This window comes from Eublepharis macularius, chromosome 18, assembly GCF_028583425.1.
Source record: "Eublepharis macularius isolate TG4126 chromosome 18, MPM_Emac_v1.0, whole genome shotgun sequence".
NCBI lineage: Eukaryota > Metazoa > Chordata > Lepidosauria > Squamata > Eublepharidae > Eublepharis > Eublepharis macularius.
Window position 1 is genome coordinate 32,462,432 of NC_072807.1, and position 144,179 is coordinate 32,606,610.

Here is a 144,179-nt window from a genome sequence, read left to right on the forward strand (position 1 = left end):
AGGGGTATTTGACAGTTTAAAGGGCCCTTTCCTGCCTTGCAAGTGGCAGGTCCCTTAAAACTATCAGCTGGCAGGCAGCGGGAGTGGGGATCCCCCTCGCCTGCCAGCTGATAAAGGGACCAGCCCCTTGCAAGCCACAGGAAAAGTTTGCCTGGGGAAATGGCCATTTAAACTGCCCCTTTAAGACCCAAATGAACCAGTAGACCAGTTTGTGGAAGTTCGTGGAAACGAGCTTCCATGAACCACTGGTTTGTGAACCACGAACTGGCCTGGTTTGTGTGTTTTTTTGGGTCATAATTCGATTCGTGCCCATCTCTAGTAGCAACATTCCCTGACATCTGTTTCTTGCCCATCTTGCACCTAATGCTCCTTCCTTCTGTGGTCCCATGCCCAAGAGGGCTTCCCAAACTCTTGCTTGTGAGCCTTCAGGAAGCCCCCATTGCACTTTCAGGGCGTACACAGAGAGAAGGGAAGGTGTGTGGGTTGTTCTGGGTGCAGGCAATGACTAAAGGCTGTGAGATGGGGCAGGGGGCAGCCAGAGGTGGGGATGGCAGCCAGAAGTGTCAGCCCCAGGCGCACCATTGTTCAACTTCCACTGCCACCAGGTCACAAATGAGGTGAGGGAAGACTCTTCTATCATGCTGGGCTCTGTTGAAGCAGCAGAAGAGAACATGCACACAGAGGACAGAGTGGACCAGGGCTGAAATGAAAAGTTAATCATGTATGTGCATCCTCCTCATTCTTTCACATGATAACGTCACACTGGACAGCTTCCATCCGATGATGTGGGACAGGGAGAGAGAGAAAAGAATCGTGATAGAGGAGAGAGGAGAAGGTGAAAATGAAGGGCTACCCCTGGCAGAGATACTTGCCCAACCAAGCCCATGCTTGGTTGTGCAGCAGATGTCCATCAACACAAGAAGACTTTGTGTGCTGATGTTGCTGTGTTTCTCTGGTCGGGTCGGTGCACTCTGCAACCCGTCCTCTGTGTGTGGAAGCGCCTAATGTCTGTGCTGCTGTCCAAGCCTGAACAGTGTTCTGAAGGCGGGCGCTAAGAGGCAGGATGACGGGGCATCTTTGAAGGTCCACAGCTTAGTGAAGTGTCCACTGCCAGCCAGAGATGCTTGGCCTCTCTGCTCCTGCCAGGAATCACAGATCAACTCAGAGTCTCCATCAATTTTACAGGACCATTTGAGGCAATCTCCCACCATAGGCTGGGACCAGCATCTGGAGAGAGTAGAATTCAGCCCTTTTAATACTCCTTGTAGCTTGCCAATGGGTCTTAAAGGAGTGTGAAAGAGTCCTACCCCGCTCTGTCCCTCACAAGGTTGTATCTGTGCATAGGTGCCTGAAGGAAGATTGTGTTACACTCAAACCTGAAGTTGACTCTATGCATAAGGGTTGATCTGCTTTTTACTTACCTGAGTAAGAACCAGGAGAAAGGAAGCTTCGATAGGCTAGCAGTGCTTCAAAACTGGTTTGCTTTGTTCGCCCCTCCCACAACCCCAAATCAAGCCTTGCGTATTAAAAACCTGCTTTATTTAAAATGAAACCCTGCCCTCAAGTCATAGCTGACTTATGGCGACCCCTGGTGGTGTTTTCATGGCAAGAGACGTTGGTGGTCTTAGACTCCGTCTATCCTTTTGACTTCTAACAGAAAGAAAGGCTGTAGTTCTTTGCTTGGAAGGGGGAGTGTTCCTCTGTTTTGTGTTGGCATAACGTTTATTGAGCTGGAGGGTAGGGGGAGAGACATAATAAAACAGTTTAAATTCCCTGAGATTCAAAACTATGGTTAGGTAGTTCACGATGATATTTTGTCACCATTTTTTAATCATCATTATAATAATTTATTGACTTAAATATATATATTTTATATATATATATATATATTTATATATATATATATTTCTCTTCTGCTGCTTCTCCCCACCCCACCCACCCTCAGTTTTTGCCTTTGATTTTCTGTTTGCTCGAACTGTAGGGCAGCACTGTCTGCGTGCTTTTGTCCGACACCGTTTGAGTGCTGCTGTTCCGCATCAGCTTCCGCTGCTGAGCGCTACTGAGGTGAGGCGACCGCCGCGGTGTCGTCTTGCCAGCGGGCACTGTTTTATGAGCCGACTCTCTGGGCTCCTCTGGAGGGTCCTCATGAGGCGGACCGCTGTCCGCATCCTCGTCGTCATCACAGCACAAAGCGTGATAAAGAACTTTGTCACTAAACCGCACCCGCTCCCTGGTGCCTGGCGTCCTCTGGGGCTGGGATTTGTGGCTCGGGGCAGAGCTGAAGGCCTCCTCGCTGGAAGAGTCTGGGGTTTCCCCCCGGGGCCCATTCGGGATCAGCACCCCGCCATTCATCAACCGGTAGTCTGGCTGGCGCCCCTGTTGTTGCTGCTGTTCGGAGCCATCACCGGAGTCTGATGGAGTGGAAGCTTCTAAGAAGGAGCAGAATTCCCAGCTGTCGGAGAGGATGTCTGGGGTCATGAAATCTAGATGACCAAGGTCAAACATGCCCCCTCCTTTCTCACTGCTAGATGTGCTGCTCACAGTCGCGGTTGTCCAATCATCTGGCTCCAGCTCGAACTCAAAGTCCGAAGTCAGCTTGTCAATCTGGCTCACCACCTACGGGGAAAAGACAAGAAAAATGACGATCTGTGTAGCACTTCTGCTCAACTACATCCGCTTCTTCTTTTTCTTTAAATTGTTCTTTCTCAACTTCCATGAATGGGCATCTGAGAATCAAACAGGAGCCATTGCACATTGGGAAGTGCACTCCCCATGTTATTGTCACACATACAACCACCTCTTGGGGACTGGACTTGCATGGTGGGGGGATAAGTTTCTGCCAGTTTGGAGCAGCCTCTCCCTGTCTCCGCCCAGTGATTTTTCAGCTTAAAAACTATTTTTACAAACCCAGGTATCACATGATGGTTTAAAAGTGATGCACATAAACCTACACACAGGCTGTGAACAAACAATCAATTCTTGGCAGGTTGTCCTTAGCTCTACCCTGAATTTAATTGTTAATGAGCAGCCATTAGGTCCTGAACCCGATCACCCATCTTGCTCTTGCCTGTTACATCCTTTATGAATACATTCATCTGTTTGGTCATTTCCCTAACATCGCTGCAAGGAGATCTGAGATATGTATGCCAATAAGGCCATTAGACAGCGATGAGAGCCAGAGACAGAGAGAAAGGCAACTCAGGACGAAGTTATCTGCCGCTCACACATCAGTTCATCTACATTGCACCTCTCCGGCCACATTTCCATACAATTATCATCAATTGATGATCAGCTTGAGAGTAACTTTTTTTTTTAAAGGTTTATTGTTAGCCCTGGAGCACATGACCTTACATAATATCAAGCTTCTATTTCATTTCAATTGCTCCAGTTCACAAACGTCAGTGATCGCTTTTGGATTTTCTTGAGATTTACAACGCATTCACACTCGGCGTCGGCTGCAAATGGCAACCGCATGCCTTGAATGTGAAGCTACCTGGTCCCAAGGCAGGCTGTTGGTCTTGCTCACTCAGCATCGTCCACTCAGGTTGACAACAGCTTTCCAAGGTCTCAGGCGGAGAAAAGTGTATCTCAACTGAATTTGGCTTAATAAATGAAGCCTTCAATGGGAGCTACCAAGGATTCAAACTAAAGCATTGAGTTATGGGCAATTTTCAAATGTGTGTGTGAGGGTGAACATATGAAGCTGCCTGATGCTCACAGCTGATCTGTATCCTTTGGTATTGCCTACTCTGACTGGCAGTCTCTTTTGGGGCCTGGATACAGAAATCATATCACCTGTGTGCTAAATGCACTGCCGTGGCTGTCTATTTCTGGCAAGACTAAATTAAGACATGCTGGGCCCCTAAGCTATGTAAAGTTTAAGAGTCTCCATAGCATCCCTCCCCTTTCCCCAAAAAGTGCATTATTCTAACACTGAAATTCAGTAATTAATATATATATTGGGGCCCTAAACTGTAGTTTGGTATAGCCCAGGCAAGCCCAGTCTCATCAGATCTCAGAAGCTAAGCAGGGTCAGCCTTGGATGGGAGACCTCCAAAAAAGACCAGGGTTGCTATGCAGAGGTAGGCAATGGCAAACCACCCTGTTAGTCTCTTGCCTTGCAAACCCCAGCACAGGGCACCATAAGTCAGCTATGACTTGATGGCACTTTCTACCACCAAACTGTAGTTGACTTAGCTTGTGTGTAAAGACAACTCTGGTTCATGGGGCACAATTTAAAGTGCTAGTTCTTATCCTTAAGCCACTCCTACTTATTGTCCACCCCACCAGTTAAGTTCCTCTTCCCAAGCCATGCTTTCTGTGCTCTGGCCTACAGAAATGAGGCAGGTGGCAATAAAAGCAGGGCTTTTTCAGTGTTGGCACATCATCTTTGAAAGGCTGTTCCCTTTAAGGTTTACTTAGTGCCTATCATATTGTCCTTTAGGTGCCAGGCCAAAACATTCCCCCCCCCAACAACAACATTTGATTTATATACCACCCTTCAGGACAACTTAACGCCCACTCAGAGCAGTTTTACAAAGTATGTCATTATTATCCCCACAACAACAAACAGCAAACACCCTGTGAGGTTAGTGGGGCCGAGAGAGCTCTGAGAGAGCTGTGACTGACCCAAGGTCACCCAGTTGGCTTCAAGTGGAGGAGCAGGGAATCAAACCTGGTTCCCCAGACTGGAGTCCTACGCTCTTAACCACTACACCAAACTAGGCTTTAAAGTAAGTTTTGGTTTTTTTTAAAGCTGTTTCATCATCTGATTCTAGCTTGTTTTATGGATATTTCAAAGCAGATCAATGGTTATTTTATATTTTTTATTATCATGGCTTGTTTTTACTTGTAAGCCACTTTGAGCTGCTCTGTGGAAAGTGGCATATAAATTCCATTATGGCAAGGAAGGAAGGAAGGAGGGAAGGAAGGTCTCTGACAATAGCCTTTCCTAGAATATGCTGCCCTTTAACTGGACATGATTTCATGCATTCAACACATATGCTCTGCCACTGAACTACAGCCCTTCCTCTTTCATGTTGAAGACAATAGCGGCGTCGGCACCTACAAAACTTTTAGGTAGTACCTAAAAGGAACACGGCTGTGGTGAAGTGCTAATCTTCTAATCAAAATTCACATGGAAATATGACATAAATCTCAAGACTGAATACACTACGGAGAAACTGTTAGTTATCTGCCCTCTTCCAAGCACAGAGCCTGGGAGTATCAGCACTGTTCTTCTTGCAGTTGAAACCGCCTTAGAATATGACAGGAGGGGAAGCAAACCCCTGTCCAGCTGCAGTTCCCAGGATGTCTTGCCGTTGCATTCCTCCCAGTGCTCGGTAGATGGAGATGTTCTATGACAAGTCAAATGGACTGGGTGGCTTCTTTGAAAAGAAGACTGCTTTTCAACCCTTGCTTCAAGTGTAGCCTGAGCAAATTCATCTGGACTGTGAAGAATTCCTTTTGAATTTCTCATCTCCTATAAAAAGGGAAGAAGACGGGGAGCACCCTTTCAGCCCTAGCATCATGGAGTGCTTCTTTTTTTGATGCTGTGAAACTGAGGGCAGCACCACAGCAATGAAGAAGAATAAAAGAGCAAAGCCGATAGCGCAAGCCCAGAGCATGAAGCAAATGCAATTGAAATGCGCCTTATGTAGTTTTTTTTAAAAATTCATAAAAGCTGACAGATCCCAGCACATTTGCGGACCATGCCTCTTCATCCTGGGAGAGAATCTAAAAAATGCATCAGGACCTTATTAGCTTTCTAACATATGGTAACTGGCTTCTAATAGTTCATTTCATTTTTTTTTAAACAACTGTTTGCATTGCGTTGAGGAGATGAGGACAGGAGATGTAATTGATGAGGTTTTTGCTCTAATGTGCAGCGTAGGGGTACGCAATTAACTGAACAGACAATCAAAGGGAATTTAAATCAAATAATATAACAGAGCAGATTATAAGCCTCGCTCAGAAGTCAAAGCAAAGCTCCAAGAGGATGGTAGGTTTTTAAAACAGAGCTGGTCTACTCATTACACTTGTGACAAGTATCAGCGTTCCTGAGACAGGTTTCATTCCACCCACACCACACAGCTGTATTATTTAGTCTTCGTCTGGTGGGTTGTACCATATTGTTGGTCTTTGTTTTCCATTGGCAGGTTTGGCCATATTATTGAGTATTTTGATTCAACTGGCTTGCATCCCACCTAGAGTGTGTCATGTGCATGGCACCATCACCATTTTCTATTTTTGTTCGCTTAGGTTTTTTAAAGAAGTAATTAGAGAGAGAAAGGCCATACAGTAAAAAGATGGTGGTGGGCTCCCTTTCAAAGGCTTGAGTTACAGAAATGGAAAAAAAAATCCAGAAGGCAACTAGTTTACTAGCAGTAGAAAAGAGCAAGAGTCCAGTAGCACCTATAATACTAACAAAATCTGTGTTAGGGTAGGTGCTTTTGTGAGTCACAGCTTACTTCTTCAGATACACAAATGAGTTGTGACTCACAAAAGCTCCTACCTTATTACAAATATTGTTAGTCTTATAGGTGCTACTGGACTCTTGCTCTTTTCTACTGTTACAAACAGACTAACATGGCTACCCGTCTTAGTTTTCTAGCATTCCCTATGTGAATTATTTGAAGCAGAATGAGTGGTGCAGGGGAGTGTAGAATAGAGAGGGAGAAATCTTTACGCTCTGTAATTCTAGGATGCTGCTCGTGCATTATTTAATTTTAGAGGCTCATTTCTTAACATAAAAATGCATGCACTGAAGCCTGCCAGGAGTCACAAACTCCATGCTGAAAGCTCCAACTTATAATCATATGTGTGCAGTGGGAAGATATGGGCCGTTTCCACATGGCTTACCTTGTTCTGGAAAAAAGCAAAATCTCGTGCGAAGTTGCTGTTATCGCGTGAAATCGCGCGAGAAGATGCAATAACAGCGTCTTCTCGCGAGATTTCACGCGAGATTTTGCTGTTTTCCAAACAAGGTAAGCCGTGTCGAAATGGCCATGGTTTTGCTTTTTGGCTTTTATTCAAGTGGTGCTGGAAATGTTCCCTGCACATACTCTGATCTTTAATCCATTTAGTCCAGGACCAAGAAGCAGAACTCAACATTAGAATTCAAGGAACCATATTGGTGAAATCTGGCTCCATCAATTGCCACTATTGGCACTAGGAAAGTCATGCGGGAAATGAAGTTTGGACTCAACTCCTGCAAATGCCATAGAGGCAAGCCAAGTGGAAACATGCTGATCAGATCATCAAACTCCTTCTCAACTTCCAGCTACTCATCTCATCTGTCCAGACCAATCAGTCTAATTGCCACAATGGAAATACCACAGTTGTTTAGGCTGATGCACTACAAATCCCATGTGGCAGTGCTGATGAACATTATAAGAGATTTTGAACTCTTGGGGGAAAAAAAACACCAGTTTTTAAAAATTCATTCACAGAGGAAGCTTGTAATGAGTCCAATTCAAGTGAAGGGGTCTTCATCCATTGCTGCAAAAGGTGCAGTTGGATAGTCAACAATAGAAGGGCTGTGGCTCAGTGACAGACCACCTGTGGTACATGCAGGAAGTCCTAGATTCATTCCCTGGATCAGGTAGCAGGCCGCGTGAAGGACATCCCTCTGAGTACCTGGAGAGCAGCTGCCCGTCAGAGTATACAATACTGACCTTAATAAAGCAGGGCTCTGAATCAGCAGAGGGCAGCTTCATGGGTGTTCTCTTTTGCAATTGCTGTGCCAGGAATGAAGGTGGCACGAACAACCATCCACGGCTGATTTGTTTTTCATCCAAGAACGTGACTAATCCTCTTCAAAAATTCACTTACCCTATTGGCCTTCTTAACATGCTACTCAACACATTGGGGTGGTGGGTGGGTGGTGGTGCACAATATGAAATAGCAATGAGAGGAACTTCAGCAGTTTGTTTTATCCAACTGTGCCCATTTTATCAGATCGCTCCAATTCTTGTTTTATGAAGAAAAGAAAAACACCATCTCCCTTTTCACCTCACCAGGATTATTAATGATCTTATATTTTCATCGGTTTCCTCCTTTGACACATAACTATATCTCCAAAAGGACATGGCAGAGCTGGAAAAGGTACAGAAGAGAGAGTGGTATAGTTGGACTAGGATCTGGGACACTCCGGGTTCGAATCCCCACTCTGCAATGGAGGTTCACTGGATGATCTTGGTCCAGTCGCACACTCTCAGCCTAACCTACCTCGCAGGATAGTTGGGAGAATAAAATGGAGGAAAGTAGAACTGAGAGCCAGTTTGGTGTAGTGGTTATGAGCACGGGATTCTAATCTGGAGAGCCAGGTTTGATTCCCCACTCCTCCACTTGAAGCCAGCTGGGTGACCTTGGGTCAGTCACAGCTCTCTCAGAGCTCTCTCAGCCCCACCCACCTCACAGGGTGATTGTTGTGGGGATAATAATAACATACTTTTTAAACCACTCTGAGTGGGAGTTAAGTTGTCCTGAAGGGCGGTATATAAATCGAATGTTGTTGTTGTTGTTGTTGTTGTTGTTGTTGTTATTATTAATGTCAGGAGCTTTGCATCCCCATTGGAGAGAAAGGCAGGGTATAAATGACATTATTATTATTATTAATAAGAATGACTAAGATGATTAGGGGTTATTGGAATACCTTTTCTATGAGGAAAGGCTAAAGGGACTGGGAATTTTCAGTTTGGAAAAGAGACAACTAAGGGGATCACGCTGAAGGTGGCAATCAGATATGAGCTGATCAGTCTGTTTGGTTCACGCTGATTAACGGTGAACGTCTGCCAAACCAGTTTGCGTCGCATTTCCCCCAGACTGAGAATGCACAAAGATGCTGCCAATTCAAACTGATTGGCAGCCATTAGTGTCACTAAGGATTACTTAGACTAACTTGGAAGGGTAGGATTTTATTGAAACACAGCATTTATTGATGACTGATTTATATGATTTGATCCAATTGTCTATTTAAGCAATTGCCCGGAGCACAGCAGTTACACAGCAAGGCTGGGGGGGGGGTAGCAGAATGTGATTGGGTGGCACATGCTCGAAAAGCCAACTACACTGTAAGGAATACAGTGAAACAACCTGCCAAACACCCATAAACAAACTGATGAACTATTGAACTATCTATCAAAAAAACCCACAACTGGTCTCTTTACAGCAGGTGAACAGGTTGCGGGCCAAACTGGCAGGATTTTTGAGCATCCCTAGTTGTAGACTTCCCAAGTCCCAGGGTCATTTTGGCTGACCTCTGCAGGAAACAAGATACTGGGCTAAACAGCCTCGAAGCCTGATCTATGAAGACACTGATGCTCAGACATGGGTGATGTCCTCTAGATAAACCCATGCCCCATATTTAAGTCCATCGAGGCACTTACGTTGAAAGGTAACGATCCCACAATCATTACATACTGCAGCGTGGGCCTTGCAGAATCAGGCAAGAGGGATGAGTAATTCCCGGAGCGTGGTTAAGGTGGGAGAGACAAGAGAGAAGCAACCCGCCAGCCTGAATGGCTCCTGTTTATGAGCAATTCTATGTGGGCTCGGTTACGTTAGCACATATTCCCCAAGGCAAATTACCCCGTGCCACTTACTGATGCAGCCACCCTCATCTCAGACAAAAAGGTTCTAATGAAGCCTGCCTGTGTCTGGCTTTCATTCGGACAGTAAGCGGAAGGCGGCATCTTTGTTTAGAAGGCAAGCAGAGGATCCAAGAGCTGTCCATGGTGCTGATAAGCAGTTCGAACAATGGTGTCTTTTTAAACCAAAGCTGCTAGCACACACCTGCTGCTTGTGGTATTTCTGCCTCCACTGATAAAAACGACCAACATGAGAAATGGCTTAAAGCAACTTTAATATGAAGAGCAACTAAAAGATCTACAGCAGGCTTGTAACCTTGTTCTAGTTAGCCAGTGTGATATAGTCTTTAGAGTGTCAGACTAGGATCTGGGACGCCCAGATGGGAATCCACACTCTACCGTGGAGCCTTTCTGGGTGACCTCGGGCCAGTTACTCAATAGTAGCCTAACCTACCTCACAGGATTGTTGTAAGGATAATAAGGGGAATGATATAAGTTGCTTTGGGTGCCCATTGGGGAGAAAGGTGGGATATAAATGAAATAAATAAAGGAAATAAACAAACCAAAGTTCATGTGATTTTAGGGCAAGTCCTCAAACTACCAGCTCCTTAATGCTGTTAAATATAAGGGAATGTCTCTAAATTACAGATTTTATTAACACACTGCTAACATGATTACAGAATGAAATATTGGACTAAGGGGGCAATGAATGGTAATCAAGAAGCCTGGGACCTGTCTCCTGAAACACTAGATCCAAGTTTCTAGCCATTCTCTTTACTTTGTGGCTATGCTGGAGAGAAGAGTGTGTCTCCATCATGAGGCAAAAAACACACCCCAAATACCTGCATGTTGGAAAAGGCCATTGAAATGGCTTGAGTTCTATTCTGTTTAAGAATGCATTAGGGTTAGGGCTAGGGGGTGATGTGTAGTGGTCAGAGTGTTGGACTATGACTGCAGAAATCTGCATTTAAGTCCATCCCCCCTGGTAACACCAATAACAACAACAACAACATTCAATTTATATACTGCCCTTCAGGATGACTTAACACACCCTTAGAGCAGTTTACAAAGTATGTCATTATTATCCTCACAATAAAACACCCTGTGAGGTAGGTGGGGCTGAGAGAGCTAGAAGCTGTGACTGACCCAAGGTCACCCAGCTGGCTTCAAGTGGAGAAGTGCGGAATCAAACCAGGTTCTCCAGATTAGAGTCCCGCACTCTTAACCACTATACCAAACTAGCTCACGAAGAACACCAGACAACCTTGGGCAAACCACTCTCACTCTCAGCCTAATCTACCTCGCCTGGCTGTTGTGTGGATAAAAGGTAAGAATGGGCAACGATGTATGTACTCAGAACTCCCCTGAGAAAGGTTGGGATTAAAAAGGATAGATGTCAAAACTGCGAGGATCAAAGGATAGGGCAATTAACCACTGTAATGTCTTGTAACCAAGACTACTGATGGATTGTGTTGGAAGATCTGAGACACAGATTTGTGATATTCTCTGCAGTAGCAGTTAGAGTGTTGAACAAGACCTGGGAGGACCCCAGTTCAAATCCTGCCCTCCCCCTGCCATGAAACTTGCTGGGTGACATTGGGCCACCCGCTCTCCTTCAGCCTAACCTACTTCACAAAATGGGATGAAATGGCAGGGAATCAATCTATGCCCCACCACGAGCTCCTTGGAGGAAGAATGAGGTGAAAATGTGTAGAGAGAGAGATTAGAGGGTCCCCCGCCCCCCCACTGGGAAACGAAAGAGGTAGATTAGTATGATGGCAAGGCTGGAATTTACATCACCTGGACTTTTGCTTTATCCATGGCCATGAGTGGGATGCATTCTCCGACTCTCAAGTCAGTTCGCGAATGATGCGTTGTTCTCTCTTTCAACCCCAAATTGGTTTCCACAGGAAACAGGATACAGTACGATGCCAAAAAACCTGATCAATTGCCATTCCTTCTTGCCCTGCAATATACTCTGCCTGTTTGGGCAGCAGCATCTCTGCAACAGGAGATGCTTTTCAGCTTTGTTCTTATATCTGGAATTCTGTGCAGCTGGGCCTGCTTTGACCTGCCTGCCCTGCTCTAAGACAAATCACAATGTGTAAACGGCTGGTGCGGATTTAATTTCCTGTGCTGTAATAAGCAATGTGATTAGAAGACGCCAGCGCAGGCTTCCGGAGACAGAGCAGGAAGATCACTGCAGAACAAGGTCTAGGGCCCCCTCCCACCGTTATGTGCCCAGCCAACGAGAGCAGGGGGACATTTAGGGAGTTTACGCTGGCTCAGGCGTGGCAGGATGGGGGACAACTCTCCAGGTTAGCTTCCCCTGCAGCAATGGATGTTGCTTCGACAATGACTGGGTATCCCCTCTAGCAACTAAATAGCCTAACTACAATATTCCTTAGCAACTGAGTTCCATCCTCTTGCTGTGGATGACCAGGCATATAAAGACTTGCAACTAGAGAATGAAGGAGGAGCCTGTGAAAGGAGAACCAGTAGGAAGCAGGTAGGCTAGAAGGCCAAAAGAGGGAGTGGCCCAGAGGAATCCTGGGAAATGGGAAAGGACAATGGAAGGAGCCTCAAGAGAAAAGGAGCCCGGAGAACGAATGGGGTTGTCAGGACATCACCTGGGCAAGTGGGAAGTAGAGTTCTTTCTTTCTTACTCTATTCTTCTGACCTGTAAGTCTTGAGTAGTACTTATCAAGCTTCACTGGGAATATGAGGAACAAAGGAAGAATTCAGGCCAAAGAAAATTCATCCGTAAACTGAAAAAAAGATGATTTCTTGTAGACTGTCTGAATTCTCATGTTTGAACTAAAAATTTGGCTGAAATAAGTAAACTTTCTACTCTTGAGCCTGCTAATAATTTAGGAACTAACGTTTCTACTGTAGACTCTGTCCACTGTAATGTCAAGGGTTATACCAGGGCATTCAAATAAAACATGAGTTACAAGTCATTTTCACACGTCTTTACCTTCGCGCTAAATCGTGCAAACTCATGGAACGAGGGCGTCTTCATGGCGTGGTTTCTGATGTCATCGTGCCACGAAATGGAATCATGATGGGCGATGTCAGAAATCGCGCCATGAAGACGCCCTCATTCCGTGAGTTTTGCGTGAGTTTTGCGCGAGGGTAAAGACGTGTGAAAATGACCGCAGATTCAATAAAGGGGGAAGTACATGTACTTGGTTGGATCCAGGCGAGATTTCTCACTGGCAGAATGGAACTCTCCTGTCTCTTCCCCGCCCACATTTTAACCCCCCCCCCCCGGTCTCCATAAATGCTTCCCTAGGGGGAGCAAAGACACTGTGACGGTGATGGAGACAGGGGAACAAAAAGTGATGCTCCCTCTGGAATCTGCTGCCTGAAGGAGACACTGCATCGCATTTCAAGGCAAAGCCAGGTGACAGCTGCTTAGAGACTGTCTCCAGCCAGACACACCAGTTACTTGTCAGTGGGCCTCTAGAAAAACCTGACACTGCTCTAAAGCAAGATCGCAGCCCTACTCAGATGCAGCTGCCTTCAACTCCTAAAACCACTCCCTCGGTTATTTTAAATGAGACATCTGCACCCTGACCACGGCAAGCCACTGTCTTTGTTTCCTGTTATCAGTCCCTGCTATACCACTGTTTTCTTTGCTGTCTTAAAAATCATACCCCCCTCCTCACCTTTGATGCCCAAGGTGGCTGACAGTGATCCGCCGTCACTCGCAGAGAACAGTGTTAGGAACAATGAAAACGGGGGGAAAGCCAAGTCTGAAAAGCCAGTGCAAATTCTGCTGCTTGCACTCGTTGTTAAAAAGCCCCGCAAAAAAAAGAGTTGGATTGGAAGCCTGCTTTTGAGGGTGATCTCCAGACTTAAACAAGAGCCAGGCCAATGGTCTGTCTTACTTAGGATTGCCTACTTGGACTCTCCAGCGCCCCAGGCAAAGAAAGGCAGAAAGAGCAGAGACTGAATCTGGGACCTTCTGCATGCAAAGGCTTTGCTCTCATTGAGCCAAATCCTAGTCTGTTTTGCTCAGTATTGGCTACTCTAGCTGCCAGTGGTTCTCCAGGGTCTTTCCTAATACCTACTGCCTGAGGTTTTTTTAACTGGCAATGGCCAGGAACCTTCTACACACATACCATGTGCTCTGCTAGTGAACCACAGCCCCTCCCTGATCAGAAATTTTGCAGAGTATTTTGTAGAATATCCTCTGGCAGTCCACTCCTCATGGCATGTCTCAGGTGCCCAACAGAAAAGACAGTGAAGGTTCAATCCAGAAATCTCTTTCCTGCCCAATTCTCCACCTTACCATAGACCCCCAGCCTTCCTGGCTTTTATCCATGCAGGTCCCACGATCTTTTTGGTGGCTGAAGAGAACCCTTCCTCCTTTTTTTATCAGCTGAAAAGCTGGTTGGTTCTGACCCAATGGAGCACTTCTTGCCTGTTGGAGATGCCTTTCTCAAATGTTGGTAGGAGACCTGTCAGACTTCACAAGGATCTCTAGAACTTAACTTTCTGAGTAAGAGATGGCTGCCTCTGATTTCTCATGCGCACACATGTCCGTGCATACGCATGGCCATTAAGGCACATTTCACATGCTGGTGAGGCTTATTTTGAACCATTGATAAGAGGTTGATAGGACTATGATCTTTCCCCCCCAAGTGTATCCTTAAACCTATAGACCTTCTTGGCTTTTAAAACTCTGCAGGATAGCTGAGGTAATGAATGCAGCCTGCAGAGGACAGATCGGAGCCTTCTGCCATGCGTAGGCAACAGTGCTCAGATTAGAACCTCCTGAATAAGGACAGGCCAGGTGCATACTCGTCCTTGTTTTCATTGGTGGGTTCAAACAAGGACAGTTGACCCAGTAGAACTAATCAGGCCTTGAGCGCTGCAGTAATCCTCTATGAAAATCTTGTGGGGGGGAAAACACCCAATTACCAGCATTCAATATTCAGTGAGTCTAGCTCATTCACTGTTGCCTGATCTAAATTATCCTTCTCCTTTCTAAGACTAGATCTGGCGACAACAGCAAGACAGGGCATTCAGCCACAAATATAGAGGGATTTTTAAAAAAAAATCATGTTGCTTTAAATCCTCCCTGCAGTTCACCAGCGGCAATAATGCTTTCATCTTCTCATCCTCCCTTCCTCCTCTCACTGACCAGCAAGGATGCGTTAACTGCTGATAGTATTTTATTTTCCAATTTAATGAGCTTTGCTGGCTAAACTATCCCTCCTGTTTTCCAAGCCTAATTCCAGCTGTCCACAGCACTATTCAGATTTCAGATCCAAAAAACCAAATATTACCTTCGGAGGGGTGGGGTGCTTGGTTCAGTTTTTATTGAAGCTGAAGGCACAATCCGACTTAGCAAATTGGCTACATGACTGCACTCTAGGTTTTCTGGAGATTGCAGCCAGTTTTTAATTAGTTAAAACAGAAAAGAAAAGGAATTACTGGGGCTTACAGCTAGGGCTCATCTGCAAAGAGTGCCTGTAGTGTTGATTTTCTGCAAACAATGAAAGGTGGTTTTTTTCTCTCCTTCCAGTGGTTTCTCAGAGATTGGGGCATCATAGTCCAGAATTAGCCTCATGTTCCTGAATGGCTAATACTCCCCCATGTGATGTGATTGCTCTAAATCAGCTTTGTCCACCCACAACAGCCTCAGCAAGCCGCTACATCTGATTGGCTACACAATGTTGTGACATCATCACTTTCGGGACATGATCTCAAGAAATAAATAAGCAGATCTCACCTGGAAACAGACATGCGTTTTGGTAAGGTGGAAAGGCAGTGGGGTATAGTGGTTCAAGCACTAGGAGAATTGGGTTAAAATTCTTTACTCTGCCATGAAATTCACTGAGTGAACTTGGGCCAATAGAACACTGTCAGTGTAGCTGACTTTGCAGGATTTTGGGTGAGGATAAAACGGGGAAAGAGAGAATCAAGCATGACTCCCTGAACTCAGTGGAGAGGGGAAAGTGATAGATAGGTAGACAATGCCGCTATGGAACCTAGAATTGTCAGCTCCAGAACAGAAAATTCCTGGAGATTTTGGACGTGCTGTCTAGGAAGGGCAGGATTTGGGGAGAGACCCCAGTGGGGTATAATGCCATAGAGTCCACCTTCCAAAGTGCCATTTTCTCTCCAGGAACCGATCCCTGTGGCCTGGAGATCAGTTGTAATTCTGGAAGATCTCCAGGCCCCAAATGGAGGTTGGCAAGCCTAGTGGGGCCTGACCAAACACTGGACATGGAAGTAATTGAGAAGTTAACAGTTCTGCATAGGTTGAGAGCTCACGAGCCTCAGAGCACAGCTGAATTTACCTGCACTTGTCAGATTGAATAATGGATGCCTGCTTACTTACGTTCTTACACGTCTTGTTGTGTTCATACATATTCATGGCTTCTGCACACAGTGCTACATGCACTTGGCAACATTGCTGGAGAACCTGGGGAGCCTAGCAGAGGGAGCCAGACATTTGGCCCACATGGCAGTGAAACGATGGGATCTGGCACACATGCAGAAAGAAAGCGCCCACTTGTTTAGACAGCCGGGTACATCGGCACAGAAGAAACCCCTGAATGGCTAATTGGATTGAACTGGCAGAAGGCATGTATACAGGTGTCATAATTACACCAGTAAAGACATAGAGAACTACCTGGATGCCGAAATATTCTGAACCTGCTTCCAGCACCTGGTAAAGTAACCAACCACCTGGCTAGGGTGGGGAAATGCCAATACTCACCTTGACAGGCCAGTGGTTCAGTCTAAGGTAGGTTCAGGTGTTTAGGTTAGGACTGCAACTCTGGGTTGGAGAAGTTCCTGGAGATTTGGGGGTGGAGCTAGGCAAGGGCTGAGGTTGGGGAGGTAGGGAGCTCAGCAAGGAGGCAGGGAGCTCAGCAATTCACCATAGACTGGGGAATTATCTCTGCAGTCTGGAGATTAGCTGTAGTTCCAGGAAATATCCAGGCCCCGCCTGGTGGTTGGCAACTCTGGTGCAGATGGGAAGTTATTTGGATGTGGCGCTGTGACTAGGGTTGCCAGCCTCCAGGTTTTGGCTGGAGACCTCCCGGAATTACAGCTGATCTCCAGGCCACGGAGATCAGTTCACCTGGAGAAAATGGCTACTGGGGGGGGCGGGGTTCTATGGAATTATGCCATGCCAAGGTCCTTTCCCTCCCCAAACCCCACTTTCTCCTGGTTTCTCCAGGTTTTACTCCCCAGATCTCCAGGAATTTCCCAACTTGGAGCTGGCAACCCTAGCTGTGACCCACTGAATGCATGGGGCCTTCCAAGCTCCTTTTAGGGAGAAACTCCTATGCTGTTCCATTTCTAATCCTTATGCTACCGCACTCCTAATTTATTTCCATCCATCCAGTATATATATATATTTTACTCCAACGTTGAATCAAGCACACTTGGTTCTTCCTTCTCTGTTTTGCCCTCACTACAACCCTGTGAAGTAGGCTAGGCTGAGGTATTGGGCTGAGCCTAGGGTGATCCAATGTATCCAATGAACTTTATGGTACAGGCCTTACTTCAACGCTGTAACCACTGCACAACTCTGTCCCCATGCTTGCTCCTGTTATTGTTCTCCCAGCTCCTGTCCCTACTTTTTCCCTGCTCTTCTGGGTTTTCACAACTTGGCTCAGTAATCCCTCAGGTGCCCCAGATTCCCAGAGAGCAGCAAGCTGTCCCCTTCACATATTTAAACACTACACATCAGGCAGCAGCAAGCTGCCCTCTTCACATATTTAAACACTACACATTGATCCTTTCTCATCGATCAGTAACAAAAGTCTCATCAGGCTAAAGTGTAGGGAAAGAGATTGGAAAGCCGGATTTACCCATACAAAGTGGCAAAAAATGAATGGGGTGGAAAGAGCTGGGCAAATCCTCCTAATGGCTCAGGTCTGCCCTTTGATGTTTCTGCATGCTTAGAGAGAGAGAGAGAGAGAGAGAGAGAGAGAGAGAGAGAGAGAGAGAGAGAGAGAGAGAAAGCTATTAATGACTCCTGTCTCCCCCACACTGCAGGAAAAAAGTTCCAGAATCAGCATTTCAAACAAGCTGAAGTGAAGAGCCTCTTTTGTCTTGGTGGAAAAGCTTTTGAGTACAGATGCACTCCATAAATTGGAAGGGAATGCGCAAAGGAGCGCATGTTTATGCATGAACTTTTACAGTCAGAAAGAGATTGCACACTGCAGCGTAGATACTCATGTAGTAGATTTGTGCACCTGGGGACGAAGCACACACACACGTACACAGGTTGCATTTTTCAGTTATAGGTGAATGGTATACATTCCAGGCATCTCTATATTCCAGGGATAATCTCTTTTTTCCTTGCACATGTGCTGGTTAAATGCGCTGGTTTTAACAAATCCCAAAATGCGCTCCACTTTTGGGCTTTGTTAAAAATGCTACAGTAAGTTGAAAAAGCAGTCATTCTCTAGGGCCCAATTCTCTCCCCAGTCTTGAGAAGCTACATTTCAGAGTGAGAGGGATGGATGTATTTTGTCTCTTATGCATGACGTGTATGCACTTCATGGTGCATTTCAAACTCTGGCAAGCACTGATAGCAGATAGTAGGGTTATTTTGTTTTCTCAGTGGATCTTTAACCTAACACCTCCTTGGCTTTTCAAACACTGCTGTTGCAGTAACTTCTACGGAAAACTGAGATGCTGTGGTGGGGATGAAACAGGAGTCCAGTGGCACCGATTTATTCCAGCATCAGTCAATTTGCCACTTTGTGATGTCTCATTTTGTAGATTAATTTGCTCTATGTATATGCATTATGTATGGTCATGAGATGCAATTTACATGGTATTCATATGGACAATTATTTATATGTATAACATTACATATAATACTGAGTCACTGATGCACAGATAACTCAGATAAAACAGTGCACATTTTGTGGGGAAAATTCAATGGGAGGAAAGAGAAATGGAGAGATGATCAAGAATTACAGGTTCAAACAGAACGGGGCTGCGGCTCAGTAGAAGAGCACCAGCTTTGCTCACAGAAAGTGCCAGGTTCAGTCCTTGGCATCTCCTATTAAAAGATGATAGGAAAGACCTCTACCCGAGGCCCCAGAGAGCTGCTGCCAGTGGAATAATAATAATAGTAATAGTAATAGTGATGATGATTTCCATTTCTCCTCTACTCAGTAGTAAACTATGGAGTCTTTCCTCTAAAGATAATTTCAGGTGGGGTAGCCACAGGGCTTTTTTTCAGCTGGAACACGGTGGAACGGAGTTCTGGCACCTCTTGAAAATGGTCACATGGCCGGTGGCCCCGCCCCCTGATCTCCAGACAGGGGGGAGTTTAGATTGCCCTCCGCGCTGCATGGGGCGGGGCCACCGGCCATATGACCATTTTCGCCAAGGGCGATTTAAACTTTTAAAAACTCCCCCCTTGTTCCAGCTGATGCAAAGTAATGTCATTATGCGGTCCTGAGTTCCCCCACTGAGTTCCCACACCTCTTTTCCCCACCTCTTTTCCCAGAAAAAAAGCCCTGGGTAGCCATGTTTTGGATGAGCAAGTTTTGGGTCCAGTAGCACTTTAAAAACCAACTAGATTTCCAGGGTATGAGCTTTCGAGAGTATATACTTCTAAATGTTCCTGAAGAAGGGAGCTTTGTCTCTTAAAAGCTCATACCCTGGAAATCTAGTTGGTCTTTAAGGTGCAACTGTACCCAAACCTTGCTTTTTCTTTTCTTGCCATTTCTGCCAGGGGAAATAATAATAACAATAACAGATTTACATACTGCCCTCCATGATAACTTAATGCCCACTCAGAGTGGTTTACAAAGTTTACAAAGTATGTTATTATCCCTACAACAATCACCTTGTGAGGTGGGTGACTGAGAAAGCTCTGAGAGAGCAGTGGCTGACCCAAGGTCACCCAGCTGGCTTCAAGCGGAGGAGCAGGGAATCAAAGTCGGTTCTCCAGATTAGAATCCTGCCACTCTTAAACACTATATCAAACTAGATAGACAATACTGACCTTGATAGACTGAGGCTCTGACTACATAAGGTGGTTTCAGGGCTGCAATTCGCACAAGGGAGAAACAAAACTCAAAACATGGATTTCCATGTTGAAATGGGAGAGACAGAAGAATTCAAAACCATGGAAACACAAAATCATAGAGCTGGAAGGGACCCCAAGGGTCATCTAATCCAACCCCCTGCACAATGCAGAAAATTTATAGCTATCTCTCCACCATCTCCCCCCAGTGACCCCTGCTCTGTATCTCCTTCAAGCTTCCAGTGCCTTAATGTGCTTTCCAGAGAGTCATTTCACACTGTGTAGCAGTATGGAACTCAGGTTTCCCCAGTGAGTACACACGCAGCATGGATCAGACGCGATCCGTTTGAAAACCATTTAAAAAATCAAGTAGTCACTGAAAAAATGGAGTAGTCCAGCAGGACATTTGATGAAAGTGACACAAAACAGAGTGCAAGCTTTTGAGCTCATCAGAACCCTTCTTTTTTAAAAAAGAAATTTGTAATCTCCAGCCTGATGAAGAGCTCGGATAAGCTCAGAAACTTTGACGATATTCTGCATTGTTCTGGTTGGTTCTGAATTTTGCATGGGCCAATAGGGCTGTTTACAACTTTTCACCCTAATTGATAAAAGTGTCTTTTCCCCCTCTTGAAATGCCACCTTTCGAACCTCTTTGGCTGGACTTCAAGTACTACTTTTACAGTGAAATCCTAAGCAGAATTGCTGCAGTCTAAGTCCATTGATTTCAATGGGTTTATACTGGAGTAACTCTGCTTAGGATTTCACTGTTACAGTGCAATCCTGTGTACGCTTACACCAGTCTAAGCCCATTGATACCAATGGGCTCAGACTGGAGTAACTCTATAGAGGGTTGCACTTTTATTCACTTACAATGCAGTCTGATGCTGAGTTACACCAGTCTAAGATCATTAAAATCTGTGCAGTAACTCTGCTTAGGATTTCACTGATAATGTTTAGTTTTGGATACAAGGAGCAAGTTACTGACTGTCATAATAACCCAGGAACTTGCTGTATTGATTTTTCAACCATTACCTTTTGCTTCCAGCAAGGTTATGAATTTTAATTCCCTGGCCTGCCTTTGAAAGGACAATCGTGTCCTATTGTCCTTGTCGGCTAAAATTAAGTCTGTACAACAACTTGAGCGAGGCATGTCTGAGAATGAGAATTCATAACCTTGTTTCCAGCAGAGGGGAGAGGGTTAAAGAGAGAACTTTGTGAACAAGCACCTTCATATCCACTGTCTTGCTCTACTGATGGTAGCAGCATTCCAGCATATATATGTGTATGCATGTGTAGTGGTGAAGACGGAGTGCCATCAAGTCATAGCTGACTTATGATGCCCCCTGCTGGGGGTTTCAAGGCAATAACAGAGGCGGTTTGCCACCGCCTGCCTCTGCAACCCCGGTCTTTGTTGGAGGCCTCCCATCCAATTACTAAAAAAGGTTGACTCTACTTCGCTTCTGAGATCTGACGAGATCAGGCTCTCCTGGGCTATCCAGGTCAGGGCGTGTGCAGGTTTGTGTACAACACGTTATTTATAGTACACCTTTCTCACTGAAGCTCAAGTGGGATTGCACAGAGTAAGTCAATACAATCAACAGGATAGGACGTCTGATAAACAACGCAAGAGTGTCTGTCCATCATGGGTTCCCCCAAGAATCATTTCCATGCAGATCAAAAAAGTCACATGGAAAGTACAAAGGGTATATGTTAGCTTGCAGAAAACACATCTCGATTTTTGACAGATATTGGGGCTCTCCCCCCATCAATAAAAATGACATATGTGCAGGCGCAGAAATCACAGCAAAAAGAATCTCATGTGGAGAAGGTCCTTCACGAAGCTTGCTATCCAAGATCATTCAACTGGTGATGGGACCCTCTGCATGCACGTTACAAACAGGACCGGTGCCAGAGTTTCTGGTGCCTGAGGATGGGGGCAGCTTCAGGGCTGTTGCCGTGTGCACACCCGGACTGCATGATGATGTCACTGCATGTGACATCATCACGCAGCATGCCCCGCACTGCCCCAGCCGCCTGCCGCACCTGGCCCGCAGCTGTGTGAAGGTGGTGGCAGCGTGGGGCAACAGAGTGGTAGGGCTGGGAGGCTGCAGAAACTGTGGGCCAGGCACGGCAGGTGGCTGGGGAGGTGTGCGGGCGGCTTCCCAGCCCTCCCATTCAGCCACCGGCATTGCCGCTGCCAGCTCCGTGGCGTGTGCCCCATCTCCAGCTCCCCTCTGGTGCCTCAGCACTCAAGATGGCTGCCAGACCTGCCTCAATGGATGCGCCGGCTCTGGTTACAAAGGAGCCCTATCACCAAGAAAGCTTTGCCAGTGTTGTACCAAAGTCAATGAAGACCCTTCCAGGTCATAGTAATAAACCAATGCTGAGATATCCAGCTCCAAATGGGATCACAATAATCATGCATTTACCCAGCACAAAAAAAGACTTTCCGTATGAACACATTCACTGGGGATTTTTAGAGTTTGCATTCCCACAAGTAACCCTTAATCACTACTGAGAATGAATTTGCTTAGCTTAGCAATTAATCATGAATTTGTAGCCGGCAAGTTTTGAAATTCCTAATACCTACATCGAGAGCCCAATTGCTTAAATATTGACATAACATCAGACTACAGCTCCCCAAATCAGAAATGAACAGGGGAAAAAATGTTTCGCAACTCCTCTGCAAATCTTTGTACTCCTAAACCCAGGATATGGTTTGCATTAGAATTCACATTGTGCTCAAGCAGCAAAATTCATCATTACCTCTGAACATTGCTTGGAATATTCATTTCAGCTTGAAGAAATGATGAGAATAATTCTGGATATGAATATTAGCAGGATGGACCAGGAGGCAGTGTGGTTATTTGCTGTGGGAAACTGGCCACATTCTTCTCCGTGGGGGAATTAAAGGTGCAATCAGGTGGTCTGTAATATCAAACCACCTGTGGGGCAATCGCGCATGTGGCACTCACTTTAGGCATTGTTGATTACAAATGGCAGACACAAACTATACTTTCACATCTTTAGCCTGATCAGAGGATGAGAACAGACGAGAGGGTTTGGTGGCCACCAACAGTTGTTGAACTGAGTTTCCCACGGTGGTTTCCGAACTCTCATTCTAACATGCTATGTTAGGAAGCAACCGCTGCCTTTGAAATAGCAGGACTGTGGACAGTGCTGATTGGCTGGCCTTCTTGTCACTCATGAAACCGCCTCCCCCTTCTTTTCGGCACAGTTTTCAAAGCGTACCCCCCACCCCCATTAAAATCAGCACTGAGCAAATATTTAAGAAAATAACTTCGCAGGTACATGGAGAAAATAAAAAGCAGACATCCTCGCTGAAGCACCGCAGGGAAGAGGAAGACAAAGGGTTTTGACAGAGGCTTGTATGAGGGTCAGGAGCGAAATGACTGGTGGAGGGAAACGGAGCTCACCGCATAGCAGCCCCTCCACTTGCTATTATCTCCAGGTACACTGATACACACCTTGACTTTTTAACCTCAGCATGTCCTCTGTCATAAGAGAGTAAATAGAATACTGGCCTTCCCAAAATATAAATCTGAAAAATACTGCGTTTCCAGAGTCACTCCATTGGCTGCCCATCAATTACCGGGCTCAGTTCAAGGTCATGACTATCCCATTCAAAGCCCTTCATGGGCTGGGCCTCTCATATCTGTGCGACCGCCTCTCCCCCATGTTCTGCCACGGCAGCTTCACTTATCTGGTCAGGGCATTCTGCAGCTACCACCCTACTGAGTTTCCCAAAAGTGTTGGGATTCAAACTGATGGGCAACCATTAGTGTCACTAAAGACTGCTTAGAACAGAGGTTCCCAGCGTGGTGACCAGGAATGCCATGGCAACTGCCGACTCTTTTCCTGGCATCTACCCAGTGGCGTAGCGTAGGTTAAGAGCACCCTGGGCAAGGCAAGTATCCTGCCTTTTCTTTTTTGATCTTCCTGGTGTGCGCACAAAGACATCACTTCTGGTGCACAGGACGTGGCCGTCCTCCTCTGCAGCGGCTGCCTGCCCCGCCACAGCCAGCTTGGGTCACTGCAGGAAGGCCGACTCAGCATCCAGCGAGCCAGCCACGCCATCTGCACAGAGGCCATGTGGGTGGCCTCCCTAAGGGTGTGGTGCAGCTGCCCATGCTGCTGTAGCCACCCATGCTGCCGCAGCCAGCTCGGCCCACTGCTGGAAGACTGGCTAGGCACCCAGTGAGCCAGCCACCCCATCACCACAAAGGCGATGCGGGCAGCCTCCCCAAGGGCATGGCACAGTCTCCGCTCCGCTGTAGCCGCCTGCGCAGCTGCAGCCAACTCAGCCCACTGCAGGAAGGCTGTCTCAGCACCCAGCGAGCCGGCCGCCCCGTCAGTGTGCAGGCAGCATGGGCAGCCTCCCCAAGGGCGCAGCACAATCTCTGGCACCTCTACGAATTTTGCACCCAGGGCAACTGCCCCTCTGCCCCCCCCCCATGCTACACCACTGCATCTATCAAGTGTTTTTTAGAAATTGGGTGGGGCCAGGCTTTTGCCCATGGGAGATCTCATTGGCTGTGCATATTTTTAAAATAGTTGCTTCAGCACTAAGTGCCACCACAGCATAAGCATCTTCACTGCATGATGGATGATATATGCAAGGATATGTTTTTAAAGAATATGTTGATTTTAAAAGGCATTCTGTCTGTTAAACAAAGCTTCTGGCTGCAATGCTGAAAAGTTGGTTCCACCTCCTGTGGCAGCCATTTTATGATTGGTTCTGTCTCTTGTGGAAGCCATTTTTTAATTGCACCTACGTGCCACCCAGTATCAGGCTCAGAGAGGTTTGGGACCCCTGATTAGATGAACGCTGAAAGGCAGGATTTGATTGAAACACAGCATTTGCTGATGACTGATTTATATGGTTTGTGAGTGATATAATTGTCTATTTAAAGAATTGCCTGCTGAGTGGAGCAGTTACACAGCAAGTGTATATGACAACAGGCATGCATGAAAAAGCCAATTACGTTGTACCAGTAGCTAAGCCAAGAATACAGTGAAACAACCTACCAAACACCCATGAACAAACTGACAAGCTATTGTATCGATGTCGAAAAATCAGGTCTCTATTCACAACTGGTGAACAGGACATAAGCTAAACTGGTAGGCATTCAGACATCTTTAATAAGGGCCAGTATGGTATAGTGGGTAGTGTTTCAAGTTAGAATTAGGGAGGTGTGGGTTCAAATCCCACTCCGCCATGCATCTCACTGAGCGATCTTGGGCTAGTAGTCACCCTCTCTCAGCCTGATGTACCTGACAGGGTTGTTGTGTGGATAAACTGGAAGAGGAGAATTCTGTATGCTGACTTGAGCCCCTTAGTGGAGGAGCAGGATAAATGTTAATTGGGAAGACCTGGGTTCAACCCCACCCCACCCCACCCCACCCATGAAACTCAGTGTGGCAGGGGCCTCTTATTTTTTGTAATAATATTAACAACAACAACATTCGATTTATATACCACCCTTCAGGACAACTTAATCCCCACTCAAAGCGGTTTACAAAGTATGTCATTATTATCCCCACAACAATCACCCTGTGAGGTGGGTGGGGCTGAGAGAGCTCTGAGAGAGCTGTGCCTGACCCAAGGTCACCCAGCTGGCTTCAAGTGGAGGAGTGGGGAATCAAACCTGGCTCTCCAGATTAGAATCCCGTGCTCATAACCACTACACCAAACTGGCTCTCAGTTCTACTCTCCTCCATTTTATTCAAACCCGGTTCTCCAGATTAGAGTCCTGCCACTCTTAACCACTGCCCCAAACTGGCTTATTATGAGATGATAAGAGGCCCCTGTTAAGTGGATAGCATGATGTGAGGGAGGGAACATAGAAGATGGCATGGTGCGTGGAAGGTTAGATTAGAAATGTAAAAAATAGACTTTCTGCTTCATTTGCAACCTGCGCTGGGCCTTCTTACTGACAGACGCTGATTTAATAAAAAGGCATTGCTTTGCCCAATTAGCCTCCACCGGTCCCTGCCACCGTTATTTTTGTAAATGTTTCTCTTCCTCTCTTTCAATTTCTCTCACCCTCGGCACAGAAAGCAGGTCCCCAAACTGGTATATGTCACCAGCTTCTGCCATCTCTTTATTCAGTATCCTCCACCCCACCCCACCCCCAGTTCGTATCGTGTACGATCAGCACATTTAGTGCAATCCACTCCTTTTGTGGAGGTTGTTGACGTGCCAAAGGACAACAGCTTGGAACATTGGCTCCCCTGGGAGTGAGTTCAGTTTTTGTCCTTCCACGGGATGTTCGCTGCTTGAAATAAAGATGTGGAGACATCCGTTGAAACATATTTGATCATGCTTTGACTTACCCTTTACACAATTTTTTCAAGGTACGACTTCAGAAAGCCAGGCCAGAGTTATTGCTGGGAACCCAAATGACTCCCGGGCTTCCTGACTCCTTAGGGATCTAGGCAGTCGCCCTTCACATCCACTTACCAAGTCAGCAATACATGTGGTGACTTTAAGACAAATGGCTGCTTGTCAGTGGGTTGGCAATAGGGCTAGCTGCCACCTGGTGGGGCGGAGGATTCCCTGCTCCCAGCCTTTTCCCTTTGCCACCTCTCTCACTTCTCTGACCCGTGCAAGTCTAATAACTTGTTACCTCTCTCACCTGGCCAATGTTTAGGGGGAGGTGCTGGAATGGCTGGAAACTCCAGAATGCTCCTATATTGTGCTGGGAGTGTCTTCCTTCCTGGTGTGACACGGGAGCATTCCAGAGTGGCGCATGAACAGGTCTCCACCAGTGCACCACCCAACGACACCCCCCCCCATCCCCTGCTTTCATCCCTGGGAGACCTGGCAACCCTCATTGGCGATGACCAGTCCTTCAACAACTCACTGCCTGACTATTATATATTGAGATTAACAGCTCTTTATTATAGGAAACATCTTTACCGGAAGCTGGAAGCAGGCAGACAACACTCAGGCTCAACAGTAACCAGGGGTCATTTCGTAGAAAAAGAGCTGGAGCATAACTCATTAGCATAACTCATTAGCATATGTCATGTCCCTTGACATCACTGGAAGTATGTCATTAGCATAACTGATTTGCATATGCCACACCCCATGACATCACCTATCCTGGCTGTTTTGGACCCAATCCTGGCCATTCAGGGCTGAAATTGGGCCCAAAATGGCAAAAAGGGGCTGAAAGTGGTCAAAAATGGGCCCAAAATGGTCAGGCTTGGACTGCTGCTGAGTGGGAGAGTGATCCACCACCTGTCAGAGGCCCGATCTGAGCCGTTTCGGCCCCAATCCAGGCTGAAACAGGCCCCAAATGGCCAAGAGTCAGGTGGGCAGGGCCACCTGACATGTGACCTCTTTGGGGAACTGCCGGAACTGTGTTCCTGTGCGTTCCCCCTCAAAATGAGCCCTGGCAGTAACTAATTTATACTTGCAGAAACCACACCCTCTTTTAACAACAACCAATACAAGGTAAGCAGCTAGAATCCTTCATTTGCATGAACTATACACAAAAGTAATGACTTGCAGCACAGTGATTGGACTATAAGGCACAGTTATGACGGCCATTACCAGCACAAAAAGACCAATAGTCTTGTAGGCCTCAGGAGCCTTTGCTCCTACTCAAGCAATACATAACACTGACAATCAGCTGGGAGGCAGCCATGAATCAGGGGCGGGGAAACCAGGGAGTGAGTCACAGCTGAGATGCAGCTGAATGGCTCAGATCTCACAGGAGTTCCGGAGGGGAGGAGCCTCCAAAGGGGCCGGCCTCAGGATAGATCAAAGTCAGATCCTTCCTGTAATCAGATCCCCAACATGGGACATAGCTGCAAAAACATGTGGCAGATCCAGATCCAGACAGCAATTCTGGGAAAGGAATTCAGCTCTCTCTGCTTCTGAAACTACTAACCTGCTTCTGTAACATTATGAAACGTCGCGCAAAAAATGCGGAAGATAGCATCTTCTCGCGAGAGTTTTGCGCGATGTCAGCGGCACGGAGGGCAATCTCAACTCCCCTCTGTCTGGAGATCAGGGGGCGCGGCCACCAGCCATGTGACCATTTTCAAGAGGTTCCGAAACTCCGTTCCCCCGCGTTCCCCCTGAAAAAAAGCCCTGGTTTTACATGAACTTTAATTTGCGTGTGTGAAGATCTTTATGTGCTGTGAGCTATTATTAAAAAGTTCTTTCAGGAGCCCAATGGATCTGAAAAATATGCTATTAAATACCTTACCAAGTAAAATTACAAAACTACACAGTGAGTATGGTGACAGTGGTAAGAATAATATTTGCCGCAAAATGGAAGACTGTGAAATGCCCAGACCTGAAGGAGTGGAAGAATAAACTAAACGAATATACGACAATGGCAAAATTAACATCTTTTATATATAACAGACTGACTTCAGAATTTCAAGAAAAATTGAAAGTTCTTTTCAATTATATAGCTGAAAATCAAGGACAAAATTTAATTAACACAGAGAATGATAACAGGAAAGAGTTAGGTAATACATACTTATAATAAAAATGTTATCTGTTAATAAAAATGTTATTAGATGTGAAGATAGATGGGAAAGATAGAATAAAGATATTTAAACAGAAGTGAAATATTAAAAGTAAATTTAAGTAAGTGCCAAATAAATGTTCGAGGTTGAATATAAATGATTTTATTTTATGCTTGTATGATTATAGTTTATATTTTGTTTGTTATGTTTGCAAATTGAAATAAAACATTTTTTTAAAAGTCCTTTGAGTAACAAGTATTTAGTTCTGCTATGACATTCATGGGACTTCTTGAGTGGGTGAAGGATGTGTTTGCAAAAATGCAGGTGTGGGTCCCTTAACTTCCACACTTGACAATTATCCAAACATCAGAGATCACAGCAGACCTCTCGATGCAGTTCCGAGACAAACTCCCCAAACATTTTTGATAAACGACATGCTCTAACTGGCATCAAAAGAATGTTAAAAAATGTGTTTGAAAAACTGCTGGTTTGCCTCTGCCTTTGGCAAACAGTGTTAATTTTCTCCTTAAGCAACAGCCACAAACAAACTTCACCAGTGAAATACTTCACTTCTGTAATTTTATTTCATTTTATTATCTCGTTTCGCAGCCAAAATTGGCTTCCAAGCTGGCTCGCGGGAATAAAAAGCCGCTACAAACGACATTATCATCTCACACAAATGGGCTTTGGGAAAGGGATTCTCAGCTGTCATCAGACGCGATGGATTTTTGCTTGTTTTCTGCATTACTTCTGGTAGGGTCCATCAATAGAAACTGGAGTGGAGCTGGATGGTAGCATAGTAGAGAGGTACCTACAGGGTTTTTTTTCTGGGAAAAGAGGTGGTGGAACTCAGTGAGTTGCCAGCACAGGGGGCAGCTCTTGGTGGGAGGTAGTGTCCCAGGCACCACATGTGTGCACGCAAACTGAGCAAAGTGTGTGCACGCTCCCAGGACCAATGACATCACTTTGGGTCAGCTGGAACAAGGGGGGAGTTTTTTAAAGTTTAAATTGCCCTCGGCAAAAATGGTCACATGGCTGGTGGCCTCACCCCTGATCTCCAGACAGAGGGAAGTTTAGATTGCCCTCTGTGCGGCAATCTAAACTCCCCTCTGTCTGGAGATCAGGGGGTGGGGCCACCAGCCATGTGACCATTTTTAAGAGATGCTGGAACTCCGTTCCACTGTGTTCCAGCTGAAAAAAAGCCCTGGGTACCCAGATACTTCATGCTCACTCCAGTGGGGTTTAAATTATATCCCTCTTACCTCTGGGCTTCTGCCTCCCCATGCTAAGCAAAGAAAAAAATTAATCTTGTGATTATCTGATTTACCTTGCATTGATTAGAGAGGATGTTGCCTTTGAAAAGGACACGCTAGCCAACTCCTTATGCCCAGAAGGGAGAAGTAGATAGACTCAGCTCCAAAATTGCCAGCAATGTCTTTTTCAAATGCCCCAGGAGGAAGAGAAGGTGATCCAGCCGTAAATTAATGCCTAGAGACTGGCTTCAAAATACCCATCTAAACAGTCAGGGCGTATTCAGCATTTGTTTCAGTGAGTAAGCTGCCTGGGTTAGCGTGCTGTTCGAGGAATTTGCCAAACAAAATGTTAAAGAGCTTTCTGTTGATTTTATCTTTGCATTCACGGCTTGTTTAGACAATAATGAAGATAGCAACTTGGTGGTGTCTATTGATTAAATAGCTCGGTTATCAAAAACTATTTTCATCACAGCCTGTTACGTTTCCAAGAGACAGTTGCTTTCTAACCTAATTCTGAAATCTTGGATAAGACTTAAGATTTCTTATGTTGTACTCCCAACAGAGGTTCAACCGGGGAGAAGTTGTGGCTCAGAAGTAGAGTGTGTGTTTTGAATTCAGGTCACAAGATGCGGAAAAGAGCAAAGGGGTCATTTAAAACAGAGCGAGCCAGCTTTGGTTGCCTGTGAGCTGGATCCTAGCTTTATGACATCACCAACTCTCCTCCTATCCCTGGAAATGTTACAGCCTGGCCTAACGAGAGAGACGACCTCTGGGCCTGCCCACACTACCTTTACTTTCCCTCCATCTCTTCTGCATCAAGTCCATTTTCTTCAACCTCCTGAATGTTGGCAGCCAGACACTGGTAAGGCCACATATTTATTTAATGCAGCAATTTCCTTGCTCAGATGTAGGAAAAATGGGCATAGAATTTAGGCCTATGCTCCCCCTTCCCAAGTCTTTGCCCCCAAATTCCTGATCTATCTATTTTTATCCTACCTTTCCCCCAAAGAGTTTGAGGCTCTTCCTACCTCATGTTGTCCTCACAACAGCCCTGCAAAGTAATCTGAGCTGAGAGAAGGTGACTGGTGCAAGCATTGCGGCCGAGTAGAAATTTGGACCCAAGTTCTGGTGCACTTCATAAACTACTACACCACATTGGCTCTTGTAGAAAGCTAGCTTTTGAATGCAGAATTAGTTATGCCAAGTATAGTATGTGAGTGAATTTTTAAAAAAAATCTGTGTAAGTCATTAAATCTGCAGAATTTCGTTTACTTTGCAATTCCTAAATTCCACCCCACCAGCTGCTGCCCTGATTTCCAGTAACAACCAAGTTTCCTCTTTTACTTTGTCCCCAGGACACCATTATGCAACCAGTCACCCGCCACAGATGAAGAGAGGGGGGGGGAATGCTATGTGGCAGCTCCCTTGACCTTGTCTGGCACATGTAATAGGATAAGGAGACCAGAAGGCTACTTCATATGTTTATAGAATTGTGGGGCTTTCTGATACATGAAGGTCAACAAGTCTAATCCCTTTGTGCTGAAGTGCCTCTTGAGCCCTTAATATTCCATCTGTATTTTTCCAAATAATGATGATAATGTATCTCATGATGAGTCATATCATAATGTATTACAGATAGTGATGGGGGAAAAATTCCTCTGCTGAAATTGCAATTTGATTCTGAATTGCAAGCAGCACTCTCAGACGCTTGAAACAAAATTTTTTTTTGCTTTATATCAGGTGCTCAGAATTGTTCTAAATTGTTTTGCAAATGTTTTGTGCATACCCACTTTTCTGAACATTTTAATTAATGAACTGAATGAGATACATTGTATTCATAACTGCTGTACAACTACAAATGACATCAAATTTATGTACCAATGAAACTCTCTACACGAGACATCTGACATGTGAAGAACATGTGTCGGGAGATGCAATATTAGCCAGGAAGGGTAGTTTAAAAAGACAGAGCCGGCAGCAGGGCAAAAAGCTTTGCTATATACTGGAGCTGTGTGAAGGGGCTGTGAAATGCCGTTTGGGAAACTTCAGCCCTTTATAACCTCTTTAGATCCAACCCCGGCTTTGGAAGGCAGCTCCAGTCCATTTCCATTCCTCACTGCCCTCTGGTTGCCATCCCACACAGTTTTAGACTGGAGAGGTGAAATTGACAGAGTCTTCAGGTGAAGATAAAATTTACACACCCTCTGAGGAGTGATCTCTGCCAGCTCTTTTAAAACTACACTTCCCAGATAACATTGCATCTCCCTACCCTTGACGAACACATGCCAAGGCATCTCGTGTAGAGAGACTCTAAAACACAAAGATCATCTCTCTCTCTCTCTCTCTCTCTCTCTCTCTCTCTCTCTCTCTCTCGTGTTTGTAGGATCAGTCTCACGTGTTTTTCCTGCAGTTGTCCCAATATCATAACATCCTTCTATATATATCTATGGAATGGCCCCATGTTGATGGGCAAGAGATAAAGAATGTACTTCTTCACTATGTGAGTAGTGATGGCTACCAGACATAGATGGCTTTAAAAATGGAATTAGGGACATAGAGGAAAGGTGGCTGCTATTTGTGGTGTCTAAAGGGAGTAAACCTCTGAAAACCAGTGCCAAGAGGCAACATCAGAGGGAGGACTCCATGCCCTGTTCCTTTGGCTTTTGGGGGCAACTGGTTGGCCACTACATAAAACAGAATGCAGCAGGGCACGTCTTATCTGTTCATTGTGATTGGGTCCTTTCTATTCCTCCTGTTGCTAAACAGACAATAAGACAAGATCCCAAGCCTGTTTCTTCAGGCTACCCTCGGCAACTTCCCAACTGTAAATGTGGCTGGAAAGGAGGGCAGGAGTGCAGCAGGAGGAGTGATGGAGGGCAGAGACAGGAGACTGAGCAGAGTCAGGAAACTGGAGCCATGGTGAGGAAAGCCTGTTGACTGACAGCACTCGTTTTCTCCACGTCTTCAGTCGCTGCTGCCTGTGATTCAATCATTCTACAACTTCATGTTTTTTAGTCCGGCTAATGCTGGCAACAGGATACTACTAAGGCACTGGAAGGACAAACAAACAAATTGTTTTGCTGGACCATAACAAAAAACCTGCAGTGTTTGGTCCAATGCATCTGTTTCTAGCAACAGCCAACCGGATGTCTCACAGAAACAATTTGGCTGTATTCCAGGAAAGTTCACGCCACAATAAATCTGTTCGTTTTTAAGGTGCCAACAGATTCCTTTTGGCTAGCAGTCCCATTATCTTGCATTCTGTGCATTTTACTTGAACCTACAAGAGACTTCTCCATCTCTGACTGACCTTGCATAATTTCCAGGACTTTATCTATATCACTGGAACTGCCTCCAAGCCGATTTCCTCAGCATCAACCTATGTGAATGGCTTAGATTGATAACAAAAAGCACTATACAACATCAGAGAGGGTCTGTGACTCCGTGGTAAAGCATCAGCTTTGAATGCACTATGGCCATTTTCACATGTCTCAAGTTTAGCGCCAAATTAGCACTGAAATCCACGTATTTTCCGCAAGAATAGCACCTCCTTCCGCAAAAAAACGTTCTCTTAACGTTTTGCTCATTCCCCAATTATGATGCTTTGTGATCCTTATTTTCCATTTTCCAGTCTTATATGTGAATGTCTGGGAAGTTTAATGGTGTTCTCCCACACTGAAACAGCACTTTGTAGAGATTTTCCTGCCCAGGACTCCCGAGAACCTCTGCGTTTGCCTGCCTGTGTTTCTTGGCACCTTCAGTTAAAATGAATCATATAGTTATGATATGAAAGACCTCAGCCTGAGACCCTGGAGAGCTGCTACCAGTCAGAGCAGACAATATTGACCTTGGTCTGACTCGGTATATGGCAGCTTTATGACTTCAATCTTAAAGGACACCAACTGGCGCTTCTCCCATCTTCCCCAACAATGCATCCTTCCAACCTTCCTTAGCATTCCTGGAAGTGATGCTTTCGGGAACCTGACACGAAACCTGTCGTGCCATCTGCGGATAGACAGCAAGTTGGTTGGTGTCATCTGTGAACTTTGCCCAAGGCTTGGCAGAGGCAGGGAAAGAGCAGAGGTTAAAGGAAAGGAAGGAGGGAAATGTCCTTTGGGTCTAGTCATTTGGACGTGATCCAAATGATCTCTCGGTTACTAGTTCTGTTCTCATTGCCAGCCTGCTGACCGAATCTAGCACAAGACAGCTGTCCTCTTTCCCCGCTCAGCTATATATCTAAGTTCCATTTTCCTTTTACATTAACAGTTCCATCATGATACAACACTGCATTAGATCTGTTGGTGAGCTGTAATTTTCCAAGCACTTTAATTTTCCCCCCGCTTAGAATGTTTCCCACTCACAATGTTCAAAATTACTTTTAAGCTGCATCTGTGCGTGTGTCTGTGTGTGTGTCTGCAAAACACCCTCTATTTATTTATGGTATCGAAGGAAGGGAGCTTTGGCTCTTGAAAGCTTATACCTGAGAAATCTTGTTGCTCTTTAAGGTGCTACTGGACTCTCATCTTGCTCTTCATTTATTTACTACATTTTTATCCCTCCCTTCCTACAACAAGCTCGAGCCGGCATATTTGGGCCTCCCCACATACATTTAACTCTCACAGCAACCCTGTGAGGTGTCTGAAGAAGCTCTGACTCTCAAAAGCTTACACCCTGTGTGGAGAAACGCCACTCTGTCGGTGGAGTTAACTTTCTATGGGCCGCAGAGGGGAGGGGCCAGTTCTGGAGTCGAATGTGATTGGAGGGAGAGCGAGTCAGTTGGTGGAGGGGAGTTGGGAGTGGACAGTTGGTGGCTGGAGAGTGGAGGGGGAGATGGCTCTGAGGGGAGAGGTAGATCTAATGTAACCCCAGGTGTCAAAGGATTGGGCCTGCCCTACACAACATCTAATTAGGGCATGAGGGACAGTGAGTAGGGGTTTCCATTTCTGTTTTATTATTCCTTCTGTTCACTGTATATTTGCCTGTGTATAGTTAGAAGTTAAATAAATGAGTTTTGGAATCTATGAAGGAAGAAAGCTCTTCTGCTCCACGTAGTCCCCCAACCGCTTGGGCCCACTAGCAGAGGAGGGAGGTTAGGAGGCTGTCCCGCCTAACCAGGACCCCATACAGGGACGGTGGTGGCAGCAACTACCCGGAGACAGGAAAGGGAGACAGCCTCTTCAGGTGCCAGGCCAGAGGCTAAAAGGGAGGGGTAGGCAGAGCGGGGTCTACCAGTGGGAGGAAAGGCCCCGTTTTGCCACACCCTGAAAATCTTGTTGGTCTCTAAGGTGCCACTGGACACAAATCCTGCTCTTCTACTGCAGACCAACACGGCTGCCCACCTAAAACTACCCTGTGCAATAGGTTAGGCTGAGACAGAATGTCTGGCCTAAGGTCACCCAGTGAATCTCAGGGCACAGTCAGGATTTGAACTTGGTTCCCCCAACACTTTAACCTCAACACCCTGCTGGCTTTTGCTTTGCCCCCTGGTATATGACTCCCTGGGTTTTTGTTTCAATGCATTCTGTGTTACTGAGAGAGCCTGAAGAATGTCCGTTTGCTTCCGTGTATCTAATGCTTAGGAATAAGCAGATTTATTTAGAGACTGGCGTTCTCCCTTGCTTTTGATCCAGAAGGAATTCTGTTATACAGATTTTTTTTAAAAAATGCAATTAATTTGAGACTGTTTCCATCTCCTCTGACACTGCGACATTCTGGGGGAGCACTAGGGATGCCGACTCTGGCCTGAGAAATTCCTTGAGATTTGGAGGTGGTGCATGGGAAGGGCAGAGGTTGGGGAAGGGAACGCAGCAGAGACATAATTCTACTCTCTGAACCCACCATTTCCTCCAGGAGAACTGATCTCTGTCGTCTGGAGATCAACTGTAATCCTGGGAGAACTTCAGGCCCCACCTGGAGGTTGGTAGCCCTAGGTATCATCCCACCCAAGCACCAGTTCTCATTAACATCTCTTTCATTCCTATAATGTTCTTCTTTGAAGGAGCTCAGGGCAGCTTACTTGGTCCCCCTTCCTCCCGTTGTCATCAAAACAGCCCTGTGCGGTAGGTCAGGCTGACCCTAGATCACGCAGGTAGCTCCATGGCTGAGGGAGAATTAGAACCAAGTCTCTCTGCTTCTAAACTCCTATACCAGGCCTTCTCAACCTTTCTGTCCCCTTTCCAACCTCTTGCTTTCGTAGCAGAGTTCCTGTGTGAAATCAATTATTTGCTTTAAGCATCACTGGGGGGTGTTTATGCCAAGTGACCATACCCAAAGCCATCGAAAACCACAAACGTCCATAAAAGCAGGAATAAAAACCATTACCTTTAATAAAGCAGCCCATAAAAAGCAGATGGTGCAATTTTTTAAAAAAAAATCTGAACCCTATTAAATCAGCAGCCGTTAAAACATCCAGGGACAGCAGTAAAGGGAAGCCTTTTGAAAGTGCCCCAAATCTGCACTTCATCAAGAATATAATGGCCAAATCAGAGTCAAGATGCACCTGCGTTTGCTGTAACACGCAAACCAGGAGTGCGTACGGCCGCTCCCTGTGCGTTCACGCTGCCTGTGCAAGTCACAACCTTTCATCGTTGCCTGGCCGAAAATAAAAGATGTATCCTGCAGGTTAGGGCGAGCGAGGCACAAAAGCTGCGTTGAATTCAAAGGTGAGTTTAGAAGTGATTAGATAGGATTAGAAGAGTCCCCGGAGCATTCAGAGTCTGGGGTAGGCTTATCTGCATTAACACAAGACAAGGAATCAGCCGATTGCTGGACCGTGAGTCAGAGTGCGGGGGGGGGGGGGGAGTTCAGAACGACGCAGGGCCTGTCCCCTGGAGAGATCTAGGCTTGACCTCAGCAGAGGCATGACAAAGAGTTGGGCTGGTTTTTAAACAGGAGACTGTGCCCTGGATAAAAAGAGCCTGGTTTCCTCTGCTGTGTTTTGACCAACATACACTGTGTGTCCTTAAACTGACATGATATTATTGTGGTACAAAGCCAGCAGGACAGTGCAGCGCAGCTGGGGGACGAATATCCAACAAGCAATCTATTGGCTGCGAGAGAATGACATGCAGGCTTGCTTACGGATATATGCCAGTCTCACAACTGACTTATGGTGACTCCAGAAAGGGGCTTTCATGCAAGTGAGAGGCAGAGGTGGTTTGCCAGTGCCTTCCTCTGCAGAGTCTTCCTTGGTGGTCGCCCAGCCAAGTACCAGCTCTGTTTCTTCCAAGATCTGACGAGATTGGGCTATACCATGCCGCCTTCCCTCCCACAGTCTGCTGTCCTAAGGACACCTTCCTGGGAGTAGGGCCCATTGAGTAGAGGATTCTGATGATCTCTGCTTACGTTGTTCTCCAAAGACCTCAAAGAGGGAGCCGGACTTCTTTCCTATGTTGGATGGCCTTTTGAAAGAGAGCCAGGGTGGTGTGATTGACTAAGTATTATGGCAGGATTTGGGGAGACCCAGATTCAAATCCTCAGTATGACATAAAGCTCAGTGACCCAGCAACTTGATCTCAGCCTAAACTACCTCACAGGGGTGTCGCGAGGACCACAAAAGAACAATGGACTGCCTCAAGCTCCTTAGACAGGAGTGGGTGGGCATATTTACAGTATGTTTGATGGCTTTATTCTTGCACATCACACCACCTTTCACAACTTCAGGCCTGCCTACACAGTGGGCCATTGTCCTGATTCTGAATGAGCTCATGTTCCAATTTCTCTCAGCACTGCAAAATCTGCTGGCTCTTCCACCCCCTTTGAGAGGGTATTCTGCCCCGCCTTTTCAGTGGCAGCCCCAGCCCTTAGGATTGGCCTCCCAAAGGTACTCAGGGAGGCCTTGATTCTGTAAGGGATGAAAAATAGATCATCTTAAAAGGGTCTTTGGAACCCCCTGACACTGGAATAGATCTAAAGACTCACTCCATTGAGACTTCTTAGGTACATGGGTGTATTGTATTGTATTTTTTTAAAAAGAGCTGTTTTATTGTTGTTTTGATGTTTTATTATTCTTATTTATTGGTGGTTCTGTTTTTGTTACCTGCCTTGGGCCCCAGCTGTTTGGAAGAAGGATGGATGTATAAACTATTTCAAATAAATCCCAGATGGCAGCAGTCAAGCTCTCACGGATTATGATCATCATGTTTCTGGACTACGGAAAACATGGGCAAACAATTCCAAGTCTGTAGCATTCTGACTAAGAGTTCAAGTACAGCAAGTAACTCGAGAAAGAAGGTGAGTAGGAAGGGGTCCATGGAGAGTTCAGCCCTGCACGATCCAAACTATGACACAAATGCAGCAAATTTGCCCTTACACGCAACATTAAATTTCATAAAGGACAACCATTCACAAAATGAGAGAGTTAGCTAGAGGAAAAGGGTTGTTAAAAATGGGGGGAAAGCCTCCACTCAAACATGAAACTGGTTTTAAAATGCCACATCAGGAGCTGAGAATATATCTCCCAATTAAAACTGGGAAGGATGGGAAATATCTGCATTGCTAAAGTGGAGTCAAAGAAGCTATTAAAAAGCAAAACAGGCTTGTTATTATTTTTTATAAAGAGGGCACAGTAAGACAAAGAAGTAGGACCAAAGAGAAAGTGGATTCTGGCATGTTAATGGCCAGAACTCTACAAGGTGGAAAAAGAATTTTGTAGAGCAGCTAGCCAGAGATGTAAAGGACTGCACTAACCATTTCAATACATTAGCATCCCTGTGGTTTCAGTGGGCTTAGAAGGGTGTAACTCTGCTTCGAATGGCGCTGTAAAAGCAAGATGGGTTAGTTTGTCTGTAGCAGTGGAAAAGAGAAAGAGTCCTGTAGAGAGATGGGCATGAACCGAAATACGAACCAAAATTAAGCAAGAACCAGGCCGGTTTGTGGTTCGCGAACTGCGGTTCGTCAGATCCCATTTCTGACGAACCGCCATCAACTTTAGGCTGATTCGTTTGGTTCATTTTTTGGTTCGTGACTGCAGACAGCCTGGTGCCAATCAATCAGTTTCCTAGGCAAAGGGGATGGACTTCCTGTGGACCTTCTGCTGACCCGGAAATGACCCTCTGCTGTCCCAGAAGTGATGATTTTCTGACCTGGATGTGACGTTTTTGTGAACCAAATGAACCGGTTCGTGAACCAGGGGCAGGTTTGTGAAAGTTCGTGATTTGTGAAATTTGACAAACCACGAACCGCATGATTCGTTTTTTTCCCAGTTCATGCCCATCTCTAGTCCTGGAATACCTATAAGACTAACAAAATTGGTAGTAGGGTATGATCTTCCGTGAGCCACAGCTCCATACTTCTGAAGAAGTGAGCTGTGGCTCACAAAAGCTCATACCCTACCACTAATTTGTTAGTCTTACAGGTGCTACTGGACTCTTGCTCATTTCTACTGTAAAAGCAGCAAGCTTTCCATGGAACACTTTGAGCCATCAAGGTAAAAACCAGACCTATAAACCATGATACACCTACTATAGGAAAATGTGGGGAGGGGTCTTCCAAATGGTAGGTCCCCTCATAGCAAAAGTGCTAGTCTAGGAGCTATCTCAAAGAAGAGGTCATTGTCAACACCAGGTCTCAGCATGATGTGTCAGCCATAACTATATGAAGCTGTCTAATACTAAGGGAAGAGCTGTAGCTCAGTGATATCTGCTTCGCACGCAGACGGTTCCAGATGCAATCTGTTGCATCTCGATGAAAGGACTAGGCAGCAGATGATGGGAAAGACCTTGATCTGAGACCCTGGCTCAGCCATAGAGCATCTGCAGAAGGTGATGGGAAAATACTTCCCACCTGGAACTCCGGAGACCTGCTGTCAGTCATAATAGACATTACTGACCTCGTTGTACCCACTCTCATTTCTGGAGGCCTACCGGGTAATCAAACATACTATCCTGGCTATCGAAGAACAAAAGCTATTTAGCCAAGCTAATAAATCTTGTTCCCCTCTAAGTTTTGAGATTCCCCTCAAGACAGGTGGCCCGGCTACATATTTATCTGCCCTATGGGCACCACATCTCCATAGAGCTTTATCTCTCACAAGTTTCAATGCTATACCATCTGCAATCTTATACGGTAGATATAATAAGATTGCATATCCAGATAGAGTTTGCTTCTGCGACCACAGCAATATCAAGACAGTTCCACACGTCCTGCTTTATTGCCAACTATATGCAGACTTGCACCTTGAATATTTAAATTCAGAATTAGTTAATATGACGGACCTCCCAGATTCCCTAAATCCATCACCTTTTGAATGACTCCCTGCCTAAAATCACTGAAAGGGTAGCAATGTTTCTTTATACGGTTATAAAATTGTGTCAAGAAAGTTCTCAGAAATAGTCTATGTTTTATGTTTCCATACTTTGCTCTGTGTTTACTGTGCTGACTGACTGCCGACCTTGATCGATCGATGGCCTGAATATAAGGCAATTCTATGTGTGCATAACAAGTCAGGCCATCTCTCTATCTAGGTCAATATTATCTGTTCTGATTGGCAGTAGCTCTCAAGTCCAGAATGTTTCTTCCCAGCACCAGTTACCTGAGGTCCTTCACCTGGACATAACAAAGATCGAACCTAGGCCTTTCTGCACCAAGCCATGCCCCTTCCCCGTATATGATAACCACACAATGTTGTTTTATACAATGGACCATCTAGCTTGGAAGAAGCTCTCCAAGGTCTCGGTCAAAGGAAGGTCTTTTCCAGCATCTGCTCCTGGATGTGCTTTTTACTGAAGATGTCATGGACTGGACTTGGTTCTTTCTGCATACGAAGATGTCCTAAAACTAACCCAAGTTTTGGTCCATCCAGTTCAGTGTTTTCTACTCAGATTAGCCACAAACCTCCAGAGCTCCAAGTAAAGAACAATTACACCCAGCACCTGCTGTCCGTGATCCTTCCAGCGGATATGGCTGAGATTGAACCAGAGCCCTTCTGCAAGTAAAGCGACTTTGCTACTACGGAGCCTCAGACCTTTCATCAATGTTCTTTCCCAGTTGTGTTGCATGTCTTTTGACTTTGAGGTGCCAAAGACTATCCCAGCCCTTTGCTGTGGGGTAATAATAATAAATAATAATAACTGCACTCAGGGGTTTTTTTTCTGGGAAAACAGGTGGCGGAACTCTCAAGAGGGAAATGAGGAAGAAACACCCGGGTTTCTTTGAAATAATATTATTTTCAAGCACTATTGTCGAGTATTTTCAAGAGGTGCTGGAACTCCGTTCCACTGCGTTCCCCCTGGAAAAAAGCCCTAACTGCACTTATATACTGCTCTTCAAGACAGATTAGTGCCTCACCCAGAGTGGTGAACAAGTTAGTGTTATTATTATCCCCACAATGTAGCTGGGGAGATGGGGCTGAGAGGAGTGGCTTGTCCAAGGCTACCTACTGAGCTCACGGCAGGAGTGGGATTTGAACCAGTAGAGTGCTGATTTGCAGCCGAACCACTTAACCACTGCGCTTGGCATGCCTTGACTGTCTCTCTGTTCCTCCTGCAGTGGCAAAATGGGATGGGACCTCTTCTTGCAACCTCAACGAAATGATGTAACCGAGCCCCACTTCCATAGTCGCTATTAGCACAAATCAGATACCAAGCTGGCAGTTTATTCCTTTAATTTATAAAACGGCATTAAAGCTAATTACACTGGGTAATAGCACCACAGTCAGCCAGGCAAGATAGTAATGAAAGAAGTGAATCTGTCTTAGGAGGTCCTCCCCCCCCACTCCCTGGCTGGAATCACCGGGCCTAAGAGAAGCTGATGCCAAAAGAAGTATGGAGGAGCTCTCTGGTGTGGTTAACATTTGATGGCTGCCAGGAAACGGACCCTGTGGCAAGACTCTCACCCCTCCCTCCCCCAATGACTTAAATTGTTGGTTTCTGGCCACATCGTTCCAACCAGAAATAGATTTCCTGTAAAATCTTGCAGGACTCCCTAGGGATGAAAGCAATAATGAAGTCTCCCAAATCGAGTGATAACATAAATAGGGCTGGCGGTACTTTGGCACAAGCTGAGGATGTCTGGTTATCGATTGGCCAGTTTTAGAAGTCTGGCCTCCTCCTGCCTGACCAACAGGACAGAGGCTGTTTCTTGCAATGCTTCAAGACCCAGATTTCCCAGACCAACACAATGGCCACATGGCTCCTGAACCGGGCAGCACACCCTCCAATTCTAAATGTGTTTGCCTATGGCTCAGCCTGACTCTGACCGACGGCTTTTCAGCCTGACTTAGAAGGCCTCTCTACAGGTGCTATAACTGCCCCTCTTCACCAGTTGTGGTGTGGTGGGTTAAAGTGCTGGATTATAATGAAGGAGACAACATGACCAAACTCCAGCTCTGCCAGGAAGCTTACTAGGAGATGGGCCATTACTCTCTCAGCCTGACCTAGCTCACCCTCATTGTGAGGGTGAATCATGGCAGGGGAGCTGCCCTGAGTAGAGATGGGCACGATCCCAACAAAATTAACAATCCAGCTGATTGTGGATCGGTGCCGGTGATGATCCCGAATTAACGACCTGCACCGAGCATCTCCCGTTCCTGAGCCGTGGATCGTGGATCGTGGATGCCAAAGTGGGGCACACTGGTATTCCCAGCTATGTGGGAAGGTGGGTTGTGGCAGCGGCCGACTCTCTCAGTCTCTCTCTCTCTCTCTCCAAAGGCTAGCAAGTAGCAAGCAAGAGCTCTGTCCCACTCCACTGCTCGCAGAAAGTGAAACCCAGCCTGGGAGACCACGGCTATTTATAAACATGGGTCCCATTCAGCAACACAGGAGGTCTGTGTTTGGCCGTCAGAGCTGCCTATCAGGATTTGCAGGGATGAGATTGGAGTGCCCATGGCTACAGAACACCCCCTTCCCCCTCCCTCCCCTGGGTGTCTTCTCCCAACTTGTGACTGCTTTGCTGCTCCGTGGTTGGAAGGAAGCCCTGCTGATCAAGGAAAGCTGGGCTTCCATTTGGGTTTCCAGGGCGACAGAAGGAGGGCAAACAGAGCTCAGACATTCCCCTGGCTCTGTTGCCAGGGGAATTGATTGCTGGGACCTGAGTGTCTGGATCCCCAAACCGAGCCCGATCGCCCCGATCCAGGCCTCTCCCGACTGCTGGATCGTTGGCCGTGGACGATCACGATCCGCCGGGTCACGATCGCACGATCGCCATTATCATGGGTTTTTTTCGTTCGTAATGTGGATCGTGCCCATCTCTAGCCCTGAGTGCCAAGGATGAAGGGCAGAGCAAAAAAAAAAGGGGGGGGAATAAACTAAAAGGCCCAATTTCTCATATATGTCTAGGCTTGTCAACCTCCCAGTGGTAACTGGAGATCTGGAATTACAACTGATTTCCAGGCCACAGAGATCAGTTCTCCTAGAGAAAATGGCTGCTTTAGAGGGTGGACTGTATGGAATTATACCTCATTGAGGTCCTTCCCCTCCCCAAACCTTGCCCTCTCCAGCCCCTACCCACAAAATCTCCAGGAATTTCCCAACTAGGAGCTGGCAACCCTAAAATGTTCCTAACATACTCCTGTTTTACTACAGAGAATCTTTAAGAAAGCTTGTGTTATTGTGCACACAGACATGCATAAGGATTTTTAAAGTTTCAGCCTCCAATCTCTAGAAGCACCAAAGGACACCTATCTTTGCTCTAATGCACTTGTACCCAGTTGCACATGGCACAGACCCCCTGCATGGCTTTCCTTCAATCCCTCTTAACCACCTGTCCACGGAGTAAACAATTCTCAATAGCTCTGAGTTACAGCTACTCAGTAATAAGTTCAACCAGATCCATTGTGGAATTAAATATCTTTAATAGCAAATTGTGATGCAGTTTACAAACACACCCGGCAGGATATTTCACAATGGGTCTGGTTGTACTTATTATAGAATAGCGGCAACTCAGTGCAGGGTAGGCCACCGCAGAGTAAATGAATACAGTGGTACAGCAGGTAGAGAAGAACCTTTAGCAGCACGTTGGGAGGGGTTTGCAAGGTGTCACTGAGCCATGGTATTTGATGTAACGTTAGGGGTGTTAAAATGCAGCTTTATTTAAATATGTGAAATGTTGGCTTATCTATCTATCTATCTATCTATCTATCTATCTATCTATCTATCTATCTATCTATCTATCTATCTATCTATCTATCTATCTATCTATCTATCTATCTATCTATCTATCTATCTATCTATCTATCTATCTATCTATCTATCTATGCATCCACTCTCCCGCAGCCCCCGGACTGCAGCAAAGCCAGGCCCATTGGCCAGCGGGTGGCTGGGGCGGCATGAGGAGGCTGCCCACGCTCTGCATGCTGCCCCAGCCACCTGCCGTGCCTGGCCCGTGGCTGCTGCACCTGGCCGGGGGTGTGTGGCTGTGGCGGCGGCGTGGGTCTGGCCCGCTGCAGCAGCAGCTGCAGGCCAGGCACGCCAGCTCTGTGGCACACGCTTCCGCCCCCGGCACCCCCTCTGGCTCTGCGGCACCCGCCTCTGCCCCCGGCACCCCCTCTGGCACCCCCTCCAGCTCCGCAGCACCCACCTCACCACCTCAATGGTGGTGCTGGCCCTGTATGCATCACACCCTTTCTGGTCAAAGTTAATCTCAATATGTGGACATGATACAGATGAACATATGAAGCTGCCATATACTGAACCAGACTCTCAGTCAGTCTTGTCTACTCTGACCGGCAGCAGCTGTCCAAAGTCTGAGGAGGAGGTCTTTCACGTCATCTATCAACTTTCAACCGAAAATGCCGGGAATTGAACTTGAGACCTTCTGTGTGCCAAGCAGATGTTCTTCCACCTGACTATGGTTTCATTCCTGCAGTGGCCAAGTATCAGGTGGCTCTCTCGCCGAAATTAGCTCAACTTGCATTCCAATCCAAAGCACATTGTGTTCTTGTTTTGGGAGCCCTAATACCTTAGCAAGCACTGAACATCCTGCCTTGACTGTCTTTCCTTATCTAACATCCTCCATCCTTGCTTTGAGCACAGTTATTTGTAAGGTGACCCAAGCTGCTTCACATCCTTCTGCTGGCCAAACAGTCGGAGGCAGTCAATAACAGTATAGCAAATAAAATCTCAGGATCACAGATCAAATTATAGAATATACAGCGTGATGGTATAAACCAAGATAGCATGAGACAGAACAATACAATAGGATTACACACACACACACACACACCCGGGGTCTCCTCTTTTCCTTCTTTTTTCAAACTGTATTTGGCTTTTGGGACAGTTTACAAAGCCACAAGAAAAAGCAAAGCTAACAAAACGGACCATAATTAAACCATCAATATAACTTCAGGCCACGGAGTAGCCAAAATTGGCTCGGTCCATAAAATAATCCTTTGGATGGAGAAGTTACACCGAGCCCTTTTTCTAGATAACGGATGTTTGTTTGTTTCCATTCATATTCCGCCCTCCCCACAACAGCAGGCTCAGGGCAGATTGCATACAATATAATACATTAAAATATATATACTTTAAAAATACAGATAAAACCACATAAATATTTAAAACAGTATTGCAGCACTTCTTGAGAAGTTTGGCTGTGATCCAGGCAGGCACTTCTCAGTCCCACTGAAAGAGATGAAGCATACCCAGATCACGTTCCTGTCAATTCCGCTCCTCACTTTCAACCATATTTGTCGCCCACTGATACAGATCACAAACTCACAAGAAGCTCATGATCTGTGAAATGTTGGGTGGTCTATTTGTCTGTCCATCTGTCCACATAAGATGAGCCCTCCTGCAGTGGCCCATCTAGTCCTGCTTCTCATAGCAGTCAACCAGTTACCAATAGACAGAACCCAGGGGCCATCCCTTGGATGTTGCCTCCTAGAATCATAGAATCACAGATTCATAGTGTTGGAAGGTACCTCTAGGGTCATCTAGTCCAACCCCCTATACAAGCCAGAAAATTCACAGTTACCTCCCCCCCCCCACACACACACCCAGCGACCCTTACTGTCTGCCCAGAAGATGGCAAAACATCATCAGAATCCCTAGCCAAACCAGCCTGGGGAAAATTGCTTCCTGACCCCAAAGTGGCAATCGTCCTTGCCCTGGGCATGTAAGAAGGGACCCCAAGAACTAAGCACTGATGTAACCCTTCCTGCCCTCCCTCTCATGATCTGCCTAGGTTCACAGAATCAGCATAGTTGTCAGATGGCCATCTAGCCTCCGCTGAAAAACCTCCAAAGATGGAAACCCTACCTCCTTCTGAGAAAGCCTGTTCCACTGAGGGACCACTCTAACAGTCAGGAAGTTGTTCTTAATGTTTAGCCGAAAACTCTTTTGATTTAATTTCAAGCCGTTGGTTCTGGTCCATCCTTCTGGGACAGTGGAAAACAACTCTGCACCATCCTCTATACGACAGCCTTCAAGTACTTAAAGATGGTTATCATATCACCTCTCATTCGCCTCCTCTCCAGGCTAAACACACCAAGCTCCTTCAACCTTTCCTCATTGGGCGGAATATAAATGTAATAAATTAAATTAAATTAAATAGGACTTGGCCTCCAGACCCCTCACCATCTTCACTGCCCTCCTCCGGACACATTCCAGCTTGTCTATATCTTTCTTAAAATGTGGTGCCCCAAACTGAACACAATACTCTAGGTGAGGTCTAACCAGAGCAGATTAGAGTGATACCATCACTTCTCGTGTGATCGCCTGTCAGTGGTTTGCAGAGATTTACTGCCTCTATACGTGGAGGCTCCCTATAGTCCTTTTGGCTAGTTGCCATAGACCATGATGCTGTCTGATCCTTTTTTAAAAAAAGCTAAAGCCTCTTTCAAAGCCAACAAAATGAGCAACAAAAAAACCATTGATACACTTGCCATTTAAAATGAAGGCCGTGATGCAAAATAGCCAATTAACTGATAGAAAAAAACAGGCATTTGTATTGTGAATTCTCCAGCACCTTAGTGACAAAGTGTATGGCAGTTGTATGAGCACCTGAAAACAGATTCCTTATCAGGGCTTTTTTTCTGGGAAAAGAAGTGGTGGAACTCAGCAGGTTGCCCTTGTAGAAAATGGTCACATGGCTAGTGGCCCCGCCCCCTGATCTCCAAACAGAGGGGAGTTTAGATTGCCCTCCGTGGAGGGCAATCTAAACTCCCCTCTGTCTGGAGATTAGGGGGCGGGGCCACCAGCCATGTGACCATTTTCAAGAAGTTCCAGAACTCCATTCCACCGCGTTCTAGCTGAAAAAAAGCCCTGTTCCTTATAATGAACTTTAAGAACTGAGATTCTTTGCCACTTTCCCTGGTGGTTCAGTCCTTCCCAGCGAATGGTATATCTAGTCTCTTGCTTTCCTGACTCCAGGTGCAAACAACCTTCAGTTTGGGGGTTTTTTTTGTTTCCTTTCCTTTTTTTTTTTTGAAAATTTTTTTATTGGGTTAGAATCAAATGTTTATACATTACAATCAATTTTCCCATTTCCCACTTTCTAACCCCCTCCCTTCCCCCCCCTTTTTGTTGACTTCCAACAGTTTTCCAACCCTTTATCCCTTTTCCCTTACTCTTTATATATTCCTCTATCTAACAAATATATATTCTCCCTTTATTCTAAGCAATACTTCTTTAACTATTTTTAATGCTCTGTACCCTAACTATGAGTCCCTTTTTTCCATAATGGATAAACAATTTATCCCCTTTTTCATAATTCCATTTTCAAATATTTCTATATATCATAAACTATGTAAACCATACATTCATATAAACCAGCCAGTTTAACTTATACTCTATATGTTATTCATTCTATCTTCTTCTCTCTATTTTGGTTATATTTGTTTACATTAATATTTCTATTCCCCTTCAATCATAAATCTATATATGATATCAATCAATTTGACTCATATATACCTTCAGATGAACATATTCAGTTTGGTACATTATACAGAATCAGAAAGAAAATATTATTAGTTAGTCAATCCTTATAGTTAACACTTATGATTAGTTATTTTCTATCAATATTCTATTTATTATTCTATATATATCAATCTAATAACATAGCTGCTTAGAGATTCACTTTTACCTCTTCTCCCCCCCGGTAAAGTCACCCCCCTCTACATTTTATTGTACTTCAATAGTTCTCAAACTGCCACAGTTCTCCTCCCACCTCCCATTTCTTCTCCAAATATTGTTTCAGCTTCTCCCAGTCTGTGTTAAACTGTCCTGAGTCCAGATTTCTCAGTTTTCTTGTCATCTTATCCATTTCTGCCATATACAGCAATTTGTAAATCCAATCTTCAATAGTTGGCACTTCTTGTACTTTCCATTTTTGCGCGTACAAAAGTCTAGCTGCTGCCGTCATGTAAAATATCAACGTCCTATGATGGGCTGGAATTCCCTCCATTCCCAAGTTTAGTAGCAGGAGTTCTGGGTTCTTATTTACTTGAAATTGTAAAATCTCACTCATTTCTCTTATTATTTCCCCCCAGTACTGCCTAGCTACCTCACACGTCCACCACATATGGTAGAGGGAGCCCTCGTGCTTCCTGCATTTCCAGCATTTATTAGAAGTGTTCAAATTCCCTAGCGCAATCTTCTTTGGTGTCATGTACCAACGATAGATCATTTTGTAAATGTTCTCTTTAATGCTAGTGCATGTCGTTGTCTTCATTGTAGTCTTCCACAAGTATTCCCATGCCTCCATTGTTATTTCTTTGTTGAAGTTTATAGCCCATTTCACCATTTGTGCTTTGACTATCTCATCCTCAGTATACCATTTCAACAGTACTTGGTATACCTTGGATATTCTTTTCTTGTCCTCTTTAAAAAGGGTCTGCTCTAGTTCCGAATTCTCTGTTCGTATACCTCCCTTTACAGAGTCCGAGTTATATAAATCTCTAATCTGTCTATACTGGAACCAATCGTAATAAGGTAGTAGTTCCTCCTGAGTCCTTATTCTGAGTTTAGATGCTTCAATTCTAGTTATTTCTTTATAAGTTAAACATTGTTGCTCATTATCAACAGCTCTCGGATCTATCACCTCATATGGAACTACCCACAAAGGGGTTCCTTCTTGTAAATAGATTCTGTACTTCTTCCAGATTGTATATAAACTTCTCCGTATATAATGATGCAGGAACATCGAGTTCACCTTTACTTTATCATGCCATAGGTATGCGTGCCATCCGAATATTTTTTTATATCCCTCTAGGGCTAGTAATTTCTTGTTCTTTAACGTCATCCACTCTTTCAACCACACTAGGCAGATTGCGTCATGGTAAAGTCTTAGATTGGGCAGTTGCATTCCGCCTCTTTCTTTTGCGTCTTGTAGAACTTTCATTTTCACTCGAGGCTTCTTGCCTGCCCATACAAAATCTGATATTTTCCTCTGCCATTTTTCGAATTGCTTAGAGTCTCTGATGATTGGTATTGTCTGTAGCAAAAACATTACTCTTGGTAACACATTCATCTTAACTGCTGCAATCCTTCCCAACCATGACAAATTCAGCCTGTTCCATTTAATCAAATCTCTCTCTATCTGAGTCCATAATTTTTCGTAGTTGTTTTTAAATAAGTCTATATTCTTAGCAGTCAGTTCGATTCCCAAATATTTCACCTTGCTTGTTACTTCACAATCCGTTATTTCCATTAACAATTGTTGTTTCTGCTTAATCATGTTTTTACATAATATCTTTGACTTCTTTTTATTAATATAAAAACCTGCCAAATCTCCAAACTCCTTAATCTTATCTATCACTTTTGGCATGTTCTCCAATGGGTCCTCTACAATTAACATTATATCATCCGCAAATGCTCTGACCTTGTATGAATAGTCCTTTATTTTTATTCCTCGAATTTCTTCATCTTGTCGTATTTGTATCATCAGGATCTCCAATACCAAAATGAACAACAGTGGAGACAACGGGCAACCTTGTCTTGTTCCTTTACTTATAGTCAATTTCTTAGTCGCTTCATCATTCACCACAATTGCTGCAGTCTGGTCTCTGTAAATTTCCTTAATTGCTCTAATGAATCTTTCTCCCAATTGTAGCTTTTCCATAGTGGCAAACATAAAGTCCCAGTTTAAATTCTCAAACGCCTTTTCAGCATCAACAAAGAAGAAACCAACCTCTTTATCACAACGCTTATCATAATATTCAATAGCATTAATCACTGTCCTTAAATTGTCTCTGATTTGTCTGTCTGGCAAAAAGTCTGCTTGTTCCTCCTCGATAACTTCCGAAAGCCACCCCTTCAGTCTCTCCGCCAGTATCTTCGCAAAGATTTTATAGTCGTTGTTAAATAACGATATAGGTCTATAGTTTTTCACATTAGTCAAGTCTTGGCCCTCTTTGGGGATCAATGATATATTCGCTTCACTCCAGGTATCTGGAATCCTTTGATCCCTTAAAACTCCATTGATCACCTCTTTTAGGAATGGTGCCAGTTCATTGGCCATTGTCTTATAAAATTTAGCCGTAAGTCCATCTGGCCCTGGCGCCTTTCCTAGATTTGCAGATTGTATTACCTTACTTAATTCCTCATCCGTTACTTCACTGTTCAATTTATTTCTCCAAACTTCCGAGATTACTGGAAGTTTCATTTTCTCCAAATATGACGCTATTGATTCTTTATTTACCTCTTTCTTATTGTACAGCTTAGCGTAGAATTTGTAAAAGGCTCTACTAATGGTAGTCTGTTCCAAATACGTTTTATTGTCTTCACAAATTTTATTTATTATTTTCTTTTCCCTTCTCTTCTTCAATTGCCATGCCAGATGCTTCCCAGGTTTATTTGCACCTTCAAACGCTTTCTGATTCAGTCTTTTAAGGTTCCACTCCAATTCTTTATTACTCATTGCTGTTAACTGTTCTTGAAGTATTTTAATTTCCTGATATAATTTCTTTTTCCCTGGTCTCTTTTTTAACTGTATTTCTTTGGCTTTTATTTTCTCCTCGATCTCTTGTCTTTTCTCCTCTTTCTTTTTTCTTGCTCTACCATTTAAGTCCATTAGTATGCCCCTTATAACCGCCTTATAAGCATCCCAAACTTTATCAGTTGGTACTTCTTTATTCACGTTGTATTGTATGAAGAACTTTGTCTCTCTTCTCAGCCTCTCCATATTCTCTCCTTCCTGTAGCAAGTCCTTATTTATTCTCCATGCTTTCCTTTTTCTCCTTTTCCCTAATTTCCACATAATTGGATTGTGATCTGAGCCTACCATCAGCATTATTTCTACCTCCTTAGTCCATAACGCTAAGTCTTTTGAGGCCCAGATCATATCAATTCTTGATAATGTAGAGTGCCTTGCAGAATAAAAAGTAAACTGTCTGCTTTTAGGATATTCTCTTCTCCATACATCTTCTAGAGTCTCCTGTTGTATCAACTCAAAAAAGAGCTTTGGTAATAGTCCTCTTTTCTTTTGTGCCGTTATTGTCTTTTTATCTAATTCCAAGTTTGTCACTCCATTGAAGTCTCCAGCAAGAATTATCTGGTCATATGAAAGATCGTCTAGTTGCTTCCTCAAATCCTCAAAGAAGCTTTCTTTTGCACCGTTAGGTGCATAAACTCCGACTACCAACACTCTCTTTAAGTTCCAGGTACATTCCACTGCTATAAATCTGGCTTCCACATCTTTCATTACAAATTTTGGCTGTAGCTCCTCTTTTATATACAACACCACTCCTCTTTTTTTCTTATTGGAGGCCGCTACAAATTCCTTGCCCAGTTTTCCCAATTTTAAATATTTTACATCCTGCTTTCAAATATGGGTCTCTTGCAAACAAACAATGTCACATTTTTGTTTTAATAGCCAGTGGAAAATGTTTTTTCTCTTATTCGGTGAATTTAGTCCATTTACATTCCAAGATAAAACTTTACACTCCATACTCATAATCTTGTTGGTAAGTCCTTTTCATTGTCCCTTATAAATCGCTCCATCTCTCGCTCAGATCTAATGCGCTTTTTGGCCCCTCCAAATTCAAAGGACAGACCTTCTGGGAGCTCCCATCTGTACCTGATTTTCATGTCCTTCAACATCTGGATTAGCACTTTATATTTTTTCCGATCTAGTAACACTGATCTGGGTAATTCCTTCATTATGATAATTGTCTTGCCATCAATCTCCAATGGGTCTTGAAACTGTTTAGTCACAATCTTCTCTTTCATGTTTCGTGTCGTAAACTGCACAATCACATCTCTTGGTAATTTCCTCTGGGTTGCAATTCTCGAGTTTACGCGATATGCCACATCAAGGATAGCCACAACTTCCTCCTCCTCCTTCCCCAGGTATTCAGCTAACACCTCAGTCATCTGTTCTTGCGCTGTCTTTCCTTCCACTTCCGGCAAGCCGCGAAATCTCAGCTGCTTCTCCATGTGTCTACTTTCCGCAACCGCCATTCTTCCCCTCATCAGTCTCATCTCTGTTTGTTGCGTGTCTGCTAGATTCTCCATCGCGCCTTCTACTGCTTTAACTCTCTGCTGCGTTCCTTGTAATTCATTTTGTATTGTTTCCATACCTTTCTTCACTTCTGACAGCTCCGATTTTACTGTCTGTTTAACCTCTTTAATCAGCTCCAATTTCGTGTCCTTAAGTTCTTTAATCACTTCTAAAAGTTTTTTGTCCAGGTTTTCTATTGCCGATTGCCACTCTTTTTTCGACATCGTGGGGCTTGCTTTAGCTCGCTCCTACGAGTCCGCTCTCTTCCTTAACTCCGTGGCGTAAGATTTAATGTCTTTTTGTTTCAAATGTCCCGGTCTTCTTGCATAAATTAATTTTTAAAGAGTCCAAAATGTCGGGCGTCTTTTCTCTATGGTTTCTCTATGATTTTGTAATCCAAAATGGCCTACTTCCTTTTCCGCTGAAGCCGCGACCCTTCCCCTTTCAAAGATGGCGATTCCCTTCTTCCTGCCCTCCAGCAAGGGCCGCTTCTCTCCAGCAACTCTATTGTTATTACGCACTTCCTGTCTCCCGACTTCCCACAGTAGGTCTCGCGATGGTATCTTTTTCTCACAGCTCCATAACCGCAAGTATTCAAAACAATAGTCCAATTTCTTTAATAACTTCTTTAAACTTAGTCTCTTTTCAAATACAACTCTTGCCGAGTCTTCCCCTCCTTTTCATTAGCCTGTTGCAGTTTGAAAATCTACTTTTATTCCTCTCTGCTTTTATCAATCTGTCCCGTATCAGAAGATAGTGATCTTTACCTTCTCATTCACTTTTCTCGGGTTGTAATCGCTGTTTCGATTTTAACTTCTCCTCTCCACTTCTTCCCCCAATCGAAGCTTGGGTATGTAGGTCTTATGCCAGCTGAATTGGCCCCAGAACTGCCGCAGAGATTGTAGCCGACCTGTCGCAGGGTGGGACCTCAAGGATCAGGAGGGGACCCGTTGCGCAGAGCCCCCCCTCGTCCGAGATCTAACACACCCTAGGGTCTTGAGCGTTCTTTGCCTGCTCTCTGCCTGAGAGCAGTCGGCCACGGGCTATTTTCCCCCCGCCGGCCGCTTAAAACGGCAGTCCGGTCAGCTCCGCAAATGGAGCTGCTTCAGACCTCCATAAATCCCAAACCGGAAGTCGTTTCCTTTCCATTTACAACATGATAACCAACAACTTCTTGCTTTTGAGGAGCACTCTGTGTCTCCAGGATCCAAGCTTGGGGACCTCTTGCTTTTCGCCAGAGACTGTGGAAGGGGGTGTTTTCAGAAACAATAGTGTGGTGAGCAGAAGGCAGGTAATGTAGAAAGGGGGGCTTACACACTGTCAAAAAACAAGTCAGAATGGTCTCTAACATGGTGCCCATGGGCACCGTGGTGCCCACTGACACCTTTCCTGGTGCCCATCAAGTGGGTGGGAACCACGTGGGGCTGCTGTCCATCAGGCCTTCTGATTGGCCACTGGAGATTTGATTGTCTATGCAGATTAAAATGACGTTTCTATTTATGGTATGGATTTTATACTCTCTCACACTCCTCTTTTCCACTGTATTTTAAAAGATTACTTCCTCCACTTGAGCTTGCTCAGTGTGTTTGTGAGTTGGTTCTGCTTCCTGTCGTGGCTCTTCTGTGGCCACCTCTCTGTGCGGGAATTCCAAAGGTGCCCACAGGCTCAAAAGGCTGGGGAGCCCAATATAGCTACAGACCGATAGGAGCTGGCCTCCAACTTAAGGCCAAAAGGAAGACTCTCTTCTCCTAGTGTGATGTGGCACGACGACTTTTAGTGCAAGAAATCTGTGACTTGCAAAGGCATGTTGTCTGAAACCAGGGAAGATTTCTGAGTGATCATTAATCCACTCAGAAATACATGTGCAATTTTTGCCCCAGACCTTGTTCATCTTTTCAGGCTTTTAATACAATATTATTTACTTGGGCTTCTCATTAAGGCAACTTTTATGTTCCTATAATGCCCACTTAAAAATAATTAGATAAGCAACCGGTGCTTGGGGAAGTCTCTTAACCATGTTAGTTAATAGCCACTGATATTTCTTCCTTCTGTGAAGTTATCTAGTTCTTAATAACACACACACGCGCGCACACACAAGACCATGAGGTATGATGTTTGCTATGACCTCATCTTACAGAGTGGATCAATGACCTAAAGATCAGCGATGACCCTGAGCAAGTAGGGGGAAAAAAAACCTCTGATCAATGCAAAGAACTGAAATGTTGTGATGTAATCTAACATATAATAAAGGTGATCTACCATGAGTTAAGCAAATTGCAAAAATGCGGGGTTGAAATTAACTTGGTTTTTTTGTCCCTTCCATTTGAGATGAGCAGTAACTACTGTGATTCCTTATCCAGTCTGTAAGCCTTGTGGAGCCCCATGGTGCAGAGGGGTAAGCCGCAGTACTGCAGCCCAAGCTCTGCTACCTGAGTTCGATCCTGGCAGAAGCTGGGTTCAGGTAGCTGGCTCAAGCTTGACTCAGCTTTTCATCCTTCCAAGGTCAGTAAAATGAGTACCCAGTTGTAGATGACTGTGGAAGGCAATGGCAAACCACCCCATAAAAAGTCTTCCAAGAAAACGTCGTGATGCAACGTCCCCCATGGGTCAGTAATGATTCGGTGCTTGCACAGGGGATTACCTTTACCTTTAAGCCTTGTAACTCCCATTTACAATCAAATGCAGGTTTCAGGCAGTCACCATTAAGATCTTACAGAGGGACTTTCAACCATCACCTGCTTGTTCTATCTCTCCATCCCATTTCCTTTCCCCCTTGCCTAATCTCTACCACTGACTTTTGTGGCTATCCTTCCTGGAATACATTCTTTGATGTCTTCCCCCCGCCCCTTCATGTACTTCATTGAGATAACCCACTCTATACAACTCCAACTCTTGCTAGGCACTTCAATTGTCCTGGAAGAATGATGGCTTCTTCTAGTATGCTGAACCAAAATAACTCAACTGAAGGCCAGATAGGGACACCCAACTTGGTTGTAGTATTCTGGAAACATGCCATCTAATTGAGGATTGTCATCTCTGGCTAGCAGGGAAAAAAATCTCAGGCACTGAAAGTTGTTTCCTGACACCAGAAATCCTTTTAAGTAGAGAAGTTGGCCACTGAACCTGGGACCTTCTAAATATTTGCTCATAGATTTAAAACCAGCTTCACTGCTTTGACTTCTTCCCAAAGATCGCACAGATTTATAATTCTCTGAAGAGGCTCGCAATTTCTAGCCAAGAATGCTCGCTCACTAGTAACTTCAAAAAACTGCAATTCCCAGAGTTTCCTGGGGGTAACGATGACAGTTAAACTGATATAGAATCAGTTTATGTTGATAGTCTTGAGTACTCAGAGCCATTTGGGGGAAGGAGATTTATACCGGGCACATTGAGCCGCTAAGCAGAATAAGAAAATAGTGCCAAGAAAACAACAAGACCTCGGCAGAGCTCTTTGGAATGGGGACCACCCTCTTGCGTGGTCTTTAGTTGTCTGGTGTTGACAATCAAGACCTCCCTCCTGAAGCAGCGAAGAAAACATTATGGAATTGCTAAGGGAGGGGGGGTAGAGCAGGAAAAAAGCATAAAGGAAAGCTTTTTAGGGCCATGAAATATTTGAATTTTTTAATAAGGAGAGAAAGAGAGGCTGAGAATCAGGAAGAGCTCATCAGAATGTCCTACAGAAGGCTAGAGCTATCTAATCAGTGAGAAGACAGAGGAAAGGAGTCCCTCTGTGAGCACCCCGCTGATTCCTCTTGAAAGAAAACAGTATTGAGTCACAAAAATGAATTGCTGCTGTACTGGACAGCCGGAATCACCCATAAAGCCGGGAAGGAGCACCGCAGTCAATACAAAAGCCTCTCTAACAAACTAAATTTTTAAATTATGCCCATGAATTTATATGTTGCAGAATTTCACTGAACATGCTGCTATTTGGAAGATTCTGAAACGTGTACTTGTTTATCCATGCAGAATATTTTTTGGCTGTTCAGTTTACAACATCATTACGATTCCATAAAAATAGCAAGATTTTGGCATCGCACCCAAGCAACAGATAAAGGCAAGGATAAACCATTAAAAAGAAAGGCAGAAGATAAGAATATGGAAACAATATTTTTTAAAAAAATATCAGCCAAATAAATGAGCGTATAATTTTTTTTCACCTGGCCCTTGCCAACCTTTGTGAACAGCCTGGAGATCTCCCAGAATAACAGCTCATCTCTAGACTAGAGATGGGCATGAACTGGAAAAAACCCAAACCATGTGGTTTGTGGTTCATCAAATTTCACAAACCATGAACCATGGACTTTCACGAACCTGCCCCCGGTTCGTGAACCGGTTCATTTGGTTTGTGAAAACATCACATCCAGGTCAGAAAATCATCACTTCTGGGTCAGCAGAAGGTCTGCAAGAAGTCCATCTCCTGTTGCCTAGGAAACTGATTGATCGGCACCAGGCTGTCTGCAGTGATGAACCCCAAAAATGAACTAAACAAACCAGCCTAAAGTTCGTGGCGGTTCGTCAGAAATGTGATCTGATGAACCGCGGTTTGCGAACCACGAACCGGCCTGGTTCATCATGAATTTTGGTTCGTATTTTGGTTTGTGCCCATCTCTACTCTAGACGACAGAGATCAGTTCCCTTGGAGAAAATGGCTGCTTTGGAGGGTGGACTCTATGGCATTATAGAGGTACCTCCCTAAACCCCACCTTCCCCAAGATCCACCCCAAATTTCCAGGAATTTCCCAACCTGAAGTTGGCAACCCAAGCCACCTAACCTCAAAAGGTGCAGAGGTTTTCTGATGTGGTTTTTAACTGATGGGAAAGTTTAAAGAAGAGCAAGCTGTCCATCATATGAATCAGCCCTCCTTGTATTTTCATGATTTAGTGCCAGGAAATGCAATATTCCACAGCTTGTTTGAATTATACATACTCATCGTATTAGCATAATTTATTCTGCTTTCCCTAGTCATGGGGGAAAGGTAGATTACAAGTCTGGCCTGTATGCCAACTGTGTTAACAGCAACTGATATTACATCAAGCACTGGACAAGCCTTGGCTATCTTTCATAAAAGCTAGAAGCCTTTAGTTCCAAAATGTGGCAGGTCTGAGAAATCAGAATCCTAAACACCATACTGAATTCTGTGTTTACACATGGCATTGAAAAGTCACAGAACGGGAAGAATCATTATGCATTGGAATGGAAAGGAAGACATCTACATCAAGGCCTGTTCTCGGGTACTGAGTGAATGTATTTTTTAAATTTTAGAATATTTCTGTGCTGACTCTTGAAACTCCTGCTTGAGGTGGCTTATAATTAAAAACCACAGTGTAAAAAAAACAGAAGTCATTAGACAGAAGCAGCAATCCATAAAACAGAGCAGCCCATTAACGTACTGATAAGATAACCCCCTCTTTAAAATCCTGTATAGGAAGATGTGTTTTGGCCTGATGCCAACAAGAAACTGAAACAGGAGCCAGGCATGCCTCAAAGGGAGGGCATTCCAAAAGCGAGGTGCCACCACAGAAAATGCCCTGGCTCTGGTCACCGGCAGGAACAGTGAGAACAGGCAGATCTCAACTAGCATTCTGGATAGTACAGGAGGAGACAGTCCTTACGGTATCCTGGCCCAAGCCATTTTTTGGTCTGTGACCCTAACAGAATCTCCATCCAAACCAATGGAATGCCAGAACAGTTTGCATAGGCCTGGCCATATCAGCTATAGATGGCTGTGGGATCTTGGACATATAAAAGATTCTGTGTGATCTATAGTAAAGAGTTCAGTAGCACCTGTAAGACTAACCAACTTTATTGTAGCATAAGCTTTCAAGAGCCACAGCTCTCTTCATCAGATGCATGGAGGGTATGAAGAAACTGGCCAGAGATATATAGGTGGTGAGGGGAGGAGGGAGAGGGTGCAGGGAGTAAGGCTCATGTAAATGTAAATAAGTCACAAGAAGTCATGAAAGAGGTGGAATGCACAATCCAAGCTGGGTGTGACCCCTCCCCTCCATGGCAGAATCTGAATAGAATGCCTGAAGGCAGTTACTTTTGGTGATGAGATAACGATTCATAGTCGCTATTCAATCCAAGTCTGACTGAGGTCGAATCCACATTATTCATTCTAAGTCGCATGTTCCCCGCATTCCCCAAGCAATCCCGAGTGCCGGTCACATTACCTCATTAAACAGACACATTTCATTTGCATTTCTCCCGAATATGTGGTCACAGGTTTTCAACGGGAGTTTCACAGTGGCCGTGAATGGGCCAATGCTCAATTTATGCGGTTTTTTAAAAACCACCCCCCTTCCTGTCTCTCCGGCCGTTCCGAGAGTTCCTATTGGCTGATTCAACTTGCAAGTGCTCCGTAGTCTGCAAAAGACTGTTTTTGACTTCATAGCATTGGATTTATTGATTATGCTGTTTCTGAATCAAATCTGGTAGTTTGAAAAATCATTTTGGGGTGAATCCACCCTCAGAACGGACTCGCGAAACTTCCTTTTTAACTGTTTTTTATTTTTTTTATTTTATATTACTGTAATATCGAAATTACGAAATACTGAAATAATGACACTCCAAGGAAGTGAAACTTCAGTAAAATTCAGGCACTGAACTGTCCTGCATAGGAAATGCCCACGAAAGCTTCCCACATGCTTCCAAATTTCCAAAAAAGAAACGGGAGAGAGCCATCAGTGCTGTCAGTGGGGGAAAGAGAGGCATCATTATCTTCAATGATGTTTCTTTATAAGGCAAGATCGAAATAACGGAAAAGTGCACTCAAAATTTTTTTTAAAAAATGGGCGGGAAAAAAGGTCCCGCCCAAAAAAGCGGTTTTCGAGCAGCCGTGTGACCGGAGGAACGCACGAGAAAGACGGATTGGAAGCAGAAATATGAACGAAGAGGAAAAAATCGCGGATTGGAGGCAAACGGAAGATATCCGATAAACATGCGAGTAATGGGTGAATGTGGATTCGACCTGTGTCAAATTTACATATGAATTCCAATTTAGCAGCTTCCCAACGGGAATATATAAATCTATGTATTACATACATCTTCATACATATTAGGCTCCCAACTTTTGGAATCTGTCTATCCTCTCTTTCCAGAGCACATCCAAGGGGATAATGTACACAAGACCACAGCACAGAACTTTCTATGTTCATGTGTGCAAAATGTCTCCAAGCCGGAGAAGTTCCCCAGCAAAGGCATTTTTTAATTAGGGATCTCCATGGAAAGTGGAATATAGTTTCCTCTGAACTCACTCAAACACACAATTGCTGAAATTAGCTCACTCTCTAAGGAATCCTTTGGATAGAGAAGATGTTCCGATACTTTTCCCTTCTTTTAGATCTCAGGTGTGTGCCAGCTTGACTGGAATCCAGGCAAACTTTAGCCCTTTTCTGATCCACTGAAAGAGATTTAAGCAGGCTTGGGTCATGCTCATCTTCCCATCTTTTCTCATATACCACTACCACCCTCGTCTTGGCTACATCACATTCCCAAGGGGTCTTTCAAACAAAGAGGAAACAGACTATCCTTCTGCTAGGTAGGCAGCTGGCAAAGATCCTTCTTAATTGACCACCACCCTTATAGTCTTTCTTCCAGCAGACCAAGAAAGAATTGCAAGTCCAACTCGAACAAGGAGGAAGCCAAAGCGAATAAGAGCTTTTTGTGCAGAAATGGCAGGGATGAGACATTTGAAATTGTCCCTGCATCTTCCAGCAGTAATTCCACCAACCAAGCATGACAGCTTTTAATTTAAATTTAATTTTTACTTAATTTATACCATGTCTTTCTCTTTAATGGGGACTCTAAGTGGCTTACATCATTCTCTTCTCCTCCCTTTCCCTCCCTCACACATGGGTTAGGCTGAGAGAATGTGGCTGGCCCAAGGTCACCTAGCGAGTTTCCGTGGCAGAGTGTAGAATCAAATCTGGGTCACCCAAATCTGAGTCCACCACTGCACCACACTGGCTCACGCTGGCTTGCAGGCAACCTTGAGGAATGGAACAATTCCAAGAACAATTCTTGCAAATAGAGAGGCAGCTGGCCTCTCAGCCCAATAGCTTATCGGGTCTCTTGCTAATCTTCGTAATTAAGTTCCATGGAAGAGATCCCATTGACAAGGTGCTGAAATATTGGGATGGTGATATTGGCTAGGAGGTAGCATGAAGACCAGGTCAGCCAAAGGTTCTGCAGACACTATATGGGCATTCAAAAATGCAGGACAGGGTAGTTCAATAAGCCACTTAGCCTCTGTTCCCACAGACCCACCTAAGTCCCTTTCCCCTGCCAGAAAGGTTCTCGAGGGCTGTACCTCTCCAAAGTCCAGAAATTGAAACAATTTTCAGTTCCATTTTCTATCTTCAAACTCATAATGATAATCCTGACTCTGCCATGGAGTTCACTGGGTTACCTTGAGCCAATCAATCTCTCAACCTAAAAGACCTCACAGGGTCATTGAGACAATGGAGACCTATGCTGGATTCTTGAGCTCTTAAACATGCACAAAATACTAAATTACAAAGGACTTGCATGCCTCAATAGCACTAATACTAGCAGGTCTCTATTTTTGTTTGTGAAATGATGTGGATTATGGAGTGACTGGGTTGGATCTATGTGCTGTCTTCTGCTAAAGAATCTTCCTCCAGTAGATGCAACTTTCCACTGATCTTACTTACATGCAGGGGTCATTTTGCAGAAAAAGAGCTGCAGGAACTCATTTGCATGACTCATTAGCATATGCCACGCCCCTTGATGATGTCATTGGAAGTGTGTCATTAGCATAATTGATTTGATTGGGCCCGAAATGGCTGGGATTCGGCTGCTGCCAGACAGGGGAGTGTTCCCCTACCTGGCAGTAGCCCAATCAGGGCCGTTTTGGTCCCAATCCAGGCCGAAATGGGCCGAAAATGGCAAAATGGCCATTCCCCCGCCCGGCAGTGACCCGATCTGGGCTGTTTTGGCCCGAATCGAGGCCAAAATGGCCCCAATTGGCCAAAAGTCAGGTGGGCGGGGCCACCTGACAGTGACCTTTTGGGGGAACTGCTGGAAGGGTGTTCTGGCGCATTCCCCCCCCCCCAAATGAGCCCTGCTTACACGAAGGGTCTCATTGGATCCAACCCAGTTTCTTACCCTGGGAACCATCCCACTGGTTTCTCCAACAACAAATGGTACCTGCAGGAACGAGGTGAGGACAGATGGAAATCAAATGTGCTTCTGATATGCAATAAACCGATCGTGGGGGGAAGGCCCTTCTGAAAACTTAACAGGGGAACGGAGGTTTGTGCTGCTACCACAGCCAGCTAATTAGTCCCTTGTGTTAATTATGTTTCCATTACTGCCGAAGCTAAGGGAAGGAAGTTATCTCTCGTAGCGATAGAGAAAGAGAGAGAGAGACGAGGCCGGTCCATTATCTCCCCGTTCCCAGCTCCCCCATGACAGAGGGGGGAGCAGCTGTTTGCTTTCCAGCCAAGTTGCCTGATATTACCAGCAAAACAAATCAAGCCCAGCGCAGGCAGCTTGAGTGATTGAAGGGTAAGCAGTCTTGGAAGGTGCTCAACGGACAGCCACACTGCCAATCGGTTCCCATTGACCCTTGTTAGTTTCAAGGTCCCCTGCTAGAAGGAACCTGCCAGCATCCTACACTGCCGCAGTTTTAAACATTCCCAAAGCAGAGCAATGTGTGGGTTAAACACTTGTTACACGTAAGCAAGTGTGGCAAAGTGCTTTCCTGCAAGGGAAACAAAGGAGCCCCTGTTTGGCTGGGGATCCTGACACGTTTTGTCATCTTCTGGGCATGGAGGATAAGAACACAAAACTCCTGCGGTAAGAATTAAGGTATTTAAAGTACACCGTGCAAATAAGCAATTTCAACGTATGACGTAAACACTACTTACAATTCAAACCAGTACAAGATAAACAATGTGACAAGTCTTACATAAAATGCAAAATGCAAGATGCACATACGATTCTTACAGAGTGCAACCATACAATGAAAAGTTCCTTCCACAATATTGCAATTCCAAAATATATACGAGGTAGACTTAAGAGAGTAGAGAGTGTCTTTCCACTACCCTACTGGGGTGTGGCACAGTCCTCAGAGCCACTGCAGGATGGTTTTTAATCCTCTGTTCTTCTCAATAAGAATTAATGAGGCAACGCTGTTGAGGAGGGCCACCAACGTTGGTGCAGACGGGGTCCAAAAGCTGTTGAGAACCACTCAACAGGCGCCAGCAATTCTCCTGTTTCGCAGGGCTTTATCAAGAGGGTTCAAATTCAGCCAATTCTGGGCATGGAGCAGGGGTCACTGGGCATGTGTGTGTGTGTGGGGGGGGGAAGCAGTTGTGCATTTCCTGCATTGTACAGGGGGTTGGACTAGATGACCCTGGAGTTCCCTTACAACCATATGATTCTATGATTGAGGAAGTGCAGTCAACTGACCGGAGCAAGAAAAATTAGCCTAAATTTTTATTTACTGTATTTATACCCCACCTTTCTCCGAATGGGGCCTCAAGGTAGCTAACATCATTCTCTCCCCCTCCATTTTTATCCCTACAACAACCCTGTGAGGTAGGTTAAGCTGAGAGTATGTAACTGGCCCAAGACCACCCAGCAAGCTTCTATGGCAGCGTGAGGATTTGAACTTGGTTTTCCCAGATTCTAGTCTTGCACTCGAAGCATTACACCTGACCCACTGGGGGGAGCCCAAACTGGCCTGCTCCCCTAATTTCAGAGGGGAGAGGACACCAATCTGGCCTGCCCTCCTACCCCAGTGGAGGGAAGCCACCACCACTGACTCACTCCACTATGCTCACAGAAGGTTAGCCCAAGACGTGGCCTCTCTTGCCTTTGAGGAGAACGCCTCAAATTTTAACCCAAATAGTTTAAAAAACTGCACACCTTTGGTAAAGACATCTTTTGTACCTGAGTATTTTCCAAAGCCTATTTCCAGTTTATTGGACTCCACCATCAAACCCACCTGAAATAACCACGCCGTGTTGTTTGCCAGCTTCCAGATGGGGGCTGGAGATCTTCCAAAATTATAATTGTTCTTCAAACTACAGAGATCAGCTCCCCGGGAGTAAATGGCTGTTTTAGGGCATTATACCTCACTGTGGTCTGTCCTCTCCCCCAAAGCCTACTTTTCCTGGGCTTCACCCCCCAAATCTCCAGGAACTGGCAAGTCTAGTCTCTGGAACTGCCCTGGAACACTGTAGCTCGTGTCAAACTGACCTCTGATTATAACCCTGGACTTCTCCCACCCAGATACAAAGTATTTTGTTAATTTCAAGAAATGGCAACCTTGGTTTGATGAAGTGGTGATTTTTAGTGGACAAGGGAAGGAGCTTTTTAACCCTTCCCCTGTCCGTTACATTCCCAATGCAGTCCTTCCCTAAGTTCATTTCCACTCTGCAGGATTTTACCTGTGTGTGTCTGGCTGTGTTTGCAGGAACAAATGCACATTTGGTAATCCTGCAGGAAAGGTAACTGGGGGAAACAGCTGCTGTGGTAAACTGATGACAACTGGGGAGAAGATACCTAAATATTGAGGGCAATGAGAGATTCTCAGTAGACGTGCTTAGAATTGCTCCCTTTATGTCTTCCAAGTGGGAGGGGAAGGACAAACACCACGGGTCCTTCCGTTGGCCGGCTTCTATGACCTCCCCTGGCTATTCATAATAAAAGGCTGGCTCCGATCCAGATGTATCAAAACTGTGAGTCATCCCTTCCCATCATGAGTGGATTCTAAAAGACTTTCAAAACTATCCAACTCAGTTTGGTATACTTTGCAAGACCCTATTTCAATGCTCTTTTCAACCATGCATTTATCATATCAACAAGCTGTCCCTCCCTTAATGGATACTCAGTACTGATATCAAATCCCAAGAAGAGAATTGCAGGAAACAGAGCAGCAACTGGGACTTGGAGGTACACTGCTTCTAAGCATGGAGGTTCTATATCCGCCCTGAGCCTGCTTGCGGGGAGGGCGGAATATAAATACGATAAAAAAAATAAAATAAAATAAAATGTTTTGCTCTCTTTACGCATTGCTGGGGGTAAAGCTGTCCTCTATGAAATTCCCCAATCTCCTTTCAGATCCCACGAAACTGTCACTGCATCACGTGGCAAGGAGTTCCGTGAATGAAGGACACATGTAGGAATATCATTATGTGCTGCAGCAAAGGTGACAACCCCCTTCCCCTAGAGAGCGCAAAGCATCATTCTTCTATTTAGTTTAGTTGATTTTTAGCCCGTCCTCCCCACAGGGCTCAGGGCGGGTTACAATATTAATAAAAATACACAGGATAAACAATAAAATTAACAAATCTCAAAAGGATATGACTTTCAGAGTTAAGAATCAAGAATATGGGTTCCGACGTCCCAGGATGGGGCCCCTTCACACTTCTCTGCCCACCAAACATAAAGAAAGGGGGAGGTGCGAGTTGATATTGCACTATGACATCACATGTGTGGGGGGCAAGCCACTGTACAGATGATTATATTCCCCCCCCCCCGGCCGCTGGCAGGAGATCAGTAGGGAGGCTCGTTTGATGGACCTAATGTCGGCCTCAACCAAATGCCTGGTGGAACATCTCTGTCTTTCAGGCCTGCCGAAAGGATACAAGATCTTGGTGGGCCCGACTATCCTCTGACAGAGAGTTCCACCAGGTTAGGGGCCAGGACTGAAAATGCCCTGGCCCTGGTCGAGGCCAGCTGAGTCTTCCTGGGGCCAGGGACCACCAACAGATGTTTGCCCACTGATCTGAGCACTTTCTCGGGTACATACAGGGAGAGGCGGTCCCTCAGGTATGCTGGTCCCAGTCCATTTAGGGATTTATAAGTTAAAACCAAAACCTTGAACCTGATCCGGAATTTCATGGGGAGCCAATGCAGCTGCAAGATTGGAGTGATGTGTGCCCTGCATGGAGTACCCATCAGGACCCCATCTGGGGTTACCCAGTCAATGGAGAGTACTTTCATGAAGGCTCCACCAACCGCGGTGGCCTCACATTTAGGGGGCCCTAAACAAAATGATGCCTTGTGTGCTTGCACTTCTCTCCTTCCTACAAGAAGTTGTGGAGCATGGCTTTTTCATACTACTTATATCAGAAGTGCAAACTTCCTTCTACCCATGCTGATCTCCCACAAGAAATGAAGGGTTTCCAACCTCTAGGTGGGGCCTAGAGACCCCCCAAAATTAGAACTGATCTCCAGACCACAGAAATCAGCTGCCCTGGAGAAAATAGTTGCTTTGGAGGGTGGACTCTATGGTATTATACCCTACTAAGGTCCCTCTGCTCCACCAACCCTGCTTTCCTCAGGCTTCACCCCCAAAATCTCCAGGAATTTCCCAGCCCAGAGGTGGCAAGTGCAACCCAACAGGAAATGGGAGATTGCTCGAAGTCGCAGTCTCCCATCTCCTGTGGAACAGGTGTGTACAAAAGCAACAGTGGAACAAAGCTTCCTTTACATCCAGATTGGAAACCCTTTATGGACTATCTGCGAGAGACGGAGAAAAATAAACTAATGATTTGCGGTTTTGATTTTTAAGAATGAGGATTTGGGATATCAAGAAGGTGAGCTACAGAAAAAAAAGATATTAATTAGACCACTAGCTCATTGACACTAAAGGAGGAAGTATTGTAGGTGAAAAACTGTAATGGAGTTACAATATACTTATTATGCTTTTTACTGTTTTTTTTACTTTGTAGATTGATATTGGCCGCTGTAGTTGTGTTTTTGTTACGTTTTACTTTTTTTCTTTTGCTGTATCTTTTAACTTTTTCACAATAAAAATAAAAATAAAATTTAAAAACTTTCTTTAAATCTTGTTAGGGGACAGGAGTGGACCTTGGGCCTTGGCAGCTCCCCCTCCATGCTGATCCCCTGCGACAGCCTTCCGAGACCTGAATATGATGCTTGAATTATACCACTCCCGCCTTGCATGGAAAACCTTCCACTGATGCAACTTCCAACAAGACAGGTGCCTTCACGAGGGTGCTAAAATCAGACCGAGAGACGGACGACTTAGAAAAACAATATTTGCATTATCTATCTATTTATTTATTTAAGCATTTAGAGCCCGCATAGTTCAGGTTCATAGTTTTTCCTTTGGAGAAGCACCTTGCCCTTTCGCAAAGCGCACCCTTTCCCCCAGTAGAAAGAGATGACGGGTGTAAATAATTGATCAGACCTACTCTGCAATGAATTGGAGCACATTCCCCAAGAGAATGAGAGGATCTGGGAGGACGATGGTGGCGGCTGCTTGGTGTCAGAGGCAGGTACAAATTGATTGCGTTCCATTGTCTAACGCTGGCATAGGCGTTAGATCATTTGCGGTATAATCATCTGTTAAACCCGTTTCAAATCATTTACACAGAACCTCAATAAACTGCTATTAGAATAATAACCCTCCTCTCTAACCATTCCCTTTCCAAAGCAATTTCTACTCATCATCTATTGATTACGGGATTGTTAAGGTATTTATCACACTGACTGGTGCGTTAGCCCTTGAAATTTGCACTGGAACGGGAAGAGGGTTATAAAGAAGGGGGGAGCTGGGGATGCAACGGGACTGATCTATGTTCAGCTTTCTGTGTTGTTGTTTTTCTTTTCCCAGGGGGTCTTATGAGAATCATTTTGGGTCTGAATCTTACGCTTCGCTTACCCCGTCTATTCTCAAAGTGCTGTTTGTTAGCAGTCTGGGTAAATTGGAGGCATTAAGAAACATTTCCTCTACTGTATTATTCACCCGTTTGTAAGTTACCTCCTGCAGCCTCACAACTAAAGGTTACTGATTTATTAAGCCAGTGGGGTTGAAGGTGGACTGGGGCGCAGAGTGGTAAGCTGCAGTACTGCAGCTCAAGTTCTGCTCACGACCTGAGTTCGATCCCGGCGGAAGCCGGGTTCAGGTAGCCGGCTCAAGGTTGACTCAGCCTTCTATCCAGGTCGGTAAAATTAGTACCCAGGTTCCTGGGGGTGAAGTGTAGATGACTGGGGAAGGCAATGGCAAACCACCCCGTAAAAAAACGTTGTGATGCAATGTCCCTGTGGGTCAGTAATGACTCGGTGCTTGCACAGGGGACTACCTTTACTCAGCCATGGAAGCTGCCTGGGGGAACTTGGGCCAATCACACCCTCTCAGCGTAACTTCTGTAGTGACAAAGGAGGACAGAATCAAACACGAGATTTTCTTTGAGGAAGGGAGAGATAGCAACGAAATAAACACGTGATGATCCGGGAGCATGATAAATACCTCCTGGAAACCTCCGCAAGTTATCTTTTTTGTTAAACTTTTGAGTTCAAGGCAGAATTCTTTTGGAAATGTATTGGCTCCTTAATGACCTGTGATGGAGCAGCGGCCTCAAAAGTTAGGCACCAGGGGTACTTGCTCTGCTGCCACCACCAGTCCCTCTAGTGCAAGAGTTTGGGAATCTCTATTGGACATGATGGCTTTGCCACACATCTGGGGAGTGAGGAAGGAGTTGGAGTTTGCTGCTCCTAAGTATGCCAGAGGATTGTAGCAAACTTAGAATCATAGAGTTGGAAGGGACCTCCAGGGTTATCTAGTCCAACCCCCGGCACAATGCAGGAAATGCCCAACTACCTCCCTCCCCACACCCTCAGTGATCCCTGCTGTATGCCCAGAAGTTGGCAAATAATCTCCAGGATCTCTGGCCAAACCGGCCTGGAGAAAATTGCTTCCTGACCCCAAAGTGGCAATCGCCCTTGCCCTGGGCATGTAAGAAGGGGCCCCAAGAACTAAGCACTGATGTAACCCTTCCTGCTCTCCCTCTCATGATCTGCCCAGGTTCACAAAATCAGCATTGCTGTTAGATGGCCATTGAGCCTCTGCTTTAAAACCTCCAAAGAAGGAGAGCCCGCCACCTCCCAAGAAAGCCTGTTCCACTGAGGGACCACTCTAACAGTCTAATGTTTAGCCAAAAACTCTTCTGATTTAATTTCAACCCATTGGTTCTGGTCCGACATTCTTGTTGAACTAGAGAGCAATGTGCTTTTGTCACTGGACTCCTGTTTTAATCTAATGATAAACCAATCTCTCTATTTACGTGTCCGTGTGGTACCATATGTATTCGTGTACGTGTTTGTGTGTGTCTCTATGTGTCTGTGTGACCCTATAGGTGTTTGTGTATGTGTTTGTGTGAGTCTATATAGATATATGATTGGAGACTTGGCATGTTGTTAATTAATTTGGCCTGACTTCTGAGGAAAAGAGTCAATTAAGAGGATGCAGTTAACACCGTTTGGTGGATCCTGGGAATATAAATCATACAGTTCAAAAGATTCGATATATGCCTCAAGCAGGATGCCAGGGTCACTCTGATTGCCATGGCAACCTCTGGAAAAGAAGCCCAGCCCTCCTCTTTTAAAGAGACAGGCTTCTGTCTGTCACAGAAGCGAAAAGAGCATTGAATCTTGTGCGCTTCCATTGTCCAGCAGAGCACTTCTGGGAGCCATCCAAGGAAGGCAGAGAGCCTTGTGGCTTGTCACCTTTCTTCTTGACATGTGTCAACAGTACACCCCCCCCCTCCCCCAAATACTGGTGGGATACGAGAAAAAAAGTGTCAGCACTAAGCTCTAGCTAGCGTTTTGGCTTCATCTTCTTTGGTGTCACTGCAATTTGCTAGGAACCTTGAGGCCTCCGTCTAATATATATATTTCATTTTAATGAAGATTTACTTTTAATGTAAGCAAGCCCCCAGGATTGCACAAGCCGTTTGGCAGAGGGATTCTGTGCAGCCTCCGTGGACTCAGAGAGTGATGTGTGCCATTTGGAACTGAGCCCAGCTTGCCGCGTTGCTAGACAATCCCCGAGTCTCTAGGGCAATGGGGCTGTGGAAGAGACACATCAGCAGAAAGTAGTTCTTTTTGTTTTTTGGACCGGAGAACTAATGCATCAAATGCAGAGAAAGGAAAAGAAAAAGGGAGGGTGAGAAGGAGCTCATTCGTCATTCTCTGTAACCTCTCCATTTCTGCAATTCTGTTGTCTTCCCCCAGTCTCTTAAAATTGTGATCTGGACTTCCTAAACCTGCTACCGGTCAATGGTGTTCACTCATTCCAGACCTGGTCCCAGAAGCCACTTTTAACTCCAGGCAGTGGTATGGTGAGATCAGTTCCCCCGAAGGAAACGGAGAGTGGCCTCTATGGTATCATATCCCCCCTTAGTTCCTCCCCCATTCCAGACTCCGCCCTCCCCAGATATCACCCCCAAATGTCCAGGAATTTCCAGAACCAGAGTTGGCAACCCAAGCTAGCAGCATGGGATCTGCTGAGCTGCTAAGCTAAACAGGAAGACACATAGCATCACAATGATGTGGCAGGAATGGGGAAGGAACTAAGGGTGGGGAGCATCGGCTTGGTATGCAGAAGAACTGAGGTTTAATCTCAATAATCTCCAGTTAAAAAGGATCAAGCAGTAGGTAATGGGAGAGAGGGCTCAACCAGAGCCCCCGGAAAACTGCTGCCAGTCAGAGTAGGCAATACTGACTTTAATCGACCAAGGGTCTGACTCAGTATAAGTCAGCTTCATGTATCTCTAAATGGGTCTGTGCTCAAAAGAAGAGACAGTGCCTCACTATCTTACTGTTCCTTTCAGCCTGCATGCCAGGAGAGGCAGGAGACTTGGGGTGTTATAGTGTTGCCAACTCCAGATTGGGAACTTCCTGGAGATTTGGAGGTAGAGTGGGGGTGGGGGTGGGACGTTGAAAGCTACTGCTATAGACAAATCTAGACAAATGGGTGTTTTTTCTAGGTAAGGCTGCTCTTACAATCTTCCTTCTCTCAATTTTGCTGAGGCTTTTTGAGTTCTTTGTGGCCTGTTCCTTCCCCCAGACTGGCACAGACACGTTAGCATTCCTCTGTAGTTTGTATTCTCAGCTTGTGACCTCTTTCCTTCTCTACATCACCGGCATGTACAATTGATAAAACACGGAAGCAATCTCACATCATACAAGATTCTTTTGGTGCAGTGTTTTACTGATGTCCTGTGCCTCGATAAAACACCCACCTCTAAATATCTTGATGCAGTTTGTATTTATGGTCCCATTTGCTTAGCAATGATTTATCAGCATGCATTATCCACATGCTTCGATGCTGGATTTAATTTTAGAATTTCTCTGCCCTAAACGGGAAGGACGGGTGGAACATGCATGAACAGAAAGAACTCCTGAAAAATGAGAGACTGAAACATCAGAGTGTGTGAAATGAATGGGGCTGGATCCACAGTTCCCTTTTGGGAAGTGACTGAGGTGATAGCTACACCCCATTGGATACTGTACAACCCTTGCATTATATCCCAGATTATCCAGTCCACACGGAAAATCCAGCTGCAAATTATAGCACAATATCTCATGATGTGTAGAGCCTATCTCTCAGTTAAACTGAGATGGCGTCACGGAGAGAACTCCCAAACTGGGAACGGAGTGGAAGAGGGAAAATCCTCAGTCTAGAATCTCTGCTACCCCCTTGCTAGGCAATCTTTTAATTTCTCACGGTATCCACATGCTTATGCTTACTGCATAATGCCCATGGCTTATTGGTAAGGCAGCTGCTTGGCATGCGGAAGGTCCCAGGCTCAATCTGACCCTGGAGAGCAGCTGCCAGTCAGAGTAGACAATACTGATCTTAATCGACTAAGGGCCTGGCTCAGTAATAGGCAGCTTCATGTGTTAAGGCAGTCTTACAAGAAGCAGGACACAACAGAATTACTGTTTCGTATGGGTAGCCATATTAGTTTGTAGCAACAGAACAAAATTCGAGTCCAGTAGCATCTGAAAGACCGACAAATGTTTCCAGAGTATAACCTTGAGGAGCCAAAGTGCATTTTATCAGATATAGATTCGCAAAAGCTTATACCTCTGAAAATTGTGTTGGTCTTTCAGCTGCTACTAGACTCCAATTTTGTTCAGCAGAATTACAGAAGCGAAGGTGTTAAATGAAATCAAGAAAGACCCCTCTCTCCTGACCTTTGCTACATGACCTCGCATTTGATTTAATCAGTACCAATTCTACTCCATTTCTTCACCCAGCTCTCCTGCATCCCAGCTATTTTCTATGCCTCATTGCTCTTTTCCCTCCTAGTTTCGATATGATGTGCGAAAGAATCTTTAAACACCCTCAAACAATTGCACTGTGTAGGATGCATTTAAAAAAAAAGAGTCAAATATCTTGTGTGAAAATAAAATAACATCATTTTAGGAAAGTGAAGAACAGCTACTCATTTCCAATCATTTGAGTTGTGTTTCACTCCCCAGAATAGCTTCTGGGGACTGCTGTAAGCACTGGGAAGCCATAGATGGATATGTTTGTTAAACAGGGGAGAGAGGGAGACATTCCTTACCTGTACTAAATGAAATTAAGACATGGCAGGCACTCCAAAACGTGCCGGAACATCACGGCATGCCTGATGCTCTTTCTGCAGAGGCACTTTAATAAAGTGACAAATTGGCACAGGAAGGTGGGGTTAATAAAACACCCCTGGAAAGAATTGCATTACTTTATGACAGTTCTATATGTACCATTTACTCAGAAGCACAAGTGTTGCTGTTTATTAGACTTTCCTTCCTCAAAAATCTCAGAGCAGTTGAAAAGAGGCATACTTGGCTTCAGCTAAGGGCCGTGGCTTGGAGGTAGAGCATCTGTTTTGCATACAGAAAGCCTCAGGTTCAATAACCAACATCTCCAGTTGAAAGGATTTGGTAATGGGTGAGGTGGAAGACTTTGGTCAGAGACCCTGATGGGCCCCTACCAGTCTGTACATAAGACTGATCTTGATAGACCAAGGATTTGACTCAGGGCCAAACTACAAGTGACAAATGACACAGGTTGGACACTTGTCAGCTTCCCTCAAGTGCTGATGGGAAATGTAGGCGTCCTGGTCTTGCAGCTTGGCTCTCTCTGCCTGCTGTCCAATGGACTTTTCAACTGTCATTTGTCCAACATTCTGCCAAGCTGCCTACATTTCCCGCCAAAACTTGAGGGAAGCTGACAAGTGTCCAACCTGGGTCATTTGTCACATGTAGTTTGGCCCTAAGTATAAGGCAGTTGCATGTAAGACGTGTTCAGTACTGAAAGTGAAACGTTATTGATCTTTCAAGGACTGCGTACTCTACCACCTATCTCACTGGGTGATCACGGGCCACTTGCTTTCTCTCAGCTTAATTTACCTTACAGGGTTGTCATGAAGATAAAATGGGGAAGGGAGAGCCGTCTATGCTGAGTTCCTTGAGGAAAGGGCGGAATCAAAATGCACTGAACCAGTGGCTCTCAAACTGTGGGTTGGGACCCAAAAGCAGGCCAGGATTCTCTCACAAGCGGGTTGCAAGCTATGGGTCGGGAAATTCCTTAATATTTTAAGGGTGGAGTCTGAAGAGGGTGCGGTTTGGGAAAGAGAAGGGCCTCGGCAAAGTATGCCATAGAATTGCTGCAGCATAATGGTTAAGTGGCTGGGTTGCGAATCGGCATGCTGCTAGTTTGACTCCCGCTACTGCCATGAACTCTGCAGGTGGACTTGAGTAAGCCACTCCTCTCAGCCCCAGCTGTATTGGGGGGATAATAATAACACTCACTTTGTTCACCGCTCTGACTGGGGCACTAATCTATCCCAAAGAGCGGTACATAAGCACAGTGTTATTATTATTATTAGAGTCCACCCTCCAGGGCAGCCATTCCCCCCCCCCAAGGAAACTGATCTCTGTCATCTGGAGAGCAGTCATAATTCTGGGGGATCTCCAGGCCCCACCGGGAGCCAGCTCCGGGTTAGGAAATTTGTGGAGATTTGGGACACGGATAGGCTTTCCAGGTCCCTCTATCCTCTCAGCGGGAACACAGGGGCCTGGAACTTACCCTTGTGCATGCGCAGCAGTGGCGGCATGACGACGTCACTTCCGGAAGTGATGTCACCACACCAAGTGCATGGTGACATCATTTCTGTAAGATGTTGTCGCGCTGGCCATGGGAGTGCTCCCGCGCTCCAATTTGCCCGGTTTGGGGCCAAATGGGAGCACAGGGATGCTCCTGCAGCCAGTGCAAGGGGTGGGAACGCATATATGGTGTGCGTTCCCGAGGTGCATGCCAGTGGCAGGCACACTCCAGGAGTTTGCCCCCTCCCGCCAATAAGGGGGCAAATCCCCGGGAGTTTGCCCACCACCAGCGGGCACCTGGTAACTCTAGGCTTGGAGCATGGAGAAGGCGGGGTTTACAGAGGGGAGGAGCCTCAGCAGATTATAATTCCCTAGAGTTTATCTTCCAAATCAGCCATTTGCTCCAGAGGAACTGATCTCTGTCATCTGGAGACCAATTCTAATTCCGGGAGATCTCCATCCACCACCTGGAAGCTGGCAACCCGTAATTCTGCTTTACTGTGAACTTGTGCCATTCATGCTTTCTCTCAGCCTCACAGGGTAGCTGTGAGGATAAAATGGGAGAATCACGTATTAAAAATGTGCTGGAGAGAACAAGATCTGTTCTTGGACAGGGAGTTAGGGCTTTTCTGGGTTTTCCTTTATGGATCCTATTTTTGCCGTTTGCAGTAGTCAGTGGGGGGAAAATAACTCTCCCAGGCTTCGATTTGCACTTGGGAGGCCAACAACCAAACCGATAGCAAGCCTCAGAGGTGATTTACGGCCGGTGGTCAGCTCTCTCAGGAACTGTGTGCAGCTGGTGGCTTCTACGGCAATAAATATTGGTGTTGATTTCCAGGTCTCTGACTACATGTTTCACTCACAGACTTCAGCACTCTCCCAAAGAGAGATGCTGGCAGTGAGAACAGGCTGCAATAATTTCTCCTGTCCCTGACATGTTCCCTCACTCCCATGTGAACTGGCGCCTGGGAAACTGTTTAACAAGGCAAAAGCAATAACAGGGAGAGAGAGGGAGAGACATAGAGATAGAAATGCCTCTGATAAACATCACAGGGGAAATCCTAAACTTGGGCAAGCTACTCTGGAATCTGGTGGTGGCCATTCAAAGCGCCTCGAAATATTGCCTGTGCTGGGAGGAACCAATGTGGCATAGTGCTTAGAGTATAAGACATAGTCAGGGAGTATGCTTGCCGATCTCTAGGTGAGACTGAGGCTGATTCCGCACACGTTGGATAATGCACTTCCAATCCTCTTTATAGATCATTTGGAACAGATTATTTTGTGTGCAGAACAAAAAATCCACCTCAAACGATTGATAAAGTACATTGAAAGTGCATTATCCAACGTGTGCGGAATCAGCCTACGAGTTCTCCTGGAATGACAACCGGTCTCCCAGGCTACAGAGGTATGTTCTCCTGGAGGAAATGGCTATTTTGGAGGGTGGACTCAGGGCGCCTCTGCTGAAATCCCTCCCCACCCCAAACTCTGCCTTCTGTATATGCTACCCCAAAACTCCAGGCATGTCCCAAGTCATAGTTGGCAACCCAAGCCAATACCTAGATTCAGTCCCCTTACTTGCCCAATCAATGTATGAGTCTTGAAGATGGACAAAAAAAAAGAGGGGGGGGGAAACCCAACCTGATAAATAAGTCAGGAACCAATAAGGTTGAGTGACCAAGAAAAAAAAAATATATAGAAGAAATATAATTAATATTTATTACACAGTGTAACCGCAATTAAAAACCATGAGACAAGGTTAAAAACCTAGAGACCTAGTAAGAAGAAGGCCCAGCAGGCAGAAACGCATTTGGTCTCTGTATATGTGCAATCAGTTCTGTGACTTGGTTCTTTTGTATGTGCAAACAATTTTGTGACTGTGTAACGGCTGTTACTAGGGCCATTTCCACACGGCTTACCTTGTTCCGGAAAACAGCGAAATCTCACACAAAATCGCACGAGAAGACGCTGTTATCGTGCGAGAAGATGCGATAACAGCGTCTTCTTGTGAGATTTTGTGCGAGATTTCACTGTTTTCTGGAACAAGGTAAGCTGTGTGGAAACGGCCTAGATCTCTAAGTTTTTACTTTCGTCTTGTGGTTTTAAATCAGTTTTACCCTGTGTAATAAATATTAATTATACTTCTTCTATACTTTATTTTATTTAGTCTTGGAGATATCATTAGGGGTTTTTTTTTGCTGATGAACTCAGTGGGTGATCTTGGACCAGACATCTGCAAAAATCAATTTAGAACCAACAAAATGGCCTCAGCCTGTGGTCTGACCCAACACTTCTAACATCCCAGAAGCTTTTAATAGTTAGATAAAGTGTACATTTCACCGGCTGCTCAGGAAAAAAGTGGGTCCTATTATTTTTCTTATTTGCATTTAATCCAATTAAAGACGAGTGAATGCAACCCATTTAATTTCTTTTTTATGTTCATTTATACTTTTTCGTCCACCTTTTCAGTTACCTTTTTGTTTGTTCTTAGTTTTATACATTTGTATATAGCACATTGCATGGGTTCCGTATGCAATTTATACATGGAATGAATGTCTTGTGTGTGTGTGTATATATATATATATATATATATATATATATATATGCAAACACACAACATCAATTTTATTGATGCACAAATCCTCCTGAAAAATGCACACATGACAACGAATGAAATGAATACATTTGTTGACCAAACGTATTTATCACAAAGATAAAGAAGTATGGGTTTGAGTTGCACAAGGAAGGAGCAAATTAAAATGGGGTTGGGGTGGCAACAATTCCAGGTAATCTGAAAATCCTAGCTAGCTATGGCAGGATTTGTTTAATATAATCCATCATTGGGCCTGTTGGCATGGGCTTATTATGCATGGCATCTTAATGACGACAACAATACTGCATGTGCTTGCATCATCCGGCTTACAGCATGGATCACCTCTCATGGAGAGATCAATAAGTTTCCCAAATCAAACCGGAAACCAAGAATTAGTTGCTCTGACCTTTTTCTCACTCATTTCTTGTTACCAAACTCTGCATCCAAACCTTGACCCAAACCTCGAAGCTGTGTCTTATTGGCAGTAGCTAGGGTTGCCAGTCCCCCGCTGGGGCAGGGATCTCCTGCTCCCATCCTCCACCCCCTGCCCCTGCTTACCTGGCCAGCGAGGGGAAAGGCACTGGAACGAGCATCCCATTGCATGCTCCTGGGCGGCGCAGCGTGCTCCCGTGTGCCACAGTAGGCCGATTTCAGCCCGAATTGAGACCGATGTGGCCTGAATTGGGCCACAGCAGAACACAGGAGCACTGTAGGGCCCATCGTGCCGCCCCAGCAGCACTCCCACGCTCTGTAGTGGCCCTATTTAGCCCACTGCAGAGCGCGGGAGTGCACCCGGGGGGGCGGGCATGTGGCCTGTGCAATGATGTCACTTCCCAGAAGTGACATCATCACACAGGCTGGGAGTGTGCATGCGCGAGAGGGCACTACTTAGGTAAGTGCCAGGTCTCTCACCTCCCGCCAGGAGGGTAAGGAGATCTGGCAACCCCAGCAGTAGCTAAGTCAGTAGGTGTGAACATCAGCACCCCTCCCAAGGTACTGCCCCACATTTTTGCTTTGGGGCCACAATGCAGCAGAAATCTTTCTGGCGCACTACCAACTTCAGGCAGTTTCCTGTAGCTAGCCATGCTGATCTGCAGTAGAACAGCAGGATTTGAGTCCAGCGGCACATTACAGACCAACAAGATTTTCAGGGTATAAGCTTTCCCAATTCAAAGCTCCCTTCTTCAGATACAAGGAGGAGTAGAGATCCTTTATATCCCTATCAGGAGGAGGGTGGGGTGAAGCAAAAACAGGGAGACAGGATGTGAAGGTACAATGTAGCTTGATTAGAACAGAAATTAGCATCTGAAGTGAAATAAGGTATCCTCTATCTCTGTTTGGCTCTGGAGTTTCCATTGTTCTGAACTTGTGAATGAACTCATGTTCAGCAATCTCACGTTGTAATCTGCCCTTGAAGCGTCTTTGTTGGAGGATAGTCCATTTTAGGCCAGCAATGGAATATCCTGGGAGATCAAAATGTTCTCCTGCTGGTTTTTGAGTGTTGACATTTTTAATATCGGACTTAAGTCCATCTATTCTTTTGCATAGGGACTGACCTGTTTGTCCAATATAGAGAGTGAAAGGGCATTGCTGACTTAAAGCAAATTACTTTATTCTCATGCTCCGGCTGTGACAATATTGGGATAAAATTCAACGTGTGACAGACAGCTGAGAGGGTTTCCCAGATGAATGAAAAGTGAGCAAAAGAGTCCCTGGATAATTGGGGGGCTCTTGACTCATCTTCCCCTTGCTTAAAGGAGTTGGTATCTGGGAGGCCAAAACCAGCTCTCAAAGCGAAACCATTAATTTCTCCAATTGCCAGCCCAAATTGCCCTTTGCCTATTACTGTTGCCGCAAAATTCTTGCAGGCAGCAAACAGGAAATGAATTGAGAGAGCAAGAAGGTAATAGCAATAAAAAGGTTGGCTGTTGGCCTCTCACTCCCCATTTTCTTCAGAAAATCGCTGCCTTTGCATACCTCGCCAAAGCAAGAGAACTCATGTTAAGGTTTGAAGGAGGTGGACAACGCTCAGAATTTCCCAGCGGGGTACTTTGTCGAAACGTCTGTCCAAAATGTTTCAGCTGGAAACTTGCAACCAAAGCACTTAATACAGAACATTTAGCCCCATTCTCACTGCTTCTTAACCTCCCACCCTCTTAAAGGGCCCTCCCCTTCCCATTTTCATCCAAAGACCCAACTGACAGGACTCTTTCTACGCAGCCCATAAAGTTACAACAGTCCTTGTCAGTCTGTGCCTTGCTAAACCTAATATCCCTATGCCATATGCTTCCCAGCTCAGGGTTGAGGAATTCCTGGAGACTTGGGGGTGGAGCCTGGGGAAGGTGGAATTTTGGGAATGATGAGATCATAAGAGGGATGTGATGCCATAGGCTCTGCCTGCCGAAGCTGGCATTTCATCCAGGGGAACTATAGTCTGGAGATCAAGCGTAAATTGAGAAGACTTCCAGGCCCCACCTAGAGGTTGGCAACCATATTACGCCATCATGGCTCCCTTGGCCTACAGTCCTCAGACTCCGTAGTGTGGATGTCCAAAAGAAAGAAAGCTTCAAAAGTAGAAAATCGACATATGCTCATTTATATTCATGTACAAGAAAGTGCTGTCAAGTTGCACCTGACTTACAGCAAACTCTCCTGGGGTTTCCAAGGCAAGAGATGTTCAGAGGTGGTTTGCCATTGCCTTAATTGGCATAGTGACCCTGGACTTCTTTAATGGCCTCCCATCAAAGTGCTAACCAGGGCTGACCCTGCATAGTTTCCAAGATCTGATGAGATCAGGCTAACCTGGACCAACGAGGTCAGGGCTACACTCTTAAATGCACATTTATAGATGGATGTTTACATTACAATAATTCATTCACTTATAGATGAACATTACATTCATAAATGCACACTTACACATATTTCAGCCTCTGGGAGGCTTTAATCCCATCCAAACTGACCACTTGCCCTTCCTTCACAGAAGCTGGATTGCAAAGACCGCAACAGTTTTGTCCTTGAGTAACTGGAATGTTCATGAACAGCATTCTGAACCATCACACCAACTCTTAGCCAATTGGCACTTACCGCTGCAAGGGTGATATCATTATCCCGTATTGAATAATAAATAGAGTGGGCTCACACCCACCAGGCAAGTAGTGATACCAGGCCATCTGCAGACTAGATAAAGGTATGTTTTACATTGCAAACTAACTCCTTGCCATAATGGTCAAATGAGGACTGAGCAAGCTCCAGGAGGCATGAAATATCACAAACAGTTGAGAGTCAACTAATGGAGAGAAACAGAAGGAAACGGGAAAAGGTTTGATCTTATGACGCCAGGACACGATAGCATCCTGCACAGGTGGGGAAAGTTCCCGATTTCCTGATTGTTTATCACCTCTGCAACAATTCCTCACAAGCCCACAAATTGTTCAACATCTATTTGGTTCATGTACACACACACACAAAATGGCTGATTCAGTAAAACTGAGGATGCATGAAAATATCAACAAAGAGACAGTGTAGTGCGGCGATTTGAGTGTTGGATCTCTTTAGTGGAAGGGTGAGAGAGTGTACTAAAAAAATAAACTCGCATGTTATTTGAGCTGTTGTTGAACAACACCCATCACACTATAAACAGCCATCCATTTCCCTGTCCAAGAACCGAGGACAGAGAAAACCATTTTCTACCCATCTGTACCAGCATATGGCTGTGTACAGTGCCGACTGGCTGCTGTTTGTAACATCACTAACCCGTCTCATCCTCAGAATGATTTTTCACTTTTCAAAACACCAAAATCTGTTTCAGCGAATCAGCATTCACGCTGCAACTTAACTTTTTTTTTTTAAAAAAAGCATCCAATCTGCTAGAATACTGGAGGGCGGGGAGGGACGGAGCAAGACAGATGAGTGAAATCAGCGTTTGAATGGCTAAAAAGCCGAGTGCCTCTCTCAATTCCATTGTGAAGCTGAGTTCATTCCCCAAGAGGAAAAAAATACATCCAGTCTTGTTTAAAGATACATCTGTACGCATCCGGAATTAGCAACTTTAAATATCTCTGATCCTATCACAACAAGGCAGTGGGCGGTGCCTGAGTTTTTAAGTGTACTCTCATTTATCCTATCAGCCTTTAGGGATAATCCACCCAGGAAAGACTTTGAGAGACATTCTAGTAAAGCACGAATGCGGTTTGGTTATATTGGTGACCTCTGGTTGCCAACTCTAGCTTGGGAAATTCCTGGAGATTTCGGGGTGGTGCCTGGAGAGGAATTTCCATCCTCCAAGAGGCTCAGAATAATACATTCTCCCCCTTCCTCATTTTATCTTTACAGCAATCCTGTGAGACAGGGCAGGCTGAGAGTAATTGGCCCTGGCCCTCTAGTGAGTGTTATGACAGTTCATAGTCCCACTCTCTAGCAACTCACTGGTACAAATTTAGAACACTACAACTTTTCCACACAGTGCCTTTATATCCCCCACCCGCTCTGGGATGTTAAGGGATATATTTAGCAAACCTGATTGTGAATACCTTACAACAGGTCATCTGCAATTCCATCCACCCACCATACCTTACAACAGGTCATCTGCAATTCCATCCACCCACCCTCACAAGCCCTGCATCAGAGGCCTAATTCTCATGGAAATGGTAAATGCTAACATCTGTGCGCGCGCGTGGGCCTGCATGTAAAGATCAGACCAGAAAAGGAGAAGGCAAGGCATCTCCCTTACAGACAATTTTCTCCATGCAGGGGATTTTTGTTTTGTTATATAGAGTGAGGCTCATGTATACCCATATGAAAGGGTTTAATCCTAGTGCGTTTTTACTGCCCTGTCCCGAATTCACATATCACCAGGGAAATATTAAGTTTACATGCAACTTCAAATCAAGACCTATTTGAGACTTTTGCTTCCCCCCCCCCCCGCCTAAAAGAAGTTCCAGATAAGTTGAATTGAAGGCACCCAATCTGCTAAAATTCTCCTGGTAGTCTCACCAGCTCAGTCCCATTTAAGGTCCTGAGCATCTGGGGGTCTCAGTCTAGGTTTGCTAAAATTGCATTTTGGAGCTGTATCTTGAGATCCCAACAGTGGCAAGGAGAAAGGGTTAAGTCTGTGGTCGAACGGCTGAAATTGTAGCCAGGCAGAGGCTGATTTGTGTCCAACAGTGAGAGCTGGCCCCCAAATAGCACAAATTGTACCCCCCACACACAAAGGACCTTTTCATAGGGATTTCTTATGTAATCCTGGAGCTTGAATGGACATTTCAGGCCATCCAGTTTAAAATCCCAGCTCAAGGCAGGAAATCCAAAGCTATAGATTTAATGTTTGGCCCAGGATGTGCGTGGGGGGGGGGGGCATATTAATCCCAACCCTCTGTGGACTAAATATTTATATAAGGGAGGGGGAGAGCAGCTTTAGCGATACAACGATAGAGTTTGTGGAACGAGAACTAGCTCAGGATTTTAAGGTTGCTGAGCTAGATGCCCTCTGGTGGCCCCGCTTCCCTTACTTATTTTTATTTACTAAAACATTTTTATCCTGCCTTTCTTCTTAGTTCAAGGCAGTTTACAAATAAAATATTGATCCCCCAAATCTGTCCCTCCCCGCTTAGAAGATGCTTGCCATTCAAGCATACCAAGGCCTCTTATTCCCCCCTCCATTTATCCCCTTCTCACCCAGAAGCAGAAAGCAGGAAGCAATTGCTCACTCATCCACCAACTGAATCGCCAGGGCTGCTAGGGGTAGGAGCAGCCAGCCCACCCACCTCCATCAGAGAATGGGAGCAGGAAAGGGAGAGACAACCACTCCTGCTACAATGGTGTGGTGCTTAGCGTGCTGGACTAGGATCTGGTAGACCCAGGTTCGAATCCTTCCAATTTGGGGCCCATTTGGGGCATACATATCTAAATGAATATATTGTCCTGCCTATTATCATTGCTTGCCTGCCTGGGCAAACTCAGCCCAATCACTTGAGAGGGGGGGAATACCTGCTACCTCTGTGTTACGTGAGAGGGACCACCGTGGTGGTAGCTGGAGTCCAGGCCCTTCTGAATCTCTTGGGCTTCTCCAGCATGCCCCTGCATGAAAAATTCTCACCTTTTCACATTTCTTTGAGCAAATAGATTCAGGAGGTGGTGACTTTGGCACTGTAAGTGAAGATCATGTTTCAAAGGAATGATTTTTTTGTTATTATTAAACACACACACACGCAAAAGTGCAGCCCGATCTGGAGGCGCTTCCTAGAATGTTATGATTCAGTGTCATTAAGAGCTATGCAAGTATAGAAACGGATGAGGAGGAGGACTGGGGAAAGGAGAGGGGGTTAGATTCACGGGGAGAGAAAATGCCACGCTCTGTTGGAGTGATGCCATTTGGTGCCGTCGCCGGGAAGGGTTTTGTGGGATGAAGGATGCCGTTCCAAAAGTCAACCAGCGAACATCATGCCTGAAAGGAGATTTGAACCCGAGTCTGCCGAGTCCAACATTCTAACCCCTGCACCATCTCCATACTTGTGGCCAATGTTCCCAGTATATCTAGTTACGCTCCACTCAATTTCTATGGGAGGCAGTATATTCTAAAGAAAGGCAACCACAGGGCAATCCCGAAAGCCAGCAGCTTAGCCAAAAATTCTGCAGTCGACAAAGCCATTCAAAACTCCTGATGGAATGATAAAACAGAACAACTGCAACCGAGAGAAAGTTGTGCTCTTTCGTTTCTGGGGGGAGGTGGGCTAACCACAGCCCAGAGGGAGAACATCTTTGTACAGTCCCCTAACCCTGCCGCACAGTATTATTTCAGAACCATGCCTGCTTTACGAATCAGCTTCTTTAAAAGAGCAGAACATTCGTTTTCCACGCAGGAAGCCCTAAATTCATTCTCTTGTTCAAGGATCTCTGGGAGTCCATATTGCGAAAGATCTTGCAGGGGCTGCAAACCAGGTGGGCTGCCACTGAAACAGTGTTCACTCTGCACAATGTGCATCAGTTTCCTCGGACAGGTGGATTGCCGAAAGGTGATGGCTGGATTGCTTCCTTCTGCTACTAGGAGAGGATTTCCAATCAGTGCACTTGCTCACAAGGCATGGAGTGTTCCTTGCTTTGCAGCTTGGCTTGCTACTCTAATGAGGGCCCAGTGAGACGCCGTGGAAAGCATTAACCCAATCCCAGAGGATGGAAAGGCAGTACCAACTAATTTTTGAGGATTCAGCACCACTCTCGTTGCAATTCTCGTATGCAGGATTACCCTCTCTGACATACTCGATCCCAACAGAAAAGGAATATATGTCAACTGTTGAAGCTCCGAAATGTCTAGAAATTCTGGTGTCTTGACCAGCCACACTTTCAAAGAACCTGCCACACATTTATCCTAGTCTGGGAAGCTTTATAGCAACCAAAATTCCACATTCCAACAGTATCTGCTATAATGCCTGCTGTAACAGCTGCAGGCTTGTGATATTTTAAGTACACTTGCAAGCAAAACGGTCTCTCAAAATCTCACCAGGCAGGGCCTTTTCAATTGTAGCACCCAGGCTTTAAAACTACCCATTCTTCAGAAAGCCCATTTGCCCCCACCCCCTGAGTTTCAGCCTTCAGACAAGCTACAAATATGCCTTTTTATTCCAGAGGGCTTTTGAGAGTAAGCTTTGACATTCACATTGGATACTAATTGCTCCACACTTGCTGGTTTAATGGCTGTTTTTATTATCATCTTGCTAATGCTTAATGTAGTTATTTGAATTGCTGTCAATCTAAATTGCTTTAAATCGTGTTGGATGGGTTGAGTCTCAATTGTTTGCTTGGAAGTCTTAATTTTTGTTAGGCACCTTGTGCACTGTTTTGTAGTAGATAGGTGGTAAACGAAATGTTCCAAAGACCCAGGTTATGCGTCGCAGCCTATAAAGAAAGGCATAAGCTTAGAAAAAAACCTTTTATATGGTTTAAAGACTACATATGCTCGAATGCAGCGCAACTATGATCGAGAGACATATGCATAGACATTTAGGGAGCCTGAAGACTATAACTCCCATGATTCATTGTGCTTAATTATGACAAAATCAAAAGAGGCTCTTCCTTGAGCCACAGTGCAAAGGAACCCAGCTTTGTTAAATGATATTAGTAAAAAAAACCTTCCTGCAGAATACGTGTACTCTCTCCATTTACTTTTTCAGATCCATATATTTTGGTTCTAACCAACCCCCAATTTATGCACTACCATGCCACGTAAGCACAACCAGGACTTTTTAAAGCATTTCCCTCTAACTCCGGATACATTCCACATCCACTCTCATTTTCATCTTTACTTACTTCACGAAGCTCCTTGGCCACGTCCTTAAGTTCCTGCAGGATGCCTTCCAGTTGCCCAATCACCATTTTCATGCGCCCCCTGATGCGCTCCCTCTCGCTTGTGTTGCTGTTGGTAGCGTTGTCAGTGGGCTGCCTATCTTGCAAGCCCTGGGAGTTCATCCTTCACAGGGTGCCGGGGCAGTGGGGCAGGGTTGCGTGGAGCATTCTGCTTTTGCCCAGCCTGACTTTGCCTCCACGGAGCCCCTCTCAGCTGGGGAGATCTCCACATCTTAACGTCCCCCCTGCCCCAGAAAGCCTGAGCCACACACTCACTTGCCAACTTTTGATCTCCCCCACCACACCTCCGCCCTAGCCGGATAGGGGCATTGAAGTGGGAACAACAAATCCAGCCAAAGACACACGTCTCTTGCAGACTCTCACGGGGGTAAGAGAACAGGGACCACCATCTCAAAGGATGGCCACAGACAAACAGCCTAAAGGGTTAAGGATGATGTGAGCTCCGCAGGGCCCGTTCCGAAATGCCAAGGTCTAGATAAAGTGCAGAGAAAAGCCAGTCTATGCCACGTTTGCCGTCCCACCAAAGAGGGCATTATCACTAGTTCTCCATCACCAACAGCGTCCCTCGGAAGAAGAAAATTTCCTGCAGATCCCAGATTTGTGTGTCTCGGGCGGGGGCCAGCGCCTCGCTTGCTTCCTCAGTGCTTTCCCCACACTTCTTCTGCAGAGGGGTCCCCCATGGGACGGGACGGCTTCAGCCCCACTTTGGCCATCTGGTTATGCAAGTTTGGAGGTGCTGTTGGGAATCTCGGGAGAAACGCCTCGCAACGACCGCTGTGGTCTGAAGCACCAATCAGGAGGGGGGGGGCATCAATATGATGCTGGAAGCGCTTAAGAAATCCACGCCGCCCCCTGCGCAGAAAGAGAGGGAGGAAAGAAAGAAACCCACCATCACTAGGGCAGTCCCATTGAGGGGGGGAAATCCCCCAAATTGCTTTACTCCAAACTGAGCTGGGGGCGGGGGTCATCCTTAAGGTGGCTTCTTTTCCTCTTAAGAGCACCCTGTTTTGACAACCTGCTTTCCGAGAAGGATCCCCCCCCCTCAATAATTCTTGATCTTCTTCCTTTGGCTCTACAAACTCCCATCCCTTCCCCCCTCCCGCCTCACTATCCCGGAGGGCTGGCCATTTGGGAAGGGCCCCCAGGAAGCCACGCAAAGCCCGCATGCCCGCAAAGACCACGCTGGCTTTGCCCCCCCCCCACGGAACGTAAAGTTCGGCGCCCCCCACCCCGTGCCAGCTCCTTTGGGGCCCTGGGACTGCGCGGCCAACCCGGCGCGAACGCGATCCAAAGGGTCTTCCTGCCCAAAGGGAAGAGCAGCTCGTTCTGAAAAGAGAGCCAACTTACGAGCAGAGGAGCGCCTCGGGCCCCCATCCTGCCCCACCCCGGGTCTTCGGCCCCCTTCCTCCTGCGCCTCGGGACGCGGCCGGCAGCTGCGGGGCTCCCCTCTCGCCGCTCATCCGTGGGGCTGGAGGACGAGTCCGCGCATCGGTGCCGAGCCATGGGGGTAATCCAAGCGGCAGCGAAACCCAGGGCAGGCGGCTCAGCTCGGCTCGCCCTCCTGGCTTCCCATTCAAGTATGGAGGCTCCCCGGGAGGAAATCGGAGAAGCCTCTAGTGGGGGCTCCGGCTCGGCCGCCTTCCCCTCCGCAGAGCGCCAGGGCGCCTCTGCCCTGGCCGGTGGTCCACAGGTGCCATGGCTCCGGCCGAAGACGCCTCCGGAGGCGGCGGTGGAGGAGGACGCGGGCACGGTCCTCTCCACCCCAACGCCCTCCTCCGAGCGCAGCAGGGTGTTGCTAGGTCAGCTGCTGCTCCATCCAGCGCCGGGGGAGAGAAGCACCGGGCTGCGCGCCGCCGCCGCCACTGCCACCGCCGGACCCATCGGGAGATGCTCACATCTTGGTGCGTCTCCCCCCGCCCCCGCCCCCGGCAGCGGGCAAGGAGGGCGAGAGAGGCGGGGAGAGAGCCCGCGGCTCCTTGGCAGCTTCACGGCGCCCCGGATCTGCCTGGCGTGGAAGGAGCTTCTGATGCGCGGCGCTTCCGTGGAAATGGAAGGCGCGCGGGCTGGCCGGAGCTGGCAGGCGAGCAAGGCGAGAGCTTTGCTCCTGGCGCTGGCTGCTCAGCAGGGAGGGAGGGTGTGTGCGTGTGTGTGTTGGGGGGTGGGGGTGGTTTTGTGTGTGTGGTGTGAGCGCGCACGCTCGCCAGCGCCGCAGCTGCCGGATGAGCCGCGGAGAGTTACGCCGCTCCCCCCACCACCACCCTCAGCCTCCTCCGTCGCCTGCCAGCCCGCAGGCTCCCTCTCCGCTTAAAGATGCTGGGCTGGTGCTGTGTCAGAAAAAAGGGGTGGCACCTCGGCGGATCGGGAGGGGGGATTTAAAGGGACACCCGCGCCGCCCGCTGCAGCCAAGCAGTGTCGTGCGTAGCCGTTCTGGGGACGTTGTCCTTAAAAAAGAAATGTCCTGCATCTGAAATGCACGCTGGGGGAGCCGGCTTGTTGGTGCTCCGGCACCTGATATGTCCTCCATTCCCGCAGTTTGGTCCTCGCAATAATCTTATGGGATGGCTTAGACTGAGAATAGGTGCCTGACTTCCACATCTGAGTCTGGCACTAACCAGGGCTCTGCCTTGGACTTCTGGTTAAAAAGAACATTTGGTTTCAAATGGACATTTTTAGTGTTTTTTTTTAAAAAAACTGGGTGTTGTCCACCCCCCAGTGTTTCAAAAATGAAAAAACTTTTTGTACTTGTGGTACTCCTGTTTTCACACTAGAAGTCTCTGGTCAAGGGACACCACCAGTTCTTCGATGCATTTCCAGTCCCATGCCATATAAATGTACTTTGCATTGACTGATATCGAGAGACACTGGCTGATTCCGCACTCGTTGGATAATGCACTGTCAATGCACTTTACCAATCGTTTGAGGTGGATTTTTTGTTCCGCACACAAAAAAATCCGTTCCAAATGATCTATAAAGAGGATTGGAAGTGCATTTACCAACGTGTCCGGAATCATTCACTGAATGGCTCCTGAGAGACTTCAGCAGCTTGCAGCAGGTGACTCGACAGCCAGCACACTTCACAGTGCCCTAATGTTCATGCACACGCATTTATGTGCATGCGCATTAAGGCCAAAATGCTTCCAGTCCCACTCAGAAATCTAAGTTTCAGAGGACTGAAGGAGAGGCTGAAACTACAGGGTGACAACTCTAATATTTTCTTATTTATTTACTTTATGTATGGCCTGCCTTTCTCACGGAGCCTCCGGGCAGCTTACCTGGTGTAAATCAACGCAGTCTATCAGATGAGACATCTACTAGGCGAAGTAATAGGACTCGGACTACGGCAATCTAAAACACAGCATACAGTATTAGACATGGTATGTTAAAACCATGCAAAAAGCCCTGTTACCTAAGTATAAAACAATACAGTGAGAGTTGGGTAATGCACACACCAAACAGATAACATATACTATAGAGTGGAAATGGTTTAACTGAATTAATTTAGCGCTGTGCTGTATTTGTGTTTTAAATATTTATATTGTATTTATTGTGTTTTTAACTGTAAATTTTTAATGTGCGTAAATGTAATCCGCCCTGAGCCTGCTAATGTGGGGAGGGCGGAATAGAAATCGAAACAAACAAACAAACACACAAACAAACAAATGCAGTGATTTAGTTCACATCTCTCTATAAAAGCACCTTCCTGGGTTATCTTGTTTTAATAAACCCTGTTTCCGTTACAAAATGCCCTCCTGAACAAGAGAATTTACATAGGGCCAAGCTACAAGTGACGAATGACATTTCAACGGCAAGTGAACAGACTCACGTGTATTCCTCCCTGTTCACTTGCACTCCACTTGCACTCCACTTGATCACATATCAAGTGGAGCGTAAGTGGAATGCAAGTGAACAGGGAGGAATGCACGTGAGGGCCAAGCTACAAGTGACGAATGACACTTGAACGGCAAGTGGATTGAGTGGAGAGCAAGTGAACAGGGAGAAATACACTTGCCGTTCAAGTGTCATTCGTAGCTTGGCCCATAGATTGCAGAAGGACCGAAGCATGGGGGCCGTCCTGAACACCTAAGGCAGGCCATTCCATGGGGTGTGGACCACAAAAGACCACACGTGTACAGGTGGTTGTTGAATATGCACATTTTCAGGTTGGCAGCCACAAAAGGCCTTGCTCAGTTCAGTGAAGCTGTCGTGGTGGGGCATCGGAGGAGAGGCGGTGCTGCAGATCTGAGGGTCAAAAGCCATGATGGGGTTTGTTTGCGCTAGACAGTACCTTGAATTGGACCCCTTTCACCAGACTAGTTATTTTTCTTTAAATTCCCCAAATGCGTCTTCAAAAAGCAAAAAGAGGGAGTAAGTCCTTGCCTTATGAGGGCAAGGACTGCCCTAGTACATAAGAACAGTGGGAGAGAATAATATTAATGTTTTGACTTAAATGCAAAACTAGGGTTTTTTCCAGATATACCATCCCCCCCCACCACAGGGGAGGGGGTTCATCTTACATTCACAAACTAATGTCCAGTAATAATTTACATGTGTGTACAACTCTTTAAAGGGCGGGGGGATCGTTTTACATTCAGGGCCATCTTCCTTTTGAGTAAATACAGTAACAGAGTGTACAAGTGGCAAAAGTTTGGCCTGAAAAGCATTCTTGCAGGTCTGCCCAGAGTTTCCTGTGCTATTGATCAGATCCAAGATCAATGCATCAAAAAAGTCATTTAGAAGGCCAGCGCAGTGTAGTTGAGACTAGGAGCAAAGATCAAATCCCCACTTGTTCATCGAGTTCATTGGAGAACCTTGGTCTCGTCACTTGGCCTAACCTACCTTACAGAGGCATTGTGAGGATAAATTGGAGGAAGCTGTGTCCTGCGCTCCTTGGAGGGAGATCAAATAGGGAGGAGTTGCTGTAGGAAAGCAACTGTTTTTACTGTTTTAATATTCTTAGAGCCAAGCTATAAGTGACGACTTACACAGGTTGGACACTTGTCAGCTTACCTCAAGTTTTGATGGGAAATGTAGGCGTCCTGGTTTTACAGCTTGGCTCTTCATTACAGCTGCAAGACCAGGATGCCTACATTTCCCATCAAAACTTGAGGGAAGCTGACAAGTGTCCAACCTGTGTCAGGCGTCACTTGTAACTTAGCTGTTAGGTAAAGGTGCAAGAACCGAGTAATTACTGACCCATGTGGGGGACGTCACATCATGACGTTTTCTTGGCAGACTTTTTACAGGGTGATTTGCCCTTGCCTTCCCCAGTCATCTACACTTTACCCCCAGGAAACTGGGGACTCATTTTACCGACATCGGAAGGATGGAAGGCTGAGTCAACCTTGAGCCGGCTACCTGAACCCAGCTTCCACCAGGATCGAACTCAGGTCGTGAGCAGAGCTTGGGCTGTAGTACTACAGCTTACCACTCTGCGCCACAGGCTCTAATAGTAATATTCTAATATTTAATATTCTTATGTTATATTAATTTTTAATATTTATTTACTGTGTCTATTGTGATGTTACCATTTTATACTTGTTGTAAACTGCCCAGAGAGCTTTGGTTATGGGTGGTATAGAAATGAAATTAATAACAGAATAAGGAGGAGGAGGAGGAGGAGGAAGAGGAGGAGGAAGAGGAGGAGGGGTTAAGCACTCTTTCTTATCTTTCACTTATGAACCGACATAACCAGATCTCTCCAGAAGTTGCTTTTCATTAGAATCCAAGCTGCCAGTGTTGTTTAAATGCATGCATTTGTGTGTCATGAGTCGAGGAGCTAACTGTCCCTGAGTGCAGCAACAGAATGTGGGTAAAATATTTTGCTGATGCTCCGTGATGTTTTTGTGAGTGCTCCATAATCATAATCATAATCATCTGTTCGTGCCTGCCGGTTCCTACTGTCACTCTGCAGTAGCTTCATCTGCAAATGGCCCAGACTTCAACTCCGGGGGTCATATGAAAAGCTGTCCCCGCTCCCTTGCAAGACATTTCTGGGAGGCCCACATAACGTTTCAAGAGTTTCAAGAAACAAAAAGAAAAAGAAAAAGAAAAATGCATTGCTGTGTACTGTGTGTGTGTGGACTCCTTTGGCAAAATATGTCTTCCGTAAAGGGGAGCAAAATGTCTTTGGCATGGACAAGGCTGAATGAAGCCTCAAATTCTTTTATTGCCTGTTGGGGTTGCACAAATCTTTGAGGCTGGTTTCAGATATAGGAGGGGTGAGAAAAGGCTTCTTTGGGGATGCCAAACATGAATACATGAAGCTGCCTCATACTGAATCTGACCCTTGGTCCATCAAGGTCTTTTTTGTCTATTCAGACAGGCAGGAGCTCTCTAGGGTCTCAGGTGGAGGTCTTTTCCATCACCCACCCCCTGAACCTTTTAACTGGGAATGCCAGGAACTGAACTGGAGACTGCGTACCAAGCTGACACTCTGCTGCTAAGTCACAGCCCCTCCACTCCAGAAAAAGAAGATGGCATCCAACTGATACTTGTATGCCACTGAAGTTGCTGTGCCTGAAATTTCCACTTCCCTTTTCTGACTAAGGCTGATTCCACACACCTTGGATAATGCACTTTCAATGCACTTTATCAATCGTTTGAGGTGGATTTTTTGTTCCGCACACAAAAAAATCTGTTCCAAATGATCTATAAAGAGGATTGGAAGTGCATTATCCAACGTGTGCGGAATCACTCTAACAGTGCAATCCCAAGAAGAGCTACTCCAGTCTAATCCCATTGAAGTCAATGGGTTTAGACTGCAGTAACTCTGTTTAGGATTGCACTGTAATGAGCCTACCAATAGATTGCACTACCAATGAGACTTCTCAGAGACAGCAATGGCAGGGTGAAGGTAGCCTGCCAGTGTGTGCCAGGCCAGAAACAACCCAAACAATCCAAGCAAGAAATGCTGGCATTTTAAAAGGCTGTAGGCAATTCTCATCCGTTCTCCCTTGCGCCAATCAGGGCAGTCTCTACAGCCAAGTGAACCCAGGGACTGAAATTGGGTCACCAAGGTCAGTATGGGGGAGATGCTGACTCATAGACTCATGGGGTTGGAAGGGATCTCTAGAGTCATCTAGTCCACCCCCCTGCACAATGTAGGAAATTCACAGTTACCACCACCACCACCACCACCACACACCCAGTGACCCTTACTGCATGACCAGAAAATGGATCTTGTGCTTGCTGCCTCATTCTACTTCTGTTTGGGTCCAAGGGGCAGCCACCACTTGTGTGTGTCATCTTGGACTCAACTGACAGCACCATTGGATGGCACAGCCCTGCTACATAGGGCTGGACAGATAACTAGGCAAACCTAGTGATTGCATAGGGTGGTAAATTTTTAGTGGCACCCAAGGGCTAGTGGAGTCTCTTCTACTGGCTTGAAGAGAAGCTCTGTGTTAGCTGTCTTCTAAAATCTTCATGTCTGATTTTCTGCATGTTACATACAAAGCTTTTGAAGAAATTGTCTATTTTTATTTTTACATTGTTTGTACTGAACGGCCACTCAGTAAAATTTTCATTCTAGACGTCTCACTTTTCTCTCTATTGAATGACGGGTGGGAGAGGCAAAGTCATAGTTCTTTTGTATGTGTGTAGTGCCCTTATAGCTGATGTATAGCACCCCCTGGTGGGGTTTTCATGGCAAGAGACTATCAGAAGTGGTTTGCCATTGCCTGCCTCTGCAACCGTCTTTGCTGGAGGTCTCCCATCCAGTTACTAACCAAGAACAACCCTACTTAGCTTCTGAGATCTGATGTGGGTTCTCTTAGGGCACCAAACATCCCAGGGCTAGCTCTGCTTCCCTTCTCATTGTCCACACAGCATACCTACCACTTTTGAAATCTGACTGCAGTTTCTCCATGTTCTTTCCCTTGTTCTGCTGGGGCTTCAACATTCTCAAGCCCCCTTATTATGTTTACAAGCAGGGTGGTTGGAAAGATTCCTTGCCCACTTTTTAAACCTTTGCACAGTCAATACAGAATGAGGGTCAAACAGATCCTCCAGTTAAGTTACAGAAATTAAAACATTTTAGGATCTTTTAGAAATGTTTGATACCATGGCCTTCAATTGGAGTTAAGAAGGATTGGGAAAGGGACTATGCCCCTGACCTTGAACTGATATAAAATTGCCATGCGGATTGAGTTCCAACATCTGATTCTTGCACTAACAAAACAACAGTAACAACAACAACATTTGATTTCTATACCGCCCTTCAGGACAACTTAACACCCACTCAGAGCAATTTACAAAGTATGTTATTATTATCCCCCTAACAACAATCACCCTGTGAGGTGGGTGGGGCTGAGAGAGCTCTAGAAGAGTTGTGACTGACCCAAGGTCCCCCAGCTGACTTCAAGTGGAGAAGTGGGGAATCAAACCTGGCTTTCCAGATTAGAGTCCTGCCACTCCTAACTACTGCACCAAACTGGCTCACTGTGTACCAAAGCCCTCCGAAAGAACAGAGAGAATGGTCCGATTTGCTCAAGGTCTTCTGGACTCCTGGGCCGTTTCCAGACGGCTTACCTGCCTCCGGAACGTCGCGCCATGTTGCGGGGTTTTCTCGTGCAAGTTTTGCGCGACGTCGCGCAAAACTCACGCGAGAAAACACGATATTTCGCGTTTTCCCCGCAACATGGCGCGACGTTCCGGAGGCAGGTAAGCCGTCTGGAAACGGCCCTGGCTAGGGTCAAGGAATGAATCCAACCTAAATACTACACTGAGCCTCGAATGTGTTGATGGCCAGTGCACAACCAGCATTAATCAGATACTTCCTGTTGTAGCATTTTCCTGTTGAAGAGTAGATTTCATCTTTATTATTCCATTGTGTAGGCTGGGGATTCAGAGCTGTTGACTAGCAGCCACTGACGGATTAATCACCTTGAATTGTTATGAGAGGTACATTTTATGGCCTCCCTTCACAATCTCTCTCTCTCCCCTCACTTGCTCATCTTTCCCTCCATGTTTATTTATGATTTTTTGTTAGAATCTGATTCATTGGGTATTTTGCGCTTGCAAGAACAAAGTGTTTCCAGTGATAAGTTACTCCAGCTCCTTTCTATTTGGAGACTTTGTGTTCATTGCCAGGTGGAGAAATGGTGATATTTTAGGGATGGCTGAGCCAACCAGCGGGAAAACCACCTGCACCCAAAAATGAAATAAAAGGGTGTTCATTTTAATTGCCATAATCACCTCCCTCTTATGTTTTTTACAGTTGTTTTCTTACTTGACCTACATATATCCTTCAAGGTGTAGGATGAGTTGATCTCGTCTGTTCAGATCATTTGCAATCCCATGAGTTTTGCTTTGCTCTGTTTTCCCCTCCTTTGGAACAGCAGCGTAACTAGAATTTCTAATATTATTTCATAAATTATTTATTTATTTTATTACATGTCTAGAACACCCTCCCCGTCAGACAGGCTCAGGGCGGTGTAACAACATCCAATTTTTACATAAAGTTTAAAAACAATAAAAACATTATAAAAACATTAAAACACTATTCCATATATAATTATACAATTAAAATTTCTCAACTGGCAGATATAAATATTAAAATACAGCATTTCAGGCGCAGGGGCTTGGCTCTTGCATCATGCCCTGCATCACACTTATGAGCTCCTGCATGGGTGGTGGACGGTCTTCAGTGGTATGGCCGGCGAGTGGACAGCCTAGTCCCCACCAAATGCCTGGCGGAACATCTCCATCTTGCAGGCCCGTCGGAAAGATAACAAATCCTACCAGGCCCTGGTTTCCTCAGACAGAGAGTTCCACCAGGTCGGAGCCAGGACCGAAAAGGCCCTGGCTCTGGTAGAGGCCAGGAGGACTTTGTGCATTCTGCTGCCCAATTCTTTCATTTTTGTCTCCTCCTTACTACATTCACTCCCTCGGATATACACATGGACGCTGCTGACACCGAGAAAGCAACATTGATGTCATTTTAGGATGACATCAAGATTCTTTTTTCTGTGGTGTTTTCTTGATGTGCTCCTGCACCCTGGGCAAAATACCAAACAAACTGAATTGTGATACCAACATTCTTTTTGCATTGTTACCCACCTGACTGCAGTGTGTTAGGAATGCACAAATGAGCAACAGTAATGGAGAGGAGGGGGGGAGATATAGAGGAACTGGAAACTTCAGCAAAACATGCGTATCTTGTACAAAATTCAGAAATTATTAAACAAGGACAGCAGCAGAGAATCCCTAATGCATTGGTTCAATGTCAACAAAGCCAAATAATTCAGAGCTTCAGAATTCAGGTGGGACAAATGTGGACAAAGACAATTTTGGAAGCATTCCTAGAGGGTAAGCTTTTCAGGGGTAAAAATCTCTGTTAGAAGACTGTGCCTGCTTTCCTCTAAGAGCTGAAGGCTAAGTTGCCATGCAGAATGCTAGAGATCAGATCTACGCTGACATTTTGTCACAGTCTCAGTTGTTGCTTTGTTCTTCGCTATGATTGTCTCCGCTCTGTCTTGACCCAGCTGTCTGAACGTCTCTCCAAATGCTTTCTTGTTGCTTCGCTAGTCACGAAGGCTGTTAAAACTTAGCTAATGATGATATATAGGCATGGATTGTGTTCGTAGTACTTGAACAGCCTTTGATATTCTAATGATTTGAGTTGGAGAATATGGGCCGTTTGCTGTACTATCAACTCTTATTGGTCTAGATGGAGCATTGATCTGAGCAGCTACTTAAGCCTGCCAGGTAATCTGTACTGTCTTTGGTGAATGGAAGGAAGAGGCATTATGCTGCAGTAAACATGTTGGAACAGTGCGCCTGAACAGGCTGTGTGAGAATGCGCATGTGTTTAATGCTGACGATTGCATGGTACCATTTGACTATGCAGAAAATAAACTGCTAAACAGGTTCAAGCTACTCATTCATTGTCCAACTGCTCAATGAAAACTGACGAGCAGAACATGAATATCTGGGCATCCATTTTTGAGAACCAAATGCCCTCCGAAGAATAAAGCGATCAGAAAATGATTCAGGTTAATGCTCGAAAGCGGGGAAGGGACAGGGTGTGTGTGTCTGTGCCATCAAGTTGCAATCTGCTGTGTTTTAACCAACATGCCCTGCACGTCCTTAAACTAACATGACATTATTGTGGTACAAAGCCAGCAGGGGAGTGCCGTGCAGCTGTGGGAAGAATATTCAACAAGTAACCCATCATCTGTGAGAGAACTCCATGCAGACGGCTTATGGAGGTATGTAAGCTGCAACAGATTTATGGCAACTTCAGAAAGGGGCTGTCAAAGCAAGTGAGAAGCAGAGGTGATTTGCCAATGCCTTCCTCTGCAGAGTCCTCCTTGGTGGTCGCCCATCCAAGTACGGACCACGCTTAGCTTCCGAGATGTGATCTGATCATGCTATACCGTGCCACCTTCCCTCCCCAATGGAGAGTACCAATTTAAAATTCACCATTTTTTCCTAAATCAAACGTTAATGAGATCAATCAAATGGATTCAAATGCTCCCAGAGTAATTCTTTGGAGACAGGCGTCCTTTGAAAAACCAGCACCTGGACTTGAATCGCCGTGTGAAGGTTAAGTTTTAATTGTACTTCACATTAAATATTTTAAGGCTTGTCTGTGTGCAAGCTTTAGGACCCTAACTTTCATTTGTGGTGATTGGAAATTCAAATCAGTCTTTCTATATGCATTTCATTTCTAATTGGCATCTTCTCAGGGGAGGGGATGTCTGGTGGGGGCTTGAAAGAGGAGCGTTCTTGCATTTTTAAAAATCCTGTCTTGTTTCCGAGCCTCTCAGAGCAGTGTACGTGAATCTCCTTTCCTCTCCATGCTGTCCTCATTACAACCCTGTGAGGTAGGCAGGGCTTTTTTCTGGGGAAAGAGGTGGTGGAACTCAGTGGGTTGCCCTTGGAGAAAATGGTCACATGGCTGATGGCTCCGCCCCCTGATCTCCAGACAGAGGGGAGTTTAGATTGCCCTCATGCGGAGGGCAATCTAAACTCCCCTCTGTCTGGAGATCACGGGGCGGGGCCACCAGCCATGTGACCATTTTCAAGAGGTTCCGGAACTCCGTTCCACGGCACTCCAGCTGAAAAAAAGCCCTGAAGGTAGGCCATGCTGACAGTCTGTGACTGGGCCAAGGTTACCCATTTCACAGAGGGGAGATTTCAACCTGGTTCTCTCGGGTCCTAGCCTAATCTTCGAATTGCTACACTAACTGCATCCTGGTTACAGCCTGACACTCTCTCCACAAAGTGGTAAATGACTCTTGGACAACACAAGGGGTTGAAGAACAGATCAAAGTGCAGCACAGGAAAGGATAACAAAGGATACGATTTCTAGCTGCATTTCACAGCTGCTGTCATCATGACTCTGAAGGTTATTTTAAAACAAACCAACACGAGGGAATCCCAGATGGACTCTCCTAAGCAGTCCAGAGTTTTGACTTCTTTAATCCCTGCTGAGCTGCCCTGGATTAGAATCAATGGCTCCCGAGCGCTATAATAATGGTGCTTCTTAAAAGCATTATGAAATCAATAAATGTACTTTAGAGCACGTGGATGGCACAACAGCCTCAGAGGAACCAAGGAAGGGCCGAGGTTTCTGTTCTCCTGCGGAGTTTTCAGAATCTTCTTCATCCGTTTTATTAATTGCCGAGTCAACATGGCAGGCTGAAATCTTTCTTCTCCCAGCCCCTATTTATCTGCAGTGTTGTTATTTTTCCCTTTCACCGATTCAGAATCTTTGGACAGACCTTGGAATTCTGGCTCTGCAGCCTGCAGTTGTGGCTCGTAGAATAATGCACCAACAGAAGGAGGTGGTTTGTGGGAAGGGAGTCTCTCTGCACAAGACAACTTACACGGGGATGCTCAAACGACTTACTTCTTGTGTGGTCTTATTTTCAAGTGCACTCTGTCTCCCTAGCAGTGCATGTGTATCCACAATGGGAGAACGAGTGCATGATCTTTCTATTATGTGTGGCTTCCTATTAGAGTACATGATATGTAAGCAGAAAGTGCCCCTCTTACCGGTTTAATGGCTAGCATCTCTAATGAAAAGATCTCATGTAGTGGGTGGTAGAATTTGGGGAACTAATAACATTCGATTTATATACATTCAGGACAACTTAACACCCACTCAGAGTGGTTTACAAAGTGTGTTATTATTATTATCCCCTCAATAATCACCCTTTGAGGTGGGTGGGGCTGAGAGAGCTCTGAGAGAGCTGTGACTGACCCAAGGTCACCCAGCTGGCTTCAAGCGGAGGAGTGGGGAATCAAACCCAGCTCTCCAGATTAGAGTCCTGCTGCTCTTAACCGCTACACCAAACTGACTGGATCAACAGTATTGGTCTAGATCAGGGGTGGGCAATTGTTTTGGCTTGGGGGCCACTTTGTGGGAGCGGAGGTTAGCAGAGGGCCGCACCTTTTAAAATGATTGCATTCATTAGTTAACTTTCGGTGCCAGGCGCCCGGTAGGTGACTGTCTTGGCGGGCCGCATGTGGCTCTGTAGCGGGCCGCATGTGGCCCGCGGGCCGCAATTTGCCCACCCCTGGTCTAGATGGGTATATTTAGATATGCCCTGTTTCCCCCCCAACAAAAAGAGGCTTTCAACATCAGTCTCTACTCTTCCATTTTACCCTCACAGCAACAACCCTGGGAAGTATGTAAGGAAGAGAAAGAGTGATTGATGGCTCCAGGTCAGCAAAGGAGCTTCCTTGGAAGGGTGGGGATTCAAACCTAGGGCTTCCAGATCCTAGTCTGACCCTCTAACCACTGCACCACATGAGGTTGCTTCATATATGCATATTTCCTAGCTGTTCACTACTTCGCCTTTGCCCTACTGATTGGCCATTTCCACACACGTTGAATAATGCACTTTCAATGCACTTCCGTAATCCTTTAGAAGTGGATTTTTTGTTCCACACATGGAAAATCAGTTTCAAATCTTCACTAAAGAGTATTGAAAGTGGATTATCCAACGTGTGTGGAAGCAGCCATTGTGAGTTATGAACCTGGCTGACCGTACAGCCAGTTACCGATACCCTTTGGCCTCAGCTCCCGAAATCTCAAAACTCTGATGGATATTAGCTCACTCTTTATTCATATATTTATAGCAAGTCTTCTCTGGAAAGGGTTGGGTCATATCTCCTCAATGCCTTACATGTTATTCCTTTAAAACCTCTGGGTGATTGCAAGCTCTTTATTTTTATACTGGAATATTGCAGGCTGGAATTCACACTTTTTAAGCGGTGATTTTTTTATGGGTTACTTGAGATGTTTGATTTAATTGGTCTCCAGGAGACTTGGATGGTTGACACAGAAAATAAATTGTTACCTGGGTCTAAAGCCTGGATCCGTCCTACAGTTAGAACAGCTGACAAGGCCAGTTGGTGGGCATACCATCCTTGTTGATATGAGACTGAAAACTGAGAATTAAAAAAAGGTTGATCTTGGTTCCTTTCAATAAGGTGTGCGGTAAAAATAATTATTTTTAGCCTCTACATTTCCTCCCCAAACGCCAGGTATTATTTGGAATCCATGCGGAATGACCTGGACACCAGTTATGGAGGTGGAGAGTCAACACTGTCATATTCCATTAGGCATTTTCAATGCATATATTGGTTGGGATCAAAAGGACCACAGAAGCCCATCTACTGGGAAGATGACTCATTTCCCTCTCTCTATCAAAATTCAAGAAATAGTAAAGTTAATTGGAGGGTTGGGATTTTTTAAAATTTTAGTTTCTTAAATGGGAGAGGGAGGAAAGGTGGTATGGAATAACCTGGTCCCATCAGATCTCAGAAGCAAAGCAGGGTCGGTGCTTGGATGGGCGACCACCAAGGAAGACTTTGCAGAGGAAAGCAATGGCAAACCACCTCTGCTTCTCACTTGCCTTGAAAGCCACTTGGTGGGGTTGCCATAACTTGGTTGTGACTTGACAGCTTGCAATGTAAATCGAATTGGTACATTTTCATGAGTATAATCACAGGGTGATAACGTAGTTTGTAAATAGCATATAAAAGGTAAAGGTAGTCCCCTGTGCAAGCACCGCGCCATTCCTGACCCACGGGGGGAGATCACATCATGACATTTTCTTGGCAGACTTTTTACGGGGTGGTTTGCCATTGCCTTCCCCAGAGCCCCGTGGCGCAGAGTGGTGAGCTGCAGTACTGCAGCCCAAGCTCTGCTCACAACCTGAGTTTGATCCTGGCAGAAGCTGGGTTCAAATAGCCAGCTAAGGGTTGACTCAGCCTTCCGTCCTTCTGAGGTTGGTAAAACGAGTACCCAGTAAAGTGTAGATGACTGGGGAAGGCAATGGCAAACCACCCCGTAAAAAGTCTGCCAATAAAACGTCATGATACGATGTCTACCCATGGGTCAGTAATGACTCAGTGCTTGCACAGGGGACTACCTTTACCTACCTTTACCTAAATAGCATATGCTTCCCCCCTTCCCCCCTTACAGTTAATTAATTTTGAAGCTGAGGGCCAAGCTACAAGTGACAAATGACACTTGAATGGCAAGTGGATTGAGTGGAGGGCAAGTGAACAGGGAGAAATACACTTGCCGTTCAAGTGTCATTCATTACTTGTAGCTTGGCCCTGAGTCTTTGACTGTGGTGACCATCAACCGTTTAAGATGGGCTCTGTGGTTTATTTTAGAGAAAAACCATGTGTTCTTTGAATCCAGCCTGTGGTTTACCCTTACTCTGGAAGAACAGTAGATTGGCCAAAGACAGCCATGCTTAGCTGTCTTCAGCATTTTTTTTATTCAGCTGCATGGACTTTCTTTTGGCATGAGGTACCTGTAGTATCGTAGATATATCCAAGCAGATTGCTGGCAAATTTAAACCCTTCCTGGTGGCCACCAATAAGCTGCCCAAAGTCGCTTGTAAAAAAAGAAACCGTAAAAATGGCTTAAGCGAGCTTGAGGGACTGCCAAGAACTTAGTTAAACAAGCCGCTAGGATGATTATAATGTCAAAAACTGAAAAACAGCAAAAATGAAGCTGTGATTGATGGATCTTCGTCCCATTCCAATCAAGAGAGAGGATTATTTTCTAGGCCCCCCTCTACTATATTCACCTTTGCTCCTAATTCTGCTCAATGTTTTCATTTGTCCTTTCTGCTGATGCTTCGATATCATGTTTCCATCTCGTTATGGAGCCATTTTCTTTCTCTGAGAGCCACATGGTTTCTCTCAACCAATCAGGGATCATTTTGTGAATAGGACTATGGTGTTAAGAATAATGTTTTCAGATTTTCAGTAAGAACACTCCCTCGATAGCCAATGTGATTTTCCTGAGCCCTGGTCCCAGAAAACAAATTCCTGGATATTAAGGGGTGGAACTTTGGGAGGGTTGGGTTAGGAGAAGGAAGGGACTTCAGCTGGGGTAACTCAGAGAGCACCCCCTTCAAATCAGCCATTTTCTGATCTCTGTAATCTGGAAATCACTTGAAAAGAGCAAGAGTCTAGTAGCACCTATAAGACTAACAAAATTTGTGGTAGGTTATGAGCTTTCGTGAGACACAGCATACTTCTTCAGAAATGGAAATCAGTTGTAATTCAGGGAAATCTCCAGTCTCCACTTGAAGGTTGGCTATATCAGGCCTAGCTCAAATATCATGGGAGGGAATTGCCCATCAAGTGCATTCAAAATACCAAGTCAGTTGATCTGAAAGCTCCCATTGGCTCGGCTGAGCAGGAAAACCTTGGGAGAGAAGTGTTTGAAGCACTAATTCAGATCACTTTTTGTTACTGCTGGTCAAAGCTTCGAGGGCATTGGATTGCAGGCAGTGGCAGCAAATCGAACTTGATTTACCTTGTCTGCAGCCCAGTATATATACGCGGCGCTGTATATCCTTAGCTGGACCTGCACCTGTGACATTGTGTTTTCATCAGTGCAATCCTAGCCACTGGAACTTCTCAAACTCTGTGTGGCTGTTCTGTTGTTTTCTATTGACTTTCAACAACTTTGGACTTGGAAATGGTTCGCACAAGAAGCTCACCGGCAATCTCTCTATTATGTGAACTGTAATTGTCTTGTGGTCTGTCTACACCTGATCCTGTAAAAAATGAAGGGCACCGAAGCCCATTCAGATCTGCAGGTTTAAGTACACCTAACTTGGCAAAGGATTGAGCTGATGCTGCAGTTAAGTGGTATAATCATGTCATGTTTCACCTAGAGACTGATGGTGTATAATATTTTATTTCGTTCATTTCTAGCATCCTGACAGCTCACCCAAAGAGTTAGTGTCATGTCTGACAATAAAAAATTGCAACATTTGAAATGAAAATTAATTTAAACGATTTACAACTTGGTATGCCAGAGCAGAGTATCTCCATTCTGCTCTCGTTGAAATCAACAGGCATAGGTTTGCACTGTTTGATACCAATCATGCAAAGTTTAATAAACAGAGCTCTGCAAATCGAACCAGCAGATCTCAAATCAGGACGAACCAATTTAAACTCAATCCCAGTACCTAAACACAACGCCTGAAATAATCTGCCTCATTCTGTCCCTTCTTATTCCAGATTTCACCTCTGTGCTCTGGAGAATCATTAGAACCAATTGGATTATCGATATTTGTCAGCTGCTTCAAACACTACAAAAAAGCAATCTTGAAGGGATGTATGCATTATTGCACCTGGACCCTTTTGTGCTGTGTTTTACTGATGCACACATGTGCTTCTGAGCAAACTCTTCCTAAATTGTGCATACAATCAAATCAAACAGTTTTCAAATTATTTTATTTATTTACAATATTTGTACCCCTCTTTTCTGCCCAGTCAGGGCCACCAAGGCAGTTAACAATTAAAATCAGAACATTATAAAACACCTCATAAAACCAATTCAAACGAACAGCAAAATACATACCTAAAAAACACAGAACCAGCAATTGAAATGTATGGCAGGAAGGAGGGATCATTTGGTTTTCGGTGCTGTTTTATTTAATGCAGATGTGCATGTTGGAGCAACAAGGGGAACTACAAATTTTGACAAAATGCACTTGCACGGTAGTTCTGCATGTAAAATCTGCAGACAGAACACCAGAAGTTTCCTTGAGCGTTGAGTCCACGTTGGAAACGATTTGGGACTTCAAAAGCCATAGCGAAATTAGGATGTGGCAAATGTCAGAAGCATTCTTGCCGAACACCTGTCTAAATAGAAATAAGAGTTGTCAACATACACAATGCCTGATAGAATCAAAGGGAGCTCTAGCTAGGGGTGGAGAGGAGGGGGTCACTGGGGATATACCGAACAGTTCCAAAAAAGCCATCTCAACACACACGTTTCTCTACAACTTCAAAATGGAATTTTACATATGAATAAGTTAGGCGTTTGTACATTTGCGCAATCATCCGACTTCTCTCTCCTGAAATGCTAATGATTTTTTTTTGCATTTCTGGATTTAGCATGTGCCAGGGAAGTTGTGACATCCTAAGCAAGACAGACAGTATTTTGCCAGCCAAATTAGTACTGTTGTCAGGAAAGCTACAATATTAGTGACAAACTGGTGTGGTGGAGGTGCAACACATAATCGCAGATTGATTCTGAGAAGGTAACTGTGTTGCGGTGCAGTCCCAAGCAGTGTTACACCCTTCTGTGCCCATTGTAGTCAATGGGGTTAAAAAGGTGTAACTTGGTTTAGGATTGCACTGTTAGTCTGTTGCAGAGAGCTATGCTGTAGCAAAATCTTCTAGCCCAAACTTCCAGGAACCAGCTGCCTCTTTGTTAGGGGTCACAATTTGTTACCACAAGTCAAGGTACCACATGACTTTTTTTGGTTTGTTTTTTAGGCAGATAAACTCTGGGATCGGCCATGAGTCTATGGGCCAAGCTACACATGACGAATGACACTTGAACAGCAAGTGTATTTCTCCCTGTTCACTTGCCCTCCACTAAATCCACTTGCCGTTCAAGTGTCATTCGTCATGTGTAGCTTGGCCCTATTACCCACCCCCCAAATAGGGGAGAACCCCCTTTAAGCTCTGGTCCTCACATATCCCCATCAGATTAGCCCTCCCAAGAAAGAAAGCAGAATATTGAGTAGGAATCAGGTCCTAAAGTATAGGACACTCATTTATAACTAGGATGGATCCATGGTAGAGACCCTTCTTTTCATGCAGAAGGCCCCAGATTAAATCCTTGGCATCTCCCGTTGGAAGATCTCATCCTGTAGAGCTCGAGAAAGGTCATTCTCGGCTTGAAATCCTGGAGGAACAGCTGCCAGTTGCCGTAGCTGATGCTGTGAGTTAGACAGTCCAGCGACTGGGCTGGGTAAAAGGCAGCTTTGTGTTTCTATTTTCACAGCGTATCACTGTGTCATTTCCTGTCACCAGTGAAGACATAATTTCTAATTAAAGACAATTATTTGCACAGCAATTTCTTTCTTTGTGTCTTCTGATTTAAATGTCAGTCACTTTTTCATAAGTTTGTCTCCTTCCCTTTTCCCAGAAGATTATCTGTGAAAGATGTGGGGGATACAGGAACACAGCACGGCTATCAATTCTGCACGGGAGCCTTTTGAATTCCATCAGCAGGGAGAGACCTGCTGAGAATATATTAAGAAATAGGGGAGGGGAAAAAGAACTTTCCTTTCCAAGTGAAGATTATCCTGGTTAAAGCTGTGCTCTGAAATCTGTTCCTGCCATCTGTTCCTAGAATTTTCCTGTGTATTTCCTTCTACATACCTGAATATTCTTTTCATGGGAAGTAAAGCTGCCATGGGAGAATGTCATAAGAAGAACAATATATCCTCTTGGTTTGTTGCCAGGCCAGAAGGAAGACAGGTGTGGTGTAGTGGTTCGGGGAATCCAATCTGTGGACACATGAGAGTTTTGACAACAAATAGTGGGTGCCAAAACAAAATGGCTGCCACTGGGAGACAGAGCGATTAAAAATGGCTGCCACAAACAGCTGGGCCCTATTGCAAACTGTAGGGAGGTTCAATGACAGAGACTGCATGCCAAGGATCCTCCTTAAATGGGCCTCTGCTGGTTATGAATTCGTGCTCCTGCCTCAATGAAGCTGAGAAAAGCCAGGCTTGTCTCTTTGCTTTGGGTAAGAAATGTTTTGAGGGACCAGTAAGTGGTTGCCAGGAAACAGTCAATGGAGTGTCCTCCCCCCTCCCTTTAAATAAAGAGAGCCAGTATGGTGTAGTGGTTAGAGTGATGGGCTAGGATCTAGGCAACCCAGGTTCAGTTACCCACTCTGCCATGGAAGTTTGCTGGGTGATATTGAGCCTGTCACATACTCTCAGCCTAACCTACCACACCGGGTTGTTGCGAGGGAAAAAATGGAGGAGAAGAGAATGATGTATGTTGCTTTGGACTTTAAGAAAAAAATGAAGTAAAATAAAAAAATAAGTTCTGGAGCTCTGATTTGAACTTGCATGGGGGCAATTGGGACTCAACTCTTCTCCTCACACTGTTTACCTTCCTCCGCACGCACCTGCTATTTAAAGGAAACAAAGTCTGTAAGCTCCTTTCACAGAACTTCCAACGTTACATCTGGTTGGATCCTCAGACGATGAGAATTTTGGAAGCACCCTGTCACAGCATGCATAATTCACTTCTGCAGTTCGCTGTCGCAAGATCAGGCAATGGCCATTAGCTGAGAGGGCTTTAAAAGGGGGATTAGATAAATTCATGGAGGGGGAGGTCCATCAAAGGCCATTAGTTTTGACAGCTAAATGGAATCTCCAGTCTGAGAGGCATGGCGCCTCTGAGTAACTGTTGCTTGAAGGGAGGGGGGTCTTTCTCTCACAGCCTGCTCCTTTATGAAGCATCTCGCCAGCTCCTCTTAGGAAATCAGATGAGATGAACCTTCGGACTCTCATGTGAAGCAAACAGGGGTGACTGGTGCCATTCCTGTAACGATACAGGCTGTGGGACGATTCGCCAGGGTTGATCCATGATCCACAGACAAACCACACCTTCCGGAGCAGACCGCAAGAGCCATCTTTCTCAGTTCAACTGCCCACCTGTCATCACAGGCTGTGGGTGCTGTGAAGAATGTCAGATTCTAGAGCATGTGCTGATTTATATTTGTGTTAATATTTATTTATTTATACCCCGTTTTTCTCCCTGGAGGGACCCAAAGCAGCTATGCAGCAAGCAAATGGGGCTTGCCCCCAAAGTAGCTTTCCAAGGACTCATTAACTGGCTTGTTCAAAGATGCAAGAAGTGAGCCGTACCCCTCAGCTCACACCTAAGGGCTCGTGGATCTGTCCATTTTGGAAGGTACTTGAAAGAGGAAGGAGAAAACAAATTCCTTTCAACAGCTGCTAAGATGTTCCTCCTAGGCCTTCTCTCCCTGCTTAGATTGCCTCTGAATCAACGGAGGGAATATTTCCATCGCAAAGGGGGGAAAGCACTCTGTTCCAGAATCTGGCTGCTGAGACAGAAAACTTGGAAGCCTACGATAGTGAAATGAAGTTGGTCATCCGTTAATGTTCTGCTCCCTCCCCGGGGTCGCTAGAATGCAATGTGAAATGAGGCTCACTTGAGCATCCCTGGGTACTTAGTAATGTGTATTTCCACCCCAAGGGTCCTATTTTCCCAGTGGGGACAAGGGTGGTCTTAACCAGTAGGCAATAGGGACAGCTGACCTGTGCTCTATGCTGAGGGGTCCACCCACCCATTCCCCTAAAGAGAGAGGAAAAGAAGAAGAAGGGCAGAGATCTTTCTCCCACTTGCACTTGCCCCAGGAGTCATTTCGTAGAAAAAGAGCTGGAGGAACTCATTAGAATAGCTCATTAGCATATGCCACGCCCCTTGCCAGCACCTATAATGGCTGCTTTGGACCCAATCCTGGCCATTCAGGGCCAAAATTGGGCCCAAAATGGCAAAAAGGGGATGGCAATGGATGAAAAGGGGCCCAAAATGGTCAGGATCGGGCCGCTGCTGAGTGGGAGAGTGATCCATCACCCGTCAGAGGCCTGAGCTGGGCCGTTTCAGCCCCATCCAGGCCGAAACAGGCCCAAAATGGCTGAGAGTCAGGTGGGTGGGGCCACCTGTCCTGTGACCTCTTTGGGGAACTGCTGGAATTGCGTTCCAGGGTGTTCCCCCTCGAAATGAGCCCTGACTTGCCCCATCTGGGACATGGGCAGCTGGCTCTCGGCAGTGGCTCCTATCCTATGTACCTTTCCTTGGGTAAGGGCTGCCCATTGCTTGGCCTCAGTGGCAGGGGGGCAGCAGTGGGGTGACAGTGATTTTGGAACCCAATCTTGCGCTTTTGTCCAGGACCCCAGAATCCCCAAGGCTGCCCCAGGGTGAAAGGACGTGCATTTGGCCGCACACTAAGCAATGACTTCAGTAAGCAGCCGTGGAGCTCTGGTGACATCACTGGGCAGCTTCCCATTAGCTTCATGCAAATAGCTAAGTGAGGGTGGGCAGGACGGAGGGTAGCCCCCCCCCCTTACTGCTCAGGGATTTTCCTCCAAACCCTGGAAAACAGCGAGTCCAAAATCAATACGGCTTTTCCCTAGCTTTATTAATTCCTTGCTGGGTGGGAGGGATCCTCACACTCATACAGACAGAACTTGCACTGAACTATGAAATGAAGTAGGCAGGGAGTAGGAAAAGCAAATATTAAAAGGTCTTAATGGCCTTTTGTTTTACTGGAGAAGCTCGATTAATCACCCCCATGCGAGGAGTAGACTCGAGACAGGGATCATGTTCAACGGGGTTTTAGCTGTGCAAACAGCCGAGGCATATGAGGAAAAGGGTAGGAGGCCTGGCTCTGGATTTCTAGGCCCTGTTGGGCAATTAGGGAGAGAAAGGACACCTACTTAGGCAGCGGGTGGGATCTTGTGAACTACTGGGGAAGGGAATGCTTTTCTTGTTAAAAAGCAGATCTGAAGAGCTACCTGAATTCCTTCTCCCTAGGTCCCAGTAATTTAGAAGCAGCGTGGGGTTTCTAGGAAGTCGATATATAGGATTCTTTGGACCAGGGTTGCCAGCGCCCTGCTGGGGGTGGGGGATTTCCCGCTCCCACCCTCCACGCCCCACCCTCGCTTATCTAGCCGGCGGGAGGGGAGAAGCGCACCTCCTGGGATGCGCACCTTGTTCCCGGGGCATGCAGCACACACCCCTGTGCACCGCAGCAGCCTGAATTCAGGCCAAATTGGGCTGCATTTGGCTCAAATAGGACCCAAATCGGCCCGAATCGAGCCGCTACAGAGCACAGCAGCGCTCCCATGTGCCGCAGTGGTCCAGTTCGGCCTGATTTGGGCCTGAATTGACCCCAATTGGACCACTACGGCACACAGGAGTGCTCCTGTGCTCCACAGTGGCCCAATTTGGGCTGAATTGGGCCCAATTTGGCCCCCCGAGGAGCACAGGAGTGCTCCCAGGGCAGCACGTGGCCTGCGCGATGATGTCACTTCCCAGAAGTGACATCATCATGCAGTCTGGAAGCGCACATGAGAGGAAAGCAACTTAGCTAGGTGCCAGGTCTCCAGCCTCCTGCTGGGAGGGTAAGAGGACCTGGCAAACCTAGTTTGGACACATCCAGAGGTATACCATGGTGCAGTATATGTTCAAGAGTACAGTGCTGGCACTAATAATATTCTGGAGGCACATCCCTGGATTTCCTGGGAGAGACTGGAATCACAGAAGTCCTTGCTTGGCACTCACAAATTCATTTCTTGAGAATGTTATCAGGAAATATCATTTCGAAATCTCAGTTACGGACTTCTCATTGTTTATTGTTAACAGAAGTTCTGCCTGATTTCAGTCGGCTTGCATCCCCTGGGAAACCTCTTCAGGAAAGCAGACAGAGCCCACTGGGTTATCTGTGAGACCGAAAATAAAACAGCCATTATTATAATGACCAGGGATCATTTCGTAGAAAAAGAGCCGGAGGAACTGCAGATGATTAAAGGATTGGAGCATCTTTCCTTTGAGGGGGGGTGGAAATGATAAAGGTTTATAAAATTACACAAAAAGTTGCTAGGAACAGCAGGAAAAGAAAACTAGTTTTGACTTTGCAATATAAAGTGGCTAAACAACAATTGCAAAGGCCCTTACGGGGCTGCCAAAAATGGGTTTTGGGACGCTGGTCATGGGATTTCCTTTGTATTTTTATTATACCTTTGGCCTAGAAAAGAAACAGTGTTTTCCCCACTGCCATCTTTACATCTATATGGAATCTCACAAATGGTGCTCTCTTACTAAGAAAGGGTAAGTCGTCCTGACCGGAGGAGACAAAGGTCACTGCGAACTTTGAACTTCTAGGGCCCAGTTGAATACAGCAGTCCTTAGAGGTGATTTCAAGTGGGTAGCCATGTTGGTCTGTAGGAGAGAAGCGAGATTCAGGTCCAGCAGCACCTTAAAGACCGAGTAGATTTCCAGGTTGTGAGTTTTTGAGAGTTAGAGCTCTCTTTGTCCCTTTCCTACTTGTATCTGATGATGGAAGCTTTGACTCTCAAAATCTCAAACCCTGGAGATCTAGTTAGTCTTTATGGTGCTGCTGGGCCCGAATCTTTCTTTAGAGGTGACTTGAAATGGTGGCCGCGGAGAGCACTCTGCCCTCAACCTGTGCTGAAACCCATCCCGGGACCCAAACCTGGACTTTCCTCATGTAATCACTCCCTGAACTCCAGGAAAAATAACAATGACCAACTAGGGTTGCCAGCCTCCAGGTAGTGGCTGGAGATCTCCCGGAATTACAACTGATCTCCAGGCCACAGAGATCAGTTCACCTGGAGAAAATGGCTATTTTGGGGGTGGACTCTATGGAATTATGCCATGCCAAGATCTTTTCCCTTCCCAAACTCCACTTTCTCCAGGTTTCTCCAGGTTTCACCCACAAGACCTCCAGGAATTTCCCAAGTTGGAGCTGGCATGTGGCGACCCTAGCTATAAAACTGCTCAGTTGCTGCCCGACAGCCCTCAAAGCAACATCTGAGTTATCCTGCTCTATATTACTAGTTTTCTTGGGGATAGCCCCCTGATTTTTCTTTCTTCTCTGCCTCTGTGGTGAAGAGAACAGGAATCTCCTAATTTGTCTCACAGGCTCGTTGAGGACAATAGAAAAAGGATGGGGTTTAAAATATAAGAGAAGTGGCTGGCTTTGGTAAAAATATCAGGGACAGGGGAAGAGAATCTTAAGTATCAGGGCTGGCCAGGGAGTGACAGTCAGTTTGGAAATTCGTGGTAATAGTGTTTAGTGGAGAGAAGATGTGGGTTTTGCAAGGCATTACCATTTTTTGTACAAGATAAACTTGCTAATCCTGAGCTGCTACTGCCAACAGGCCTTAGTTCATTTGCGAGCAAATGAAACAGATGCGGCTGAGAATGTAATTTGGGAGACGAGTAGATGAATGAGGGTTTAGACCTGCCATTCAGTATTAGAGCGTATTCTTTTGTTTCTAGGAAAAAGATATTTAAAATATTTTCCACACATGATAATAAATACAAAATAAGGAGGTACTTACATTACCAAATATAATTCAAAACAGACCAATGCATGCAACTAAACTTCTTTTTTACTCGCAATAGTCCTTTTGACATAGCATAACAGCAGAATCCAATGTGCCTCCAAACCTTTAATTTCTTGCTTATAAACTAAAGCAGTAAGCCTAACTACATTCACTATCTCCCAATTTTTCCTTAACCAATCCAGTTTACTCAGAATATACTTTGACTTCCAAAGACTAGCCAAAACCAGCATTGCAATGGTTGTTAACAAGTATTTAGCTGCTTCTTGAACTGATAAATGTAGCATTTTGACACAATTCCATTAAAAAATTCTCAGGAGCCTTGAATGGTACTCCCAAGACTCTCAAAATTAAATCAGCCCCTATATTCCAACATTTCTGTGCATGCTCACATGACCACCACGTTGAAAAAGTTAGCTTTATTCACTCCCCCCTTCATACACTCTGCAATATGATTGGAACAACGGTGCATATACGTTCCATTTCCTTTCATCTTGAGTTGGATAGTGGAGATAATGGAAATAGCCTTGAAATGCAGAAAATAGAACTCTTTCATTCTGGCTGCCTCTATTTACTAGGGAAACTTTCTATTTTCTGATTCCATTTTCTGACTGATCATTTTCTCTCTTTGGTGTAAGATTTTTGGTATACCTCTTTAGAATTTTATTGAGGTCTACACACATACACTGTCAGGGATATATATTCTGATAAAAACTAATAAAAACCTGTCCTGAGCAAACTCCATTAGTTAAGTAAAAGGGGAAGAGTTTTAATTTTTTGTTTGTCCCTTAGTGGCTTGCTGATGCTATGTCTGCTTCATTTCTATGAGCCATAGAGGGGAAATAACTTGGCAGATTGGTGCCTGACATGGATATCATCCAACCAGATGAGTTTGCCAATGTGCCACCTGAAGAGGAGCATCCCAAGTAGTGCTTCTATGTACAGAGTTTCCACTTTCCACCAGTGACTGCACCATGGTAATGGCTTTGGGATGGCTTTATGATTCTACACAACCATGTCTTGTTTGTGTGAGCTATTTCATTCTCTGAGGCAAGAAAACAGAAAAGCTTTCCTCTCGCTAACTCGCCAGGCAGGCAGACCCAGCAATGGGGAGAACAGAGGCTTTCTCCTGCAATAAACAACTTGCCTGTTTTGGAAAAGGGAGGTGGGGAGCATAAAGTCAGAAGCCAAGGCTGAACAGCAAACGCACACGCACAAAAGCCAGCTGATACTCAAGAAAAATATGAATAATCTCTCTCTGTGTGAAGGAACTGCTGATTCAGGATCTGAGATCACTCAACATGTTTAATTTTATGTAAAACCAAAATCGATAAGCAGCTGCGTGTTTTCTCTGAAACGACACCCTCTCTTCCAACTGCTATTAACCCCAGTAGGGAAGGCAGGCAACATTTACACACACACGTACATTTTGGGGAAACCTTCTTTTTGACTAAACATGGTCCCTAAAAGGGTTTAAAAACAACAATATCACAGGCCTCTAAAACTGGGATACGTTTAATTATGCTCTGTATGTGAAAGGAGGAAGGGAGGTGGACAAATAAGTATATGAGCCCAAGAACTGAATTTCTGTCGGCCTGTCACAGACAGAAAGGGATTTGTCATAATGACTGGATGTGACCCCAGTGGGGAAGATGTATCTTTTCTCTACTGCGCGCGTGAAAAATGCTTGCACATGAAGACAAAATATCATGTCTCCATATCCCCTCCTGAATTCTGCCTAGAAGCTAAAATGACAAGACTAAAGCTATCGTACTTGGGTCACATCATGAGAAGACAAGATTCTCTGGAAAAGTCAATAATGCTAGGAAAAGTAGAAGGCAGTAGGAAAAGAGGAAACCTAAAATGAGATGGCTGGACTCAATAAAAGAAGCCATGTCTTCCAGTTTGCAGGATCTGAGCAAGTCTGTTAATAATAGGACATTTTGAAAGACTTTCATTCACAGGGTCACCATAGGTTGGAGGCGACTTGAAGGCACATAACACACACGAATTCCCTCCTAACTTCATATCAAAAATCTCAGTGTTACTGACTGTGAGTGGGCGGTGGCTCTTTTAAAACTCCAACAAGGAATACAGTGAGATTAAAGAATCTCTTGTTCTTAAGTTTCTTTTACTTGATTAGTGATACCTGGTGTGAAAATAGGTGTTACACATGCACAGGTGTCCCTGTTTCCATTTTGTGAAACAGTAGCAGGCATGAAAGCTCCTTTCTCTCTTCTTGCATTTCCAAAAGTTGGCAAGCAGGCTGGTTGTCGATGCGCAGGAGGAGGATGGTGGCAGTCACTCGGCTGAGGATGAAGGTGCCTTTGACGGCAGCTGTGCTGACCTCATCCTTGGCATGACCTCTGAGGAGAGCATATCAATCAGAGAGGAAAGCTCCGCTTGCTGGCCCTGCCCAAGGAGACCTTGTACTAATTGGATTTTTCCCGCTCTCCGTTCTGCATAATGGTCAGCCGCCTCTTGAAATGGAGCTGGTGGAGAGATCCCGCTCTGCTCTCTGTTCTGTTTACATTTTCCGCCTCGGAATAACCTTCATATCTGTCCTCACCAGCAGTTGTCCTTCCTTTGGAAAGCCCAGGAATCATATATACACAGAGATGTACCTTCTCTACAGATGGGGGCCTTGACTTAGAGGCAGAGCTTCAGCATGCCGAAGGACGCAGGTTCAACCTCCAGTGAAAAGGACTAGGTAGCTGGGGATGTGAAAGACCTCTCTCTGAAATCCTGGGCCGTTTCCACACGGCTTACTTTGTTTCGGAAAACAATGAAATCTCGCACGAAATCTCGTGAGAAGACACTGTTATCGCATCTTCTCGCACGATTTTGCACAATAACAGTGTCTTCTCACGCAATTTCGTGCGAGATTTCGCTGTTTTCTGGAACAAAGTAAGCCATGTGGAAATGGCCCAGGATTTCAGAGAGAGGTCTTTCACATCCCCAACTACCTAGTCCTTTTCACTGGAGGTTGAACCTGCGGCCTTAGGCATGCTGAAGCTGAAGCTCTAAGTCAAGACCCCCATATGTTATCTTGCACGATTTTGCACAATAACAGCGTCTTCTCGCACAATTTCGTGTGAGATTTCGCTGTTTTCTGGAACAAGGTAAGCTGTGCGGAAACGGTCCTGGAGAAGCAGCTGCCAGTCCCATGCAGGACTGACCTTGATAGACCAAGGATCTTAATCAGTAGAAGGCAGCTCCATGTGATCATGTGTTCCATATACCTTCAGGAAGGATGCAATGAGTGCCTTCTCTGGTTAGTTTCAGGTGGGTAGCTGTGTTGGTCTGCAGTAGAAGAGCAAGATTCTACTTAGACTCTGAAAATCTTGGTTTTTAAGTTGCTACTGGACTTGAACCTTGCTCTTCCCTGGTTAGGTAAACTGTGCAAGGTCCACCTTGTTTTGACAAAAAAAGCTCAGTTCAGAGTGCTCCGATCTGGTTTATGGTGATGCTGTTTTACTGGAGCAAAATGCATTTTTAGTTGAACTCACAAGAAGTTTTAATCATTATGGGGACTGGATGCAGTTTTGGCAGATGGAAGACTTTATTTGCAGAGTTGGTGGCTGCATTTTGACGATTGTATTTTATGGTCATGGGTTGCGAACCACTTAAGCAAAGATAGAAACAGGGATAGGAAATTGTTTAAAAGCAAATAAATAACAGGCAGCGCTGTTGTGCAGATGCCACGTCTGGTGTTTGATTGTCCCAACTAGACCTTCTGAGAAGTTCCATTTGATTTTTTTTAACCTCCTTCTTCTTGCATAAAAGGGACGAGGGAAATATGCAAACGTTGTGTGTTTTCTCATAGGTGGTTATGAATTTTGTGATGTTCCCTTATTGTGTCGTATAGTTGTTTTAACACGATCCCTTTACTTTAGTTTCATCTTCCACTTCTTATGTTGGTTGTGGCTAGTTATGGCCTCACACAAGGCTCAGACAGGGCCTTCTCTCTACTCCAATAAAGCACTGAACCATTTTGGTACCAGGTGCAGTGGAATTATTATGGAGTCCAATAATGGTTTAAGACATCAGGGGGTTTAACAAAAAGGAGAGGAAAGAGGCTCCTTAATAGCTCAAAGCAGAGGACTTACAGGACAGAGCCTGGAACACGTTGCGTTTCCACTCAATCCAATACCTCCCTGCAATCTGCCTGGGTACCATTCTCCACAAATCAATAGCTCTCTGCAGAGCTGTAGGCAGCTGGCTGAGATGCAGCATCTAGACCTTCACTTGGAGTCGTTGACTTGTCATGACAGCAACCACCATTTCAGTTCTGCAGTTCCGGGTTCGTGGTCCAGGGAACTGGGAATAGATGAAGATGCAGCTTGGCACTTCTCCCCTCTTCTCTGTAGCACCTGCTGCACCTGAAAGCTCACCCACCACTTCCCACTTAGTTTGCCCATCCAAGATCTGCACAGTCAAGTGAGATTGGGCATGGATAGCTCTGGAAAGAGCCCCGTTTCATTTCGTTTTATACTCACATTTTCTCGTCTCTGCTATTTGCTGTTGGCTTTCAAAGCTGCCTTCTACTGAGGCAATTCCTTGGTCTATCCAGATCAATATTTGCTACTCTAATGGGCAGCAACGTGCCAGGGTCTCAGGTGGAGGATTTGCACATCACCTCTGCCCCAATTGAGAGGCCAGGGATTGAACCAGATGTTCTACTGCTGAGTCACAGGCCAGTCCCCACGTGTTATATGCACATGGTGCTTGTCTTAGGAAAGAATAGATATAGAATGTCTATATATGCATCTTTATAGATGTATTGTATGCACAATGTATCGTGCTCAAATGCACATGGGAAAAGATGCATAGATTTGATGAAGGGAAATTGGAACAGGGAAACAGAAACTGGTGCAAAAAGAAGAAACAATATTTGCATAAGGGAGAAACAAGGATTTCTGGATCTGACACAGCCAGGGTGAGAAATGCAAAATTACCCTTAGGCAGCAGGTGCTAAGTGTGTGTTGATGGAGAACATGTTAAGCTGTCAGAATCTGTTGACTTTACTTATGAAATAGAGGTTGCCCCCTTCCAGTTGTTTGATACCAGAGGCGGATCCTATACATTTACCTTAGGGAGTTCTGTATACAGCAAATGGTTGCCGGTTTTCTCATCCAGCAAAAAGAAGCAGTCTAATCATCAGGCACAAGTCTTGGTTCTTCGATTTCATGCCGGGGGCTTCTTGCTTTTGGAAAATGGGCTTAGTTAGCCACTGTATGATAGACCTAGCATGCTACAATAGGGTTGCCAGCCTCCACATGGGGTCTGGATAGGGTTGCCAGGTCCCCCTGTCCTCTCAGCGGGAGGTGGGGGCACTGGCACCTACATGCTATCCCGAGCCTGTGCGATGACGTCACTTCCAGGAAAGGACATCATCACACAGGCCATGACTGCCCCAGAAGCGCTCCATGGGGGAGCCGATTCGGGCATGATTCGGCCCGAATCGGGAGGAATTCAGCCTGGATCCGGCCCGAATCGGCCTGGAACGGGCTGTTGCAGAGCATGGGAGCACACCCACCGCCGCTGCCTGATCTGGCCCAATCCAGATCCAAATCAGCCTGAATTGGCCTGAATTGGGCCGCTGCAGAGTCCTCAGAGGCCCAACACAGGCCTGGATTTAGCTCATGGGAGTACCTTGCACTGCCTGGGAGCATGCCCCCAGGAGGCCCGTGCCTCCCCCACCAGCCAGGTAAACGGGGGTGGGGAGTGGAGGGTGGGAGCAGGGGACCCCTTGCCCTAGCAGGGAAATGGCAACCATAGGCCTAGAGGTCTTCCAGAAATACAACAGATCTCCAGAGGACAGAGATAATCAGTTCTCTTGGGAAAAAAATGACTGCTTGGGAGGATAGATTCTGTGGCATTATAACCCACCGAAGCCCCCCTCCCTCCCCAAGCTCTACCCCCAAATCTCCAGGAATTACCCAATGTTGAGTTGGCTACCCTGTGCCACAGGCCTGCTAACCAGCTATGCCAGATGGGCCACTGAACTAAGGGGGGTGGGTGGGGGAAAGCTTTCCAGCAGAAAGGGGCCTAGGTGTTTGTGGGTTGGTGGAGGCCATATAGATTTATGCTACACTTGGCACTTTCTGGGTTCATCTTTATAGCTGCTATGGAAGTTTTAGCGTGGCCTCTGGCCCTTTTCGAGACATTCTGAGCCACTCACAGCCTTTTGATCCCTGCTGGCCTCCAAACAAGCTCCTTCCTACCCCCTTGTTGATACTTTCCTTTTTTAACACACTGCCTCGAGCCATCCTTTCCACCCACCCTGACCTGTCCGTTGCTGCCAAACCTATTTATCATCAGCAGCCTCCTTTCCTTCCCTCATTAGCAGGACCATGCCAATAAATGCCAGACCACGGCTCCTCTCCTGCCTGGGGCATTCTGGGAGCTGTTTATTTTGCCTGTAATGCAGAAACGGTTATGCCCAAAGAAGAGAGCAGGCATTTAATTATTTACTTCATTTTCTACTTTCTCTCCAAAGGGACCCAAAGCATCCTACCTCCTTCTCCTCTCCAGTTTATCCTTACAACAACCATGTCGGGTAGGTTAGGCTGAGAGACTGTGACTGGCCCAAAGTCATCTGGCAAGCTTCCATGGCAGAGTGGGGATTCGAACCTGGGTCTTCCAGATCTTAGCTGTCACTCTAACTACTATACCACACTGGCTCTCTTGCATCTAGATCAAGATGGGTAGCTGGGTTAATCTGTCTGTAGTAGTGGAAAAGAGCAAGAGTCCAGTAGCACCTATCAGACTAACAAAATTAGTAGTAGGGTATGAGCTTTCATGAGCCACAGCTCACTTCTTCAGATACACAGCAGAGAGGAGGAGAAAGACCTCAGTGAGGTATTTGGGAAGGAGAGAGACCTCAGTGAGGTATCTGAAGAAGTGAGCTGTGGCTCACAAAAGCTCATATTCTACCACTAATTTTGTTAGTCTAATAGGTGCTAATGGACTCTTGCTTTTTTCTCTTGTATCTGTTTATTTTGCCACTTGATACATTTAGAGGTTGCATTACAGTTGTTGCAGTCAAGGTAAAAGGTAAAGGAAGTCCCCTGTGCAAGCACCGAGTCATTACTGACCCATGGGGGGATGTCGCATCATGACATATTCTTGGCAGACTTTTTGTTATGGGGTGGTTTGCCTTTGCCTTCCCCAGTCATCTACACTTTACCCCCAGGAAACTGGGTACTCATTTTACTGACCTCGGAAGGATGGAAAGCTGAGTCAACTTTGAGCCGGCTACCTGAACCTGGCTTCTGCTAGGATCGAACCCAAGTCATGAGCAGAGCTTGGGCTGCAATACTGCAGCTTACCACTCTGTGCCATGGGGCTCAGTCAAACCGCCACGGGGTTGCAATCAAAACTGTTTATAATTCAAAATAACAATGCAATACACACCATGTGAAAGATGTTACTTTCCTTTTGGCGCCAAAAGGGCAAAAAAACAAGCAAATTCAAGCACTAACTTAGATAATTTCCATTGCTGTCCTATAATAGATGGAATGCATGCATCAGGAGACAGTAGGGTTGCCAACTTTGGACTGGGAAATTCCTGAACATTTATGGCTGATCCTGGGGAGAGCAGGATTTGGGGAGGAGAAGGACCTCAGTGAGGTATAGTGCTGCACAGTCCAGCCATTCTCTCCAGGGGAACTCATCCATGTCCTCTGAAGATGAGTGGTAATTCCAGAAGATCTCCATGCCCCACCTGGAAGTTGGCAACCAGAGGAGACAGTTCAGGGAGGGGAGGGAACCACATGGCAGCTGATCTCCGACAAACCAATGGAGAGCCTTTCAGCTCTCCCTCTGTAGCAGCCAGCTGATTGGCCACTGAGGGAGGTAGTTCTATGAGGGGCGGAGTCAAGGTAGTTCTACGAGAAGCAAAGTCAAGGTAGTTCTGTGAGGGAGGAGTCAAATGGTAGGCGGTCCTGGGTAGGCTGAAGGAGAAGGTCACTCTCTTAATCTCATAGAATCTCATCGAATTAATGTAACTAATTTAATACATTCCACTTTTTAATGTGTTTCTATCTATCTATCTATCTATCTATCTATCTATCTATCTATCTATCTATCTATCTATCTATCTATCTATCTATCTATCTATCTATCTATCTATCTATCTATCTATCTATCAATGACAAATCACTGCTGTTCATCTCTTGCCTTGGAAAACCTACAAGGTCACCATAAGTTGGTTGCAACTCAACAGCCCTTCTTGCCATTTACTTATGCACAGATATACAGATCTGAGGTGGTTTCCTACGTATTGGCGTGCATCCTATCATTCCAGCAAAATTAGGAGGTTTCCTCCAACTTAAATGGTTCCAATGGCTTGGTGTGGAAGAAGGGCCCTTTTAAGGTGGAGTTTCCTCTAGCCTGAGATAGGATTGGGATGTAATTTTGTGGCCTATTCTAGCATCAACTAGGCAGATTACGACTTCGAGATGATTGTCAGTTTATAAGAAAAACAGAAGCATTATGCATTATTCAAAAAGACTGGATCCTGAACTGCATTCCCCGCGACTATTATCTGGGTCTTCTTGCTTCTTTCTTTCTCCCTCCTCTCAAGCTCTCATCATCCTTCCGTTGGCTGCCTCTGCATCAACATAAGGTACGCAATCAAACTTTCCATCGCACTATTAAAATATACAATCAATAAAATTCATTATAAAATGGAATTCCTCCCAAATAAAACACAGGCTGCTAACGGTGCATTCCCGCACAGAGTTACTCCAGTGTAAGTTCATTGATTGCAATGGTCTTAAACCAGAATAGCTGCTTATAGGACTGTGCTGGAAAAGCAATGAAAAGATCGCCAGCAAATCAGATCTCTAAAACCTTTCGGAAATTAATTAACGAAGCAGTAGCAAGAAAAAAAAATATATCTGCCCATAACAATGAATTCAGCAGAAAATAAAGAAGGAAGGCAGAAATGAAAAGCAGCCAGCAAGTAACTGGTGGAAAAGGCTGAGTCAAATAGAAAACTTCAAAATCTGGCCGATAGAATCAGGTGAAGGCTTTTGGGAAGTGTATTTAGGGAGGAGCCATGGCTCACAGGCAGAGTATCTGCTTGGCAAGCAGAAGGTCCCGGGTGCAACCTCTGGCATCTCCAGAGGTGGTAGGTGATGCGAAAGACCTCTGCCAGTGACCCCGGAGAGTTGCTGCCAGTCTCCATAGACAGAACTCACCTGGATAGACCAAGGGTCTCATTCAGTATAAAGCAGCTCCATATATTCTACATGTATGTTGGCACCACAGACAAAACGCTGCGCAGTCCCTGTTCCCTCCCGCAATCCCAGCTCAAGGGTAGCAGATTGAGGTCAGTGGGTCATGACTCTTGTGCAGGTGGGTCCTGCTGCCAGGAGAGAGGAGGCAGAGACTCTGGGAAGCTTGATGGCAAATCTGAGTTTCTCTTTGCACCCAGCCATGAAACTCACACTCACTAACACTTCATATTTATAGATACTGAACATGAACAATAAAATCTAAGCCAGTTCAGTGTTCATTAATGTGAGATATATGAATCTTATGCAGAGGAGGAGGAGGAAAATAGTAATAAAAAAACTGGTCCTTGAACCTATTAAAAGGTGTGTGTGTGTGTGTGTGTGTGTGTGTATGGCTGATTCCACACACGTTGAATAATGCACTTTCAATGCACTTTGTCAATCGTTTGAGGTGGATTTTTTGTTCTGCACACAAAAAAATCCGTTCCAAATGATCTATAAAGAGGATTGGAAGTGTATTGTTGAAGGCTTTCATGGCCGGAGAACGATGCACCTCTGAAGATGCCAGCCACAGCTGCTGGCGAAACGTCAGGAACTACAATGCCAAGACCACGGCAATACAGCCCGGAAAACCCACAACAACCAGGATTGGAAGTGCATTATCCAATGTGTGCGGAATCTCTCTCTCTCTCTCTGTCTCTCTCTCTCTCTCTCTCTCTCTCTCTCTATGTATATATATATATATATATTTGGGCAGAGTATACCAATCACAGAGAGAATGTGATGGGTGCTTGGAGCTTACTGGCTGATGTGAATGTGTGAGAGAAAATAACAAACTTACACTTGCCTTAGGTTTAGAAAAGAAATAAGAGTTCTTTATTATAGGAGTGCCATACTCTGACAGAAAAGAGGAGAGAGAGATTTCTATCTACCTAACTAGTCTAAGGATGAGCGTGGATTTCACGACAAGTCCTGCATCTGTGATGCAAGATGGAGCGAAGAAAGAGTTGTGAGAAGGATGTCATGAGGAGGAAGTACTGAGATTAGCAATCGACACGTCAAATAATAGTTCAGGACAGTAAGGAGTAAGATGCCCTGTCCTCTCTAACTTTCTAACTTTCTAGTTTGTCCCCCTCTAAAACCAGAGGAAAGGGAGAGCATTAAATCCTCCTAACAAGTAGCATAAAATTTCTTTGTAAGTGGATCTGCAAAAGTTCAATACATTTACAAATGGGTTGCACTTCGAAAAATTTGAGAACCACTGCCCTAAGGGGAAAGGGCTATCATTTGCCGGCTGGTTCTGGGTACCAACAGGCTGACTTTGGGAAGACTGAAGTTATGCTGTAGAAGACAACCCCCAATTTTGCCATACAAGTAAGGATCATTCCTTACTTGTGTGCACAGAGCTCTTTCTTACCGGTCTGATTCCTCAGTTTGTAGGCTGTTGGAAATGGAAGTTTGCAGATAGACAGTTAGAAATTATGATATAACGAAGGCAAAGAGAAAAGGAGGTCAAGGTTTTGCCTAGATGGCAAAAGCAAAAACCCCCAAGGAATGCTGGTTAGCGTTACCAAGAAGTAAATGCAGGGATTGACACTATAAATAAACAGAAAACAGAACGCTCACTTACCGGATCTCAAAGATAGCTGTCAAACACAAGGAAGGAAGTACCTTGCGGTCTTGGCAGATGGCGATGTATCTGTGGTGATGCTTGTCCAATTTAATTAGCCAAGGTTGCTTGCTTTGTGTGCCCCCCCTTTCCTTTGTTAGTTAGAGATGGAACTGTTGCACTTTGGAGTCTGGAATGCCATCATCACATCAATGTGTGTTCAGATCTGCATTGTTGGCTGTGGGCTTCTCGTTTTCCAGAAGGATAAACAGATCCCCCCCACATCCTTCTCAGGTCATTAACCAGAAATTCTCAGCATGTTCCTTCTGAATTCTGGTTTACCCAGGAGAATGTCCAACATTAATTTTGGGATGAGAATATGTGCAAATTACTGAAGTCTTTATCTCCTTTGATTCATTTCTGCACACACCCACCATCATACCAATGCATATTTGTGCATGGTTTCAGTGCTGGATAAATCTTGATACAAACATATATTTGCATTGTGATTTAGGATTGCTAACCCCTGGGTTGAACCTGGAGTTCTGGTATTACCATAGAGATCATTAACTCAGGAGAAAATGGCAGCTTTAGACAGCAAACTCTACTGTATATCATAGATGCTAGGTGAACTCCGTCCCCAAAGTTCCCTTCCGCAGGCACCATCCCTAAATCTCCAGGAATTTTCCCAGGCCAGAGTTGGCAACTCTAATTCATGATTCTCTTTGGCAAGCATTTCACTTTTGTGCACATATGCTCCATGTATTGGTAAAACACACAAAAAGAATCTCAATACAGCCCTCTTGGAATCACTTCAAGATTGTTTTTTTGCAGTGTCAAGGCACATGAGCACAGGGCAAACTGCACATACGCAGCACTCTCTACAAAATTTAGAAATAAAAGAGCAGAGGATTCATGGCCTATCAGTTGCACCAGAGAAGCAAGATCAGGAAGAAGAATTCCAAAATCTGGGGAGAAGCAGGATACAGACCAGATGTTCATGAAAGAATCCCAGTTTAATATGTCTGGCATCTTAATTTGGAGGTGGTAGGGGCAAGGAATTCTTTGCTTCTGCTCTGCTTGTATGTTTGTAAGTAAAGACAAATATTCCAAAGACATCCAAAGAATCCAGTGCTCTGTAATTCCTGCAGTGAGTCCCTGGAACGTGTCATCACTCATCAGTCAAATAGAAATTTTCAGGGCTGTTTGGGGTTTACTCGGTGGACAGATGTTGTTGTCCTAGCCTGGCTAGAAGCCATAAACTCCTATTGAGAATTATTTGTTTGTTTTTCCAGATGTGAACCGACCATCATTGGTTGGTGTTGGGATCAGGCACGAAACCTTTAGAGGTTTCTTTTAAAGTTCTCTCTCCTATGTTTTGATCAAATTCATCTCCTTGGCAGTTTACAATACAAATGAGCAGTCTCAGATAGAACAGGGTTCCTGCTTCTTGGAAGCTACATAGCTAAGGAAGATCTGGAGAATGTGCGGCTCAGTGGTTAAGCCTCCGATTTGCATGCAGAAGGGCTCAGTCTCTGGAATCTCCAGTGTATAAGATCCAGCTGGTAGGTGATGCGAAAGATGTCCATCTGAAACTCTGGAGAGACGTTGCCAGCCAGATTAGCCAAAACTGATCTGACTCAGTATAAGGCAGCTCATGTGAGATGCAGGATGTAAAATCATCTCCCCAGTTCTCTGTTGTCCCACCCTGCTGACATTGCTGCAGCATTCTCCGTATGCTCCGAGTTACTCATGATTATCAGCTCCGCCTGGATCCTTTCAAACGTTGCCAACCTCTTGCTCATATTAAACCCCTGGTGGCAAACCCAAAGCTGCAGCTGGATTAACTTAACCTGCTCCCACCTGCCTCTTCCTTTTCTCTCCTTATACCTGCCAACCGACTGCCAGGCAACCAGTCTGTTTAAACTTTCAGATCCTACAAGCGCAGTCAATACCCAAATGTGTTTATTCTGTCCGAGAGGAAGGTGGAAGTTTTGAAAGGTTTATCTCAGAGCACATACCTTTTTCTGCAGTGTTTTGTTTCCATGGAAATGGCTGCAAAGAAGCCCAGAAGGCGGATGAACCAAGAGACACAGGGAAAGCAGCAGAATAGCTGAGTGGTTATCTCCCTAGAATTAGAAGACTCATCTTCACCGTACCATGGCATCCTAACCATTTGCAGTGGCTTTAGTTATCTATCTGAGAACTCTGTAATCTTCTTTTCCCTTTTAGTTCAGGTTTGTATTCTTTCCTTTCTCATTCAGAGGATGTCAGAGCCTAGTTAAAATTCTCCACAACCCAGCTTCTTCCCAGATTTTGAAGTTCCCAGTTAGCCTCGTTTTCCAAAGCAGAACCAGGGCTTCCAGACTGCACCATCCTTTTATGTTTTAGAAACAGAGCAATGTCTGTATTGTAGTTTGTGATTCCTACATCCTTAGTACTCCATAAACTTTAGTAGTTACCTACTTGTTTCAATCTGCACCCTCACCAAAGGGCTCTTTTTGGCCTGTAGAGCCAGAGACCAGAATACCTACGTGTTTGCAGAAGTCACCTGTATTCATGTCTCGTCCCAGTCTACATGTATTGTTCATTCCATCAGTTAAGATCCTTTGTGACTCTGGCCGTTTCCACACGGCTTACCTTGTTCCAGAAAACAGCAAAATCGCACACAAAATTGCACAAGAAGACGCTGTTATCGCGCGAAATTGCGCGAGAAGACGCGAGAAGATTTCACTGTTTTCTGGAACAAGGTAAGCCGTGTGGGAAAAGCCTCTGTCTGAAAAGGCGGGATGCGACGGGGGGCAAAGACAGGGCTTTTTCAGTGGTGGTGCCTCACCTTTGAAATGCCCTCCGCACTGAGGCTTACTTGGTACCCACCTCACTTTCCTTTACAGGTCAGGCCAAAATATTCCTTTTTGGCCCAGACTTTTAACTAAAAGGTTTTTAAAATCTCTTTTAGCTCTTTCGTAGTTTGCTTTGGGCCTGGTGACTGTTTTATAAGTATCACTTCATGCTACTCAAAGTTTGTTTCATTCATTTGTTCGTCCGTTTGTTTGTTCATTTCCTACCTTTCTCCCAAACGGGGACCCAAAGAGGCTGACATCATTCTCTCCTCCGTTTCATCCTCACGTCAACCATACAAAGCCGGGTAGGCTCAGAGTGTGTGGCTGGCCCAAGGTCACTTGGTGAGCTTCCATGGCAAAGTGGGGATTTGAACTCGGGTCTCCCAGCTCCTAGTCCCACTAGAGATGGACACGAACCTGAATACGACCCCCCAAAAACCCACGAACCAGCCCAGTTCATGGTTTGCAAACCAGTAGTTTGTGGAAGTTCGTTAAAAGTAGTTTAAATGGCCATTTCCCCAAGGAAATGGCCATTTAAACTCTTCCTGCCCCTTGCAAGCAGCAGGTCCCGTTAAACTATCAGCTGGCAGGCGGCAGGAGGGTATCCCCCCCTTGCAGGAAGGCTGTTTTCAGCCTCCTCTGTCACTTTGCGGGCCCGCACAGTGGCGGAGGAGGCCAAAAACGGCCTTCCCGCCCTTTGCAGGAGGAGGGGGAAGAGGCTGCGGGCCAGCAGGGCAGCCAGAGCCATGAATCAAAGTAAGTGTGGGGCTGTGGCTGGGGGGCTGGGGCTTGTGGGCCATTTAAAGGGCCCTGCCACTTGCAAGCGGCAGGTCCCTTTAAACTATCAGCTGGCAAGCGGTGGGGGGGGATCCTCCCCTTGCCACTTGCCAGCTGATAGTTTAAAGGGACCTGCCACTTGCAAGCGGCAGGAAAGGGCCCTTTAAACAATCAAATGCTCCTTTCCCTGCTGCTAAGCAGCCGGAAAGGGGCATTTAAACCCCACGAACCATGAACCACGAACTGGTTCGCAAACTTGCCCCAGTTCGTGGGAGTTCCTGGTTCGTGGAAACCCGTGAACCACGAACCACATGGTTCGGGTTTTTTTGTGGTTCGTGCCCATCTCTAACTCGTCTCTAACCACTCAACCCCAGCCTGTCTTGTTTTTAATGGTTGCATTTTAACGGCTTTATCGTTTTCGTTGTCAGCAACCTTGAGCAGGTCTCTGGAAAGACATCATGCAAATTTTCCAAATAAATGAATATGAAATCAAGGTCTGAGTTCCATTATATCAGGAGAGTACGCTGCCATTTACCAGAAGAAGGACATTATCTTGTACGGCTGCTATTTCCTTTTTAAAGTAAAAGCTCTGGAAAGAGCTATTCCAAAGTTCTCAGGGGTAGCATCTCATCTGGCTCTTCGAGAATGGTACAAACTGTGAATGACTCACTCTGACTTGTAGGATTGGTGCCTCCTGAAATGTCTTTTCCTCAAACACGAAGCTTCTGTGTGGTTAATAACCCATGGATAGCAACGACGCTGGATCAAGAACCTCCAGGTCTTGATTACCGAACAGTTTTTGGGATCTCCGCTTTTCTATCGATCCCGATAACAATGCCACTCTATCCCTACACTCCTCTCCCTCCCCATAATGTTCTGGTGGCGAGTGACAGAGTCGAAGGATTTAAAAGCCGTTGCGGGATTTTGCTGCAGCTTTTAAGAGGCCGCAGCAATTTTGCATAAAGTATCTTGCTGATGAATATTTCAGGCAGGCTTGAGTAGGATGTTAATGGGTTTTTTTCCCCCACAGCTGATGAAATTAAGGCTACTTTGAAAAACTCTTTGCTATGCTTTGAAGCTCAAGACTCTCATTGGGGCGAGTAGACAGACGTTCCCTTCTGATGGCAGCTTATTTAAAAAACTCTTTTCGTTACCGTCGGCTGTCTCCCCCACCACCTCAGCCTCCTCCTTTTTTGAGTGGTGTGTGTGTGTTTGTATCCAGAACTGAGCGGTCTGAACATCAAAATACGAGGCCTCTATCTGAGGAGGCAAACGATGGCACCCATTGGTATGCTTGACAAGGTGAAGAAATCGTGCATGTCACTTGAATTTTCCTCAGCGTGACGTGACAGACCATCCGAATGCACTTTGCAGGGAAGCTGTTCGTACTCCTTGTATCCCTCCATCTTGTCACTCATAGTTTTCCAAAAGAAAAGAAAGTCCTTTCGGATCCATAGGTGATGCCTCAAATACAAATGCTGTCAGGCCTGTGAGCTGACTGTGGGCCAAACTAGAAGTGACAAATGACACTTGAACGGCAAGTGTATTCCTCCCTGTGTTCACTTGCCCTCCACTTGCTCTCCACTCGATCCACTTGCCGTTCAAGTGTCATTTGTCACTTGTAGCTTGGCCCTTAGTTTCCAGCCATACTCAGATAACCCTAGCATGGTCTTGTCGCTGGAGTATTGATCTAGAGACCTGGGTTCAATTCCTCACTTTGCCACAAAGCTTTTAGGGTGACTTCCAGTCACATTCTCTCAGCCTGACCCACTGCACAGGTTGTTCTGAGGATAAAATGGGGATTAGAGAATCCTGTAGGCTAACCTCAAGTGGAAAAGTAGGATAAAGGCCCCTGCTTCATTGTTAGCCAAGGTTGCATCCCAGGTAAATTCATTTATTTATTTAAATGATTGAACTAGGTGGGGAAAGACTGAGGGCCAAGCTAGATGTGACAAGTTACACTTGAATGGCAAGTGAACAGACTCAGGGCCAAGCTACACATGACGAATGACACTTGAACGGCAAGTGGATTGAGTGGAGGGCAAGTGAACAGGGAGAAATACACTTGCCATTCAAGTGTCATTCGTCATGTGTAGCTTGGCCCTCACATGTATTCCTCCCTGTTCACTTGCACTCCACTCGATCACTTAGGGCCAAGCTACACATGACGAATGACACTTGAACGGCAAGTGTATTTCTCCCTGTTCACTTGCCCTCCACTCAATCCACTTGCCGTTCAAGTGTCATTCGTCATGTGTAGCTTGGCCCTTAGTGATCGAGTGGAGTACAAGTGGAGCACAAGTGAACAGGGAGGAATACATGTGAGTCTGTTCACTTGCCATTCAAGTGTAACTCGGCACTTCTAGCTTGGCCCTGAACTAGGCAAGGAATCTACTTTTTCCTTTATCTAACTGAAATCCTGTTGGATGATGTTTAAGAGCTGCTAGTTCTACAGCATGACCCCACACAAAGAAATCTCCCTGTTACGGGCCACATAAACTGAGCTTCTTGGCATTCAAGGAAGGCAACTGTACAGCTACTTCTGGGTCGGGAAGAACACAGATTATTTCCATGCTGTTGAACAGTTTACAAAGATGGGTGGTTGAGCAGCATCCTTGGAAACAGACTAGCATCCAGCTGAGAAAATAAATGATTTCGTACAATTCAGCCAGGTAAGGGTAAGCTGGAACTAGGAGTGGCCTGTATTTTACTGGTTTTTCAACGGGTGTGACTTTGTGTTCTTATTTTTTAGTTATCGCTGTCAAATGCCTTGAGTCATTCACTAGAGAAAGGTAGACAGGAAAAAAAAAACATGTCTAAACTGTTTCTGTAGAGCACCCTGAGTGTTTTACAAACATCCAGTCAAATATTCACACATCAAGCATTTCTGAGAGTTCATGGGGAGTGCTTGTGAAAATACGAGCAGTTTTAGACTGACCCCAGTGGTGTTTGTCTTATTATTCCAGCATTGGCTCTGAACACCCAACTGTTAGGCTGTGCTCTCCCTTGCTTGTTAGAATGATGAGAACCTTTCTTGTGTTCCTCGGCAGAGACTTCGGGGGCAATGAGAAAGTTGAGAAACAAGTTGTCTTTAATGCTTGCCTCCTTAGAGATGGCCCTTAATTTTCTGCAGGAGTGTTTACCCTCTCAAGAAGGCTTAGGGAGGCTGTGGTTTTTTAAAGCTCTGCTCCAGGCATCCCCTTGTCTACACTTTACCATTAGCTCAGCTAGAAGCCTTTGCAGCAAAGGTTATGCAGTCCTGCTACCAAAGTGGCCTTGGTTACCTTGAGTTTCAAAGAGCTTCTTGTTTGCTCTTCTTTCAAGTCACTGGTTGAAAAGCCAAGCCTGGAGTTCCTCCGCACCCCGGAGCCCTGCAAGCTGTTTAAGAGGCACAATCTGGTCTGCATGCAGTCCCAACTTCCCCAAAGAAAAGGCACCAAGGGACTGGATTCCTTTCCCAGCAAAACCAGTGGGGGCTTAATGGCGCCTGCAAGATCTGAAATGCATCTTGCAATCTTCCCCCAACCTCCGCTCAGAGGAGTGGTGGAGGATAGGCTGCAGAACTAAGTATTGATCTGAGCAGGCTGTGTGACTGGCCTCCCAATGCCGGGCTGGCTAAGCACATTGAGTGGGTTCCAGGCATTGCAAAGCGGGGAGGGCGGAGGAAGGGCAGAGCATGTGCGATGAATTCCTTAATTTGGATCAGTGTTTATGAAGTTGGAAGCAGATTATTATATCGTGCAGAGCAGTTCTGCTATCTTTAAGTGGGGGGGGGGGACGACGACACACTTCTAACCTTGTATTTCCGTCGCCATCTGAGATTATACTGCAAGAAGATACCTGGCCAGATATCCTCAGGGCAAACTAGAGGGAATAGTGAAGGAGAATTCAACTTCCCACTGTCCTCTATTTTGCCATGCAGAATTAAAGGCATTTAAAGATTCTAACACGATTAAATTAAACTGAATACAGCCCAGTACGCTTGCAGTGACTGGAGTCTCAGAAATGGATTTTGAGAGAACGCAGCCCTCACTGCCGTTACTGTCAGAAAATTCTGATTGACTGATGGGCACCCTTATTAAATTTGCCTAATTCCTATGGAAAGAAACCATCTTGGCAGCTTTCCATCAAATCCAACCCATTTGCTATATGCAAAAACAAATATTTGTCTTCCGGGATACCTTGGCAGGCATCTTAGAAGAAAAGGCAAGCTCACAAATGTCACCGATGCAGAAAATCTCATCGTTTAAAGATCATGATGTCTCCAAAAGGAAAGGCTGGTAGCTTAAGTATATCAAAAGGATGGTGTGTGATGGCTACTGCTGGCTCACAAAGGCCAGCTTGGTGTAGTGGTTGGAATGCTGGCTTAGGATCTAGCACATCCCTAGCTGCAAACAAGGTTGCCTGCTCTGGCCTGGGAAATTCCTGAAGGTTTGGGTGCTGAGCCTGAAGAGAGGGGAATGTGGGGAGAGATGTCACTTAAAAACCTATTACTGTACCATAGAGCCTGCCCTTGGAAGCTGTTGTTTTCTCTTGGAGAACTGATCTCTGTAGTCTAGAGATAATTCTGGGAGAACCCCTGGAGACTGGCAACCATAACCCACGTGGTTCCTCTTTTAGGTTTCCCAGGTCCACTTACCCTCCCGGTGGGAAGAGAGGAGACGTGGCTCTCCCCTTTTTCTTCCTCTCTTCATGTTTTACACGTAGAAGATCTCAGGTTCAATCCTGTGGCTGCATGATGATGTCATTTCTCCAGAGGAGTTCGTAGTAGCAAAATAGAAAAGAGTCCAGTAGCACCTTAAAGACTAACCAACTTTACTGTAGCATAAGCTTTCGAGAAACACAGCTCTCTTTGTCAGATGCATGGAGGGTAAGAAGAAACCAGCCAGAGATATATAGGTGGTGAGGGGAGGGGAGAGTAGATGCAAATCAGTTTGCTTCTGTTAATGAAAGCAGTTACTTCTGATAATGAGATAACCATTCATAGTCTCTATTCAATCCAAGCCTGACTGAGTCAAATTTGCATATGAATTCCGATTCAGCAGCTTCACGTTGGATTCTGTTTTTGAAAGGTTTCTGTTGAACTATGGTGACCTTTAAGTCCTTGATGGAGCATCCTGGTAGATTGACATGTTCTCCCACTGGTTTCTGGATGTTGCCATTTTTAATGTCAGATTTATGTCCATTTATTCTTTTGCACAGAGGTTGGCTGGTTTGTCCAATGTACAGAGCAAATGGACATTGTTGGCACATGAGGGCATATATCATGTTGGAGGATGAGCAGCTGTAAGAGCCAGAGATAGTGTAGTTGATGCCATTGGGTTCTGTAATCATATTTCCTGGGTAGATGTGAGGGCAGAGTTTGCCTCTGGGCCTGTTGCAGGGTCTGGTTCCTGTGTTGGTGACTCTGCTAGCCAATTCATGGTTGTTAGTGAGAAGTCATTTAAGGTTGGGGGACGTAAATAGCTTGCAGTCCATCTGCATGTGGGATATTGGTGTACTATTTTGATGTCATTTCTGGTGACATCACTTCCGGTGAGGTCACTGCGCAGGGGCAGGAGTGCACGAGCGCTTCACTGTGGGCCAATTTCAACCTCAAATGGACCCAGTTCGGCCCATTTGGGGCCTGCGATGAAGCACTGGAGTGCTCTCAGGGCAACACAATGATGTCAGTGACGCTGTCATGCCACCCGAGGAGTGCGCCCAGGAGGCCAATTCCCATGCCTTTCTCCCCCGCCAGCTAGGTAAGTGGAGACGGGGGATGGAGTGTGAAAGCGAGGGATCCCCTGCCCCTATTGGGGGAATGGGATCCCTATCCTCTTTACAGGCCTCAGTGGTGTGACGTGGGATCCCATCACACAGCAGTGGCGCTTCTCTGATGATCTGTGGATCACTTCTCTGCTCTGGTTGGTTCAAGCATGCTATAGTTTTCACAGTCATGTGCGGTGAGAGTGTCGCCTTGGCAAACTCTATGGCTGAGTACATGCTTTGCATGCAGAAGATGCCGTGTTGAATCCCAGCGAAGGCACATAGCTCCATGGTGGAGCACCTTTCTTGCCTGCAGAAGGAAGCAGAAGGTCTACTTCTAGCCTGAAAACTATTTTCTGGATATCATTTCAGGCCTGTGAATGGTGTTTTAGGCTGCTTTTCTTGCCCTTGGTTTGTTCGTTCATGTATTTAAAACATTTATAGGACACCTCTTCAGAGACGTTCAGAGGAAAGATAAAACATAAAACATAAAATCATTAAAATTAACAACCATTAAAAACGTGTCAATAAGACCCAGAAGCATAAAACCATATAAAACCCTCAGAACATAAAACATTTGGCATCCTAAACAATCTTCATAATAGCCCTCAGGCTAGAAGCAGATTGTAAAGTCAATTAAAGAGCTCAAACCTGTTTTAGTATCAGCCGATCTTGTCTCATTGTTTTTATGATTTTATTGAATTGCTGTTACTTTTGGGAGCCGACTCAGGCAAGTCTCTGGAGAGGTGGCACATGAATATTCTCAATAAATGCACAAGGGCTCCAATTCAGCTTTGAACATCTCAGAGAGCAAAGCTCAGAGAGTGCTACCTGGCCATGCTAGGCTAGGTGGGCCACTTGTCTAACTTAGCTAGGTGGGCCACTTGTCTAACTTAGCTTTGTATGCTCTAAAAGTATGTATCCAAAGTCATCATTAAGTTGTATCAAACTCCCAGCTCCTTTGTTCCCTTCTGTGATAGGGGAGCCAATGACACCAATCTATGTAACAATTGCAATAATTTACCGGAAACCGTTTGAACACTCCACACTTCCACAATCCCTCTAGGGCAGTAGCTTTCTGAGGGTGCCATCAGCCCTGCTTTATTGGAAGCATTAAGATCCAGGGTGGTGTAGAAGTTACAGTGCCAGGTAGGGATCCCAGGTGCCCGCCAGAGGTGGGCAGTCTCCCTGTGGTGTTATCTGATTGCCCACTGGTCTCTGGTGGTGACCAGCGAGAGGTTTTGAGCTACTCGGAGATCACCCACCATTGGTAGGTGCCCCAGGAACACATGCAGCTTGGGTGCTTCCAGTGGACGCGATGATTCACTTCTGGAAGTGATATCATTTTGCCAGCTGAGAGGATGCTGCTGAGCTTTGTTTGGGGCGTGGGCATGGTCCCGTGCTTGGCGTGATGATGTCACTGCTGAAAGTGACATCGGTGACATCATCAGGAATTCTGCCATAGCCAGAAATGGGATCCCAAACTTCTTGAGGAACTGAGGAGTGTGTCCAGGATGGCCAAGATCTTTGGAACGTATGTGCCATCATTAATTTATTTCAAAATCCTCCGTTTGTTCCGAAGATCTGGTAGACAAGATCCTGTACAAAAACGGGAAACCTCTGAAATCGCTTGATCTATCAAGAACACACGTAAACTAGTACTGTCTCCATTTCAAAACAGACAGACATTAAATGACTTCTCCAAAATATATCAAGGGAGTCTAATAAAATTATTTTCTCCTGGGTTAAAAAAACCTGGAAGTGATGTCATCATGTTGGTGATGGAAGAAGTAAAAAGATGAGTGCTGCTGGGTCCCCTCCTCCCACTGGGAGGGTAAGGGTAATCCCAGTGTTGAGAGACTTGTGTTCAAATCTCTGTTCAGCCTATTGTGTGACCTTCAGCCGATCAGTTTGTCTCTCAGCCTACCCTACTTGACAAAATTGTTGAGAGGGTCAAACATTGGATCAGTCCTCAAAACCACCTTGGAGAATCATGAATCCCCCTTGGAACTCCTTGAAGGGGGGGGGGGAAAGATGGAGAATTCATCTACCATTGATGCAGACCACTTAGGCATGAATGAAGAAGTGATCTTTCAAAAGACCGAGAATTTCAAGGCAGTAGGAAAACAAAAAAAAAAGGAATTTCTGTATTATCTTTCCTCTTTTAGAGAGGAGTAACATTTTGTTCCAGAGAAGGACTAGGTGACGTGATTATTATGCCATGCATCTATCAAAAACCTCTTGGCTTACTTACAAGAGAGAATCAAATTCCTTTCAAATAACCTCTCTTTCCAAAATCGGAAGCTATTTTTAGATCCTTTTCCACAAGTCCTCACACAAGCTGTGTTTTCGTTTATGCTGTCACCGTGTCCTAGAATGATCTGGAGTTTGCATTGGGATCAGAATTCAGGGCTAGAAGACTGCACAACTCCAAAATAACACAGGCAGGAGAAGACTGCAAACCCGTGTGTCCTTACTTGAGGGTAAATCCCACTGAACTCAAAGGGGCTTACTTTTGAAGAAAGATGGCTGGGATTAAAATGGGTGTCAAGGAAAAGAACATAAGCAAAGCCATGTTGGATCAGGCCAGTGGCCCATCCAGTCCAACATTCTGTCACACACAGTGGCTAGAAATCCAGTGCCATCTAAAGGACTGTCAGTGAGGCCAGGACACCAGAAGCCCTCCCACTGCCTTCCTTCCAGCACCAAGACAACAGAGCACCACCTCCCCACAAAGAGAATACCATCTATCTCCTGTGGCTAATAGCCACTGATGGACCTCTGCTCCATATATTTGTCCAGTCCCCTCTTGAAGCTGGCAATGCTTGTAGCTGCCACCACCTCCTGTGGCAAAAATAACGCTTGGAGCTATCCCTGCGGCGTCCCCTGAGCAAACATAACTCCTGAGCGCCCTGAAACATAATTCACATCACCAGGCTCAAGATCTCGACATTAGACTGCTTGACAATTTATAACCAAGGTCATCCAGACCCAGTTTGGCAGGACCTGTGATAAAAGACAGTCATAACAGAGGAAGCAGGCAGGAGAGAAACAATGTAGACGTGGGTGGTGGAGTGGTGGTGTCTCCCGTTTCATCCTTTTTCTCAGGGCGATTTTGGGGCTTAGAATCAAAAAGAGTCCAGTAGCACCTTTAAGACTAACCAATTTTATTGTAGCATAAGCTTTCGAGAATCAAGTTCTCTTCGTCAAGTTCGTCAAGTTCGTCAAGTTCGAAGAGAGCTGTGATTCTCGAAAGCTTATGCTACAATAAAATTGGTTAGTCTTAAAGGTGCTAATGGACTCTTTTTGATTTTGCGACCACAGACTAACACGGCTAACTCCTCTGCATCATTTGGGGCTTAGAGTATCTGACCAGGAGGTGAGAAAGCTACTTTCCAGTCCCCACACCGCTCTAGGGCCTGTCATTCATTCTCCTCCTAGCCTACCTTAGAGGGTTGTTGTGAGGATAAGAAGAGGAGGAAGGAAGAGCGCACACCTCCCTGAACTCCTTGCTGAAAGGGCAAGGGAAAGACAGATGGCTGGAATAAAATCTTCGGATGAAGTGCCAGAGAGCAGGCTGTTTTCTGCTTGGCTTGGGACTTTGGCTGTTTCTATGCCATGTCCTTTGGCACGTTTCCTATGAAAGCCAGGTTGCTCTCTGGAGCAGCCAGGTGCAATCCTAAACAGAGTTTTATACTGTTCTTATCCATGGAAGTCAGTTATTTGCTGCCCAGGACCCCTGAAAACTGGAACTACTCCTGCAGGGGAAAATGGAATAGCTGGTTGCCAGGGAAGGCAATAGGCCACAGGTGTGCTTCTTTTTTAAAAAAGAAAAGAATAAATGTAACTGAAGCTGCAGAATATGTAGATCTTGGATCCATGAGTGAGTATTACTCACATGTCACCCGTGTCCCCAGAAGTGGGTGGTTCGAGATGGCTTTGAGAGGACGGAACACTTGGAAGACATATGGTGTCTATGTTAAAAATACAGTTTCACACTCCCCCTTCCCCCAGCGGTAGGACGTTGCAAGCAGACTTTCCAGAATTGGTTTCCTTTGTAGAGAAGGAGCCAGAGAGGAGGAGGCTGTTGAAATTCTCTGCAGCCCCAGGTTCTGCCTGGATTTTGGCATTCCAGATTAGCCGGTCACCTAGGTGTAAGCCAAGGTGTTAGAAATATTCAACTTTTTTGTTTGTAAAATCTGAATTTAGGACAGGGTTTGCTGCAGCTTCCGTTCATCCCCTTTTTGCTGCTCTGCACGTAGATACATTGGAAAAATACTGTACACAAAACTGTTCATGATTGCATGCAGATTCTTTTTGTGTGTTGTTTTGGAGAGTTGTGTGAGTTGTGTAACCCTTCCGTGGTGTAGTGGCTAAAATGTCAGTCTAGGACTTAGGAGACTTTTAGGGCCAAGCTACAAGTGACGAATGACAGTTGCCTGGCAAGTGAATAGACTCACGTGTACTCCTCCCTGTTCACTTGCCATTCACTTGATCAAGTGGAGGGCAAGTGAATGGCAAGGGAACAGGGAGGAATACACGTGAGTCTGTTCACTTGCCAGGCAAGTGTCATTCGTCCCTTGTAGCTTGGCCCCCAGGTTGGAATCCCCACTCTGCCATGCCATGGAAGCTTGCTTGGTGACCTTGGGAGAATCACACATTCTCTTTCTAACCTATCTCCCATGGCTGTTTTGAGGATAAAATAGAAGAGAGAAGAACATAAGGGTTCACTGGGGGGAAAGGCGGTGGGATATAAACCGAGTAAAATAAATGAAATAAAATCCCACTCTTCTGCTCCGAATTACATCAGCACAAAGCTGCTTTGTCCCCCCCCCCCCAACCACAAACAGGCCAATATCACACAGAGATCTTTTGCTTTGGCCGTGACTCAATACATTCTGTGGGGGTCCGGAAAACTATTGTGACAGAAGCAGATGGAGGAAGGCGAGGGCAGGCTTTCTTCCTGAGCGGGGTCCCCTGAAAGCAAATTGCCAAAAAGAAGGTTAAACCGTTTAACAGGGTGGACCTAGTTCTGTTCCCTCCCTCCCTCTTTCAGTGATTTTATTTTGGAACAGTACAACGATGCTGGGGGAAGCTATAAATACCACAGCCAGATGGATGAGAGTTCTCTGGTTTGAAAGGAAAACCGTGCCTTTCAGTGCTCCGGATTGGTCTGGATTGTTTGATTTAGGCCAGTTGAGCACAGGGGCGAAGAGGGAAGGACACGGGTGCAAGGCTTAGGGCGTTGTGCTCCCAAGGGCTTCCCCCGTTACAAGAGGGTGGCTTGACCTCTTGCTTCAACTTAAAGGGACTGAGCAGAGTGCCACAGCGGCAAGATCATTACTTTATAGCAGGGCTCATTCTGAGGGGGAAGGCACAGGAATGCAGTTCCGGCAGTTCCCCAAAGAGGTCACATGTCAGGTGGCCCCGCCCACCTGACTGTCAGCCATTTTGGGCCCGTTTCGGCCTGGATTGGGGCTGAAATGGGCCGGATAGGGCCCCTGATGGGTGGTGGATCACTCTCCCACTCATCAGCGGCCTGATCCTGACCATTTCGGGCCCCTTTTCAGCCATTTTCAGCCCCTTTGCAGCCATTTTGGGCCCAATTTCAGCCCTGAATGGCCAAGATTGGGTCCAAAGCAGCCGGAATAGGTGATGTCAGGGGGTGTGGCATATGTAAATCAGTTATACTAATGACACACTTCTGGTGCTGGCAAGAGGTGTGGCATACGCTAATGAGTTATGCTAATGAGTTATGCTAATTAGTTCCTCCAACTCTTTTTCTACAAAATGACCCCTGCTTTATAGTATTTTAAACAATTTTAAAATGAATAAAGGTAGTGGAGATAGCCAATGGCCCTTTTTTGGAGCCTGTATCCTTGGGGACAGGCTACGACTCAGTGGTAGAGTAGCCCCAGCATTGCCACTGAAAGGGGTGAATAGTAGATGGTAGGGAAGACCCTGGTTCTGTTTGTGTGCAGAAGTTCCTAGGCTCAATCCCCAGCTGGTTCTCCCATCTAGTAGGTGATGGGAAAGATCTTCACCTCATACCTTGAAGAGTTGCTGCCTATCGGAGCAGAGAAGGTTGATCATCATTGACATAGGATCTGATTCAGAGCAAGGCGGTTTGGCATGCTCCGGTGTACAACCCTCTCGAAATGGATCAATAGAGAATTCCAGATGTATCACCAACAAGATCAAGTAATTTGGAGCTCCGAAATCCAGAAAACAATTTAGATAATTTCAGAACCAGTTTTCTTTGAATAATCCACATTGCGAGTTGCCGCACTCAGGGAGAGAAGTATATTTCTCTGCATCCGGGACAGTTTTTTGAACAGTTGCAAAACCCAGGTGTGCAAACTGGAGGAGTGATGATCTCCTTATCTGCTACCAGGTGACACACAGAATCCTTTCCAGTGGCTTTTTCTGATTTCTTCCAGGGCAGAGAAACAGAAAAGCCTGCGCGATCTTTCATGCGCTTCCAGCTGGTGTGGTTGCCGCCTGCCGTGTTCGGCAAGCAACGGCAAAGTGCCATTTATAAAAGGCTCCCTTGGTGACTCTGTCTATTGTTAATTACAATGATCACCACTAACCTGGGTCATTTTTGGGTCAGCCAAGCTGAAAAACAACTGGAACAGTCTTGAACAAGGGCCAGTCTGGAATCGCCCCACGTCAGCTGTGTCAACTGTAACCCACAGATGACAAGGAAATGACTCCCTCAGTGCTGATTATTGTGTTGCATCCAGACTTGATATGCAAACCCAGACAGCAGGGTAAGGCTCATAGCAGAAGTAGAAGACATACAGAGAGCCAGTGTGGTATAGTGGTTAGGATGGGGGACTAGGATGAAGAGAACTGCTGTTCAGATCTCTAGTAAAAATTACAACATATCTCCGAACCACAGAGATTGGTTCCCCTGGAGTAAATGGCTGCTTTGGAGGGGTGTGTGTGTGTCTGGCATTATACTCTCAAACCTACAATCTCCAGAAATTTCTCAACCTATAGTTGGCGACTCTACCTCTAGGTTTGCCAGGTCCCTGGCCTCCCCCAGCGGGTGATTGGGAGTCTGGCACCTACCTGGCTGCGTCCTGGGTCTCGGTTTTGCACACATGCACAGCACACGTGCACTCCCAGCTTGCATGATGACATCACTTCTGGGAAGTGATGTCATTGTGCTGGGTCAAAGGGCAACTGGGGGCACTCCCACAGGCTGGATCGGCCCACTGTGGGGCACGGTTCGGCCTGGAATGGGCCTGCAGCAGGGCACATTTCAGCCTGAATCAGGCCACTGTGGGTGTGGGAGTGTGCCGCGCTACCCGGGCGTGTGCTGCGCTGCCTGGGGGGGGGGCCCTGTGGAGCATGCCCCCCACCAGCCAAATAAGTGGGCATGGGGGGGAAGGGTGGGAGCGGCACTCCTACCTACCACCCAGATAAAATGTACATTTGGAATTTGGGGAGGAAGGGAACCATATATTAGGCTGCTCAATTGTATCCATGTTTACGGAGAAGGAAATCTCAGTTTGTGCAAGCAAGTGGCCATTGGATCATAGCCTGCAGATAGCAGGAAGTAGCATTTTCAAAGGGGTTTTTTCCCTCCATGGATACTTAATGGAGGGGGGGACGGGACACAGAACTCTTTCTCATTACTGTTCCCATCCTCTGCTTAATCTGGACCAACCATAAGCAATTCAAGAGAGGTGGTCCCTTAAACCACCTGGTTTCAGCTCATTTTGCTTAATCTGGACCAACCTGCAGCTCTCCCACCCATGAAAAAACCATTGGGGCAAGGATCACATAAGTGGTAGGTTCCCCTTGATGGGGGGAAAAAAAGATTAATTTTTTTATTGAGTTTCTACCATACCTATCCTCAGGTTTGAAATCAAGGTTGCTTGCAAAGTTAAAAAAAAAAATCAATGTAGAAAACAGAAAAGAAAAATCTGTCATAGAAAAACCAAGTGATTGGTTAACCCAAAAAAGGGAACGAGAGAGACATTTTTTAAAAAGTCAATCATGTAAGATGTCTACAGAAAATGCCTGAGAGCTGTATTTATCTGACACCGTAGGAAATATGCATAACCGTGACATATAAATGTACAATCGTGTGGCTTCTAGAGGGGAGGAAAATCCACATTTTGAAGGTTTGGAAATGCCTGCGAATTGGGCCTGCCAGACATCAGACTTCACAGAAGTGGCTGTTTAAAAAAAAAAGATGTGCTCTTTTCCTCGCTGTATGGGACTACAGGCTGTCAAACACACACACACACACACACACACACAAACACACACCAGTTTTTTATTTTGCAACTGTTGGAAAGCAGACAATACATACCGGGCTCTGCAGAGATTTCTCCAACGTAGTCCCTAACATACTTTTCCTGCACAGATGCTGTTCATGTCCTCAGGAAAAGACTATCCAAAAAAAGGAGGGGTCCCCAAATGGCAGCTTGCAAGATGCAAAAAACACCATTCCAGGCTGACCCACATAGAAACAACACTGCAGAGAATTTTTGCTTTAGACAGAAATCCAGCGTGGCTCAGCTTCCCCCGCAGGGGACCCAACTCCTGCCTTTCCTTAAGGTCTCCTCTTTGTGTATTCCTAGCACTGAAGGATCAGTTCCCCTTTGGGAGCCTGGCACCAGGAGAAGGTGAAGAGTCTCTGGAGTTTCTTAGAAGCACACAAAGAGGCTTCGCTTCCGCCTCTGCTTCTCTCAAGAGGACAGCCCTCCCTCTTTGTCATTTCAAGAACTATCAAGCCTTGAGGAAACCTCCCCTGCATTTCCACCCCCTCCCAATGAACCTGATCGATCTCTGCAATTATAGTGTAGATCAAACTGTGAATGTGACTGGGGAGCTGTTGGAACGTCTGAGTAAAGCACAAATACCCCAGCAGGGGAAGATTCATGTTGGCAGCTTGCAGCTAAGGCCACATATTTGCCATAGCAGCTGGGATCTTGGCAGGAACATGCAAGGGGAAAAAAAGGAAGAAACTAGAAATTCCAGGAGGAACAGACAGGCTAGATTTTGATAACCTCACCTTGGCTGGTTTTGACTAGACATGGGCACGAACAGAAAAAAAACCCTGAACATGGTGTTCGTTGATCGTTGCCATCTACGAACAATGAACAACGAACATGACCTATTCACGAACATGTTCGTTGTTCATTGTTCATGGGGGCCAGCAGGCTCTCCTCCAGCTGTCAAGATCCCTACCACACCACTCCCAGAACCCCTACCTGAGCAGGCAGTAGGAAATGTACCAATAATAAATAATAGCTTGGCTCCAGAGCCTGGCAGCAACCCTGGAACCTGAAGGGGTAGATTCCTACCACACCACTCCCAGAAACCTTACCTGAGCAGGCAGCAGGAAAGGTACCAGTAATAAATAATAGCTTGGCCCAGAGCCTGGCAGCAGCCCTGGGACTTGAAGAGGTAGATCCCTATCCCACCACAAACAAAAAATTCAAGCTCCAATGCACTCTCCCTGTCTCTCTCTCAAAATGCCAATAGCAAATGTCTCTCCCTCTCTACTGTCTGCAAAACCAGAGCTGGGAGCCCCCCCTCCCCTCTGCTCTTTGCTTCCTTGTAACAAATTTGGAGTGCCACACTTGAAAGGAAGACCTGCCTATCAAGCTAAATTGGGCTTAGATTGGGGTTTCCAGGGCAACAGCAGGAGTTCAGACAGAGTTCAAGCAGTCCCTGCCTCCAGTTGCCAAGGGAATTTATTGCAGGTGCCAGACTGTCTGGCTTGACAAACAGCAATGATGATCTTGCAACAACCCCGTTTGTTTAGAGTTCATTTAGAATGGGGCCTCACGAACATCTTGTTCGTGAACAGCTGATTGGGCTGTTTGTGGCTTTTTTTAGATCGTATTGCTGTTCGTGCCCATCTCTAGTTTTGACTTGAAAATCCAACTGGATTTTGCTTCTCTCCTTGGACAAATCAAACCTGTAATTCTCTATGTCCATGCCATTTTCCTTGTACTTCCTCTCATAAAACATATGTTTTTCAATGTAATTGGTATGTCGACCAAAGCTATACATAACACCTATTTTATACTTATAAACGACATACCAAATTGTATATGGTAGCCGTATAATGTGTGCACACAATATCAACAAATCTTACAAAACAAAAAGTGGAGAACTGAAAGAGTGACAAAAATATAAGCCAAATGTAAAAAGAGAAAAAAATTGGGAAGGTCTGCTCCTCTCTTGGCAAGAATAGGCCCTCTGCCCAGAAGGCTAGGATTTATTAAGTTTTTTAGAACAAATGACACAGGTGCCAATCTTTCTATTTGTACCCTGCTTCTATTTGTACCCTGCTTCCAACACAAGAATTTTCGAGCGGTTTACATCAAAAGAGGAGATGCAAGACATCTTGAAACTTAAAAAGTTAAGCAATCTATAGGAGCATTCGTCATGAATGGAACTTCAGCCAGGCATGATGGAGGTATGCCTGGCTGCTGACCTTACTCCCTCCAATGGTCTTGATAATGGCCATTGAAAGGACAGAAGTTCTTTGTTGAGAACATGTCTGGCTGCTGATGTTGCTCTTTCTTGGGTCTCATTAGAATGTGGAAGGAAGGGAGTTCTCAGATTAAAGTGGACCCAAGCGTGATGCAAGAATGCCTTGCCGCTGCTTTCACTGCCTGATAGCGTCCCATGCACATATCCACACCATAGTTTTGGGAAGCTTGTTTTATTTATCGAAGACATTTTTAGCCCACCTTTCTCCTCTGTGGAAAGCAGGCCCTCGTTTGGATAGATTGCTAAGAAATTCAAGAGGAAAGATTCTCTCAGAGCCAAGCTACAAGTGATGCCTGACACAGGTTGGACCCTTGTCAGCTTCCCTCAAGTTTTGATGGGAAATGTAGGCGTCCTGGTCTTGCAGCTTGGCTCTCCGACTGCTGTCTAATGGACTTTTCAGCTGTCACTTGTCCAACATTCTGCCAAGCTGCCTACATTTCCCATCAAAACTTGAGGGAAGCTGACAAGTGTCCAACCTGTGTCAGGCATCACTTGTAGTTTGGCTCTCAGGGACGGGTATTTAATTAAAACAGTCCCTACCCTCTCCATCTTTCAGAAGCAGAGAGCTACATCGGATGTTGCTGCTGGAAAGCCGCCCTTTGTTTATTGGCTCTGCTTTTGTCTCTGCTACAGCCTCCACCCTCTGTCTACTCCCCCTCCCCCAAATATATTGCCTGCATTGTGATGCAGTGGTTAGAGTGTCCGAGTGTCATCTGGGAGACCCAGGTTCAAATTTCCTGCTCTGCCACAGAAAGTGGGGCATCCCGTCCTGATTCTTATTTACTTACCCTTCTGTCCTAATGGATTTTGGGGAGATATTGTGGCTGGTTCCACCATGGAGATGAAAGTTCTTGCTTCACATCCAGGCCAAACGCTGTAGCCCAGTTCAATTAGGTGTATGTGATTTAAAAAAAAATACAGGATTTACTGACTCTGCTTTGATCGGAAAAGTATTAGTTAGACTACAAAGTAAAGGCAGAGGACTAATGAAGGCAAGATCAAAGGGAGAAGCAATGCATCAGAGTTCACAGCCATTTTTGCACTATAGGGTTATCTCTCGCTATAGGCAATCATCCCAGCATAGTTGCCAACCTCCAGATGGAGCCTGGAGATCTCCCAGAATTACTGATTGCCATGCAACAGAGATCAGTTCCTCTGGAGAAGATGACAGCTTTGGTGGTGGTGTGGGGGGGGAGGTGGACTCTACAGCATCACATCTCTGCTAAGCTCTCTTCTCTCCTCAAACTCCACCCTTCCCAAGCTCGATCCCCAAACCTCCAGGAATTTACTTAACCCAAAGTTGGAAAGCCCTAGGATCTCCACCTAGAGATCCAGAAAGGCAATCCTTACAAACAACATGCTCAAAAACCAAACCAAGCTTGTAATATCCGTTTTTTCTCTCTCCACCCAAGCACCCCATATGTTCACATTGATGATTTGTTTGCAAATTAAACAAGCTGTATTTCAAGCATGTTTGCATCTGCACAGCCAGTGGCATTCATTATCACAAAGGCAGCTGGCTGGTAACAGCTGTCGGGGCATGCTCAGAATAAGATAGGATTGCAAAGGGCGATGGGAATTGTAGTTTTCAGCTTGGAAGGCTGTGGAATAGAGGTGGGTACGAACCAAAATATGAACCAAAATTCATCATGATCCGGGCCAGTGTGTGGTTCGCGAACCAGCCGTTCATCAAAGCCCATTTCTGACAAACCACCATGAACTGTAGGCCAGTTCATTTGGTTCATTTTTCAGTTCGTCACTGCAAACACCCTGGTGTCAATCAATCAGTTTCCTAGGCAATGGGGGGGATGGGCTTTCTGCAGCCCTAGAAGTGACCTTCTGCTGCCAGGGAAGTGACGTTTTCATGAACCAAACAAATCAGTTCATGAACTGGGACAAATTCGTGGTTTGTGGTTCATGAAACGCGACAAACCACAAACCGCACGGTTCGGTATTTTCCCTGTTCGTGCCCACCTCTACTGTGGAATCTTATCATTCCCATCAATGCCAGCAGGAAGTCATGTTGAGGAAGGGAGCGAAGAGCAATTTACTAAAAATAGAGCTCCAGAAACTGCCTTCATTTTAGAGATGGTGGATTACTCCTCCCCTTTTGGAAAAGTAAGGTTTGTAGCTTACAGAAGGAGGATCTAATAGGGGAAAGTTGTGGCTCAGTAGCACAGCATCCACTTTGCATGCAGGTGAACTCAGTTTCGGTTCCCAGCATCTGTAGTTCATGTAGTAGGTGATGTGAGAGACCTCTTTCTGCGATCTTGGAGAGCTGCTGCCAGTCAGAGTAGGCAATACCAACCAAGGGTCTGACTCAGCATGAAACTGCTTTATATTCATACAATGTTTTATATACATTTTAAGCAAGGCTAGGGGCCCTGGTTCAATGGGAGAACATCTGCTTTGCACGCCGAAGATCTCTGGTTCGACCCCCAGCATTTCCAGTTAGATGTCGGGCTCTGACTTGGAACAAGGCAGTTTCATGGGTTCATGTAGAAAGGGAGGGGGGGGGTCCATTTTGTAAGCCTCTTGTTGAACACTCAAAAATGCCTTTTGAACATAGGTTGCCCACTTTGGCGCCATTTCCACGACTTACCTGTCTGTGGAACATTGCGTGAAAGACAAAGACAGCATCTTCTTGCGTTAAATTGTGCCAGGAAGATGCGATTTTGTGCAAAACTCCCGGATAACAGCATCTTCCCGGCGTGGTTTCGTGCGAGAAGGTGCTGTCTTCCAGGTCTTTCGCGTGATGTTCCGCAGGCAGGTAAGTCGTGTGGAAACGGCCTAGGTTGGGAAATTACTGGAGACGTGAAGGTGGTATTTGGGGAGTGAAGGGAGTGCAGCAGTGATGCCTTAGAAGATTGCTCTCTGAACCTGCAGTTTTCTCCAGGGGAACTGATCTCCAAAGTCTGGACATCCATTATAATTCCAGATCTCCAGTCCCACTTAGGGCCAAGCTACACATGACGAATGACACTTGAACGGCAAGTGTATTTCTCCCTGTTCACTTGCCCTCCACTCAATCCACTTGCCGTTCAAGTGTCATTTGTCATGTGTAGCTTGGCCCTTAGAGGCTGGCAATCCTAGTTGAACACTGGCAAAGATTCAGCAGGAATCACGGCACCACTATAGGAGGCCATTTACATCCCTCCCTCTGACTCATCTGGTGTGCCCCTGATCGTATAAGTGTGTGCGTGTGCATGCGTGGGTCTCTAGCTGGTACTCTTGATTATATCAGCTACCTGCTTACCAGATTGAGATTGCAATCCTAAACATGCTTACTATGGAGCAAGTCCCATCGAACTCAGTGGGATTTTGTTTTGAGAATGCATGCTTAGGATTGCACTCGGGTGCTTTCTATTAGCTCACCTCTGGCACCCCACTGATGAGTCTGCAGGAAATCAAAAAAGCTTTGGGGTCAAGCTTCCACTCCAGTGAGTTCGCAGATGTATTTCTGCATCCACATTATATTTCTTTGGGGAGCTGCTCTGGAGACCTTGGCATCAATTCTAATACGCAGCAGTGTGCTTTTCTCTCTTTCTTTCCAAACATAATAGTGCTACTGCTCACCGGGCTTTCCGTGGTAACAGAGATAAATTGCTTATGGGTGGTCTATATACAATGATTCTCTCTCATGCATGCGCCTGAGTCTCACATTCATTTTATTCCACATTTTTTTGTATACCTTCTGTTTTGTTCGAGTGCATTGTGCTGCTTTCTCACCCATCTGGCAATTCTTTCCACTCCATGGCGGCATTAATCGGTCTTAATAAAAAACCAAATCCCCACTGGCCCAGGACCTTTAATGCCTCAGCTGGCTTGCCAGTGTCAGCCATGCATTTCCCCTGCCTGTAACTTCATTTAAGGACCACAATTTTTACATCACCTGCCAAAAGTTATTTGTGTTTCATCTGACGCCTGGTTCCCCAGCACCTTACCCATATTCCCCTCTTTGCTTGTTTACTTACAAAATGAATATCCCACCTTTCTGCCCTCATCGGGATCATCAAGGTGGCTAGTGAATTAAAAACATACATGATAAAAAATACATAGTTAAAAAACCATTAAAATCAAACAAAAATGCCTCATTCAAACAATTAAAACCAAGTCAAAATAGACATCAATACAGTAAAATACACATGCATAAAAACAACAATTAAAAACAGGAAGAAAGGGAGGGATCACTGAGGGATGTGCCATGTGTGTGTGTTATGTGCCGTCAAGTCGCCTCCAACCTATGGCGACCCTAAGAAGGAAAGACCTCCAGAACATTCTATCATTTACAGATGAGCTCAGGTCCTGCAAACTGGAGGACGTGGCTTCTTTTATTGAGTCAAGCCATCTTGGTTTAGGTCTTCCTCTTTTCCTATTGTTTTCCATTTTTCTAGCATTATTCATTTCCCCAGAGAATCTTGTCTTCTC

General features: G+C 45.6%; 1 protein-coding gene across 1 annotated transcript; it reads right to left on the bottom strand.

Moving 5' to 3' along the window:
- Window positions 1-1,941: 1,941 nt before the first annotated feature.
- Window positions 1,942-83,680, bottom strand: INSYN1 (inhibitory synaptic factor 1). Its single transcript, XM_055002992.1, has 2 exons — window positions 83,522-83,680; window positions 1,942-2,616 (listed from the first exon to the last, which is right to left on the bottom strand). Exons 1-2 carry the CDS (start codon window positions 83,678-83,680, stop codon window positions 1,942-1,944), a joined length of 834 nt encoding a protein of 277 aa, XP_054858967.1.
- Between the last annotated feature and the right edge of the window lie 60,499 nt (window positions 83,681-144,179).

Coding starts and splice junctions, on each gene's coding strand:
- INSYN1 (XM_055002992.1), bottom strand. CDS start 83,680: ATGAACTCCCAGGGCTTGCAAGATAGGCAGCCCACTGACAACGCTACC. Junction 2,617..83,521: donor TGGCCAAGGAGCTTCGTGAA/GTAAGTAAAGAT, acceptor TTTTCCCCGTAG/GTGGTGAGCCAGATTGACAA.